Genomic DNA, 144,179 nt, shown 5'->3' with positions numbered 1-144,179 from the left:
CTATCTCTTTCTGACTGACAACTAACACCATCCTACAGAGCAGCCATCTTAATTGAGCTGACTTCATTGACTCTTACATTAGCGCTAATACAAAAGGTAAAAGCAGACCTGAATTCCATTGTCTACCATTTCATTTGCCAAGTACACAGTCTGATTAGTCCTGGAATTCCTCAAAATGTTACGAAACACCAATTAGCCAAAATTATTTAGTATGGTCAGTGTATCATGTCAGCTGCCACAGAAAGTAGAAAGTAGTGGGGGCTGTAGGGGACAAGAGGAAGGCGAAGGATGCAGGGAAGGCCAATTTATTCCTATGCTTGGTTTCCTCTTTTTTAACAGGTGTTAAACTCGAACCAGGATCTACCTCTATGAGGTCTTTACGCAGCACCCTGTAAAAAACCTTGAAAGGCTAAATATACTGAATCCACTAATACTCTCTTCTGCCCTACTTTGCTAGCCCTTTAAAATAAATCTCACAGTCACACTGACTGTTAGCATAAATCAGAGTTCCTTCTGATCCGGGAAATACCATTATTCTCTACATCGCTGAAACTGTGCTTATTTACGCCTGTGACATACATACATGTGCCAGGTGTCCCAGTTCTTTTCTGACTGCAGTTAGGCTGAACTCATCTAAGCATTTAAGCCCAATGCCTAGCTTTAGGTCAACGTAACACGCAAATTTACTTAAGAATCTCTCCTAGACTTAAGGCTATGATTTAGGCAAACACTTAAGGGTGCACATTTACTTCATTAAGCACATGTGGTAAGCACGAATTCATATGCTTAGCCAGGGCTAAGTGCAGAATGTCTCCAGTGAAGACAAGGCATTCACAGTGAGATATAAAAGGGGAGGTTTAAAATTCTATTTTTAATGAAAATTTTCAAATCAGTCCTTAAACATTACCATCTAGATCAGCAATTCTTCATGTTCAGATCATCAGAAATATCAAGACATCACTGTCTTGCTTTTTGTTCCTTGTTGTTCCTCACAAGTAGCAACTGCAGGAGGAACCAGGATAGAGGTTAACTTTTCTGTGGTTTTTTTTCCTCTTAAAAATCTGTTGATAAATGCATCACTGAAAGACACTGAATCAGAGCCCAGAAACTGTGAAATTTAAGGATATGTGAAGCATGCACAGAAAGAACATATGCTTCCCCAATGTCCTCAAATCTGCTTCAGTCCTAATCTTGGAAGGACCATCTCTAAGGGTGAGAGAGTAAATGAAACCTCAATCCCTCTGTCAAACACAGGAGCACAAGTGCCCGTAGCAGCAGGGGTTTTACTGCTACAAAAATTGGGAACTGAACCAAGAACACCAACACGTTTCATTAAGGCCACTGGGAAGCCATTAGTCTTTAGCTCACTGAATTACAACTAGGCATAGGCAAATTCATTTGAATAAAAGAAAGACAAAACCAAACATTTATGCAAAACCTTATCAGATATAAAGCAGATCTCTCTGAAGCTTTGAAAGTGGTCATATACTTTTGTTATCATTTTTCTACTTTGTATATACTTGAGCTTCCTGGCTTTGGATAAAGTTACCTGAAATGTCAAGACACCAACTGCTGCTGCAGTATTTTCAATCTGTTTTATAGATTCAAGAGGCTCAGATATTTAAAGTGCAGTTAAGTTTGTCCAATGCATAAAACCAGTAACTGACTTCAAAACAAAACCTGTAAAAAAAGTTGTCATTTCTGCGCTTACACTGCACCAGCATCAGGAGGACAGACACATAGAAAGCTGAATTAATACAGAATGAACAACAGAGTGGAAAGTTTAGGAGCTTCAACAGTAGCCAGTAAGCTTGACTTTAATGTAAGATGGAAATAAACACTTAACTTAGGGGCACTATGGCAATACCAGTGACAATAGATTTTTTTTTCATTTTTTTGTTTGAAATTAATGTTAACCAGTACACTGAAAATATAAGTGTTACATGATTTCCTTGACCTGTCAAGAAGACTGAGGAGGAAGAAACGTGGTTTCTTAGTTGTAGGATGGAAAGAAGAAAAAAACCCAACCAGTGCTCCAAAAAGTGAAAGGATCATTTGAATGAAACAGGTATCCACTTCAGGCGTTACTAGAGTACAGAGATCCTGACCAAGAGTGACTGTCTCAATCCAGGTGTCTTTATTAAGCAAAGATTGACATATATGTCCAACATGAAGGAGCTTTGTGACTGGTAACAAATGTCTGCCAAGGCTATGGTGACAACAAAGCAGTAGACGTATGTAGCTTTCAGTAAATGCAATTTGAACATAGGTCTTTAGAGATGAATGCCTAGCAAGCTGACTTGCTTGCCAGCTTCACCTCACTCACCTAACTTACAACAATTCCTTAGAGGAAAACACATTATGTAGCACGATGTCTATAATAAAAAGAAAGAAATGTACTAAAACTTCCATGCACTGTATGGTCCCTGTCTTATTCACAGACACCAACTAGTCTGTCAGGCACTATGGACTCAACTGCTTCTGTTGATTTTATTTAGGCAAAATCTTTTGAAATAGCCAACACAAATTGATTACTACAGAGTTATCAGGGTGTACAGTAATTACATGCAAAAGATGGCACCATTTTGGTGGCTAAGGCCTTTGGTCAAAAGTCATATAATACAAGACACATTAAACTTTGGGAATTCAAATGTCAAGGAAAATAATGTCTGGAGGAAATAATTTACACTAATTTTTTTTTTTGTTTTCAACTCACTTGCACATCCTTAGTTTATTCTATAGAGGAGACAGATAAACAGAATTGTCCTGACAAAAGTCCTAGTGAAGTGTGCAACTAGTACCCGGCCCAAGGAAGCTAAGCAACAGAAGACTGAGTCTATACCATCTATCCTGATCGTGTGTCATCCCAAGGAAGTCACGCCTGATGCACTTCTCTGTGCACTGCTGCCAAGTAGTAAAGCAGGCATGAATGCCAGCAGGGAAACACAGAGCTCTACTTTGGGGAAGTGGGCATCGACCCCACAGCTGAGAGACGCGCAACAGATCTTTTCACTGTGTTTCATGTTTGGTATATGCTTAAATGCCTGTTGAATGGGAGGCTGCCTGTTAAGGTGGCTCAAAATTATTTAAAACAATTGCTCCAAAATTAGTAATAGAAGACAAATAAACAAACAAAACCCCAACCCAGCAGCAATTATCGCAGTCTAAACCAATTAGCCATGTTGTTTCTTTGTGTAGCTGATGGTGGCTCCTCATCCAAAGAAGGATCCGTGTCACTCTTTTTCAAACGTTGCCTTACAACGTGTCTAGCCCCCAAGCTCATCAGAACCACTGTGACCTGATATCCTGCAGGTAAAGAGTTGACTTTCTGCTGATTTATTTAAAAAATCTTATATTTTATTACTCACATGTACTCTCTAGAGCACGGTCACATGACCAGTATAATGACAATCTGTCTCTCTGCTAACATTTCTCTACTTTGGTTATTTGTTTGATAAAGTGAGGAGCTTCCCTTTTGTTGCCCTTCATCAGAGCTTAATGTCTTTACTTTGGGATCAATATACTTTATGAATAATTTTATTTCCTTCTATTTTTATGGTCTTTTCTCCTCATTATCATACTGAGTTTATTAGCTGGTGCTGTCAGTATCTTTACCCTGTCATATGTTCCTGAGGTACAGTAAATATCACTTGTGTTGTAATTAATATGCACACCCTCTGCAGTAATTAAAGCACAGACCCCTTCAACCAGCTGAGCTTCCTACACTAATTCCACCTTATCTTCATAATGAACTTATTGTAATCTGAAACTACCACTGAATATTGTTCAGTAAGGATAGAAGAATGAAATCTAACGAGATGCAATAATATTTGTGAACATGTTAATATGAAAAAAATGAATTTAATTAGCCTTAAATCTAATTAAATTTCCTGTACAATCAAAATCCCCCCATTTATCCCACAAAAATACTGGTGGTGCAACACTAGTGCCCCTTCAGAGATACACGCAAAGATGGAGACCAGCTAACTCATCCTCTACCCATGAAATTCTCACAGTTAGCTATCTAGAGGGTTCCCTGCCTATGGATAATTATAGAAAGGACTTAGAATCTCTGTTCAGGGATGTGATTTGGAAGTAAGATGGGAAGGTGAAGATGGACTAACAATTCAAGCCCCCTGAAAAGAGAACCAGCAATGAAACAGTTTGGCAAGTGTTTCTGACAAGGGAGAGGAAAGCAATACTGAATATATAAGCATGATAGTATAATGTAGAATGATTAGAGGGAGACTGGATACAAGAAATTCAGCTCTTATTTTCTGAAAACATTTCCATATGGGAGACCAGCGCCTAAGGTGCAGACTCACACAATAGGAAGAAAACTGGCAGGCTACATAGACTGAAAATTGGCTGAAGGGCAAGAAACAAACAGTGGAAGTAAATGGGATTATTTCAAGGTGGAAAGAGGTTACCAGTAGGGTACAGCCCAGCTTTCTAATTATTCACAGTAATGACTTGGATGATAGTATGGAAAGGATCATTTCCAAGATTCTGGTAACTGGGAAGCACAGCGGTAATAAATACCAATGTAATCCAATAGCCATTTCATTAATAGTTAATTTGAGAACCAGAGAACTTGCAGAGGAAAGTGTTTGCGTGTATCATGAGGCAGGATTGAGACATACAACGGCACAAAAATTGAATGACCTTCCCTTGTAAATGGTCATTCTAGAAGAGGATTAAGCAACAGCCATTGAGCAGCTCCTTGTGCTTTATTGATTGATGTCAATCTGTCCAGTTCCAGAGCGTTAACTTCACTTTAAAATGTGCCCTTTTCTGTCATTCTTTCCCTGTAACCCCGTAAACATGCCTCATTTCCTACACCAAAAAATTACGTGGTCAGATATTGATTTGTGACTCTCTGGCTGACATCTGAATAGTGAGAAAATGAATTGACGTGAAAACATACCTGGATAAATAAGTAAAGGAAGCAAAGAAACTCACCTAAATTTCTGCTAAACCAGTCTGACACAATCTAGGGACTAGGAGAGCAGTAGGATTATTTTCTTCCATCGAACCACAGAGAACAGTCTTAAAATGACAAGATTGTTCCCAAGTTCCCCCAAAAAAGAGGAAGAGTCATATACCATAAGCCAGTGTGGAGAAACCCTTGGTCCCAAAAAAAATGACATCATCATAATTTCTGACTCATGAAAGAATTCATATATAGATGATTTCACTCACCTTCCAGACCCTGTAAGGTACACACAGTCAGTCAAAGGAGAAAAAAAGAAAAAAACCTCGGAAAACCTAGAGTGCTTCGTCTGTTCAAAAGTCACTAGGTAACCCTCACAACTCAAACGCACCAGGGCACTGCACAAAAACTACCTTGTTTGCCAACACTGAGATCATGAAAAAAAGCAATCTATGTCTAAGTACAAAAATTTCACATCAGTCTCCCTGCCCTGTAAACTGAGGGTTACAAACAGGCAGTTAAAGCCCCCCTCACTGCCTTCTTTCTGCACTTCACTTCTGAGAGAAGCAGCAAAGACTGACTCTGCATGTTTGCTGAAGTTGGTGGACTAAGAAGTAAGCAAATCTGAGCATTTTTAATTTTCTCTCAGACTGTACTTGGGAAGTGGTGACCTAGCTTTAACCTTTCACTAATATGAAATATTTCAGCTATTACCACTCAAAGCCTTCAGAATTTTAAACTTGGCAGTTCAAAAGAATGCCAAGATTTTAAGCTGCAGCGTATCACATCATGCCAGGGAAGGAGCAAGAGAAGAGAAGGGTATAGAAGGGGCAAGACAAAAGAATGTACAAAACTAGGAGTGATAAGAGAGCAGAAATAAAGATATAAGGGCAGAAAATACGATTGCTTTTTCTCCTATATCGCTTTCATGAACCCTGCAGTCCTCATCTTACTTCTGCTTTCTACATTTTTACATGCTTGCTTTCTTTCTCTGGCTGCTTCTTCATTTCTAGGCATGATCACAGTATTCTTCAGTTTAGAAGAGTAGACTCTTATCCTCAAACTGTATACCTGAGGACAGCTTCTAGGAGTCTGTGTCCCATAGACTTGAACGGAGGCAGATTTTTGCTTTTCAGTCTGCAACTGAAGTACTGGTACCTCCTGCTCCCACTGCTGCAGATGCAGGTTACAGATGGGCCACCACTCTGACCCAGTAAGGCATTTCTTAGGACTTTATTAGGAATTACTTAGCTCTGTCCCTGCAGTAGGCCACAGTAAGAGTGCTGTTACCACAGGTAAGGATTCCTAGCACCAAAGGATCCGAGTGTTAGTGAACAGCACGAGTGGGTTGCTCCTCGAAGAGGATGAGACAGGAGGTGAGGGTGACAGCAAAGCGGGCAGGGTAGTGTCCTCACCATGAAAGGGTGTAATCTCACAGTACCCAAAAACGGTCCCGTGACAGTAACCGGCATCAGCCAAGAGTTCACTGATTGCCAGACAAGCTTATGGCAAAAAGGGTGGGTGAATCCAGAAGTCAAGTCAGCAGATCAGGGGGCCGGATCGGGATCAGCGAGGTACGTGGCCAAGCACAGGCTCACCTGCAGCGTAGCACAGGCAAAGAGCCAGGCAAGCGCCTGAGTTTAAAAGCAGCTCCAGAGCAAAGCAGAGGAAGCCCCCAATGCCCCTTTTCACACAGCTCTTTTCACAGCAGTCTTGTCCAAGGTTACACAGCTGTGCCATAGCGGAGCCAGTGCTGAGCACAGGCAGCTAAATTTTGACAAGGTTCCTGACACTAGGAGGGAAAATGTTAGCTTAATCAAAAGGATTGCTACAAATCTCACTTTAATGTCATCCTTAAACAGTCCAATGCAATTTTTTGTCTTCCATTCAAGTATCTCCTATAATCCAGAGTCACGGACCAGTTCTGGCAGTAGCAAATGGCAAAATGTCCGGCCGTGCCATCCTTCTGCCCTCCAATTCCTTCATCCTCTTTCTCTCTTTGTAATTCAGAAAGTGCTCTTTTCTCCTGAGCTAGCTTTCAAATTGTGATCAGCTTTTTTGAGCAAATAATACTATGCTCACATATATATATTTGATCATGTAAGTACATAACTCTTACTAGCTTTCAATAAATTCTTTATCATAAACTTATGTTCTGCAAGCAACATTTGCAGACCATATCCCAAAGCATTAGAGCGGACAAAAAAGCAAATTATGAGAAAAGATCTCTCTCAAATTTCTTGTGATATTTTAAATAGCAATGAGAGGAGGGAACAGGGATGGCCTCTTTTGTCACATGCGGCTTTTAGAGGTATCTAGGCCAGTGTTACCTCCCTGGACTGGCGGAGAGGCTGGGCAGCTATCAGCTAATGAGCATCTCCGGCCACAGCAGACAACCCGCTGGGGAGAACCATCATCATGAGCCACTTGAGAGCCGCTCCGGACATCTCCCTTTCTCTGGAATCTGGGTTGTGCAATGTGGGCCCTGTCGCTTTCCGCCACACAGAGCTTTCAGTGTTCAGCTTGCTGAGTGGCATTGGTTGGCCACTCCCAGAATGAAGTCACCCCAGTTCAGTTGTAGGATTTAATAAACCCCTGCAGACCTGCTAGAGGACCTAGATTTTAAAGGCACTGTGTTTTCTTTGCTTTTCCCTCATGATTAACTGCAGACACAGTTACCCATTCTGGCACAGACTAGTCACACTGAGACCAGAACTGAACGTCTTGACCTTACAAAGGCTGAGTCCAGAACCTTAGCAGGACCAACTACTTACCTTCTGGGCCAGATTCTCCAGTGTTTTAACAGAGCAACTCTAAAAATTTAGTAAAGTTCTGCCAGTTGATCCTAATTTATCACTAATCAGTTATAGTCCTTTGAGTCAAAGCAACCAGATTCTACTCCTATTAGCAGAAAAAAAAATCCAAACCGAAAACAATTGGGATTTCATACTTGGCCCACTCAGCTGTCTGTTACCCTAGCTTTTCTGCAGCCAACCACGGGAAAATTGTCTGTAGCCTCTACCTCTCTGGGTCCAGGTCTCCCTCCCCCCCTTCCACTGCCAGGCTGCTTCTCCAACTGCTGCCTTACTCCTCCTTTAACCAAAGATCATCGCCATCTTGTCCTCATGTGCCTCATCTCCTTCTTGCCAACATTACAAACCACTTCTGTTCCTCTGCTCACAGCCTGGCACCTGACCTACCTCACCCATACCAGCCCCACTCTAGATGAAGTTTGCATCAGACAGAGCCCAAGTTATTAAATCTGGAGACCGACACCATTCAGAGCCATAACTACATGCATCTCTACACCCCCCATGGCGCTCCCAATTCCAGCTACACGGCCCCCTGCCAGCCCGACTGGCCATTCCCAGGCCCAGCAGACCAGCAGTGCTCAGCAGCGCGTGCTGTGCCCCATCTCGCATGTACTACATGCTTACTGTTCCCTGCATGGGAGGAAGGGACCTGGAACACCAGTTCATCTGAGGCTGGGCTAGAGGCAGGATGTATTTTACTAATGGCTAGAATGAATTCTTTGGAAGTCCAGAGGTGGATCAGGTAACAACATCAGGTCTTTGTGTGAAACTCTCTGGTTTAGCTAATGAGCAGTAGAAAAGTCCAGCAGATTTACTCAAAATCTGTCCTAGGGTTATTTCTAGGTCTGACAAGTTGGTCTTTTCTGACACAGAGATTTCTCTTTTTTTTTTTCCTTGCACCTCGTTTAGTCATCAGTTACAGTAGAAAAGGTGTGGAAAATTACTGTCAGTTTTCCTTCACATTTTACATCCATTTTGCGTAAGTGCGAATGACTGTATAAAGTAGACAGGAATAGATAAGCAAAATGCCAAAGTCCGTAATGCAGACTTTTGCAAACCAGAAGCCAGTCTCCTTAGCATCCTATGTGTGGTCTGGCTCTATTTGCAGGGGAAATCTCGCAGGGATCTCCATCGCACTAAGGAAAAGGAAACTGTTGTTACAGCTCCTTTGGCCAAACACTGCATTCTGTCACTGAGCAAGACCCTCTTGAAATCAGTGGGAGTTTTACTTCTTCAGAGCCCTGCAGAACTTGTTCCTCGGCAGACGTTTAAAAGAAAATCCCTTGAATTAAATACAGCTAAATAGCATAAGCCTTCTGAGCAAGAGAGGAGGCAGCCAGTCCCATTCACAAGAGGCAAATGCTGTTTCTGTTCAGTTTGCTCATCCTGTGGGTTTGGAGGCACTGACAAAGTGAACCCACTGAGGAATGGAAATAAACGGAGGTAGATTAAATCAAACTGAACTAAGAAAAAAAATTTACTGTCTGCTCCCCACCTCACATCTCAGATTACACAAAAGGAGAGCTATGCCAATATAGTCAGGAAAACACCATACCGTAAAAAAAAAGTAAGAGAATATGTTGAACTGCAGACAACTGGGTGATCCAAGATCAAACAAAAGGGAAGGAAGCACCCCTACTTGCTTCTGTCTCTGTGAGTTTATGCAACTGCTACCACATTAGCTATTTCATTAGCCGAGAGATTTTTTTTTTTCCACTTACCTAGTCAACAGAAAGTAGCTTTAGATAATTAAGGTAGTTATCACTTACATTTGTATTTTATAAAATTCCTAAAGGACCTGATTCCACAGTTACAGGTTACTAGGCTCTCGCTGTAGCTCAAGTCTGAGAGGGGTCACAGTCCAGAAGACAACCCGTTGTAAAGGCTTCCTGGTTACAATCTTTTCTCTTGCCACTAGTCTATGCTGTTGTATAAAGTTCAGAACAGGCCTGGGGAAGCTCAGTGCAAATGTTGGGATGATCACTTTTGTCTCAGAATCCTCTGAATTCAACTGCAGAACTGTATGCTCTATTGTTCTGTTCTGTAAAGTATATTTAGCTTGCTTAATTAACCTATATTTCAGACAAGTCATGCAGGCGTTCACCTAACTCTGTATATGCCTTTGTGATTAAACTTTAATGAAAGGGAGTCTAAAGTAAATTCCTCCATGTTACGGTTCTGAAACAGACAGAAAAAAAATCAAAACATAATATTTCTCCCAGACAAATTATTATTATTCTGAATTTTCTCTGCAAAAGGGAAAAGAATACAGATCAGAAGGGATGCAGGGTTGAGAGGAAAGGGTGTTTCTGATAATGCTTAATAAAGGCTACTTCAACTGAAGACAAGTACAGAGATGTAAACCGGTTCAATGGGAAATCTGGATGGGGCACAGAGCACAAGAGCTAGCACATAGTTTTCAGAAGAAAGTTTGTATTTCTTTGTAGTATGCGTGAAAAACACAAAATTCCTTATATTTGTATTTTCTCCTCAACAAATACACAGTAGTGTTATTCCTAAATAAGAAAAAAAAAATCAATGACAGGCAGACTAGCACTCGAAAGGAGCCTTACAATAGTGAACCAGTATGTGTCCATGAAGAAAGAAAAAGGGATTAGATAAGAAAACAGATTTCACTTTCAAGCCTCTAGTGGATTCTTAAAAACAACCGAAGGAAAAAAATTATTTTATCCACTGTTGGAAGAAAAATGTTTTGCCCAGTGTCCTTTAAACTTTCAATTAATGCAACTTGAGAGCCACAAAAATACACATTTGTTTGCTCCTCTGTTTTATGTTAAAAGACGTTTTTAAAAGATATTTATTACTAGAATGAGATGAAGGTTGGTCTGATGAAACACTGGCATTATGATGATCTTAGTACATATTAATGAACTTTTAAAATGCAAATCATTGACCCACTAGGTGGTCTCATGGTCTCATAAATAGCAATCTTTTGCATTCCAGCATCCAAATACCTAGTTAGGAGCTTTACAGAATGCACATTATAGGTGATACAGACCATAACAAGTACTTTGGCAAGGGAAAAAAAAGCCATTCCAGCCTATTGTGTCAATTAAAATGAAGGGATTTTTATGTTATGAACCATATGTTCAGAGAACATTACATGTAAAATTACATACAATCATTCTGTCTATGAAGAACACAATAATCCTGGTACATTAGCGTATGGCTTCTGGTGCGATTGGATACTGGTGTTTTTTCCTCTTAGCTTGTGTCAAATAATAATTTGGATTGCAGCCATTCCTTACTCAGTGCCATCATCCCACCAAAAGACAAGAGTAAGAAGATTAGGGCAATTAAATGGGCAAGCAAAGCACCAGTGAGATCTTTCAGAAGCAGTGGTGGCGACCATGTCACCACTCCCTTTTAGCCAGTGAAAACACAATCACAGTGGTGTTTCAGAGGACATGTGGTGTAATGACAGGAAAGGGACTCCAATATGCTGTTGGCACACACATCCCAAGACTCTTAGTTGTCCCCCCTCCTAAATTTTGCAATCTAAACAGACATACAACCAAAGTCTTCAGGGCCTAGAGTAATGGGAATCACAGCACATACTAGCTTTTACATGCCTCAAACCACAACAGAAAGCGTAGACAGAAACAAATCCAGAGCAAGAGTTTGTAAGAAGTGCAATGACATGCAAACTAAAATATGTAGCGTCCCAGCTGGTGGTGACACACATAGACCCTGGTGTTGCTGCCTCTGATCTCAAGGCCTGGTGGCCTTTGGCCATCCCACCTCATCACTGAGGACTGAAGCGGGTACCTGACGTTGCAGCTAAGCGGTGTTGCTCAGGCAATTCACCCTGGTGTAGCTGCTACTATGGGAGCAACCCAACAGTATTAAGGAAACATTTAAACGCAATTAATATTAAACCACAGAAAATGTTTACCAGTTTGTAAAATTATTAATTCTATTTTTTACTGATCTGTCTATGCACCAAATTAAGCCAATATATCAAAACTAATGTCTTCCCTCTCTAATTATTATTAATAAAGACTGCTTATTTCCCCTTAACAAGAATTCATTTTCTCCCTTCAAATTAATAACAGTCTGAAGTAACTCAGGCACTACAGGGCCTGATTCCAGGCTCATTTTCAGTGAAGTTAAGCTGGAGTAGCTCCAGAGCTTTCATGTAGTGAGATTTACAACTGTGTATACGGGAGCAGGATCTATCCCTCCACCTGTAGGCTCTCTCTTGAAAGTTTTTCTGGTCTAAACTCCACATCAAACTCTCCCACAGTGCTGAGCAAATGAAAACCATCAGCAGCACTATCTTAGCTTATGCTTCTGAAGCCAGTGGAGCTACGTACGCTGCTTTTCACCATGGGAGCATCTGGTTTGGCCATAATCACTAGAAAAATCATTCCATGCGCTTAAGCAGATGAAGAAATATGCAGAAAGGGCAGAAGAAGTGTTGCTGAAACAAAACAAGGCCACCTTGGGAACCCTGGCTACATTTCTGTGGTTCTCGGGATGTTCACCCAGGAGGCTTGTGCTAGACCACCCTTCCCTTGCCACAGGGCTGCCCAGGAAACGCCACAGCCCTGGCTGGGGACTTCACAGCACACCCTCTCACAGAGGAGCCACCTGTGAGAGCAAGCAAGGAGAAGTCACAGACTTTAAGGAAGAGGAAGCTGACATCTGCACCTCTGCATGAAAGTACAGGTTTTACAGCCAGACGAGTGGGGGAGACTGAAGGCTCCCTGCTTGTGCTCTTTTCCTCCTGCCACCAGCAGCTCGGGCACAGGATGCCGGGTGAATCAGGCCCTGCTGACTTGGGCCCAGGAGTCCTGCCTCCCACCAGTCTTTTCGCAACTTTTTGCCCCAGTTTCATGCAGTTGTTTGGCTTCTGTCCGTGCCTTTCAGTAGAAGAGAGCCGAAGATGGACTGCAAAGGAACGAGTGCTTGTCATTTTGTTTGGGTTTTTTTTCCTTCCCAAAGCCCTGGCTGTTGTTTTATAAATGCCCTTCTGACACATGTTTGTGCTTCAGGAGGTTAAGGAACTTTTGCCTCTCAGAAATGATGTCCTCAGTTTATCCACAACCTCTGTACAGTGAATGCAACTGCAATCAAATACCCTCATGTTACCCAGCATTTAGCACAGCCCTGACCTGACAGTGCCATCCTCTCTAGGGAGGAGAGGTAATTTAGACTCCCTGATAGCTTTCTTCTGTCCGACTCTATAGTACCGGATGTTGCTTAATTATATGTGGGCTGTGTTTTGCTTTGTGCCTTTTTCCAAATTAAAGCTGCCTTCATCATTTTAGCACAGCTTTTGTACTCCTGCTTTAGCTTCCTAAAGCTGCATCTGTACCGCATCTTCACCCAAGCATCATAAAAAATGCTAAATGACTTATGTAGGTCTTCCCACTTAAGGTCATTTCAATTATGGCAACATCAACAGATGTATATGTTCATTAATAAAAGTGTGATATGTGTTTGTGTCCCTCTGAAAGTTCAGTCAGAAAATTATAGATTATACTGAGACACTGCAGGAATTGCTACTCTGTAAGTCAAATGCTCTATTATTAAAAATGTCATCCCATATGAATTTCATAAATAGCAAAGCCAAGAACAGAGTAACCATTTTAAAAAGTCTAGAGGGGATTCCATAACAACATTTAAATGCATTACTACTCAAACAATTTGATTGGATTATAAAATATTTAAAACTGCAGCTGTACTTGTGGTGTTTAATGTTGACTGTTTTGATTTCTGGAACATCTTACCTAAGAAGTACAAGTTTACAAAGCTAGTTATATAATTAGTACATAAATATATAAGAAAAATCTATAACCCATGGAAATACAGAGTTTCTAAGGTACTGTATAGAGTTGGCTTATTCTACATACACAGATAAAACTAAACTGAAAAAGAATATTAGGCAATGTTCTAACAACTCTAAAAAAACAGAGTTTGTTTAAGACTTGCCCCTAGAATAAAGCAGGACCTTATTTTGCCAAAGGTATCCTAAGAACTAAAAATAAATACCACAAGAGATGCAGGACAGCATGTGCTCAAATTGATAGTATTGGCTAGATTCTCAGGTGATGTAAACCGGCATTGATCTATTGTAGTTAATGGTTACACTGACAAGTTTTGGCTTTATTTTCATCCTGTGTCCTCTAAAATTTTTTTTCCAGGATCTCTCTTACATATGTATTAGGTATGTTTGGGTTTATAATTAAACCTTCATTGACTTTTTAAGCAGAAAGGACAATTTGAAAACCTATTTTTCAGAAGAATAGCTATGTATTAATCCACAAATATATACTGATGCCCATATGTTATAGATATCCTTTCATATGCTAACTGTGCCTCTTCTGCCAAACTATCTGTCACCTCCCCTGCTTTGCCTGGATGAGTGTCAAGACATAATTCATCCAACAAACTCCTGTTACTGGTCACCGCATTTCCATGAAAAGCAACCTCATTTGAGAAGCACAGTGACTATCACAAGTACCTTTTGGGTACTGACATTTTGGCTGAGACTTCATGGATTGGAGTGGGGCTGAAAGCATAAAGCTTTGCAGCTTTAGCTATGGGACCTGTTCTGTAGGCAAGCGTTATAACATACACACATCCTTTATGCATGAGCAAAAAACAGTGTGTGTTACCTTATTTTTGCCACAACTGGCCCAGAAATGCTCTAAATTCAAAGTTGCCACTGAGACCTTGTCACCAGCGTCTGCTTGTCTCCTGCAGGCGGTCTGACCAGCTAATGAACTCAGGCAGAGTACAACTCCTGGCTGTCCTTGCAACAGGGACAATGGACAAGGTCTTCTCTGCTTGACATTGCTCCCGCAAAGGCAGACAGGATAGCTGGAGGTGCAAGCACACCCATAATGCATTTAAACGTGGGCTACAGGGGTTTGCAAAGCTGTAGGTGCATCTGAAGGATTACCCAGCAGGGTCATCCCAAAACACACTTCTACTGGCATACGGTTTAAATAGAAGCCTATTTTTGGCCATAAGAGCACAGCTATGATATTTCACTTCAACTTGAAAAGACACAAGGACATCCTTCCACACTTTCCATTCCTTTTTATGACTCCCATTCCTCGAGACATTTTGTTTTAGGCTATCTGCTCATGATCATATGCAAATTCAAAATGTCCTTCTGAAGCTTCTCTGATCCTGCCCATCATTCAGGCTTGGCATAAAAGCATCATCCACATGTCTCAGCAAGCCAAATAACCTTGCAGACTCTGTTTTCCTGAGGGAGAATCACCTGTATTTATTTCTATTAAACAGAAATTAACTTGGACCTCCATACACAACCTCATTTGGCATAGTTAATTCCAGATTCCAGTTATCATTAAAACAAAAAGCGCATCTTACACATTGAAATCAGTGGGAATTAGACTTCAGTAACGCACACAAGGCTATAACAAAGATAATCAAACAGCATAAGGATAATCCACTAATTGTTGAAATGAGGCGGAACATCTCCATGACTTGTCTCAACAGCTAGCCCTGGGCTGAGTCGCGTTTGGAGTTCAGGAAGTTTTTATCATTTTAAAGTATGTCAAGCCTGTGCACTTCAGGGCACCCCAGGAAGCAGAGGGAGGATTTTGCCTGCCCTCAGGTAGTCAAGGAAATGAAGATCACCCAGTTCCAGTTGAGCAAGTGAATGCTCCTGGTTCCAGTTGAAGGCACGCATATCCACCAGGCCTTCAAAACCAGGCCAGTGCCTAACTGGTACACATTCCGCTTCCTCAGACGGTCTTTGAAAAATCATCCACTCTTTAAAAGGAACACAAACCTGAAGTTTCTGTAATTTCCTGGGTTTCTATATGACAAAGAGGCCAAAGGCTGCTGAAGCAAATTAGGATCATGCTCTCAGTATATCTTTAGAATTATTTTGTTCTCTAGCCTGAAAGCAGAATTTGACATTCAGTAACCTTTGTAAGTCCAAAGAAATGCTATTGACTTTACTGCAACTACTATAAATTTACACTCTATAAGTGAGAGTGGAGCTGTGCCACAGTTTGGTCATTACTCTATGAATTCATATGATATAGAACAAGCCCAGCAATTATTTGTGGTGTTTTTATTTTAAATGTCTGGCTTCTTGGCGCATGGTAATTTTCATGAGTGGTCCCTGCCCTTGATCATTTCAAATGGTCTTTGAAGCATGTGGATCTTAAAAATCTCACTGGCTTCTAGGAACAGCGCCTTTCCTATGACTGATTCTGAAGTTAGAGCTGTGCCATTTAAGAGAGAAGTTCACAAAAAGGTGCACCGGAAATTTGTGCATGAACCCATGTACATAGTGGAGAGGTGAAAACATCACCAAATTAAAGAAAATGTCATGCCAACAGAGCTCTTAACTTTTGGCTGCCTTTACTCCTCTCGTTCTACCTATGTGTGGTCTCCCTGAAAAAATAACTAGGTATATGGAAAATATATGATCAAACATTTGTACTCAGGTGTAGCATGAAGGAGCCTTTCCCCCTTACTACAGCTTGTAAGAATGATCATGCTGGCAAGAAATTTGCCAGCTTGTGGTTATAGGGTGAGGAGCTCACACCTTGAACAAGGTCAGTGCCCTAATGCATTCATATACTACCTTGGATATAATGGACATACATCTCATATCAGTAAGTGTATTAAGTGTACATACACATTAAGTGTACTGTACTTTTGCAGATGATCCTATAGGTCCAAATAGTCCAAAGACTATTGGAGCGGCAAAGTGCCTCAGAAAGGGACCAGATGTGAACGGACACCCAGCTTCACTCTTCACCATTACAGCAGTGCTTAGGATTCCCATTTTATAGTGGAGAGGGCTCTATTTTACCTCGGTGGAGTTATTCTTGATTTACACCAGATTAGAGTTAGTCCTCACAACTGGAGAAATCTATTCTACCAGGATGGTGATGAAGGCATTGATCCTAAACAAATAAAATGACCTTATCTTCAATTACTTTGGGCTTCACTAATTAAAATAATTTTGCTAATGAAAGCTGCAAAAATATTCACACAATTCTCATGCAGTCAGTCTGACCTTCTGCTGATGTTTCTGATGATGGCAAATACTTTATTCACCAGAAAATGTACAGGCAGTAGAGCCTCTTCTACAACGTAAGAAACCAGAAAACCTGAAAATAATAGTTCATTAGGTACTTCGGTATCAGTGGCAGGCACCGGGTTCTGTGCATACATACATGGTGACTTAGAGGTGGTAACACAGCTTCATTATTTCTTACTGACCCAACCCATTGGTATGATTTACAAACCACACCTGCAGATCCCCTGCAGACAGAGATTATTTTCATTGAAATAGTGTTCCCAGGGACAAATTTACTGACTCAAACAGGCAGTCAAAACTTAGCCAGAATTTCTTTTGAAATCAGAGTATTGAAGACTGTAAGAACTAGGCCAAATATTTTTTGAGATACACATTAATGTTAGTATCTGTAAAGTATGGCTTAATGCCAGCAAAAGATGCTGGTCACATGCTTATTAGCTTGTACTTGTAAAATGTAGGAGTTTCCACACACTGTTAAGAGTTATGATTGTTAAGATTTTTTTATCAGCACTAGCACAGATTGTAATGATGTTCTAAACAAAAGGAAACATTTTGTTTGGGTAGACTTGGATATAGAGGTGCCCTGCTGGTGAGCAAGAGAAGCATACTGATCATTACTAAATTCTCATATTGTTCATTTCAACATCTATTTTCTACAGGTATTTCATTCCCAGTCCTAAAATAAATCTACAGGTATTTCATTCCCAGTCCTAAAATAAATACTGTCATACTAAAGAAATTGTGTTAATTAACCAGCTGCTTCTGATACACAGTTCCCATCTTCACTTTTCCAGTGTTTTGACACACTGACATAGCATTTTTAATTGTGGTACAGTCTGATGTCCACAGCTTATCCTTAGAGGTCTCCCAAGACAAATCCCACCCAATGCTGGTTGAGCCACACACATGGTAGTCCTTCCCAGAAGTGAAAATAAGGAAGCAGACAATGGAGGGGAACGGAGGTGAGGAAGTCTTCGCCAACACAGAAAAAGTGCTAATCCCCAAAACATTTTATATGTTGGAAGCAACATTTAAACTGCTGCAAAAATACAGACCGAGTTAAGGAAAAGATCATAGCAGGGATCAGAACTGACTCAAAAACATTCTGTCATGTCCCTACAGTTTTGGTTACATTTCACATTAATCTACATCTTCCAAACCTTTTGGTAGATTCAGCTGTATGTTATCAAGAATGAAAAGTGTGTGCTAAACACCCTCTTCCATTTTGAAAATTTCAACCTCTTATTTTGTGCAATTTCAGCTATCACAACATCATATTTTAAGAAACTTACTCCTAGAAAAGTTCAGATTCCCCTCAAACATGGCACCACTTCCCTCACAATCAGGAGTAAAGGCTCATAGCCTTAAAAAGCTCCAAGATTTATTAAAGAACGCATCTAGTTTCTCCTCTCCATTTCATCAAAGTAGAGAAAAACAATTTAAAAAATATTTATGTACCACTGGGCAGAATATGTGACTGGCGTACTTAGTATCTAGTAATCTGTTATCGATAACGGTTATTACCAGTTGCTCCAGGAAGATGAGCAGTCAAATGTCTACCATAATGAGCATGCGTAGTTTCTCCCTATCTCACATCAGGTAATGTCTGGCATATGCTTTGAAGCGGGATGGTTTATTTCCCCACAAAAATTTTTCCTCCTGTCTTTAAATATTTGCCATTAGAAATCTGGATAGTCTTGTTATATTTATATAAATGTCACTCCGTGGGCTCCACTGATATCTTCTGGCAATTAATTATTTATTCTAAGAGCTCACTGTATACTCATTTTTAATGTACAACCTTTCAATCTCATTGTAAGTTCCTTTTGCTCATATTATAAACACTGCATGGTTGAAAATCAGAAGGGAGGAATCCCAGAAACCCAAGTCCTAATAGATGCAATATTAACTAGACATCCCCAAACAAGCGTGTGGTTCCATACAGTGGTGTGTGTATTTTATCCTTATTTACTATTTGTATGGCTGCAGCATGCAGAGAACCACGCAATTATGAAGCAGGGCTATGTTATTCTAGATACTCTGCAAGGAGACTGTCATCTCCCTAAAGGCCTTACGTGTACTAAAAGACAACATAAAACACAGGCGGCCTGCAGAGCGCCCAGATCTACTGGCATTTACAGTTCCCAGCTTCCAATGGCCTCATACTCCCATTGCTGTGCAAATTTTTATTTTGAGTCTCGCATCTCTCACTGCAGATGCAGCACTGGTTGGATCCAGTGAGGCAACAGGGCAGCAGTAATTTGGCTAACTTCCCTGTAAACTGGTGTACGAGGACTGGTGTCCAAGGAAGCCTGAAGGCAGAGCAATGCAGGACAAACCACCACCAAGGCTCTTTTGGTCCTTCCCCCTGTCGCAGGAGCCCCCTGGAAGCACAAAGGCTGCTCCACCCGCCAGGCTGAGATTGCCATGGCAAAATAGCTCTATAGCTTTTTGCAGCACAGAGGAGGGCTGTATCGCCCATTCTCTGCAGGCAGGGCTCTTGACCGCTTACAGTTAGGTGTGGGTGCTGAGGAGAAGAAAGGGGCTTGTGGTTGTGATACTTTTTCACGTTTCATAGAACAAAGCACGTGAATCGCTACCTACCTCAGACCAGCTCTCTGCATAACTTTGCAGTTTTCTGGCTTTCTGGCATTTACAAAGGATTGTGCAAGGCTACATCCTCCCTAAGCAAAGCCTTAATCTGTTTTCAGTCAGTTACTTTTTTTCTGGCAGCAGATATAAGGCCACACAGTCAAATAATGAACTTGTCTTTCATTTGGATATAGTTTATTAATGACAAAAACGCTAATCCATTAATCAATTTAAAACAAGTTGGTAAATGAAAAAAATTCTCAGTCTCCTTTAGTAACAGGATCACATGCATCTTAAAAGGGGGCCATTATCTCCATGGGTTTCTCAGCTGAAGTTAAAAATCTAAAAATGATTTTCATTCATTTCTCATTAATATGCAAAATTATTCAAATTAGATAGTAATTAACCATCTACTCAGTAGAAAACCTTTTCATGATAATTTATGATAAACTCAGTAGCAGCTTTGATTGAGATTGATTTTTGGTGTTGAGAAGCTATCATGAATACAAAAAAGCACCTGAAAAAATATTTTTAAACACCTAACTTACTGCTCAGCTAATTATATGGTAACCATGTTCACAGATTATTTCAAAGGGAGGCCTATAGGCAAGATACTAATGCTGAATGAAACAGGCAAAACATCCTTTTGAGTTTGTCCTACATTTCATCTTAAAGCTCAGCTTTCTTCACATCTCCCAGCCTAATTCATTTAGAATGTTAAATGTTTAGCGCTGTTTAATTCAGCAAACGGATACATTGGAACTAGGGCTTTGCTTGATAGGGCTTACAGGATTGCTTTCAAGATAAAACTGTTTTGAAAAATCAAACTACATTCAAGACAAACTGTTGTTTTACAACGCAGCGTTCCTGGGAATATCACTGTGATTTGTAAACAGTCTCCAGATCTATTTTTGCAGATGGCGACAGGAGCTCAGCGGGTTACAGGGTTAATATCATGGGCACGTTGCACTATGGAGAATACGGTTTTGTTCTTAGGAGCAAAGATGAGCTTCAGGATTGGGGGACGACGTCGTAGCTCTAAACACTGGGGACTGCTGTTCAAAAATGTTACTCTCCTGAGGTGGGAAAACCAGAGGGAAAGAAGTACTGACCTTGTGCTGCTGAAGTAACATTAAGGGGAGAAAAAAGCCTATTCAATACCTATTGCTACTAGTGGGAATTGCCATGAGCACCCATGCCAAAGAGGCAGGACTATGGAGGAAAGAAAAAAACTGATATTCTTAAAGGTTTTTCCTCTGAACTTGATCACAGAACTAATGCGACCAACAAATGACGATCTCGTAATAAATAAGGTATATACTGTGCATTCTGGGGATTTTGTGTTATTTAAATAATTACCAACAGTTACAGGAGAAATAGGAACCTTGAAGCCAAACCTCTTGAACTATGTTGTTCAGGGGGGAAGAAGAGAAGAAGAGGTGGGAAAGGGATCAGGTTTCGGTTATGAGCTCTATGATTGTCCCTAAGGTTTAGCTGCAGCTCAGATCCAGAGCTGAAAGGCCTGTTCTCCAGAGTGAAATCAAAGCTAGGCATAAGCTGCACCTCACACAGGTAAATGTTTTTCAAGACCAGGTAAATATTTTTCCTAAGCCAGGACTCAGAATTGAGTAAACACATATAAGTCTAATAAACATGTAACTAGCAGCAAAAGGATAGAGTACGATAGCTTTGAACAAATCGCCATTCCTAGAAGTGCGATGGCATCAGCGTTCACATACCTTATGTCTTCGCTGAATTTTATTTACTGCCCCACTGCAACTTGCAAAATCCTTTTCCTCATCAGCATGCTATATAAATGTCCTGGTTAGTAAATAATCCCCAACTGTACTTCTTGGCCCTGTGTTATTTTTTTACATTGAAATGTATTTGACATCTATTGACCTAGTACCTACACAAGCCAAAGCCTATTGAATCTGACTGCATTGTTCCTCATTATTTACCCTGCCTCCAATTGCTTCCAGATGGTACCACATTACAATGACTCTATTCATTCCTCCCTAGAAGGCCCAGAGGGTGGCAATGGACAACCTTCCCCAAGAGCCCTCCTTTCTGCCAGCATAGAAGGGACCACATTCATCCTGACCGCATTCATCCACAGTCATGACATGAGAATTTTCTCAAAGGGTAACAAAAAACGCTTGTCAAGTTACTGATGATACCCAAGTTAGTATTTCTTCTTCTAGGGACGCGATGCGAATCATCTCAGCTGTAGTACAATACTTGCAGGATACTGAAACTGAAATTCCTGCTCAGGTGACAGGTCACAGATGGGCCTCAAAAAGAAAAGGCCATTTTGGAGAAGAAAACATCATCCATCAGCTGACACATTTAACTACTGGATCAAAGAAAGGGGAGTCACACAGGGAAAGATGCTAGAGAAGAATTTCAGTGGGACCGATGCATTTAACAGTGTTCTCTGAGACAACAGAGACTAAAAGGAACAAGAAGTTGGTTCTGAACTTTCACATCTGTTGCTTTTCAATGATCCATTTTTCCTACTTTTTGAGATGCAAATAAATTGAAGGTAGCCATGTCTTTGATGAAAGCAGAAACAATAACAATCCTCTAAATCCTTATAAACCTCCTCTTTTATTCCTTCCATTGGAATATCTCAGGGGAGTTGGTAAATATGAACTTCTCAAGTGGTGAAATACTATTCTACTTATTTTACAGACGGGAAAATTGCAGCAAAGGACGGGTTTGGTTATGTGTCCAATAGGTCACATAGGAAGCTTTTGTCAGAAGTCCAGTTACCTGACATTAACCTGGCGCCCTAAGCATTAGTCACTAGAATTTCTTTGTGGTTTAGGGAGGATAGATGCTGGTGAGAAGTTTGGCTGAGTGGAGTCTAGAATTAAACAAGCTATGATGAGCGTGTGCTGTTCGGGCGGCTGATAGGTTATGGTGAACCGCAAGAGCAAACAACATCGCACTTTAATGTAGAGCACTTTTTAATCTGACAGACAAAAGCTTAACAATATCCAATGGCTGGCAGTCGACTCCTGAAGAAGTCCAACTGGAAATCAAGTGGCATCTCTCTGACCACTTCGCACCACTTGAATGAGAACAAAGAAGCTGGAAAGCTACCTAAGCCAGCAAGTTAAAACCATCACAGCTCTTTTGTTGCAGAAAGAATCCAGCTCAGAAAGGTCTTCCCTCCTCAGGAGGCTGGAGCAACCCTTTTCAACAAAATGCTACACAGATTCTGATGCTAAATTTGCAACTTCAAAGGGGATTCAAAACGAGGTGGGATAACGTATGGCCCAGCTGTAAAATTGGACAGCGGGGAGACCACAGTAGCTACTCGGGGCAAAATTCCCCTGGTGTCAGCCTATTTACTCATCTTCAGTGGGGTGAAACTGTAGCTTTGCCCTTGCGGTTTTTTAGTTTAATTTCTTTTTGCAGCTTGTGGAAATGTGAAACAGTTAACAACCTTGTTTCAATAATATATAAATTCTGAGGGAGGAAAAATTGGGGACCTAAGGAACCTGGCTTTTTTTCCCTCCCTTATTATAAAGTCATTTTTCAAATCACCTTTCTGACACATTTGTCCATATTGATTAGCTGCTTTTAGAATGACATTGTCTGACCTGTCTAAATCCATCAATTGCTCTCCTGCTGATGCTTAATTCCCAGGCTACTTTAGCTTCTAATGGTATGGTATGAATATTATTCATACAGTCTTTTTGCTGAAAAGATCAATAATCACGTACATCTTAAGTTTGCATTCTGGGTGTTGTTCAAGTAGCCCTTTAACTGGCCACAGACTCTTCTATTTTCCTTTTATCACTCTAGACTGTAAATGTTTCATTAGTAGCATTTAGAGAGTACATACTTGATACTATATCCCCAGGAGTTTCAAGTGAGTTATTAGGAACTTGTTCAGCATTAGGATTAATGCATATTCCCAGTAGTTTTCATTGCATTTCCATTCTGTGTGCCACAAACTCTACTGTTAAATATGTTTTGTCCACTTAGAAACTGTTTGGTAGGGAAGGCATGCCTTAATTGTTCCCAAGACATTGGGTAATGCTCTACTGATGGGCCTAAGGTTGAACTAATAGGCAAGTAAGATGCAGTTTAGCTTCAGCAGGTTTTAAAGTACTAATGAGGCACAATATACTGAAGTTAAGAACTTGTCAAGACAGGCAGTTCATATAAAGAGTTGAAACAACCTGTACATTTTTTCTTTCTTAAAAACACAAGCAATGGATTACCCCAATGCTGAGAGGATATATTTGAGTTAAATATTTTCTAGATTAATGGACAGATAGTTGCCTTATAAAACCTGAAGAATTCAAACATCACGTGCATTTTACTAAAAGTACATTATTAAAAGAATTTTTAGGAAAGACTTTTCAAAAGTAGTTGCCCGAGTTGAGCAAAGGACAATGTATCTATCTGAACACTCGTAGGTCAATATGCTTGTAAAATACAGAGTTTACAGTTTGCAAAACAGGTGAGTTGGATATCCTGTATTTCAAGCTGCTGTTCACGCAACCGCTTGTCTGTATTTAGCAGCCATTGCAAGCTGCAAAATTTTGAAGCCTTTAAAGTACAAATACTGACTAGTCACCATTTTAACTTTACGACGTTTTCCTGGAAGCCCTCTTGGAGCAAAAATGCAAGATTCTAGGTAGTTTAGTAACTACAGGATTGATTGGAACTTCATTGGATTTTAACTACTGCATGCCAGACTGTTGTGTTCAGTGACATAAAATATTTCATTTTCATTTTATGACATAAAAGTCTAAGTGTCCTGCTGCTGAGATGTATCAATCAAATCAGAGGTTCAAATGGAATATTATCTTGATGCTGGTATGAGAGAGAAAATGATGCTTTAGTTCACACTCAATCGGTACCGAATGTCTTCGCAGTCAATAACAGACTTCTGCATATACTTTTGCAGAGCCATTACTTCAGGGTTCATAAAGTGGAACACAGCAGTTCTGACAATGCTGTAGGATTTGGGGTTTTTTTAGAACATAAAAATGTTGCTTACATTAAAAAGGAAAAATCAAACTCGTTCTTAGAAGGATCATTTTAAGACAGGCATTTCAAACAATTAAAGCCCAAGTGTTTTGTGGATAGTGATATATCACAGATGTTTGAAGAATGGTTATAATCTGCCCAAATCCATTTTTTATGAATACCACTGGAAAGCTGCAACAGTGGGTAGGGACACTGTAGGCTATGCAATAGGATTTTTATTTTTTTTCATGTGACCACCTCTCCGGCCATGGAGCACATGATTATTGTGGATAAGCGAAATGAAATCTCTGCACCGGAAAAGCTCAAACTGTTTCAATGCCGAGGGATGAACAAACCCATTGAATTAATTAATAAGCATCATGGCTTATATTACATTTAGACCTTAAGCGGGCGTTTCCTTACACAGCTGACTTAGCTCACCACACATGCTTTGCATATGGACATTTAGCTGCATGCTTTATGAACTTAATGCAAGTCTGTACCTACCAGACATTACATGCCCAGAGTACCACTTCTAGTGGCTCAGTGGAAGTGTGGAGCACAGGTACTTTTTTTTCATGGGAGCTATTTAGCACCATGTTAAATCTCCTCAGTCAGGCATGCTGTTCACAGAATCACAGAATTTCCAATGACTTGTCATGGGAATGAACACATACCAAAAAAGCCTTGATCAGTCACCCAACATAAATTTGACTTTTTGCACCTCTCAGTACTAGAATCCTTCAATTCCATGCTGTAGCCCAAGTAAATGCTCAATTTCATCAGGATGCAGGATCTCCTTGAGTCTATGACTCTCCAAATACGCGAGAAAAGGACTTGGCTTCAGCAGTGTGTGTTCCTGAATAAAAACGGTCTGCTTTACTCACGGTACTGGAGCACAATGGGGGACAGGTAGCCTCTTGCACCTGGAAGTCACAGAAAGCATTTCTGCACATGCTTTTGATGCTTCTACTGGCACGCTGCCACTCTTCCCCCCTGCATACAGCTAGGCCATGTAAGAGTGGCTGTTTTTGTGAACCAGACACCTGAGACTGTTCTGCAGAAAGGCATCAGGGGATAAAAGCTAATAACTGAAAAACTGCAAAATTCTGGTGGTATGAATTGCTTCTATTTTTCCTTAATGGGTTGCCCTCCTCTGAGGGACACCTGAAACAGAAACGTGAAGAGGCATAAATGAACTTCCAGGATTATATGCTGAATGTTACTCTTAAGATTTCACTTGGTCTCTTGCATATACCACCAATGTATCAAACATTTTCCTTCCACACACTTTGTTACTTTGCTTTTGCTGACCCTTCACAAGATGACCTCCTTCGCAGCTTCTCATACTCATAAGTCAGTTTGAAAGTGCTGCTGTACTGTCCTTAACCCTGACCCAAAGGACAAAAATTACTATGCTGCAAGGAATACTGCAGCATTTGTGGTATAAGTTAACACTTATTCCTTACTGATAACCCTGGGCTTTCTGCCCACCACATCATGGAGTTTTTCTGAGCTCACTGTGAAGTAGCAGGGAAGAAAGGGAGAAATCCAAATAAAGGAATTGTTCTGAAAGCTTGCTACAATATAATTTATGATGCTTCCTTAGAAAATCTCTAAGTAAGGCTTCATTTAGTATTATTGCAGAGATTTTCACAATAATATCCTTTTTCTTCTAAGCAAGGTAGATAATATTGACAATGTCACCAAGTAATTACACCAGCAAAGCAAATGTATGGCGTTGTGTTCCTACAATTCCTCTTCTGGCTGCCCAGCATGCAGCTCAGCATTCAAGGATACAGGCCACTGACAGTAGAAGAAATGGTTTTACTTATTAATTGAAAAGCTCCAGGTTACAGAAGTGTCACTCAGACTTGCTATGCTTCCCATGTAAATAATTGATCATTTTATAGCTCAGCACGGTTACTATGAGGGCATGTCATGCACAAAGGATCAGGCATTTGTTGATACTTAGTGCAGTATATAGGTAATCCAGTGGAAGTCAAACAAAATTAGTTCCCGTGGTTCCTTCCTTCACCCACCATTTGGTAAGACCATAGGCTAAATGTAGTTGTGGGAGCTGCTAGTTCAAACAAAAACCACCTACAAAGCATACTGCCTCACCCTTTACAGGATCATCTTGCTCTATCATTGCCAGTAGATTTCTTGGAAATCTCTGAATGTCAGTGAGTGTCCCTTCAAATGGTAAGCACCTTCTCACCATCCTGAAGGTTCATCAGGCACATTTATAAATCTTAGTCCTCCAGTTTCTATGCAATGTCACTTGGTCAATACAACCGATGAATTTCCAACACAGTCCATGCTTTTCATCTCCACTGAGGCATCTAGGAGTCAGAGAATCCTGGCAGAAGCACAACTAGAGGAGACACTGCAACAATCCCTCCCACTACAGATGGCTCTGCTGCCATGAATATGCCAGACACAAACTTAGCCTGATTAAGTTTAATGTAAGAATAATGTTCCTGGATCTCTCTTTTAAGATGTTCCATCTCAACCAGAAAGATGGCTGCCAAATGCATCAACAATCCTCCTTGCATACCTATGAAGTATGGATGCATGCACCCAAATGCAATGAAAAAGAATGACCACGTGCTGACCCGCGCATGCTAAAGAGAGCTTCAGAGACTGCAAGGATCATCAGAAAAATAGCTGTCTTGCCTGACAAGAGCAAATTGTGCTGTAGCAGCTCCTGATGTGGATTTCTCTCCTAACGTCTCTTTCATGACCTTTTGTATCATAATACATCCAGTGCAAGAGGTAAAACAAGTTCCCAGAGCTGATGAGAAGCTGACAAAAGCACTTAAGCCAAACTTACATCTTCTCCTAAATTGATGTGTGTGATTTAGTGACACTTAGAGTAACAATAAAAGCAAATTCTGGAAGTGAGTAAACAAAAGCCATTTCCTGCATATGCTCACGCTTTAGGAAAAGGCTTGGAAACTACAACTTTCACAAAGACCTCACCAGTACCTGAGCATGACAGCCTTTTTCCCTATGCATAAGGACTGACTCAGGATTATTTTTCAGCTGTGAATCTAAGTGCTCCCAATTTTCTAACATAAGTTACATGGTAAATTTACTCTGGTTAAAAAATAGTAAGAATTTTTTACCATTTATTCTGGCAAAAAAAAGTTACCATTGTCTGCCCAGGGGATCAACCAGTTTTTTCTCCTACCTGTGAGAATTGCCAACTTGATAGCATGGAAATCTGCATCCCCTACAAGACACACCTGTAGAGTAAATGAAACAGCAAGTTATGTCTCCTCACTGCTGTACTGCAGTGTTTCAAGCCTCCTTTGGAAGGACAACCGCAAAGACTTCGAATATAAATCCTTTCTAATGCCCATTCCATCCTTGGTCTATGTGCTATCACTGCTAAGCAGAGTGCCAATTAGTGTCAGTTGTAATGGTGGTTTCTGTACTACGAACATTCTTCAACTGGGAATTGGACTAAAAGACCATCGTCTCATTTCACACTGGAAACCAAAACAGTCATCATGCAGTAATAACTTTTGGTCACTGCTAACCCAGACCTCATCAAAGCAGTGACCTTGAAATGAAAAGGTCTGTGTCCCACTCCCCTTCCTTCCATTTCTCAAGCAGAATGGCAATGCCAAGAGTTGTTAGGATTGGAAGGAATCCAAATGTAATGAATGTGTCATTGAACCCTGAGCCCTAAACTGGAAGCCAATGAGATCTATTCTCTACCACTCTTCTAAGGGAACATTAAAAAAAACCCCACCACCATCACCCCAAACCCTCCCCACCGCCCCTAAAAAAAAAAAATCAAACCCCCAAGGATTCCATTTTCAGCAACAGGCTATGAGCTGTGCAATACCTGTGAAACTCAATCGCTGACCCCAGGATATCTCTCCCCACCAGCTGATAACCATCCAACGTTTTCCTATTGCAACCACCTTTGCTGTAGTCTGATTTATATGCAGAACACTGCATATTTTGGACTCAGTCCACTGTAACTGACCACTTAAATTATTGGGTCCTCATTTGAATTATTAGCTCAGATTAATTGAAGAGGTTTGTTCCCAAGCCAATGCTGCTCTGTTACCCCTGTACAACTTGAGCCAAGTAGTAAGGTTGTTGGGAATAACAGAGATTAAACCTTCCTTCACTGTCGTTTATTTCTACTTTAAAAAGTTAAAAATACTACATTAACTGGGTTATAATATACATGGTGATCTCTAGTTTCCACTCTTTTTATGTTGGTGGTTTTTTTTTTTTGTACAACAGTTGCTGTCTTTTCACTTTCAGAAATCAAGACCCAGAATTTAAAGTGAGATCTGTGTATAACTATATATACATATATGTATATATGTGCTATAAAAATTTGAGCACAAATATCTACATATGCTGTCAGCTTTAAACACATTAATCTAAGGCTATGAAAATATTCAATATGTGAGCATTCTACTTTTAGGTCCATGATATTTAAAATTACTAAGGCTGGCTTTTGCATCGCACATGAGGCTTTTTCCTGTTAAAAAAATAATAGCTGTAGACCTGTTTTCTCATGCCCAAGTAGTCATTTATAAGACATGTAAGGAAATGCAGTGTGGATTGTCATGAACGGAGCAATAATCATAAAATTAGAAACAAAAGAATCAGACAGAACAAAGCTTTTATTTTTTTTAAAAGATTCTAAATCACACACAAAACATTTGTTCTGCTCCAGCTCTTTGTGAACTAATTGGCTCTCCTGGAGGGACAGGTAATTGTACTTGACTACACAAGCTGTCCTGAAGCTCCCTTGGAAAGCTCCAGTAAGCTTCCAGTGTTAGCAGCCATCAAGGATTTCACAGGTCAGGCATTGGATCGATACAGCTAAAAGCAGCAGGGACTGTAATGTCGACAGCAGGTTTCAGAAAACGCTGCAAGTGCCAGTTTGTTCCCCTTCATGCAGAAGCTCAAGACAGCTTAATTAACCCTTGGAAAATACAATTTATCCAGAGGCTCTGCAGGTCTGTACTAGGCCTTATTGGTGAACTGATAGCAGAGATACCATAGCTGGCAGCTCTGAATTCCCATTTCCCCCTTTAATGCTGTTTCAGTTAGGATGCAAACAAAACATGATTTTAGGTGGATGTGTTCGCCTTGTCCTGAAGAGCATGCTACAGGAGGCCACGATGGCAGCTGTTTTGCTAGAACTCACTTGTGATTTCAGCAAGAGCCCAGCCGGTGCATTGATCACTCATGTCTTGGGTTGTGTGTGTGCTTCTGAGTGTGTGCATGTGTGTGCGTGAGAGAAAAAGAGAGAGGGGGAAGGAGTCATCTCCCACAGGTCTAAATGCTTCTTTGCCCTCTTGTAAAGATGTTCCCTTGTTAGTTGTCTATTTTTACTGTCTTTTAATACTGCATGGCCATGAAAAGTACAGACAAGGTAATTTTCCACATCCCAAAACACCTACATTTTAGAAGACAAAGAACTTGCCAGGGGTGACAGACCAGTAAGAAGTTAGCTTGTCTGATGTGATATTCAAATTTGTGTCTCCAATGTCAGGCCAACAGGCTGAAGGGTTTTTCCTTCCACAGCTCTTTTCAAGCTAAGGAAATCTTCTAAGACGACATGCACAGAACAACTAAGAAAAAAATAGCCAAGGCCTAGCAATTGTAACATACACATCTGCTTGTGAATTCAGTTATTTAAAATATTAACTACTTACACTTCCATTAGTTACTTTTTTAATTTGTATAATTTCAATTAAATCATGTAAATGTATCTTGTTCAGTTTATATTTACTTTCTTTAGTGAATGCAAACATTCACTCTTCCAGAACAGTGAACTCTCACTGGAGTAAGCAAGGTAGATAGACAGCACTTGCTTTCCGTGGGTTTGTTACTGTTTCTGATAGTAAAAGACTATGTGAACGAGTAGGATGAAGTAGATAAAACCAAATTAGAAAGATTTTTTTAATGTGTGTGTGTGCATATCATCATATACACTCACACATACACATGAAGACTTGTGGCATTAGCTATGAGAATTTGAATCCACATTTTCATCTTCAATAACCTTTAAAGGCATAGGAATTTATGCTGAACGATAAGCAACAAGGATCCTAAAAAAGGCAAGAGCAGGCCAGACTATATTCTTGTATTAACACACTCACAAAAACAGTGCACAAAAAGCACTTGATATAATTATTTAATACATCTATGTCACAGTGCCCCTATCTAAGCAACTAGATATTAATTTTTCAGGATAGCTTGTAGGAGACAGTCTGCCAGAGGTAGTGAAAGATGCTGCTTGAAGGTCTGCAAGCAAAGGGTAATGATAGATACTTGACACATTTCAGCCTGGTATATCGCTACCTACTGGGGAGCCAGAAGGTTCTGAGGTAGGCCCACGCTTGTCTGACATTTGTATTAATGACAGGCAAGAAAAAAAATAAAGCAGCACTTGAATGACAAATGCAGAAGTGAGAAAGGGCTGGACTGTGCCCAGCATAGGCGTGCAAATACAGCAGATACACTGTGGATGAAGAACTTGGACTTACTCCTGTAAAGGCTAGTTTCACACAAACAAAACCATCTTAAATACAAGTACACTGCAATCTCCATAAGGAGACGGTTTTGCAGATGAATTGGCAACAAAAAAAGACATAAGTAGGCGACAGAAAAGAAGTTTTATGGCTGCTTACACCAACTGTAAGTCTGTCTCCAGAATTTGAGAAAACATCCTACTGTTTTAAAGTCTTTACTTACAGTTTGGACTACAACCAGAACATGCTTGAAAAGACCACAGAATCCAGCTGGTTACCCAAGATTTGTGAGATCAAGAAGGATAAAAGCAGCATCGCTAAACATGTTGTCCCGGTTCTTAGGAAAGCTTGAAGCTGGCCCAAAGAACGCGCAAGATATTAGACAGTACACTAAGGGAAATATTTATGATTATTGCTAGAATATCAATTAAGTAAGTGAGCATTTTTCACTCCAGAGCACACATGCGTGTCCATGGAAAGACAATGAGGTACGCAGGTATGAAAAAAAGACCTGAATTCTCTTTCCACCTCTGCCACCGATCCCCTTGTTGTTTCTGTTTTTCCTGTCACTCTATCTTTTTATCTTTATCTGCATCTTTAGTTTTGTTTTTACTGGTTTTGGGTTGGGTTTTTTTTTAACGTTTACCACTGTAAGGACCTGACCTCTACTGGAACTCCTTGGTGCTACCATAACACACAGCAACATCTGACCAGCTGGTGTGCGTGTGAGAACAATCACAAAATTTGTAGTTAATGCCACAATATGATCTTGTGCTTAACAAATGAAGTATTGCAACATGTCATGTTCCAGAGCTGTTGAGAGGCATGCTAGTGTCCATGATGGTTAGACTGCTTGCTCTCATCTGCCACTGCTTGTAATCGACTTCAGAAGAACTGTGTTGCAAGCATTTTCTTCGGGAAATACAAATGGTTTCTGAGGACACACAGTGACGTGCATTTTAGCATTTTATGACAGTCCCAGAACATAGGAGGTAAAGATCCTTAAGGAGAGCTCTGCTCTGACATATTCTAAGCAGTGTTATTCATTAGAATCCATAAGAGCAAAATCTAAATTTGTCATAGCTCAAAAATTCCATTTTAATATTATCAACAAAGAGCTTTTACATTCCCACAATACAGTTTAAAAACTAAATCCTCCTGTTAATTATCAGGGAGTGCAGGCTCTCCAAGGTTGAGTACCTATTTCTGTTTAAAGGTCAACACTTTAAGTGCTCTAAAATCCACATACTTGCTCAAATTGCCTTGAAATTTGGTGTGCGCCTCATGGGGATCCAAGGTAGGGTTAGAGTCATAAGCTTAGGGTCACATTTTCCTGTGCTTTTCAAGAGATGGCCTGAAAAAACAGCTTTTCTTAAGTGATAAAATTCTGATAAACTGGTTTTTTTTAGTCTTGCATATCCTTAGTGGAGCAAACCACAGCTTTCCACAATGCTCCAATATTCAACATGTGGCACCCTGAATATGTGTCTAAAATCCTGATCCTAAGAGACTATAGAGCATATTAGGGTTCTGAAATCAAGAATGGCTTTCACCTACTGACCAACTTTAAAATGAGCAGGGTGGTACAAGGGGATGTATAATATTAATGGACTCTACTTTATACCTAGTGGTAGCTTGCATTTGATCCTCAAAAGGAATTCTGAAAACCAACTGAATAGATAGTAGTAATGCAAAAATCATTGACAGAGACATATTTTAGTATTTGGGGTAAATACAGTTAAAATATTTTTTTTAAAAAAAGTTACACATAAGAAGTCTTGCTTTGGAGGACAGGGGAACTAATGAACAGTGAGGAGACAAAGCATGAGTATTTTAAGGGCAGTGGGGAGCCAGACAGGAAGGCCACAAGACCCTGCGAAGACCTTGAGGAGACCAAGGAAGAAGGTGGTGAGCAACTCTCATGCTTTTTCTCCTCCCTTATGTGTGTTTCAGGAGTTTCAGAGGCTCCTGCATGTTTGGGTCAGGTCCTGGGGAAGCCCTGTTCCTCTGGGAAGAAAAGATGGGTGTCTAAAAGCGTGTCCCGTCCACATGCAAGGAATAGAATTTTAAATCTGAAAAACCAGGACATTCAAAATAAGATACCTGCCACCTTTCTGTAGGGGTGGGATGATGGAATGGGCCAGCCCGCACAGCTGACTTAGACAAAAGCACAGGGAACAAGCCTACAGGGGTGGGCTAAGAAGAAGTCATCAGGATACAAAAAAAAAAAAAAAGGAATGTTATGACTTTATTTCTAAAGGGCTATTGGGTTAATGAGACAGGAGAAAGGGTCTGGAAATGGTGACTAGGGAGGCTTTATGTTTTTAGGAAAACTACAGAAGACAGACTCACTCACTAGTTTTAGACTGAATACTTAAAATTCCTGTAGTCATTCTGTAATAAAAAAATGCACCCAAATGTTGGGCAATGTGTCGTATTTGTGATTTCTCTGTTAGTAAGCAGGAATTTCTGATTACATAAAGCATCTGCTTGTTGATGGTGTTGTGAGGAAAATATGGCATGAGTTGATGACCATACGCTTAGTTATTTCCCTGCAACAATTTGTTGAGGGGGCTGTCTCAGCTCAGGGCATGTGGTATCAGCCTGATCAGGAGAAAGTAAAGTTGAGCTTTAATGCTGTTTAAGCTCAAAAAGTCTTAAACTCATGCATGTCCCTACATATATAAAGATGCATGCTTCATTCATACTCCATGAAATCTGATTTGTTTGTTTTTACTGAGAGCTTTGATATTGACAGTTCGGGAGAGTCATATACAGTGCAATATTACTGGCCCCTCATTTTCCACTTCAACATGCCTATAATTTTTTTTGAGGGTAATGTTAACACAAAAAAACAGATGCAGAGTTTGTACAATCTTATACATGTGGAATAGGACATCTATGTATGTGCTACTGTTGTGTATTAATCAGTAAAGAGTTCTGAATAGTAATTATCTCAATAATAAATGTGGTTTAAAACATCCCCAAACTGTTATTGTAGTCAGGCTGAATTACCTTAGAAGTTCCAGCTGAAAAAGAGTACTTGAAAAGGAAATAGCCCAATAGGAAATTTCCAAGAAGAAATTTGGCTAGCACCAAAAAGGGGTTATTTGGTGTTGTGCTTGTACAAAATTTAGTCTAAGGAACTCTTGGAAGTGATATCATTTATTATGACTTTTTCTGTCATTGTTTTAGAGAACAGGCAGATTCTGAAAATCAGTATATAACCTTTTGGATTGGATCTAGTTACATTTTTAATATTTCATTAATATATTTCCCCTAATGTATCACATAAAAATCATGCAAAATACAAATTTATCAGGCCATAAATTAATTCCTTTTAAGTTTTGTCTTTAAGTCCAGTAACTTAACTCTTCTAACCTTTTATCCCTCTCATCTACGTAAGGCCAAATGATTTTGGAAAGCCAAAAGGCATCAGGTAAATTTTATAAAAAACATTCTACAAAGGAAAGATAAAACTGCATCAACAAGAGGTAGGAAGAGACTTTTGTGAGCCTGCAAATCAAGAAACTTTTTGTTAAATCTTCTGTAAGAATGCCGCAGCAGAGCTGCTTGCCCATCTGTTGCTGAAACACATACACCTCCTGGCACCACATCTAACAGTGTCAGATTCACAAAGGTGCTGGATTAGGGTTTCCTGGGGGTGCTCAGCCAGGACACAGAACGTTTTCAACCAATATCTAAGCCTTGAGAAGAGGAAATGCAGTTATAGCATATCAAAGTCACCTAAAAAACCCCCGAGCTATTGCCTCCCTTCAGAAGGTGCCCAGTGTACCCTGAAACATGTATTGTCCCCTTCTGATCACATTACAAGGAAGTTGGTCGCTGTTTTTTTCCGAGTCCTCATTGTAGTTTGCCTTACATATGCCTGCTACAGCATTCAGGCATTTGAGTCTGCAGGTGTGTACAATTCATTACACACAAGAAGAATGCTTACAGGAGCCAGGAAAACAGCACTGCAGAAGCCTGTCTTGCAGACATGAGCACAAGTCATGCCCCTGTAACAGCAGACAGTTAAATGTGCAGATGTCCAGAGCATATTGCTGAGAGCGTGCTGGAAGTCAGAACTACTGCTCCAAGTTGGTGCAAAGGGACAGAGAAGGGGAAGCAGGAAGCAAGTAAGGGACAGACAGAAGCGTGCCTGACACTCCTGGGTGAGTAGCATGCTGCCCATCATGAAGAAAGTCTTAGCTTCTCCTAATTATATACAGTTAATACAGAGCTGAATTTACTACGTGAACCAATAGCTGCATTTTCTCCAAGCCCCAACAGATCGCGATAGGTTTAGATTGAACAAGATGGCCCAATAAAAACTGGAACATTAGGCACCATCAGAAAAGATCACCAGAGCCATTAAAACTGACAACCCTTGCTCTACCCCAGAATGGGGAGACATATAGGACTGGTACAGAATTAGGACAAAATCAGGTCAGGAAAATCATCCTACTGCTCCTATTGCTGCCAGAAAGATAAAGAAGAGAATCTTGCTACTTTTGAAAGGAACAACTGCCTTTTGCAGCAGTTTAAGACACCTGGCCTAAACACTCCAGGAGAACTAATTTGCTTTTCAAATCTAGCCAAAATACACCAATATCCAGCCACAATCCTAACAAGTGTGATGGTTAGTGATTTTACAGATAGCAAAAACATTTTCCCATGAGAAATAATGTAATAGAAGAGGGATGGATTCAGGGACTTGAAATATACACACCATTTAAAAGCACAGGGTCAGTATGGTGAAACAGAAGATCTTTCCAACTATCCTAGCAACACTGCTCATAAAAGCAAGATCTGAATGGTGGGAATGCAGAAGAGGCATGCTACTGTGTAGCCACATGGGTGATACTGCACGCATTTCTACCAGTACTGATGTGATACATAAATATTACTTAAATATTAAAAACACCGAAGACTATTTCATCTCTTATTTTAACATCAGGAAGTTCTCATCAGGCATCACTTCAGTGCAACTGGGTGGCTCAGGGCAGTCTGTCAGAAGGGCAAAGGAAGGAAGAAAGAATAATGATAATGGGAGAATCGATGGTCAACCCCTGACACAGTGACTAGAGAAGTGCCAGATACCGACACATTACTGCAGAGACACAACAGCTCACAAAGCCAGAAGCCTTTGCTAACCATAGAAATCTGTTGCTCTAGGTAACTACCTACAGGTGAAGTTAGTCCCAGTTTTCTCTTTAGAGGTGCTGTGGCTCCATTCACTGAGATCTTTAAGGGCCACCCCTCTGAAAGCAATCCTGGGAAACAAGCATACGTAAGAGACTTTTTGCCTCGCTAGAAAGAACATAAGGACCATATGGTTAGAAAGGGACAGGCTTCAGTTTCTTTGTCAGCATGAGAACTGTGCACACTACAGTACAGAATAAAGCTTCTGAAAACTGTGGGAGAAAATGGTTAGCGTAAGCTATTAACTCCGTAATTTTCCACATGTGCTGGGGAAGTATCCTGTGAAATAGCAGGACTCTCTCTGCGGTTACAGGGACTATAAAGCAACCCTCAACAACTGTTTAGATAGGAACGTGTTTTAAATCCTGAAGGCCTGGAATCACTTTATTTAGTCAGCAGTGGGGCAAAAGATGATTTAGAAATAGCTTCCTGGTGTGTCTGGAAATACATCTGTATTTCATCATATAATGGAACAAACATGGTATAGTTCAAATGCAGGAATCAGTTATATAGATGATGTGTTCATTATAGGTACAAATTAGGAAGCTCCTTTGGGAAGATCAGCCTATTCTGAAGGTCACATTCAGGTCAGATTTATTCCAAAGCGGCTTCTTTTTACAGAACCTGGAACTAACACACTTCTCTTACATGCTCAGCTTGTGTTCAGCTGAGTTTTTATTTATGTTTTCCTTTCTAAATTCAGAGAAGGCCCAAACTTCGGCATACTCATTGCTGCCTTTACATTTAAAACCTTCATGCTGTAGTGTCACACCTGGCAAGAGCTGACACATGACACTGCTGTCACTCCGCTTCTGCGGCTGATGCGAGGCTCCTGAGCCTGAGCTGCATGCCCTGAGCCCCATCTCCCTTGCAGCTCTACTCCAGCAACAGGAGATGAGACTTTCCATTTCTGAGCAGAGGAGAAGCAGCATAGCTGTCCCTTATCCCTCTCACCCCAGCTGGATCTCACATTGCAATAAAGCAGCATTACAACTGTACAGAAGAACTAATGCTCAGCATGAGAAGAATCTGAACAGTTTTTCTATGAAGAAGTGAAAGAGGAAGGAGTGTGGAGTGGTCTAGAAAGGAAGAACTGAGGGGTAAAGTGGGTTTTTCCAAGAAGAGGGGAGCACAAGGGGAAGGGAAAAGCAAGAGAAAAAGCAAAGGGATTAATAGTAAGAACAGGGTGAAAATGATAGCAGAAAGACGGACAAGGAAAGGTTTTGCAGCTATACATTTATGTCTATACATACACATCTAGTTCAGTCTTTGATACTGATTTCCTGTGGGACCTTGGAAGAGGCATGACTTTTTCATGTGCATATGTAAAGTGAAGATAGAGACACTTCCACCCCAGAAGAAAGTGGCAGCAGTTTCAGCTACTTGGAAGGCAATCCTGCTGCTTATATAGGCTATAGCAGTACCAGAACAACTACTAATGTTTTTGTGTTAAAAATGGGTAGCGAAAGTAATCAATTCAAAAGCTTAAATAGTTTATTGTGGCAAGCCAGGCTGAGGAAAAATACACAAAATCCTATCTTTTCTCCTCTGAGCAGTTAGCCAAAAACTCAAGACTCGTAAGAGTTTATTCTAGTTAGAAGGCAGAACTGGCAATGGAGCTCTGTATCCCCTCCAAGCAATTCTGTTCATCTGTAAAGAGCATATGAAGCTCCATTTCACTGAAGACAGCAGGACTCACCAAGAAGCACTTTTTTTGCTCACATGCCAATACCCCTTCTCAGTCAGTGCCTAAGCCTGTAGCCCTCCTCTCTGGGACTCTTCTGTGACCCAAAGACCTGGCCTTGTTTTTCTTCTTTCTCCTATACTCAGAAATGCAGATGCACACATACAGTTAATTCCACTTGTTAATGTGGCAGATATATCAGCCCTGGAAGTGTATCCTAGTGCTATTTGTCCTCACTAATGTTTATTTTTGACAGACTAAGATATGTTGTCTCAGATTTGGATCAAAACTAAAAAAAGTTTCGCCCCTTCTGAAGCCTAGATAGTAGGACAATACCTAGACTCACCACCTGTAGCTCTTTGTTTAGCCTCTCAAAAAATGAGCAAATTACATACTATCAAAGTTGTATCACATCAAGGATCTTCTTTATTCTTTCAGGGTTGTCCTCTGATATTTGAAGTATCTCATAAAGGCATAGGTTTCTTGGGGTATTGTGAGTCAATAAAAATCTAAGCTCACTCTAAAAGATAGTAAAATTGGCCATTAAAAAAAAAGAGTTGGAAAACACAAAATCATAGAAACCCAGGAGATAAATAAAAAAACCCAACAAACATTTACTTAATCACTTCAAGTCAACACTAAAACTTTGCAGAGGTGGATATATAATTTTGAACACTTGAGACTGACAATTCTGCAGAACTAAAAGCTGAATGTACATAGAATTTACATGACAGATTAGAGACACCTACTTCCCAGCAAAAGCAAATCCATGTATGTAGGACCTGTGTCCATGACTAAAAGCTTCAATAACGTTTAACTCTACCTAGTTGAAATGGAAATTTCACCACTTATTTTAAGTCCAAATTATTGGTAATAAGTCTTACAACAGTTTTCCTTAGAGAAGTCTTTGGTATATGTCTTCCTTATAGAAGATCTTATTTAGACTAGAAAATATAATAAGATACTTGAATATAGCAAGAAGCTGCAGATATCTTCAGCCTACGCTTCTGTCAGGATTAACATGTCAAAGTTCAAATTTTTCAACCTGGTGTTGTGGGTGACTGCTGATCATGTGAAATATTAAAAAGTACTAAAGGGTAAATTGCTTTCAGAAATTAGATTTTCTTTACAGCAAAAAAATGCCAAACACAAACCAAGACCACCAAAACCCAAACAAAAAGCCCCACAAACATAACCTTTAAAATAAAAGTAAAGAGGATGTTCTAAGTACTTGCAGGAATTTGGAAATTCTGTAGATTTCTGAATAGGAAGATATTTGCATTTTTATTAGATCACAAATATCTTGTTAACTTTTGAGGTAAAAAAGTTAAATGGTTAAAAAACATCTGTTTTGTCACTAAGAGAAAGATTCTGTCAAGTACTTTCAGTGAAATCATCAAATCAATGGACCACTCTACAGATGCATGACATTCTGCATGGTCATAGTTTACGACCCTGTGTAGGGGTGGGTAGCAGAAAACTTGCCTGCAATCACCCGCTAAAGCCAGCTGAAAAATACAGACACATTTGGATGCAATCTTTAGCTGCCATTAGACACAATAGATCTACCATCACCACAGCAGTTTCCAAGAATGAAAATTCTGCAATCTTGCAGAGCTTCAAAGAGAAACTGAATCAGACTGAAAATAGACCTATCCCTGGGAAGGTAATCCTGTTGAAAAAATTGTGTCCAAGAGTCAGATGTGGTTCCTTCTGAATTCATCTGAAGAGCCAAACACCATAAGGAAGAGAGACATAGACCATATTTTGTGACGTTTATGTGTAATGACAAAGGTCTTGTTGACAAAATTGCTTTGAAGAATCTCCTGAAAGACTGAGATAAATGTTAAATCAGCAAAAAAGTAATTTTGGGGGCCATATTTATGGGAGATGACTGGAGAGTAGAGCAGAGACTGGTAAGTACAAAGCAGTCCGTTGAGTCTGGCAATGCAATCTATTAGGAAAACATGACAGAGCTTAAGGAGCAAATGTTCCCCATAATGTGCTACAACGCTAAAGACTGCCAAACATACTTGAAGCAACATGGCTTCCAAGAAGACTTCTGAAGTTCTATTTATTATGGTTTTTGCATAAAAGCTTACAAAATCCTTTTCAAACATTCACCTTTATATCTGAAGAGCTCTAAACGTTTGCAGAAAGAAGTTACATATAACACACAGACTGGCTTTTTATCACTCGGACTCAAACAGGTTTGCAAAGATTTTGGTCCAAATACCAGCATGATAGAACTGGTATTTTTCGGAAAGGTACCCTATTCACTCTATTGATGAGTCACCACATAACTAATTCAATCTTTTCTTCCTGTGCTGACCTCCAAAAAATACTACATTGAAGTCCAGCTGACCTATTTAAACATATCATCGTTGAATCCAATTTCCCTTTTCACACAACAAGAGAATGACATGATAAACAAACAGGAAAAAAGTGAGAAAGCAGATGTGAAAGGAGAACCACATATTCTGTTCTAAGCCTTGTTCCCACACAATGAGGAGTTTTCCACTCACTTCACTGAGCTGGGACTTCATGTCAAGTGGGGAGATAGAAAAGAAAATAGAACAGTACTTAGGCTTGTAATATAACTTGTGGTTACACAATGTAAAAACGTTAAAAGGAACTGAGGTAATTTATCTAGTAGATATAAGACTTTTCAGATCTTTGAAAACCTTCTGCAAGTAGAAGTAGTGCAGAAGACAGTTACCTTCCACTTATTAAATAAAATAGGTTTTCATACCACTAGACCAAACAGGACTTTTTGATGTTATACAAACCTTGACAAAATACAAATTATTCTAGATATTCTATTCTGTATGCTACAATTTACTCAGTGGATTTGTTCAGAATTATAGAGAAATGACAAATCATTAATAATGATATTCCTTAAATGACAATTTTAACAAAGGGTAAAAACTAGAAGGAAAAGCAAAATACTTGAAATAATTTTCACTTGAGTCCATAAAAAAAGTAAACTGATTCTAACTGTGCAAATTTATTTTTGTAGTGAGTTGGAATATTAGATATCTGTCACACAAGATACACTTCTATGAATACAATATAAAAATAGAATATACAAATAGATTTTTTGTAATCTGGAAATCACCTGGTATGTCACTACCTTCCTGGGCTACCAACAGCACTGCAGTCTATTTCAAAAACACTAAGCAAATGCTCTATAATACAGGCACACTAGTTTGCTGCTTTCCTTGGAAGTCAATGGCTTAATTAAAAGAGCAAGTCACCACAACAAACAAAACAAAACCCCACACAGATACAGATGTTTTCTGAAAAAGATCGAAATTCTTGTGAATGCCTTGGGCAGGCATTTGCAGAACAGATGCAAGTTTCATGAAGATCTAAATACTGATAAAGGTGAGTTTGTTTGGTTCCCTTTGGTACCTCAGCTTCTGCCAAATATCCATTAATTATGTCATCAGACTAATTGTCTGCTGTACCTCACGAAAACCTGAGATTTGTTTGGATTCCATCTAAATCCTAGGAGCAACTTCAGTACTGTGATGACACCAGTAAAAGCATGTACTTGTACTCTACTTATAACTGCTTCTCTCTTCAAAGCAGTAGAAGTTCTGTAACATTTTCCCTTCCCTTTCATGAGAGTCCATAGTCTCAAGCTTGGTGCAGACAGAAGACTTGCATTTAGAAGTCTGACACATTAACTACAAATCTTTTGCCTTCTTTGCAAAACTGCAAAATCCTCAAATGACATCGTATGTGAGCACTTGGGACAGTCCATCACATACTAGCTCATAGCACATTATAAGATATAAGGTTTTTTAAAACCTAAACTTGAAAATATGTTGCATGCCTTAACAGTAACTAGTAAAACAGAAGAATAACGCACTGAACTCTTTGACTTTTCAACACTTTGTCTACATTTCTGTTTCATCTGCTTGTGCTTGACTCATTCAAATGTCAGCATGAAAATCACACTTATAAACACAGCCCTCTAAGCATTTATGGGTTTTACTGCGCATTTTGAACAAGCTTTTTGATATTTTCATTTTACAACCAATTAATGAAAAATCACTCTGAGCTATAAAGAGGAAATCACGTCAGATTCTGACAGATGTTTTGCATGCATGCTGCATTTATTACAGTGTTTTCACTGTAAAGCTGGAAAGAGAAGCTGCAAATATTTTGTTTATCTGCTGCACCTTAAAAATACATCTGGGGGAACCTTCATGAAAACCAATGAAAAAAATCATTCCAGACATTGAAAACAAAGTTCTATGAAGTTACAGAAGTCTCCAACATTCCGGCCCAAAAGAATAAAAAGTTAGGTTGTTTTCTTATTCTTTTCTCTTTCTACAATCTCTTTAAACCTGGAATGTAAAATAACTATTACCCTTTTTCCACTTACTATACTTGGACGTCCTTTGCCTTCTGTTCTCTGGACTTCACTGCACAAATCCGAAGCTGAATGACTACCACTAGAACTATTCTGCAGAGGCTGAGCCTGGGTCTTTATCAGAGTGATTATTGTTTGCAATAGTCTCATAAAACTGTTTTGTCCCCAACTAGAGTTCAATAGGGAGATTTATTTTTAGGCTTTCTCTGTTTAGAAATTAGCTCCTTGTCTAACCCATAAGCCTCCTCCTTCTTCCCTTAAATATTTTTTTTAAAAAAGCTCTATCATGCCAGAAATTTTTCTTTTTCCATCAGGACAAAAAGTCTGTCCTTGCTGTAGTAACAGAAATTTTAAAATCAAGTTATGCTTGAACTTTACCAAACGGCCTTGTACAAAACATCCCAGACTAGCTGATGAAAAGAACATGAATCTTTTAACACTTAGACACTTGCTTAAGTTCTGCCTTTTCTAACTGAAAATTAGAATGACTTTTTCATCAGCCTGCCTCACAGGGTTGCATTACTGCAACACTCAGCGTCAGCAACGCAGTGTCACGTAGGGCAGCGTGGCTCTGAGGAGGATAGAGCTCAACTGAAGCAGCGAATTCCTCCGAGGGCTGCTGGGTAGTCCCTCGTGAAGCTCATCAGGAATCACTAGCAGAGCCAGTAGTAGGTTGCTCATGACAGCAACTGCTCGCTAACGGAGATGGGTGCAAACACGGGAGCAAGAGGTTTTTCCACAGGGCAAGGTACCTTTTCTGCCACGGACTGACACCAAGTTTTTGCTCTGTTACTAACACCGTCTAGAGGGGCCATTCTCAAAACAGATCAAAGGTGATCTGGGCAGTTACCACGCATACACTCTTATTTCATCAGGAAGCCTGCATAAGAACACCAATGAAATTAAAGCCTTGCATAAGACAAATACAAAAGCATCACAGTATTGAGGAGTCAAGAAAGAGTGGAGTGCCCAGAGAGTCTGTTTGGAATTATCTGACTTTTCCTTTTGTCAAAAAATAAGCCTGTAATAGTACAGAAGAACTGGGGCCAAGAAATATCTCCCAAGAACTAGAAATGAACCTCACTCCTGTGTGCATTGTGCTATTAAAAAGAGATTTAAAAGTCACAGTGAAACTCCACTGTAGAGCCAAGGAACAAAGCACATGAGAGCTAGATCACTGATAGCTTGAGGAAAACCGAGAACTTAGAAAGTATAGTGAAAATTAAGTAATTCCAACTCATCTGATTATAGGGAACAAATACCTTCTGCAGCGCAGTAAAACAGACTGAACTGATTTCTATTTGGATTACAAAATTATGTTGAAGTACTGAGCACAATTGCTGTGAAACCAGTAACAAGGCATATATCTGATGAACAATATGCTAGGGCTAAAACGTTCAGGTCAGTGGATGATGGCATCTATTTTCAACTTAGGAACAACTATACAGAGGTGGGGAACAGAGCTTCCTTTTAATGAAACAGGAGTTGCAACCAGGGTTACAGATATCCAGTGGGTACACCTTTGCTGACAGTGCATACACTGGAAAGGTCTAGAAATTTCAGAGATGCAAAGGCTGTTCAAATAATCACAAACCATAAAACCACACCCTGTAATTTCCACACCCAACCTAGTTAATGGGCCAAATCTGTGGCTTGTCATAACTTGGTAGGATGGAAGAGCTGATAGAGATTTACTCTGAAAGAAAGATTACTCCTACAGCATATAAGCAAGAAATTCATCTCACAAGACACCTGCAAAACTTTCCTCTTTTCCATACTTCATATTTTGCAGTGAGTATGTAAGGCAAACCAAAAAGGTTTCTAGACATTGTGAAGTAACCGCTGTTTTGGAAAGCTGAGGTATGCATTTGCTTCCTCTCTCCCAGTCCTGTGACTTGACCACTAACTTGATCTCATCACCATTGGCTTAGAGCCTTCGTCTTTGTGTCATCAGGCCTTTTTAAAATAATCTGGCTATTTTCCATGGAGAAAAAGGATCTATCTGTCACTATGCATTGTGTGTAGCCATACGTCTGGGAACATCCGCACTTGGTGACTGGCCAGCTTTCCCTCCTGGAAGAGGAAGAAGAGCCTGTGGCTGCTGCAATGGGCAGCCTTCCCCACGGTATGCTTTAAAATCTGTGGTGCCAGAGTTTGTGAAGAAGGCTTAGCAGCACTGCAGAGGCTTTGAGGCCTGGATCGGTGTTAGATTACAGCTGATAGCAAGGATTCCCTGGAGACCGTGACCTTTTAGTTGCGGGCTCCTTATACATACGTTCTTACTGTACTGTGCAGTACGTATAGCCCTTCTATAATGTTAGTACATGGTAGGCTCACCTTCTCTATGGGTAACATTTACCTTGGCTTCATTATTGCTTTTTTACATGCCTTGTGAACAAATTTACAAAGAGCTTCTTTATAGATTTTCTGCCACCTATTAGAATAGGGAATGTAGCTCCATTTTCTTTATGCATATTGTCTCTCTCATTTGGATTCAGGTGCCCTTCACTCCTTAAAAGAAGGGTCAGCTCTTTAACAGAGAAAAAGTGCAAGATTGTATTTCTGAATCTGAACGGGACGCTATCTATATGGTGATACTGCTGCTGGTTTACACATGGCTCTTGCAGAGTTTATAATGGTTTAATAAGAATGCAAATACAATTCAATATAACTTTATAAAGCTATGTTGCATACAGTTGTTGTATAGCTAAAGCTATTACTTTCTCCTTACAAGGTTTCATGCCCAACTCTTCCAGAAACTTAGCCACACGCCTGCCAAAACCTCTCACCAAAACTCCTATGTTGTCAGCTAGTTTGTAGCACCCTTTCCCCAAGCATTAACTCCATTAGGTGCTCAACTGAGCCACATCGACAAAAAGGATATATCAGCGAAGATTTACTGACCCTACTGTGCGTCTACACAGGCAGTGGTGTAACAGGGGAGAATGCAAGGTGTGGTGTTTTCCCTGCTCCAGCCCCATAGAGACAGGCAGAGAGCCACGTGTATGTGGGTCTTTCTTCCTAGGGAACAAGCAATAGGGTGAGAGCAAATGGCTTCAAGTTGTACCAGGGGAGGTTTAGATTGGATATTAGGAAAAAAAAAATCTTCACTGAAAGGGTTATGAAGCACTGGAACAGGCTGCCCAGGGAAGTGGTTGAGTCATCACCCCTGGAGGTATTGGTAGACTTTGCAGCGGTTAACAGTTAGACTCTGATCGTCAGGGTCTTCTCCAACCTAAACAATCCTATGAGTCTAGTCTATGTGAACAAGGGGATGAACTGAGATAGATTATTAGAGTTCAATGATTAATTTGTTGTTGACATTTAGTCAGACGGAGAATCAGAACAAAGAAGAAAGCCATAAGCAAAGGGAAGGACTTCTCTGGAGATTGTCTAGGGTTTGGTGTGTATGTAAACAAAGTTAATAAATGCCTTCAATGGTTATGCTAAACAGCTGTTTCATTATTTACATGAAAAGTAGTAGCATATGAAGACTAGGATTCTTGGAAGGAAATCTTTTTTTTCTTTTCCTAAAGACATGCCTCTGGATTCCTGTAAATGATATTTATAGCCTCACGGGATTTCATCAAATGCCTTCCCATGACAATCTACTTTCCATAAAGCCTCAAACTGATGAACCACTCAACTACAGAAGGTCAATATAGTGATATAATGACAGTGTCAGGGACAGATGGTTATCCAAGACAGTAAGGCAGTTTTATCTTATACCAGCAGAAGAACTGCAGTCATCTCAGCTGAATTCCTAGGTATTTTGGTTACAGTGCTTTATTTTGGAGTTGCTTTTATCCTCTTGGTCCAATTTTCCAAGTGGGGCTCCACACAGTTTGCAAACAATACACTCAGCACAACAAAGTCTGTGTACCATTGGTGGTGCTGGTGGCAATTTCTGTAAAGAACTCAGAGATGGTCTAAAGCACTACTGCTTCCCAAAGCTGCCCGCCCTGAATTCCAGTAGCAATCTCCTTCCTACCCGAGCTACTTCACGCACAAGCCGCTCCAGAACATGGGTTGCAAGGTGGAGAACACAAAACCTTGAACATATGCTCTCTATCTCATGTCCCCACCAAAGAGAGATTCTTGTAATCTACATATTAGTGATGATGCCATGCGAGACTCTTGTGATTTATCCACAATGCTGTAAAAATGACAGCGAGCTCTCCTTTGCTCCCTTTCCGCCAACTTTTTCTCTATTCTCATAAAATCATCTAAACTGTGGGAATGTTTCTGCCACTTGGACTCTAACTGAGCAGAATCCTCTCTTTTGAGTACTCAATTGCTTAAGTCCCCTTGGACCTCCATAGCCTCATGCATGCAACAACCCTGCTCAGTTTCAGCACTTCAGAACATATGGCAGACTTCAAAGAACTGTCCAGAGCTTCCAGAATTGTGGCCAGAGAGCACAAGAATGGCCACTGCACAACTCCTTACTGCAAAATGAAACTGACCCTGCAAACATGTGACAGTGTCTAAGGAAACATTCAGCTCAGCTTTCTACTACTCAGCAATTCCATGACAAGGTGGTTGCAGAGTTAATAACTACTTTGCCTTTCTGTGAGCAAAATTTCTAAGCTCAAAAAAAAAAAAAAGACTGTCATACGAACAGACCCTCAACACTTACTGCGTCTGGCATAAAATTCTGTAATCCATTCATTAGCTACCTCCAGGTCATTGTTTCTCCAACAAATTTATAACTTTTATTATCTTGAGCCCATCTTCCCCAACAATGCGCAGACATTATAGAAGTAGGTTAAGCTGTATTTTTAGAGGCTATAGGTATCTCAGTATAAAGACCTATGGATCACTACTGGAATGTAAATTATAGTCACATAATTTAAATCATAAAATGCTTCAAACTGATGTGTACAAGATGTACAGTAATGCATGCACTGCTAGGTTACTGTGTATGAGTACTTGCGCATATTTTTCTTAAAGGTGGCCAGTAACAGCCTGTTGGTTTTGGTTGGATGAAATGCTCAATGTCTTCCACTGTGATAGATTTGTTTGAGAACAGGAAAATTTAGCCCATGTGTTCTTACTGTTCACATAGCACACACAAATGAGCTTGAGTCATGAATCCAGACACTGTCTGTAAGGAGCTGTACAAACAAAGCAACAGAAAGATGGCTTCTACTACCACAAAACATTTTTACATTGTGATCACAAGCTACATTTTATAGAGTAGCCACCTCCACCTCTCTATTTCTACTACATTTGCTATGGGAAAGATCCAGTCCTAACAAAAGCCTGTGGATGCCACTGTAATATATGTCTGTTTTTAGTGCAGATGAAAGCAATCAGAAAAAAGATGTAAATTGTAATAAAACTGCCAGACATTCAACAACAAACTATTACAGCTTTCATATGACAGGGATGGTCTGGCCCTGAGCAATTTGATTTAACTTCGAAGATTGATATAACTTCAGAACTGGTCCTGCTTTGTGTATTGGTATTGGACCAGATGACCTCAAGAGGTACTTTCTGGCCTAAATTCTACCATTTTGTGAAACTATAGTTCTCAAAGGGAAATACAAATAGTCTTAATTAATTTACACCTTCAAACTCTAAGTTGTATGTATGGTACAATTAACTCCGTGAGCAACCTAAAATCCTTCATTAGATGTGATGCATCACAAGAATTTCTCTGTGATCCAAGGAATCAAATCCCCGATAAAGAAATTAATACAGTACATTACACCATCAGGCACAAAGCGAAATCAGGTATTTTGTACAAAAGCTTTCTATAACCAAAGTCCTTTTATCACCATGTGCAACTTGCAGACTCTCCTGTCTAAAGATGCTGATTTAAGACTAATGCTTGAGACCTGGACCTGTTCTTGCTTCACCTTTTCTTCTAAGGTGTGGATGCATCTCCACCAGTGTTTTAGTTGAGATCAGGGTTCTACTTTTGAAGCAAAGCTCCTGATTGTCTCCCTTTGTCATGCCTTGCTTTGTGTTACAGAACAGTTACAAAGTATGAGAACTGACTCCTTTTGGAGTGCATGAAGCCATATGAATTTTGGAGTGAATGTGAATATCTCCAGAAAGGTATTTCCTGGTGAGTTCTAGGATACTGATGCTGTTAAGCTGAGTTGCCTTTTTCAACTCTGCACATCATGCGTTACCAAAAGCTAACCCTGTGATATCCCTAAAGGGTGACTAAATATGATCCATATATTACTGATGATGGGAAGAGAAGCTGAATGTAATGGCCCACCCAGTTAACAACACAGCCTTGGCAGAGCAACCGACAGAAAGCCAGCAGCATCCTGACTTCCTGCTCCCCTCCCTTCTTAGCCATCGAGACAGCATTGAAATGTCAGTAAACGGGAACTATTGCAAGCCTCTGCTCAGCGGGCCAAAAGTCCTTTCAATGCCCCGGCATGGAAGGAACACTTTATGGCGTTCATACAACCTTTGATGCCCTATTTGCAACTTGGAGACATGACTGTTGTAATTTGTCTTAATGCCCATCCCTTTGCTTGCTCACGAATTCAGTTTCACTGCTGTGTCTATATAATACCTTAAATATTGGCAATATAGTCTCCATTCAGCAGTTAAAGCAAGTATGGAGTGTACTGTAGTAAAACAAACAGCTGTACCCTACACAGAATAGTTCAAACCTCCAAATGAAATACTGAAATGAATCTCTACAGTGCATCTCGCTTTATTGCACACAGAGATGAGTCCATGAAGACTATATACACAGAAGCATTATTTTTTGATGGAAGTATAGTACTTAGCTTTTAGAAAAGCAGTGCTGACTGGTTTTCCTGTGCTCCACTTGTAAGTACCATGTACCCAGCTGTCCCTTTTACACAGCTTTATGTATCATTCTATGTATTATTTATACTTGGAAAAGGCAGAGCCACACAGGAGTCAGAACTCGTTTTACATATCAGTTATGAAGTAAGCTATTGATGCTATTGTGTCAAAGGTATTTTTGTTTATTCAGCGGTCTTATGATCCACAGACAACAAAAATAAATTAAAAAAACCCCAAAGTTTCAATTAAGAGACAGTTGTGATATTGCCCCCAAAATATATTATAGTTTTATATTGATTTAATGGCCTGTTACTTTTAAAGTGACTGCTTTTAAAACAGTTGCACACAGTTGCCTTTATTATTACAAAGGCACTGTCAAGTGTATAAGTCTGGAATTAGTGTACTTACATTAAAGAAAATTAAGGCAGAATACCCATCTTTGTAACTTTATGTTCCTTTAATAGACACTCATTCTTCATCTTTTTCCTTTCATATGTAAGAAAGCTTGAAAGACTTAAACCAGGTTTAGTTTAATAAGAGAAAATAAGAAGCCTGCCACACAGAAAATGACTAAATTATGCTCAGTTTAGGGGTTCCACTTTTCTCTTTTGCCTCAGGCTTTTGGGACATTAAGGCCATGTTATAAATCCTGGTCAGTGCTTTTTTCTAAAGAGCAGAAATGAGAGTTTATTAGCATCACAGTGGTTGCCTCAATAATGACAAAACAGTTGCTCATTACTGCTCATTAGATTCATATTAGATTCATTTGCAATAGCAATACATCTTCTATTCATACTCGATTGCAAAACAACAGATATGATTTGACACCTGCTGTAGTAGAGAATTCATTAGAAAGTAATAATACAAATAGGAATTCAATGAATGGACTTAGTCTTCTGTCTCTGATGGGTCTAAAATTTGTCATTTAATGTAGAATTTATATAGGATAAATACCACAGCAGGCAATCAGCTTCCTCGAATCATATGTGATCCAATAAAATATCACACACAGAAGCAGATATGCAGAGAGCAGACAGACATGCAAAGAAATGAACAGTACCATATGCAGTATATTATGTACACAGTAGTATACATGAGCTCTTTCTGTTGATAGCCCTAACATATAAAAGTAGTTACTAATTTTTAAAAATCACAGAAAAATGTAAAAAGTTACATTTTCATCAAAATGTTAACTCAATACTTAAACATGTCTGATTTTACCTTGAAAACTTCTGGGACAAACTGAGCCCAGGATGTTACTGAAATACTATTTACATGCCCTTGTCTTAATTTACTCAAATAGTACGTGAGCATTATTGTATTGCTATACTTTGGAAGCACTAAACTACTAATGGTGCTTGAATGGCCTGAAATCTCTCCTTTTTCTAGAAAATCCCATAGGAAAAACCAAAATTATCTCAAAACTCAGCAGTTCTTGCCTTTTTTCCTGTGCAAGGATGAAAGTATACTCAAGCAATAGGTCTTCACATCAGGAGGTAGAGAAAGAAGGATAAGTTGATGTCAAAATCTAGCACTGCATATCCTAAAATAATTCACATTATATTACCCTTGGCCTCACTGTTACCTTTCATGGTATTTCTGCTGTTATTTTTCAGGGTACAAAACAAGTATTCCCTTTCTGTCCTCTGCTCAGCTCCTAATTCATCCATCAAATTAACTCCCTATCACGTACTGTTTAAGCAAAGGAGTTTCTGTGTGTTCCTACCCCTCAACAAATCTAACATTTGAAAAACTGTAGAATTTTGCTTACCCTACTTCTGGAGAGAAATTGCTTCACAACTTTTCAAATCGGCTTCTTACAAGCACCGCTTCCCAGCAGAAGAGATCCTCTTCCAACTCAATTCACAGCCGTCATCTAGGTCTGCTTTCCACAGCAGAACTGAATGCAATCGTTGCCCTCTGCATGCATCGTCTGAGATAACATTCATGATTTAGCACTTCAGGACTATACAGGACAGTAAAGATGACTTCTCAAAGACTACCAAATATGTATTCTGAATTTTGTAATAGAAGTACTTGATCTGATACAACCTTAGAATCAGGCCTGACTTTTCCTCAGACTTCTTAAGTCACATTGCCAGCTCACGGTCTTTCTGTGATTCTCCTCTTTTTCCTCCAAACCAACATTTGCAAAAAGCATAAATTTTGTGTTATGAAATTCTGTTCTGTTTCTCTTACAGCAATTCTCCAGTGCCTCACAACTTCATATTCATCAGCAAATTGTGAAAGGACATTTCTATTTTGGTTTTGTTGCTCATAAAATTAGTAATACTGAATTGAACAGGTCCTGAAGCAGATCCTTAGGAAACTAGTAAGTTCTTTGTCATTTGCTATTTCCCCTTTCAGTTTATTCCTCCTTGCCTATTTCTCCACTGTTTCACACTTTTTGCACTTAGTCACACATTCTCCAGCTTAATTAATAATTTCCCATATGATTTTGCATTAAATGCCTTGAAGTCCAAACGGATTGGCTCTATCACATTTCTCTTGTCTAGCAAATCAGTTATCTTAGCAAAGATAGATGCCAAGTTAGTTTGGCATGATGCAAAGCAACACTGCATTTTATTCCATTTTCCATTTATCATCATGGACTGTTACTATTCTTTCTTTCAAAATGAGTTCTAAATCTGCAGACTGCTCAAGTCAGGCTACCAGATTTTCAGTTGTTCAAATCACTTTCTTAATGGTAAGTATTTTTTGTATGGCAATATGCCATACTAGGCACATTTATTTTTCTTGCTGTCTGTAAACTATGGAGGTTGTCATCTTCCCTCTTGACTTATGTCACCTAACACAAAACACTCAAAACATGTATTAAACAGAAAGACTGCTCCTAAAACAGTGTTTATAAAAGGCATACAAGTATTCCTCCTCTAAGTGGGCACTGTTTTCTCAGGACCTCTAGAAACTATACAGTGTTATTTAAAGCTTACTTCAATACATGATCTCTTATCCCTGCTCTTTACAGAGCAGACTTTATAGGAAAGTCATCCACAATTACTCTACGAGGAATATTTAAAAACCACAGATCTGCCTTGGTTTAGCCAACCATGAGAACAGCAGTTCTAAGCCTGGATTTTCAAGAGTCACTGTAAATGCAAAAAAGAAGGAAAAAAGAAAAGTCACACAGCAGGGCAAAAACTCACTTGAATAAGCTAACTGCTTTTAAAAATCACCTGTTAGAAAAATTACTAGCATGATTATTGGAGAATCAGAGCCCCAGATCCTGAATCCAAAACTGTCAAATTATCCCATCAGTCTCCTTTCACAACTATGATTCTGCTTGTGGAATTGACTGCATGGTAATGGGTAGTGCAGCTAAGGACAGCTCCTTGCTTTCCTAGGCAAGCTGGAAAATCAAGACATCACTAAGTTATTAGATGTATTATACAATCTATTTGCCACTTCACCACTGTTTTCAATTTGAAAAAACACCACCAAACCCCAAAACCAAAGCACAACAACAAACTGAAAGCCGTCTGAACAGTCATTAAAATCAATGGCTTCCTGATTTCTCCTGGGAAAGAAAGGCATTGGCACCCTGCCTCTTTCTTTCTGGATGGGATCTGAGAAATAACAATGCAAATATATTAATATTGCATGGTCAGGGCTACTTTCTATTAATATGCCATTAATAGAATGACCTTTGCACTACAATTAAGGATCATGAAGATCAATATTTATTCTGGGGTCAGGAAAAAAAATCAATCTTGCAGTAAAATGAGTCATATTTAATATATCCTATCATCATAATTAAGTTTATACATAAAAGTAGCATTGATATGTGAATAATGAATGCTATGACAGATGATTTTCCCTTCTCAAACAACTTTATGTGGATAATCTCAGAAACAGAAAGACCTAAATGATTATATGCACCTTCTCCCCGAGTGCTTTGCCAAACCCCTCCTTGTTTCTCTAAACCTTTTCATATACACTGCTGTATAGGAAAAAAAGTCACTGCTTCCTGTAGACCAAGAACACTGGTGTACTACTGGTAATATTGCTGTAATTTCTTCAGTTCCATTCCTAGATATCGTTTGAAAAGGCCTAGGGTCTACATAATCACCATGGAAGATTAGCAACCTTCGTCCTGCTTTTCGGATCAGTGTATCTTTACTTTTATGCCTCAGACAAAATGTATGAGAATACCAGTGGAGGCAAACTACTTATTTTCTTTGCAAGGCTGTAATAACTTTAACTTCATGCAAATTTTGTGTGTTTCACATGTGTTTGGTTTTGGAGGGGAGAAGCCTGAATTAAAAAAAACCCACTTGAAACAATGACAGAAAGAAGAAGATGCCTTCAAGCTGCCTATATGGGAAACCAGTTCTAATGCATCACATGTCCCATGACAAGGTAGGGCTAATGTTCACCGCCAGGTAATAGCCATGGCAATAATACATATACAGTAACTCACAGTAACAAGCCACCCGGACCACTTCAGATGGATAAAATGAAACAGATATGAAATTATTCGTATAAGGTAGTATACCAGTAGCAAAGCCAGGATTAGGATTCCTGGAATTACTCCCATAAGGAAAATGATTCCTGATCCCCTTCTCTGCTCTAACCACTAGACATTCTGCTCTCCCTGCAAACACAATCCATTCCCACAACAACAATAAACTTACAATATCTCTTTGCACATTTCTGAAAGTAAATAAACATGGATAAGAAAACACTTCTTCTTCAGTGCTCATAAATAATTGCTTTCTAAAGGTATGAGCAATAAAACCTCTGACACACAAGAGATAAGGAACACATCCAAGGTCTGACTGTCTTTCCAGTTATAGCAATAGGAACTGGGAGTAACATCTCATCCCAACAACCATTAAAATGATGCGAGAGCAGGAACAGACTTGGGGAGCAGTATCCTGACCCTGACTGGACAGACAGATCCTGTAGCTCATTCGAAAACCAGACATCACTTCTTCCCTGTTTCAGGGCTTTTGGTGCTTTTGTTGCCAGAAGGTTTGACCTAGTTGTATTAATCCACTATTCTGCTTAGTTCAGGATGTAGAACTGGTTACATGTTTCCACAGCATTGGTAACAAGGTGACCGTTAAAGGGAGACTGGGTAGACAGAAGCTAAAGCGGCCCCTCTGGAAATGTGGGAATCCCTCTTTCATTCAGGGACATTAAAACAAATGTCACCCCTTGCCACTGCCACCTCCTGTACTTCCATAGAGCTTTTCTAATAATTTGTTTGCAGTATTATATTTAAGATGAAAGTTCTAGGATTTTTTTCCATTTTTTGTGTTTTCTTTAAAGAGAGGACCAATTTTTTGCCTGCCTTTTAAAAGTCTCGGCTGTTCTCTTCTACTCTGTTTAACACGTAAAAGCCTTTAATACTCTGAACTTACTGTGAGATGCAAAAAACAAGAACTGTCTACGTGGAAAACCTTAATCAGTCAGGAAGTTGGTAAATTATGTCTTCATGCCATCCATATTGAGTGTCCATTACTCCTGGACATAGCACATTAACTGACTCATTAGCTATTACAAACCATATGGACTTAGGTTTAGGTGGGTTGCTCTGATAATATCCTGAGGTGAGCTTCCTAATTATTGTAATTATGTGATCTCAATCATGGGGCCAGTCACACAAAATAGAGTCAAGAGTCCTTAAAATGGGTGTCAATGCACCTAGACAATGACTGAGTTGAGCAACATGCTCCCTGGATGGTGGAGATCCCTTGATACTGCAGAAAATAATTACTTTAGAAGTTCTAAGAAACTGGCAGCAAGTACAGCGACAACTGAATAAGCACGGCAAGCGCATGGGACTCTGCACAGATGCACGAACACAAATAGATTTCTCGGCAGAAATCGGGAAGCAGTCTGCAACTTGATGCCTTGTTGTCAATGATCTTAATACAGAGATGTTACATCTATAGTATAAATTTAGCCATGATATTTTAAGCAACAAGGAGATTGGGAGTGGAGGAAGGGGAATTAAATATGGAAGTGTTAAAATGTCAGTGTTAAATACCACAAAAGTGGCACAATGTAACAGTGAGAGAAGCTACAAGTTACTCACCTACTGGAGCAGTTTTAAGAAGCTTTGTGTACGTGATATTACAAGTTTTTATATAATTGACTAACATATTTTATACTTAAACTTTGGTCTGAGCAAGAAGAAAAAAAGGATTGAGATAAATGAGAAACATACCAAGTGTTTAACATACAGTGCTTTAAAACAAAAACAAACAGCCTCAGGACAGAGATAGAAATAGTTTGCTGTGTTATTAAACACTTAAAAAAAAACCACTCCCTGAGAATCTCACCACGCTTTTTAAACACAACCTATGATCACAAGGCATAGTTTTTTAATAATCCTTTAGAAATTATTTTGGAAAAAGAATTAGGAGTGCTACTTCTGAGCCACAGATCAAGATAAGACTTCCAAAGTTTGTATTCTACAAGTTAACTTCCAACTTTCAAAGTACCTCTTCAGCACCTACAACTCCTAAAAACGAAATACTAAATAGTACTAGACACCTGAATGCATAACTGGTTACCAGAAACAAACATTCAAAACTTGTTTGGGCATATAACTATGATTCACTATGTGAAGTGATCTACACTCATGTTTTCACTGTAAAACTAGATCAGAATATTTACCTTGCAGAAGCACCAGCCCAGGGTATTAGTGATGATGGCAAAGTAACCTAAGTACAGCACTGCTATCTTCTTTTTCAGTAATACAATAAGAACCATACCAATAGCAACTCTGCAGAGAAGCTAAGATATCCTTAGATATTGTATCTCAGTAAGCATATACTAAACAAAATAGACTCTTAAAACCTGAAGGATATCAGAAGCACTACCCAAACAGCCAGAGTATTTTTCCATTGCTTCTAATATACAATTCCGAGTAACGAGAAAATGCCCACCTGAGTTGCATGAGGGATAGATTCTTCATGAGAAAGGCCTGGGGCCCTCAGCTGTTTGCAGCAATGTGCCATTAAGAAGTAAAATAACAGTAATTTGGTAGCGTTTTCAGTTGTATGCTAGCAGGATTTGTATATTTTTACTCTTATTAGCATACACACCTTTCTCCGATTGCGATAATTGAATTTGGCTGTAATGGTGGCTATATCACCTTGAAGAGAAATTGCTTCCATCATAATTAGGGTTTCCTGACAAAAAAAAACAACAAACAAAAAACCCCACCCTTGTATCTATAATTATTTTGGCCATTCATATCCCTTACATCACATCCCCAAACTGCTAAATTGAAGCAACTGTGAAGAGTCAATGGAGATTTTAACCTGATTAAATGAAGCTCATGTTTCTTGGGAGGTTGCTAATTGGCTGATGATAAGCAGGGAAAAAAAAAAAAAAAAAGCCCTCTATCCAGTTCAGCCCAATAGGAGAGGAAGTTTCCTTAGTCCCACCCACAAAACACAGGGATGTGCTATTTATAGGGCTAAAGGGTGTTGTATCAAGTTGTAATCTGTTTAGAAGTTTCTTAGGTAATGTCTTTGTTTTTTATTGACTTTTAAAAATATATGTGTGTTATTTTTTTATTTTGCATTGTCTAGAGCAGTGTTGTATGAAAAATTTGTTGATGATATTTGTATACAATTTTTGTGGGTCTACCAGTTATGGTTGGTTGTTAATAAAAATCTGATTTTAAGTCACAAGCTCCTTCTTCAGGAGTACCCTAGTATGTAGAGGAAATTTTTTTTAATAAATCTTTTATTATGTGAGTTATATTATTAGTTTTTATTACTTTCCACTGCATCTGCTTTTGAGGGTTTTTTAATTTTTCTAATAACGATAAAAGCTTTACAGATCTTTAAGCTTAGGTTTAACCTTGCTTTTTTTCAGAGAAAAAAAAACCACTGACAAACCCATAGTGATGTTATGTGACTTCTAGAATATGTATTTTAAAGTTTTCTATACTACATGATAATGTTAAGCTGTGCAAGTTGTGAAAGAGCTGTATGATATGAAAGATGGCTAAGACTTCAGATACTCTTGTGTTTAGATAGAGTTGAAACTCTATGTTTTCAGTTTTTTTTCTTTTGGCAGTACAAGGAAACTTCCATTTCAAAATGGAAGACCTTAAGTCTTAGCCCCCTATGTAGATAGCTGTTACGTGAGTCAAAAAGATGTTATGTAGCCTAAGTTAAGCTTTCAAAAACAGTTACCAGATTGCATATGCTACTGTATTCATTAACAATGAAATAGATCTTTGTGTATCTACTTCTACTTTCAGTTTTGGTATTAGTTTACAATAACTCTTTATAAAACAGTATTTTCTGATGACTTCATTTCTCTGAACTGCATGAATTTGTTTTCTTGGAGTGATCTTCTCCTTGCTCATGAATAAGAAGCACTGAAGAATCTCAAAACAATTTATATTTTTTTACTGTGAAGTTTTGTATTGAACCCTAACTTTTCAGTGAATCAATGTATCCATGAACTTTCTCATGTTAGAGCGTTCTCAATAGTTTTGTGGGAACAAAAGGGAAGTCACCTTCACTTCTTGTGTAATTAAAAATGGAAATAGGACTATCTAATCAGTTCTGTTTGTTTAGGATCATGTGTTTCTCTTAATTCATACTTGATCTGGCTTTTTTCTGCACACAACTTCTATAAACTGAGTCTTTCAATTTAAGGGATTTCCTCTGGGTTCTACGAAAAAGTTTTAAATGATGTAACAACGTACGAGTCCACTAGCGAACTAATGCTATTGCTGATATCTGCTAAATGTCTAGAAGACTAATATAAACCTCATCTGTTTCACTTTCCTTTCCTGATGTTGTACTCTGGTGGGTAGGGAAAGGCAGCTCAGAAGCAGTAGTCCTCTAATATATGCTTTCGTTTTGGTTTATTCATGTGAACACCTTTTTGCATCATTTGAGCAAAACAGCTTTCTCCTTAATCAGAGGCTGGTTCTCTGATTCCCCGACAACTTCCTTCTGAAAAGATCCTTCACTTGAGGCAGAATCTTATCCCAAGTGACAGCATGAGAGCATTGCCCGAATCGTCTCTGAATAAAGGTGGTAGTTCTTTCAAGTGAGTGGAAATGATTTCTTTAATGCATCAGTGGTTTTTTTAAAAACCAAACAAAACAACACTAACCTTCTACAGAAACCTTATGAAATGCTTTATGGAAATCTTGAGTTTGTTTGCTTTATGGCTAAGCTTTCTACCGGCAAGTCTTTAGCTGGTCCTTTCAGTAATGTAAAACCACAAGGCCTGCAACACTGATAAGGCAGAAAGGGTTGTTATGTTAAAGTCTACTGATGGTACTACATACTTTGCCAGTCATCATCTGTTACTATTTTCAAGTTCACTTGCAAATTAGGTGGTTGCTGAAGGTGTTCTGGATTTTAAGTTCTCTTGAACCTTTTCTTTTGCTAAAAGGATTTGTAGTCATTGCTTGGAATATGTGGTCCCCCATGAGCTCTACCCTTGGTAGACCCTATTAATAAAGCAAAGCTTCCACAAGATGGTGGCTTGTGATCAGAGCTGTGCCTGTGACCTTGGGGAGGAGGGAGAAAACCCCAAAAAATCAACCAAACAAAAGCCCTCCAAACCAGACAAATCGTGTCTTTTACCAACTTACTAGCTGATGATGGTGATGGGGCTGATCCACCCTTGGGTCAGCTGCATCCATTTTCTGTATGTGCGTGGAGCAATTGTTGCAAGTTGAGTTGGGGTGAGTATCTATGCTCCTGCGTGTAGAAATGATCCTGGAATACAACAGGTAGGAGATGGTGAACCTCTGAGGGCAAGGTCCTGAGGTAAAAATGAAGCGGCCTGACTGCGCGGTGCCACTCCGCTACAGCTCTGGCAGTCCTGGCTGCGCAAGAAAACGGTCTTTTTTACCTCAGGTGGGGAACAGTCTGATCATCTACTTGTATATGCATTAAAGTCCTTTAAGGAGGAAAATAATAATAAAAAAAAAAGGTATTTCCTCACTTGCGAAGTGCGGGGCTGAAGCAAGGGTGGGGGGCAGCTGCGTCATCCAACTTGTCCTTTTTCCCTCAGGCGAGATGCCGTCGCCTCAGGGGGGAGCGCCGCGCGGGAGAGGAGGCGGGAAACCTTCCCGCCGCCGGCCGGGCCCCGCCCCGCCTCGCTGAGGGCCGCCGGGCGGCAGAGGCAGTCCCGCCCCGCCGGCGAGGGGGCCGGGCGGGCAGAGTCCGTGTCGGGCCGCGGCTGGCCCCGCCGTTCCCCGCCCCGAGGTTTCCCGCGGGAAGACGGCGGCCCGCCTCCGCTTCCTCCGGCTGCTGCGGGCGGGCCCGCGCCCGGCCTGCGGGAAGTTGCCGGGTGGGAAGTTTGTGGCTGGCGCCGGGGGGAGGCCGCGGGGGCCCTGCGGAGGTGGGTGAGGGGGTAGCGGGCGGTGGGGCTGAGCGCGGGCCGCTGACTTGCGATTCCCTTGGCATTTTTACCTTAACGGGAGCCGCCGCGGCCTGCCGCGCAACTGCAGGGCCCTGGGGCGGCCCAGAGCCGCCCGGAGGGGGATCGCCGGGGGAGGCCGCGGAGAGCTGGGCCCCCAATCGGTGCCCGTTGGGGAAAGGACGCGGAGGGGTGTTGTTTCTTCTGACAAAAGTCAGATTCTTTTTCTTTCATTTTCTCTCCCCTGTCAAGGTGCGATGCCGCCTAAGGATCGCAGCAGAGGCAAGCTGCCAGCTCCCCTCCCAAAAGACATGATCCTGAAAGACACCGAAGGAAAAGTGTGGAGGCTGGGCAGTCAGATCGCCCAGGGAGGATTTGGCTTGATCTATTTAGGTAAAATACTGGTGGTGATCAGAAGGGTGATATGTAAATTTCTAACTTCTTGACCTAAGACAGAGTTTAAGAAGTTACTGTTGTTTACATGCTGGTGGTCATCTGTGTTGAAGTGTGGTTTTCTGAGGTTTGCAGCTCCCTGTTGGCTGTCGTTGTAGTTCAGAAACGTTGGTGATGGTGCGGTTAGTTCTCCGTAGGCTGTCCAGCCCAGTTTGCCGGCTCCTAGAGCAGTTTTCTACAGATCTGGGATGGGGTAGACAAGGTGCTGCTGCTGTCAGAGACTGCCAAAGAGCACGGGCAGGCGATGCTCTTCAGAGAAATGGCAATGCTTTCGTTAGCTGCTGCCTTGGGCTTACGCCAGTCTCATGCTCTGGAGTGCTCTTCGGGTTTCTGGTGATTGGAAGCGTTATCTCTGGCCAAGACTAAATCAGTTTTCATCCCAAGAAACATAACAGTAACAATAGTTAGCTGGGTGTTGCCTCTGAATTAAAGTCTTTCACCAGAGGTGGAAATGCTGTTCTTTATTTGCTCCAGCCTAGATATGTTTCTGTATTTTCATCACAAGAAGCTGCTGCATGTCACTTAGTCTGTTTTTTATAAAGAGTGAATGGTTCTGAAAGGCAGTTTGTAAAGCATTCTGGGTCACTGGAGAGGATATAATGTTTGTTACTATTGCTAGTTTCTATGAAAGAGTAAATCCTGTTTTCAAGACAATGTTGTGAGTTTGGGTTGGTTTTGGGTTTTTTTTTTTTGCATAGCAAACATATACAGGCAAACTACTCCACAGTGACTGTTAGGGACTAAATTGAGCTTGTATTAAGACAGCAGTGAAGAATTATCTAGAAGCAGTTTAGGACATCGTCCATGGAGCCAAACATGATCTTTTAAAGTTAGAGGTATGTTAACTCTCTATTTGGAGTATTTATGTTTAAAACTTGATAAGCAAGTCACTCCTATATATAAATTGACTTCCTTTTATGCATAAATCAGCTATACCTTCTTTTTTTAAGCTTTCCCTTTTTGTGTGTTTCTGTCATGGGAAATAGTTTTGATTGTTTCCCACTCTTGTTCTTTTCCAGTTGATCTGTTAATAACGTTTCCTTCATATTGAGTGAATTGTCAGAAAATAATCTGTTAATACACTGTTATGAAGCGCGTGAGCTTTCCACTTAGTGCGAGTTCCGGATGGTTATAATGAGACAAGTTTTCATTAGGACAGGCATTGTGTGTCATGTGCCTTCTCCATTCTTTTGTCTTTAATTCCTTTCAAATATGCAGAGCTGTGCTAGGTTTGATGTGGCTTCATTGAGGTGAAGGAGTTGTCCATCAGTGTCAAATTGTAGCATCAGGCACCTACTGTAGATAGAGAGAAAGTGTGTGTTTTCTACAGAAGGGTTAGCATGTTTGCTCTTTTCGTATTTGCAGACATAAATGTAGCACTTGTGTGCCACTCATCTCTTGGTGACAGATTTACTGTGATCTTTGTTACATCTGTCTGGCTTTCTCATGGTGCTTGTCTGCTTTCAGCTGTTCAGGAACGTTTTATATTGCACTGAAGTGTTCTTCCTCTCCCTCTTTTTTTTCTTCCTTGTGTCCATTATGGTTAATCACAAAGAACTGAATGGCAACTGAAGACTCATATTTTATTGCATGGTGTATGTGGTCAGATGTTGCTTCTCTAAAGTGGTTGCCCAGTTATACTGTTCTTCCAGCTATTAATGTGTGGTTGTAAACTACAGGAGGCTGGACAGTTTTACTTGTGCACCTGCACTTGTTGCATCTGGACTTGAGGTTGGAGTGGAGAAACTTTCTAAGGGGTAGAAAAGGCCAAAGCTGACACTTTGTTCCACTGAATGCCTGTGTAAACAAAGCAAAAAGATTTCAGTAATAACCTAATGCCACCGCTTCTGCTTTTTCTCAAAGTAAACCCAGTCACTGAAGAACCTGGAGAAATCTGAGGCTGGGTGTATGTTTGCAAGTAGTTTGGTGTAACAGAAGTGAATGGGTAAATGGCAACAGTTGGTGGTTGTGGCCCTACATCTACTCTTTATTGAAGTTGAGGTTTTGTTTTACTTATGACTAGGTTTGAGATGGTCTGCTGCACTGAGTTTCCTCACCAAGTGCGTGGTTTGAGGCTATCTGAAGGAACTGTTTTGAATCCTTATGTTGCTGCTTGTAGTTGCAGTACATCAGATGGGTTCCCGCAGTGGTGTTTCTGGTTTGGTTTCCTCTGGAATTCATGTAGTTCACACATACCTAACTGCTCTCCAGACTGAACCAGCGGGGATAATAGGGGTTTCAACCAGCTGCAGTTACAGAGGAGTCAAAGGTTAGTTCACTTAAAGAATATTTACTTTTGTTTTTCCTTTTGATATGTCTGATAGCTTATTATGACCGTCTTTGAAACATCAGTTGGTTATGTTTCAGAGATGTTGTGCATAGAGCATGTATGAGGTGTTACCATAGAAAAATAGGCCTTGGCCTGAGCTAAGAAGTGAAGTTAAGGTATCTCTGGATATTGCCATTCAAGGATAAAGGAGAGGAAGACAGAAACTTGTAGAAGGCTCCCATGGAGAGGAGGGACTGAGGGAGCTGGAGATGCAGTGCAGAAAGCAAGGTAGTACTAGTTTTCCATGTGTAAGACAAAAAATGTTGTGTTCCTGAATCACTCGAGATACAGCTCTGTCATTTGCTGCTGCAGTCAAATCGCTCTGGACCTTGTGGGTGGTATAGCACATAGGATTCAGTCAGATTCATGCAGATTTTATTCTGCCTGATGGCACAGACTACTGAGCTGATTTCATGTATTGTGGTGTTTGTTGCAGTTTGGCTCCCAGTGAACTGAGGTAGAAAGCAGTCGGTGGATTAGTTGAGAATGAGAATACAATCTAGGACCCTTGGTATTACTATTCTGTGTTTTTTCATAAGTGACAGCAAGGCTGAAGAAATACAGCTGCCACTTTTATAATAGTCTTTGTGTGTGTTTAATCTCTTCTTTCATAAGGGGTAGTGAATGTTATATGTAGCACTGAACTGAAGGCTTACTTCCCCTTGTAGCTCATCCTACAACTAAAAGAGGAAACAGGCAAGATTTATCCCCAAGTATTGACCCTGACTGAAGCTTTCTTGTTTAGTCCACCTCTTTCTGATATGTCTTTATATTAGGTGAAGTATACCATTCAGTAGCTTTTCTAGGGCTTCATCCTGCAAAAGAGTTCAGCTGCCTTTGAGAGTCAAGGGGAGTGAAGTAGGTGATGAACCTTTGAGAGTAAGCTATGGATGCTTGGTGCTGAGGGGCACCTTCTTTCTCTGTGCTGTTCAGACTAGATTTTAGTGCATATACAGCAAGGTGTGAGAGGACCACTAAACTTTCAGTGAGAAGCTAACCCAGAAAGAGCTGTAGAGAGGTGGGCAAGACAGGAGAGTGGAGACAGATTCGACTGCCTGCCAGATAGGAACAGCACAGCCCTTTTATAAAAGTAAAGGTTAACTTTGCCAGCTATATCTTTTAATAAGTATTTTTACAGTAGCTGTGTAAAGATTTTGATGTGCGTTGTTATAGCTTAATTTCCCATTAAGGGTACTCCATACTCCATTAATCTATAACAATGTTCTTGGGAAATTTTACGGTATCTTTACAAAGTATATTTACTAGGGTTGCATTCTGTGGAAGGTTCTGTTCACTAAATCAAAGCTGCTGGAAGCCATTTACTGACCCTGAGCCCTAGGATGCAAATAGTCTCTTCAGGTGCAGGGTTTCTAAACTTCCAATTATGTATGTGAAAGTTATCACTATCTACAAGTTCTGTCCTGCCCCTGATTTTTTAATTATACCTTCTCTTTCCTGTCTGTGCCATCTTCTCTGATTCTTTGTTGATTTTTTCCTTCTCTTGGATTCCCTCTGCATTTTAATCTTGACCAGAGCAAATGTAGGAGCAGAAGGCTTAAAAATACTGATTCCTCCCAATGAAGAGGAGAGTTTCTGCTGCTGCCAGAAATAATAGAAACCATTTAGAGATGTTGCCTCATGCATTGCTTCTGTTGTAGCAAGAGCAATATGGATCATAAGATGGAATTAACTATACTGTTGTGTGTTAGAAATTTTATTTTGTTACTGGTGCTGATTTGCAGGCACCTCAGACAGAACTGTTACCCCTTAGATAAGGGGGGGGCAAAATGGAGAGCAACCAGTGAAGAATGTGAGGTACTGGTGGGCTCATGGCTAGTTTGTAGCCCTGTGGAGAACTGTGGCAGTACATGGGAAAATTACGCAAGGGTTGAGGAGGGTGCTATTGAGAGCCTTACATTCTCTCATTTATCTTCCTGATCACAGTCAGTAATTAACACCAGTCTTTATATAAATCATTTTCTAGTCCTACTGCAAGCTCTCTATTAATGCACAATTTGGACTGAAAATTTAAACGCAGAAAGGTCACACAAAGTTTTGTTAAGATTCCGCTGTCACAGTGAAATCTGCTGTACACAGCATTATCTGTTTGCAGGCTTCTTTCTCATGGAAACTGAGGGTTCTGCAAGGTATTTTTTACGTATAGTTTTACATACACATGTTAGTGTCTTTTACAATAGAACTTACTACGTGGTAAATGTGTTTTAATTGTATTATAGCTGTAATGGGACTTTAAGTGGTAGGTGAAAAACTAAGAGTTTTGAAACCATTTTCCATAGCTGGCTTTGGAGCAGGTGCTTATGTGTTGCTGTTTGACTGCTATTTTTGCATGTGTTGTTACGATACGTGAAGCTCAGGAAAGTATATTGGTAAAGCTATAATCAGTGATAATTCTGCCCCGCTTGGGGTTGTGTCACCAGTATAGCCAGGACACTGACCTTTTTTTCTTTGCCCCACGCCCCCATTTTCCAAGCAGCAGCAAAGAATACCTGCTTGAGCAGTAAACAGTGATTATTGTCTTTTTAATGGTGAATATTGTCTTTTAATCCCAGCAGCACAGGGAGCTCTGCTGCTGGTGGAAGTAGGGAAGAGCTGTGCTTGTGGCCTTTTCTGCTTTTAAGCTTGGACTGCAATACGCTCTGGTGTTGATATCGTGAGGCCTGGTATTCTGGTAATCAGGCTGAGGTGTGAAACTAAGTTTGTTTCTCTTTCAGAAAGAGTAATTTCTGTGGATCATTTGTGTAACTGCGATCAGGGGTGTACATGTGTCAAGGAAGAGAAGCATTGATGGAGCACATTCTGTCATTGTCATACTGTTCGTTCCTTGGTTTGTGTTAGGAAGCTGAGTTTAGCAATCGGTTCTAGAAAAACTAAGTGCTTCAACAGTTGCTTAAATTAGCTTCACTGAAAATATTTACTATAGTGCAGAAAATGAATTAAAAGTTCAGTGAAAATGAAAGATACATGTTCAGTATGATTTTTATAAACTCAGTGGAAAGAAGAATATTAATAGCAAAACCCTGTAATTAATAGCACTAAGACGTAGCTGTCTGGTTAGGGATAGATTTTTCTTAACCTTCAGATGTTAAGACGCATTTCAGGAAAGGTCTCATTGTACCTGCAGGTGTGAACCTTCCTATGAGAATAAATTCATTGGCAGACAAACAGCACTTCAGGAGAGTCTTTATCTAGTCGCTAATATTAAACTATATAAATGTAGACACAGCAAGTAGATTACCTTATCTTTCACCCTGTCTGTAGGCAGATCAAATCATATATTTAGCCTGATTTTGCTACTTGGTGGTTACTTAGAGCTGGCCACAGGGTACAGGATGTGCCTGCACTATCTGTTAAAGAGGAAATCTTCCTTACCTCAGCTAGTTCTTGCTGATGACTGCTTCCTCTTGAATCTTCCCTCTTTCTTTTTTAGGTCCTCTGTAGGCTAGAAGTCAGAACTTCGAACACATAACTAATTTTTACACAGTAGTCTAAAGCCTGTTATAAAGTCTGCAGAGGTCACTACTATTACACTTTAGTGTTCTGCCACAGAATGTGTTGGTGGGTTTTTATTCCCCTATGTATGGACCAGTGATTTGGAAGCCATTGTCATGCTCTTCATTAGTCCACCTTGTGAGAGTTCTGGTCAAGGACTGAGACCCTGGCGTGCCAAGTAAAACTAGAAAGTTGAGAGAGCAAGTTTGAATTTTTTTTTTTCTTCTTTTTTTTCCCCCCCAGTGGGGGATGTATTTCTGAGCAGTGTTATATGGTAAGAGGAGCTGCTTTGGGCAAAAGGTAGGGCACCTGTTACCTTATGGAGGGCACTCCCTTCAGCCGCCTTTGGCACCTGTACCCTGCTGAAGCTGGCATAGTAACTTCTGAGTGGGCACCATGTCAGACTAACAGATGGGCTGGAGCAGAATCTTGCCAGAAAGCAGTTTGTGCATCAAGTTTTAAATATTAGAGGCCTGGACTCCCATCTGAGAGTGCTGTAAGAGCAGACCATGTATAGCTTTTCTGCCTGGGGTTAAAGGATGTATCATACCTATTCCAGCTTAGAGTAAATAACTTTGAAAGTCAAACAGTGGCTTTCATTGCTGTGGAATGCAAAACCTTGGCTCTAGCGAATCAAGATTAAGGTTTCATAGAAAGGTGAGTAAGAAATGAAGTGAAATTTCTTAGCAGTACTGAATGTTTTTAACTTGGAAGCATTTGCAGTTATCTGCAAAACAGTTTAGCAGTTGAGCAAAATTTTCTACTAAAACCAGTTTAGTTAGCTCTTGTGGAAGATGGTTTCACAAGCGTGGTACAGAGAGCTATGTATATGTAATTTGTATAATAAAACTCTGCGTTCACAAAGCTATCTAGAAGAAGAATTGAGAAAAAAACTTATTCATAAACACCGCTCAGAAAAGAGCCTGTCCAGGAAATGATGATGCATCTTTAACAATATGAGCAGAGAAGCAGGTCTTGCTTAGGCTACGTTACAAATGGACTGTAAACACCCTTCAAGCACTGAATGTTTCAGTTCTTGGGAAATATTAGATATTGTGAAGGCAGGGCGGGAAAGCGGTGTGCTTTCTTGGCCTTTGAATATTTGCCTTAGTACCCTCCATATATAGGAAATTTTTGAAGATGTGTGTTAAATAGCAGATGCTACTTTTCATTTATTTGTGTACATTTTGTTTTTAATAACTGTATTCCTGCAACTTGGATCCTTTTTTGATGTTAGATGCTCTGAGCAATGCTCCCCACCCTGTTTGTTAGCCATTGAAGTTAACAGCTCTTGTTTTGACTTAAATGGGGTCACACTTTTTCCAGCTTTTTTGTTAAAGGTAGCCTGTAACTTCTAAGTGTGGTATTTTTGAGGTTGTTCTTTATTTCTGCAAAAAACTAAGTTGACAGTATCACTCGTCAGGATTAGTTAACCAATGAAACAAAAATAAAACACTAGCAACCCAAGAACTTCTGAAAATAATTTTATTCATGCTTCCCAAACAAATATATCCTCAAAATATGCAGCAGTGGCAAAGACACCAGCTGTGGACAGGAGCAGAAATGTTTTTTCGAACTGCCAAATCAATGCTGTTTTCTTTTCCACTGTGTAAACTTTGTCAACAAAACTGGTTCTGTGAGAGCCATTGAAAATATTTCACCATATTCCAAATGTGACTGCCACAAATTAACTGCTAAAGCTACAACAAGCACGTTTGAACTGGCAAATAGAATTGGCATGTTTCTTTGTCAGACTGCATGCAATTGTGCTGTGTGGTTGTAGGAAATCGCAGTTCATCCAGAAACACCCTTTTGTTACCGTGTCTTATTAACATTTAGAAAGCTACATTAATTAAGGTTGTGGCACTCGGCAACAAAACGGATGAAATTCATGATTAAAGTGGATGATAAGACCATAACTGCTGTGTCTGGGTGAAACTAGGGAATTCTGGACATGGGTTAATTTGAGGTGAGTTATTTGCTCTGTGCAGGCACAACAGTTGGAAATTATGGCAAAGAATGTGTATCTTAGTGCACTGCTTTATTTCAGAGTGCATTTTAAATTCGTGTGCTTTTCACTGGCGTGGTAGATGCAACTGTGGGACGAAGGGGAGGAAGGGAAAATAGGGCTGTGCCCTTTGCAAATGTTTTGTGAGACTTGTCTTGGCATGAGATAGAAACAGCCACGGCCCCCTGTGTAGCTTCATCTTGCACCAGTGTTCCCAGTTAACAATTATGCAGACAATGGTTTTGATTGTGTGCATACAACACCACTCCCCCTAAATGTAAGGAGGTTGTGTGCCTCTAGTTGATAAATGCAATGTTAACTGTAAACTGGGAACTCTCACACTTGTTATGCTATTTTAAGGTATCCTTTGCAAACATAATCTTGCCATATAGTGCTCCTGGTACTCTATGTGTGTACTTATATGCCATCAGAGACCTCCTGCCTATCAGCATTGCTCTCCTGCAGGGTCTCTGCTTACTGTCCTGCAGTCTCGCATTTAACTGATTGTAATATTATAAATAGCCATGTGCTACCACACAGAACGAGGATAGCACATGGCTAATTACGAGTATACAGTAATTAACTATGAGCTAAACTCGCAGGAGAGTATGTGGTGGTGGTCTATGAGGTATGTAATCAGACTGTTTGTTAAACCTTGGGAGCCTTTCCAGTCTGTTAAGTAACTATACATAGTAATGAGACAATTTTTTAAAAACCATTTATGTTTATTTATGGCCAAAAAATAGTCTGTCTTATTTCTGAGCTGCGGCTGCAGTATTGCTGCCTGATATCTGAATGGTTAATTAAAATGATGTAACAAAAGGTATGCGTGCAACTTCTGCTTATCTGTATGTATGAGACTGTCTAAGCATTATCTGTGTAAGAAGTTTAGAGTGTTACTCATTGTGAATGGCATGCCTTGTTTCATGTATGTGCAGTAAAAAGAATAATACCATTTCTCCTTTTGTAGTCTTGAATGTCGTGTTACTCATTTTGTGGAGCATCTGCTCATATACCTTGTTGAGCTTTGTCTGACTTTTCTCCCTTTTTGCGTTGTAACGATAGCCAGTTAGTTTTGGTTTTATTTTTCTTCAGGATGTTCTTTCAGAGTGAGTCCAAAAAGCCTCCACACAGGCATAGTGTAAGAAGCATGGGGGTTAGGCCCTTTTGCTGGGCTACCTCCTGTTAATTGCTCTTCTTCGTTACCCTGACAGCTGTTACTCTCTGTTCCAGTTTACCATGAATGAGGCCTCTCTTTATAACATGTCAAGATGTCTACGGGGAAGTTAGAGCAGACTCTTTCTAATACGTTTACATTTGATACTTCTCTATACCTATCAAACCTTTGTTAAGTAACTTGGTATTAAAAATAATTTTCTTATACACTGGTTATTTTCTGATCTGTGTCGGTAAGGGAGCACATTTAGTTCTGTTTGGGCAATGTGATGTTGTTGAATACAATGAAAACGCATGGGATGTTCCTTTAAACTTAGTCTTCAGCCATTTACACATACCCTACATGTGGCAGAGGAAGATAGACCTAAGCACCTGTGCCTTAATTCCTGCTTCAGTACAATAATATGGTAAGAATAAGGTTTACCAGAATTTCCTTCCTGGTTGTATGGTAGCTTTCGATTGTATTCTTAATGTGACTGCTACTCGTCTGAGTCTGTGGATAGTTTGCACCTCCCAGAGCTACTGTTTCAGGATATATTTATTTTATCGTAATGTGTTGTTTAGCACAGAAGCGTTCATGTGGGGAAGAGTCAAGCAGAAGGCAGTGGGGACCCTGCGGGTGTTTGGGGTATGTATGCTACCAGATTCAACCCAGATGCTGAATAGAATTGAAGGAACATGGTAGCTGAAGAACTCTGTTCATTGTAAAAATATTTTTATGCCCTAACCATCAAAAAATGTAAGCTTGGATGGTTTGATTAGATCCAAGTTTACTTGATTTTTATTATGTGGATAAAAGTAGTCTATTTTTGTGTGTGCTGATAGTTGAAGTGTTTCACACCTGGACTGTTGTTGGTATTTGATCATTATAAGAAGTTTGAAAGGGACACTTATTTCCTAGGAACTGTATTCTTTTTAGTTTTTTTCAGTGATGATTCTAAAAGATGATTTAGTCTCATTAAATTTTAATCCCAGTGTAGCTCCATGTAGCTTCAGTAGTATCAGAGAGAACTGATAGTTCTCTCAGGGTCAGAAGAAAATAGGATTGCATTGTCTGTGCAGAGAGGTTCTGTCTCCTGGGCTGTAATTGGCACATGTGGTCAATTATTGTTTTGAAATCTCTACTTGCACTGAGAGACACAATCCCTCATCTCCCCTTTAGGCAGGTGGTGGCTGTGCTATCCCTAACTTAGGCCAGTGTCTAAATAATGTCAGAATAGAAATCAAGGTTCTAGGGCCAAATTAATTTGTAATAGAGAAAACCAGACAAGCCTGTCTAGAGGCATAATGTAGGTCATAACTTTTAAGTGGTGTCTTTGTCACGACAGTGGATTGACAGCAACCAAATACAGAGGTTATCCAATTGACTGGAATGACTTAAACATAGTCTGTTATAATGGAATACCTCATTGTGGTGCAAACGTGCAGTGGGGACATCCTGCGTACTCCTTAATTAGCATTGAGGGAGAGACTTCTGAAAATGTGGGTTAAAATTGCTTCTGTACTTGTTTATTAAAACTTCCCTGGGTGTGTTGTTTTCGTTTCATTTTCCTTTGAACTTGGGAAAACTCTGACCTTTAAAAGCAGGAATTGAGGCAGAATGTTGGTTATCTTTGTCGTGTATTTTTTGGTCACCTTACGCAGTGTTAGCTTGGTCTTTGTTTGCAATTGTATTTTGTTGCATACAGCTTGATCCCCATCTCTCTTCTCATTTTGCAGCTTCCCCTCAAACTGATGTTCCTGTAGAAGATGATGCAGTACATGTAATTAAAGTGGTAATGTGTAGATCTCTTCTCTAAATTGTTAACTTGTATGCAGTTCTTTCTCTTAATTATCTATCCTTATTTTCAGCATTGGGTCTATATTGCATGCTTGTGGCTTTTGTTTTTTTCCGTTTTTATAATATCTTGATATACTTTCCCTGCTTGGGGATGTATTTGGCATTTCCATGACACACGGTATTTTCTTGGCTTGATTCTTTCCTTTCCATGATTACTGCCCTCAACAGTTTAGTAAGGAAAATCAGACTATGAATTTAAACACATCTGTCCTACAGTATTTATAAAAATAGTGTCTTAAATAATTTCTGAAAGAATCTGTCTTGTTTATGCAAATGTGTTGCCAGTTTTTCTTTTTAGCTACTTATTAAAATTACATTTCAGATGGCATGGTATATGGGAGGTGGGGAGAAAAAGGGAGTTTCATCCTCTTTGAGTTTCTTATACACTTTTCTTTAGAAACTGTTTGCTGCTTAATGCATTTTATGATACTAACTTTGTTTATTTCTCAATAGGAATATCTTGAAAATGGCCCCTTATTTTCTGAACTGAAATTTTACCAGAGGGCTGCAAAACAAGAGCATAGTAAGTAATATATTGGTTCTGTACAGGTAGATTTAAGGACAAGTTTGGGTTGAACTACTTCTAGAAAGAAGTAGTGCTGTAGTGCTCGATAGCCAACTCATTTCATATACACTGAATTAATCCTAGTTGGTGCTACAAAAAATTTCAGGTACTGTAGGTTTCTTTACTTGGATGTCAGCCTCATCCCTTCTGATCAGAAGGGAGAACAGAAGTGTGCCACATTTATTATGTGCACACTGCAGAGTGCACAGCAATGAACAGACTCCAGAGAGAGGCCAGCCTTAGAACAGAGGTACTACATGGACTAATTGGTGACCATATTTCTGCTAGTAACTATTTCCATGTGCACAGCTAAGAGTGTGTATAATCATCACAGGATTTAGTAGTAATCAAGGCACTTGATTCTGCAGACACTTAAGCATGGATGTGATTTATTCATGGGAACTGTCCTAAAGACTTTACATGACTTAGATTGCTGGTAGACATAAGCACTTTTGATAGCATTCTGTATTGAATAAAGTGAAGCTTCTGAAGGAATTAATTCTTCAGCTATTGATAACTGCTTATCTGCCTTCTAAGGGAACGAAGTACCACATGCTAGAACAAAACCTGATTCTTTTTTTGCAGATTGTGGAGAACCTCAGAGTAAAGTTATGGTCTGAATTGTTTGCTACACAAACTGCCGAATAAGCCTTAATTGTTTCATTGTTTCATTCAAAGTCTTGGCTTGATAGCTAAAACAGAAACAACAACAACAAAAAAACCCACACCAAACCTGAAATTCTCTAGTTACCTTTAACTCAATGTTATCTTTTTATTATTATTGCAGTAAGAAAATGGATGAGTCTCAAAAAAATAAGATGTTTAGGGATTCCAGTATTTTGGGGATCAGGCTTGACTGAGTACAAAGGAAAAAGGTAATAAGATGAATTGTAATTAAGTCTCAAATTGACTGAAGATCCATTTTCAACAAAATGGAGATAAATCCTTTCAATCTGACACAAGCTTGCAGTCTTGTCTTAAAGGATTCCTCCCTTTTATGTATTTCCTGGTAGCTATAGATTCATGGTCATGGAGAGACTGGGGGAAGACCTTCAAAGAATCTTTGAAGATTCTGGAAGCAGATTTAAGAAGGAGACTGTTCTGCAACTTGGGGCACGAATGGTATGTACGGAGAGAGGGGAAATTGCTATGTCTCAAACTTGTTGAGTTCAACTATAAAATTATCTTTGTAATGTAGTTCCTTTAGCTCTTGAGTTTAGAATTAAATGTGTAAATGCTATGTATTTTCTTATTTTTCATCTTTTTTTAAAATAAAATGTGTGTTAAGTGGAAAATCAAGACTCCCTGGAGACTGGAAGTTGGTGGGCTCAAACCGAAATGTTTTCTAATAGGTTAAAACATAGACCATGCACTTCAAAATGTGTGTCTAGACTGAGATGTGTAAGCCTATTCTCATATGCTTTAACATGTATTGATTTTTTTCCAGTGTCTGAGGGTATTGTATTAGACATCCATATTTGTCAAAGTTCACAATTGCATGCCTGAACGCAAAATTTTCAGTGTGATTGCTGAACACACTGATTGTACAGGCCAGAATTAGGCTAGTCTGCAAATACCAGTTTTGTTTTCAAATGTGTGTAGACTGGCACATACTTAACGGAAGATTGTATAGGTGCTCCTTTGTGATATCTTTTGTGTTGTGAAAGACTGCTGTTACTGGACAGAAGCGCACAACAAATGGAGTAGAGGCAATGGTCATAAATAGCAGGAAGAGGAATTCTTGACTGTAAAGGAAAAGTTTTCACAGACAGAGTGTCTTAGGATTGGAGTGTGCTTTCCAGAGGCTGTGCAACATCCATCCTTGGGGATTTTTAAAACTTGACTATTCAATCTCTGGTACTACCTGATCTAACTTACATTAGTGCTGCTTGAAGCGGGAGGTTTAGACTGCAAACCTCCAAAGTTTCCTTTTAACCTTAATAATAATAATTAAAAAAAAGTGAAGGGCTCTCATAGTCATATAATTGACAGACTTGTAACATTCATTGTACTCTGCAAAAGCCAGGATTAGGTCATCCTTTGAGTTGCCAAGCACAAATGTTCTATTTAATAACAGTTGGAGCTATCATACCTCAATAAGGAGCTAAAGAAGGATGATGGTGCAGGGATATGGTGACATGCAGTGCAGGTCATATAATAACAGGCATTATAAACCTTCAGGGCTGATTGAATATCTTCTTTTTAAGAGCTTGGTATTCTCAACATTTCCTCCAGTGTTTGTAAAGTACTAGTTTCGTTCTTGCTTTATGACCTTAGAAGCTGGCACTCGTAGGTAGTTATGCAAGGATACCTCATGGCAAAGCATGGCTTGTTTTTGATTTGCCATCAGCTATGTGCCTGGGGGCAACAGACCCTGCGGACAGAGTGGGTAGTCCTTGTGCTCTAACTCAAACCAAATTTGTCAGCTCAGTCTGTGTAGCCCTTGATTTCACTGTATAAGTGAGAAATATTTGGTGGTAAAGCTAGGGGCAGATTGGAGACGATGGTGATGTTTTCTTTTCTAAATCCTTTTCTAGTTGGATACTTTGGAATATATACATGAAAATGAGTATGTTCATGGTGACATTAAAGCAGCAAATCTACTCTTGGGCTATGCCAATCCGCATGAGGTAAGCACGTTTACTTATCTACACTGTTACTCTAAGGTGTTTCTAACTGTTTAATAGTTTTAAGTTATGTATATTCTGCATTAACAATTCACCTATTAAAAGAAGTTTATGCATGAACATTAACATCCTCTCACGACAAATCTGAAAGTGGCTCTGTAGAGCTTAAGGTCTGAGAAGCAAACACGACAGACCTCTGCTTTTGTGCTCTGCTGACTGGGGTACTGGTATGAATGGGTAAACTAATCAAGAGGCGAAGTTAGAGGACCTAATTGCTGTTCTAGGTTATGCTGGTTTAAGTATATCAGTAGAGTTTGAGGATATGGCCTATTGTATTTTGATTCTTGGGAAGTTCTAGCTTTCTAATGTTGTCACGAATTGTGTTTCCATGCTGCTAATTCTTACGTCCTGCTCATTGTAGTGGATATAACAGGTAAGTAGGATTAAGGTTGCTGCTCTCTGACACGCCAAAGCCTAAAGCTAGCCTTGAAAGTGTTTTGGTGAAACGTTCTGAAACAAATCTTTTGATCCTGTCATACTCCACATGCTCTTACAAGGTCTTTTTTTCTTTGGCTAATAAAATTGAAGTATGCTTTTTTTTCTTAGAAAAAATATCATTTGGGAAAAAAGGACATCTCTTAACTTCAAGTAAATATAATTAGCTGTAAGCAATACTTCTCCCTTTTTTTTTAAATTTTTGTTTTTTGGCTGTAGTGGTGAAGAAACAGGTCTTGCAAAACAGCTCACTGCCATCAGAGGTTGAACCATTGAACTATATCTGCTTTTTTACAAATTTCAAGTTAAATAGTTGAGTCAAATTTAACTTTTGAGCTTTCTAAAACACATAGTTTGAAAACTATTGTAGCTGTTTAAAACAACCATGTTTTAGACAGTAGCAGCAGCCAGTACATAATCTCAGTTTATGGTGTTTACCAGCCTGCTGAATCCAAAGGAGGAGGCTATTTAGAGACAAAACGATCTGCTACCCAAACCCATTAACATAACTCAAATTACTTCTTTTGTCTTGGCTATTGTGTATTTTTATGACAGCAAGATATGCGGCTGTTTTTCACATTGAAATCATTTTGGAAGTGTCCATTTACAGTAATCATAAAATTTTAAGACATGTAGCTGGCTTTGATCAGCTGCTTTTGAATTAGCCAGATTGTGGGGTGATTTTCTGATTTGTTTCTCATGTTGTCTGTATCATGCTATACTAGTGTTTTGTTTTCAAGAGTAGTAAATTCATTGACAGATTGAAAATAAGGTACTTGTGAGTTACTGGACAGAGGTTTTAGGTGGCAATATAACTTAAGTTTATTAAATAGATAAATAGATATTCCAGTTTAAGTGACTCCTAGCTCAGCTCGTACAAAGCGTATGTTACTGCTGAGAGGTTTTATGTAGAATTTTGTTTCAGTAAAATTTCTTTTTCACTGAAGTTATTCTATAAAAAATTCTAGAAAGTTCACATTCTAATTCAGAAGAGTTAACAGGAGAGAATTTCTAATGTTTGCTTGCATTTGTAAGATATGAATTAAACTTTCATCTCGATATGCTTAAGAAAACTTAGAGCTGTTCAGATATTATTCAGGTAAACTTCCAAGTCATGGGCCCCAAAAATTCTGCAAGTGGACAAGGGTCTTCTGATTTCACTGAAGCCATGATAACTATGCCATGCCAGTCTACAGCCATGTAGACAGTGATGGTTATTTCTCAATGTATTTTAAGGTATTGTGTATAATATTAGCTTCCATAGCAGGGCAGATGGCTTAATGGGTCTGTTTCTGGTCAAATAAAAAATTATTTTCCAGATGCAGCTTGCACAATACCTTGAAATATGTATGCTCTGTGACTTGTGGGGCATGAAAAGGAGAAATAATCTCACCAACACAACAGCTAAAACTTTCAAATTAGTAGATCTTCATATGTCACTAACTGAATATCCTTCCCCTGGAATTACTGAGTCTGATGTCTGTCTGTCCTCGTACTTCAATAAATGTTCTTTACCTGGGTTTGGAGCAGTACTAGACAATATTCTCACACAGATTCAGGTATTCAGAACTGTACATGTGTACTTGCACAGAGGAGTTTGCATTTGTCATGTCCTGGCTATTTGCATGTGCCATTAATCTGCGTGTAATTTTGCCATGAAAGTTGCTTCTTCGTATTCCAAACGTGTCCAGTTCCTACGTAACATTTCATGATGTTGCGACAGCCTTTTCTACAAATCAAGCTGTCTTTATAACATGCTGGTGAGCTGAATGTATTATGTATTTACCAGGACAGTATTTTGGGAAGCTCTGTGGAGCATTGTCGCTGACTAAATATGACAACAATATGGAATATTTTGTCCTGTATCCTCTAAACTGTTGTCAGAGATGCTGTATTTTAATTCGGCAATCTTATACTAACCTTGAACACTTCAGATAAAACCTGAGACACTGTTATTGCTACCAAGTGCCTGTGAAATGTTTAATCCCACTTTCTCTCTTTGCTAAAATGGTGGATAGCTAGATTGCCCTCGTCTTGTTTTTTTTAAAACAATGGGACTGGGAGGTAAGGTGATCAACCTGATCTCATAAATAGGGAGCGAGAGCATCTAGCCAATGTCAAACTCAGGAACACAAGCTGAGACACCTGTAGCTCCAGTGGGAGTTGGCATGATAAAGTTGTCTGACCTAATAATTTCTGTGGTGAGTTTTTGTTAAGAATTTTATGCTAGTGGGTTCTTGTTCTTTAGGGTCTAGGATCTTAAGAGAAAATAAATTGGAAGTGTTCTTTAACTCTGCAAATTTGTTTTTAAAAGAAACCCATAACTAATCTCTTGGAAAAAAAAAAGTATTCAAAATGTATTTCCAAATTCTGTTTTGGTGAAGAGACACAAATCTCTGTTCATGAAAGCATGTGTACCTTTATACTCAACTTTGCATTCTTTTATCATTTAGTGGCTGTTCATGTGTACTCTTACGAACAAATTTGTCACCGACTGCCTGCAGTTCCAAAAAAGATCTTTTTTCTATGTTAGACTTTCTGCTGCTACTCTCTCTCTCTTCTGTAAATTAACTTGGTAAATTTACACCACAGCCAATAAATATCACAGTCCTCTTTTTAAAAGAACATGTGAAATCCATACTGGTATCCCCTACCTTCTGTGGCAAGGCAGAGAAACAAATAAAGTAAAGGTCCTGTCACTCTGTAACCTCCAAATGATGTTTAGAAATGGTTAGAAGATCAGAATCAACTGACCTCAAAGAGCAGCCTGCTGCAGATCTGTTCAATAGAAGGGAGCGAGGCCATTCAGTGAGTTACAGGTCAGAAGATCAATTCTGTAGTCAATATGTTTCTGAACATGGACCCTGCACAATGACTGACAGAACAGGAGTGATGTACTGAGGGAAGTACACAGCCCATGAATCTCGGAGAGGCCTGAAAGAAAACTTGAAGTGATCAGACCTATAAATTACAGAACAAGTGAAGCACTGTCTCAGTATTGCAGCGAGTTAAAGATAATTTGGTGCATAGTAGTAACTGTATGATAAAGCAGAATAAGCATTACTGATATAAGCCCTGAAAAAGAAATTGAAATCCATTAAACTCATTTAAATTGTGATGCTGTTAAAAGGGACAAGTGGTCACCAGACAAGAGCTTAAAATCCAACTTTTTAATAAATGAAATAAGATTTGGAAGAATCCCTCTTCCAAATGATTACCTTGTAGTATTTTCCTTTCTTCCCCCATGGAATAATTGGGAAGTGTTGCAGACTCCAGTCTGTACCAGAAGTTGTCTATTTGGATTTTTAAGTTGTAAATTTTAATTGCATTTGTACCTCAGTTCTGATCTTGATTGTAGGCATTTCTTAGACAAGACAGGTACAGACTAAAACTCTCAGACTTGATTATCATAGATAGCCCTAACCATAAAGGAAAAACGAATACAAAAATGTTTCAAAATAATAACTTCTAAGACCAGCTTTCAATGGACCAGCATAGCAGATACAGAACTCACACACTGATCATACGGGAAAAACAGGCATGAAAACAATTCCAACTTTAAGGCATTTTTCATTGTGAGATGAACCATTGTGATTCCTGCTCTTTAGTCGAGTATGCCAGACTGGCTAAAGAGCAGATGAATTGAGAAAAACTAAAATCTTCTCTGTTCTCCTTCACATGTTTTTAGGAAGGATACAGTATGCAGAGGTACCGGACAGAAACAGCTGAGTTTTAACTCATGGATGCTGGCTGCACCCCTGATCTGAGATGTAGCTTCACAATCAGATGACCTTAATTTTCTTTCATCAGTCCTGCTGCTATATTTGGATAGAACTGTTTACACTGGTTTAATTTTTTTTGTAGCAATGGCCCAAATATCTTGGAGTTCAGTTGATTCCAGCATGGGGACTTGCCACTGACAAGTCACAGATGTTGTTCCCTCTCTCCTTTGTTTAACCTGCTCTCCTCCTTCCTTTGCTTCTGTTTTGTGAAAGATGCTGTTTCTGACCCGAACACTATACTTCAGACTTCTTGTCCCAAGACGGACTTCAGTCTACATTTAGTCGTCTTGTAGCGTAGTGTCCAACGGAAGTTGACAGCACTTCGGCCATTAGCAACTAGAAGTTGACAGCACTATGGCCATTAGCAACCAATCTGCCTCTTATTAGTAGGTATCTACTTAATTATTTACAACGCATTACATAAGCCTAGTAATGGAACCACTGGACAGAAAATATACAAAGAAAATCACTGTGTTGTTATCCTTTCAGTGATAAATCTCATGCTATGTCTACTTCAAGATAAAGAGAACACCATGAGAATCCAAAGCGCTAGGCTTGTGACTTCCCAGATTAGTGTAGTTATATATCATAATGCATACAGGTTGTAAGAATTTTATATGTTTAGCAGATACTTAGCACTTCAGATATAAAGCACTGAGGGAGTCTTGCACAGAAAGGACAAGAGGACTGCTGAATCTACGGCTGGTTGCTTGTGCACGTAAATTATTTGTGCCTGTGTGGCTGATCGCTTGAATAAGATGGGCACATTCATGTTTGCATGAAATTAAGTGTGAAGACTTCAGAAATCTGTCTCTTAATCTATAACAAAATCTATTAATAATGGGCTGTGCTAAGCACTGCTGAATCTAGTGCAGACTGGGATGTGTAAAAATAAATAAATAAAAAAAAAAAAAAAAAAAAAAAACCCAAACTGAAAAACAAACAAACCCCCCACCCCCAACAAACCAAAACAAAAAAACAAACCACGAATAAAAGAACCAAGAGTTACAGTAAGTGTATGGAAAGGAGTGTACAACGTAACACAGCTAAACCCATCTCTATTAGGCTTATGTCACTGCTGTACCTTCAGCATCCATGTTGCCACCTCTTGTTTCGGGTGCCTTGTTTCTCTTACTGTGCATATGTTTTGTTTGCTTTTTATTCTTATTTGTTTTGTTGCTTCTAAAAAAAGCATGCAGATGAAAAATATTTATGGTATTGAAACACATACGAACACTTAATTTTTCTCAATATTCTTTAATACTTATCTTGTTTTCCCCCTCCCTATACCCTGAAAACACTTGCAAAAACCTACAAATTTGTTAACTACCCCTACCAGCCATGTTCTGAGCAAATTTGGAAGGGCACGCTGTGCTACATTATCAAAAAGTGACAACTAGCTATAAAGAATTATATATCTTTTTAATGATGAAAGGGTTATAATGAGAATTGATGAAATGAAATTAATGGTAATTTAAAATAATGTAGTTGTACTGATAATGGTTGTGGCAAGGTTGTAACAGTGCATTGCTGGTTTTGTACAAGCTGAAGGGGATTGATTTTTGTTGGTGGCCAAGAGGCTTTGCCTTGAGAGGCTACCAGCGGTTGCACGTTTGTGGAAAAAAATCTGATGTGAACGTTGTGGAAGTGATAAATGGCTCAGCTAGAAGCTGAACAATGACACTCACAACCAACTTCTGGAGCAAACTGTGGTGCAATCACAGATGTTGTTGCAACTGCATGTGAGTGACTTGAAGTGATTGCTTCTTGGGTTCCAGGTCTTGCCACCATCAATCAAGGCAGGATAACCTGAAGCTACTTTTCATTTTTAGAGGGGTTTTTCAGTATAAGTTTAAAAGTGCTTGGCTGATACTACTACAGGAGGTATTTTGAGCAAATCTGTTGCTTAAAAATGGATTAAGAGTATATCGTTACTGTGATGTGTCTGTGGGATAACTGGCAACTTTTTCGTGTGGTTCAGGTTTGACTAGCAAATGTTTGTGGCTACTTTCTAGATGCCCTGTTGTGAGTTTTAAAGACCAAGGCTGGGCTGCCATATGGGAGTGTCTATCACATAAGCTCGTGTTCCCGGCTCAGACAGAACCGGAGAGCTGGCAGAGATGCTCTTCTTGTATTGTTTTTTCTAACGGTTCAAATCTCATTTTACTATAAGGCATAGCCTGAATTTTTAAAGGTTGAAATCTGCTCTGTATTTCATGTTATTGTACCTGGTCAGCCGTACATGTCAGAAATCTAGTTGAGCAAAAATCAAAATGTACCACTTAGCCTGGGAAGAATACACCTTCTAGCCTGCTCTCCTTCCCAGCCCACAAAGGATGCAGAAGACTCGCAAAACTTGATATTAGGGTAGTTTAAATTAGTTCTCTCACACTGACTGTGGGCTCAATTAGGACAGGTACCAGAGCGTCAGGAATACGCTGGAGAACAGATGCAAGAGAAAATCAAATCGGTCAACCCAACCAAGTTTATGCCTTGTCCCAGATTTTCTAAACGTGCCTACGGTCTTTAATCTTGTATCACAGTTTGTATAGTCTGTCAGGTGAAAAACATCACCGGTAGTCTTAAAAGCCATCACCCTGCAGGAAGTGAATGCTGCATCCCAGCTTACATGCTCCAAATAAGCACAGATCCTGCAGCAGAAACAGTAAAACCAAGAGACCGACCATCCCAGGATTTGAAGCTGCCTGGAGCACAAACAGGAATCAGTAGTTCAACAGACTGTGCTACAAAATAATGCGTTAAGTTTTCTTGAGGGTTTTTTGTTTGTTTGTTTTTCCTCTACCAGGAGTGACATAATTAAATTACAAGTAAGTGCCAGAAGAGTTTATTTTAGACTTTTACAGGATAAACTATTTTTTTAGCTAAAGAGGAAACAAAACTAAGTTTCAGATAAGAAACTTTTTCTTTATAATACGATTTAGTAGACATGATCTCTGTAGGCCTTCAGATGATTTATCTTTTGCCCCAGAGATCAGTTCTGTTGGCAATATAATAGCAGTCTGTAGCATTTTTTTAAGTGAAAGTACCATACTTGGATATTTATAAAAAAGCACTTACCTAATGTGAGAACTGGTCAATGTAAAGGGCAAAGGCCAGTGGGAGTGTGAAAATGACAGTGAGAAAATAACCTGTGGGATATTGTGAGGTGGACAGTCTGTGATGAAATTCCAGCTGCTTTCAACAAGTTACTGCTTGTCAGTTGAGCTGCAGTAATTGACCATGTGCATGTATTATTTCTACCCCGTTGGAGGGTAGAACATGTTAATCTGAACTTCATAAGGTGGACTTGTGCCCTTAATCTGAGTTATGGTGAGTGGCAGAATTGACATGGATGCAGTACTGCGTGCACGGTGCCCGTAGAGAAATAGAGGCGTAGGAGCCAGATGGCATGTTCGGGTTTGTCTTGACAGGCAGCAGCAGAACAGAAAGTAAAAATCAGCTCTCCTGAGCTATTCCGTGTTCAGTTTCAAATACCATAAAAGTGAGCAAGACTAAGTTTAAAGTCAGTTTAAAGTCTGTTAATACTTTCACAGTTAAGTCCCAAGAATATGCAAGGGCATCTCCCAGAGATGTCATTCAGAACTGTGGGGCTTCTTCCCTCTGATCATTTAGGTAGCTCTAGTGAAGCATCTTGGAAAAAAAAAAATTGACCTGTGCCAGGATGGAAAGATAACTGTGGCAGAATACATGAGCTTGCTGCAGTATACGCAGTGGGGGCCCAAATTTCTTTCCTTTATGCCGATTTAGCTTCATGTATTTGCTTCAGAGTAACTGAGAGCGAAGTCTGGCTCCGTGCCTTTTAAAAATTTATTATAAATAAAATTTATTATAAATTACCAAGATGGCTTTCTGAGTGGGGGGGCTAGTTTTGCTTTGTTTTATCACGTACTTGGTGTTTAAATGGTTGTTGCCAGTACGAAGTTACGGACAGTGACATTCCAAAAGATGAGGCTATGGTTAGGCTAATGGCCAGCAGTCCCCTGGTCACAGTCCCTGTTAGTGCTGCAGCCCCTCATCCAGTCCAGCTGGGGGAAACTACTGCCTCTCTTTTCCTCTGGCTTTTAAGCTGCACTGCTGTTATGAAATTGTACAGTCTCAGCTGGTCGAAAATTTGAACAGGGGTGTGTATGTGCCTGTTTAAGTAAGGAGGGGAAGGGGTCCCATAAGCAATGTGAGGATCCATAAAAGGCATATTGCAGTTTATGATGTCTAGATGCCCACCTGGAGAGGAGAGAGCTTAGGAACAAAATAAAAAGACTGAAATTCTGCTCGACTCTGAAATAAGAACATAGTAGTGGAAGGATTTAAATGGGGAGGGCAGCTGTTATAGCCCCCAGTTGTACATATTTTATCCTGAGGCACCATTTGGTTTAATAAAATTTAGATCTAAGGCTGTCCTTAACCTATCAGTTTCTTAAGACTTAATTATAAAGGTTATACTTTCAAAGGACAAAAGCATTATTCATTTGTCTGTTCATGTCTTCCAGGTTTATCTTGCAGATTATGGACTTTCCTACAGATATTGTCCCAATGGGAACCACAAACAGTATCAGGAAAATCCTAGGAAGGGCCATAATGGGACAATAGAGTTTACCAGCATAGATGCCCACAAGGGAGTAGGTAGGTTTCTTTTTTTTATTTCAGAGGAGTGATTACAGAATGAGTAATCAGGCTGTGTGAGCTGATGTATACAATAGGAGTAGTCTTGGGGATTGCTCAGGGTTGATCAGACCCCTGTGTGGTGACCTCTTCTTGTACCTGGGAACGCTTCTCCGGGGCTGGTGGGGGAAGGGGGGCGGCACGATGAGAACGGAGAGGCTGCAGCACATATGGTACTGGGAAGGCGGACCAAGATGCCCTGAGAAGAGCTTGCCATTAAACTTAATTGGTTCATGTTGGGAGTACTGGTTTGTGTTTGCTATACTCTGCAGAGGCGATGTTTGCTAATGTTGCATTGTCAAGGAAAAATGTTTCGAGTCTGCACTCTCCTTTAGGGAGAGCTGTGTCTGAGTGTCACCATCTGTGTTATGAGAGGATATTTCAAGATGACATTCCTTCTGCAAGGAGAAAAACCTTTTTTGAAGCCATAAAGTGTTAACTTTTTGAAATCTTTTTCCAGTAGCCTTTCATATATCTTACTTATTTAAACTCACTTTGATGGTATTGGAAACACATTTGCAGGTAAATTACATACATAGTCCTTTTATTGGATATTGATTGTACTGCCTTGCATTCCAAGGCAGACTTAATTCAACAATTCCCTAATTAGTTAAAGTCATAACCTATGTCTTGTATTCATTTACCATTAATTAAACCTTAGCTGTTTATTACACTGCAGTCCAAATCCAATAGCAGACCCATAGAGCCATGGAAAAGGGAATGGGAGGTCAATATTGAAAATATATGGTGCAGAGTCCCACTGATGGCTGCATTGTTCACAATCAATATGGTCAATGCGACACAACTTTCTTAGTTGCTATGTCAGCAAGACAAAAAGTCAATTCTAATGTTATGCTAGTGAAAAAAATGGTGATTATTGAAAAACTTTGACGCTTCCAACGAAACAGTGTTTTTGTTAACTTTTCTTTCCCCTATTCCCCCCCACCCCAAGATTTTCTAAAACAAAAGGAATGGTTTTCTGCTGCCAGCTTTGCTAGGATCACAGTGTCACAAGCAATAACTGTAGAAATTTGTGCTTGTTAATAGCTGCTGAACTGTTACCTTAAACTAATACTTTCTAACGAGTTTTAGTTGGCACAAACAACTGTATATTATTGCTTTTTCTATTAAAAGGACCATTGACCATGTAATGTAGAGGGTCTTGATAATTTGCCGGCGCTGTTAAAACCTGCAGTTGTTTAACTCTGGTCATTAGGAAAAATGAAATAAGACTGTCAAGTATTTGCTGCTAAGACAATTGCACAATTTCGCTTGCTAAAAAATATTTTGTGGCGAAGAGGGCATCTGTTTCAGACTCTTCTAGCCCTCCTGAGCATACCATGCATTTTTTGGAGATCTGGCTTGTTTTTCCTGGTAGTGTGAGCAGTGTAGCTGTGTACTCATATTTGACGTGGATGCTATTTGAAGAATAGGTGGAAGCTGGAGTATTTGGCATTTGCGAGTTGGATAGTTATAGCAGCTAGTTTGTCTAGTGCACGGGTGTCTGATGGGTATGTGATTGCAGAACAGATAATTCCTTTTATTTGAAAGAGTATGGAAATTTTACAGACTTGGGTGGCAAAAGGTGTCCCCATGCAAGTGTGAGTTAAGTTGTCTTTTGCAATCTGTGGGTTAGATTCCCCGCCTCGAGGAGCTAAAGCCATGATGGAATTGGTGAAAAGCAGAGGACTCCAGGAAGCAAAATATTCAGAAAGGTATCTTGGGGGAGCTTACCCCCCCTCTTAGAGTTGAAAATTTTTTGCTTGTTAATAGCTGCAAACAGAAAATGCGCAGATTTTTCTGCTGCTCCTGCCGGAAAAGCCTGCAGAACATGATGTGGTATCTGGTATGTCGCAGAGAATCCAAACTTTCCATGTTGAATGCCTCAGCTCTGACCTTGCAACAGCCTGAATCCATTAAGGTCAGGTTACCAGACTTTCCCATTTGCAGCAGGTCTCTCAACATCCCAGGGAAAATACGCATCTGCAGCCACTTCTGTCTGAGGTTGCCCAGGTCCAGATGGCAGAACACAGCGACTCGTTTCCCTCATCTTGTTGTGAGGTTCAGAGTTGCAGAGATGCTTCAGGATTCTAAAAGACTTCCAACAGCTGGGGCAAAGGGTTGCTTTCAACAGTCTCCTCTACGCCTAACTTGTGATGGAGTCTCATGTACCAAGTGAGGTGGGGTGTTCTTCTGGAAAGTGTTTAAAGATTACTTCACTGTTGGCAAATTAAAGCTGCATGGACAGCCTTCGTTCTGGTGTTCCCCAGTTTTTCAGAGTGGAGTATTTTTTTGTGTCAATGCTCTTGGAATATAGTTCTAATTTTTAAATTATATTTTATATAATTGAGAATCCTTTCCAGAGGGTATTTCCTGAATGTTCATAGCAACATAAATATCTCGAACCTCAAAACTGCTGAATAGTACCTGTTGTTGTATTGAGTGAGACAAATGAGAACATTTAGACTTGCTCATAAAGTAGCTACCTGAATATATACAGTGATTTGAGGTACATACTGCAACTTAAAACAAAATTACAAATTTGTTGATTTTGCACATGCCTCTTGGCAATGCTTGAAGCCGATAACCTCCTTGCATAAAGCCAATCAAATGCAACCACTTCCCACTAATTCAAATCAACGTTGATGTTCCCTGACTTGCATTGAGAGTTTAACCCAGCTGCATGCCTGTTTATTCCCTAAGCTCTCTGTGGAGTTCATCAGGTGTAGAGGTTCTGCAGTCCACCGAGATCCAGAAAGTTTCCTACTAGCAGCCACTGTGTGGGAACACTTTTGGGTGGTAGAATTAGTCCATATTTTTCTGACAGCCTGTGGTAAGGGCTGAGTCGGATGAGCTGCTCCTGTGGCAGCTGATGGCAAAAGGTTGCCTTCAAACAAGTTACTTTAATGAGTGCCCAATGTATGCTGGTGGTGCTGGTGGCTTTCACTTTGTGCTAGAACTGAAGAGGAATTCCCCTGGAGCTGGGAAGGGCTGGGAGCAGCTGCCCTGCCTCGTGTCTGACCTCTTCATGCTGGCTTTGTCTTTAGTTTTCCACGGCTCATCTCTGCTCCGCAGTGTGTGTGTGTGGGCCCCGCAGGCTGGTTCTCCTGTGCCACAGTGCTGCTTGGGGGCTTCCAGGCTTGTCGGGAGTTTGCAAGTGTTCATCGCAGCCTTGGTTACATCCCCTGTCTAGGTCCAGAGGTCACTTTGAACCAACTCAGGGCCTAAATGGGGCTCTGCCACAGGATCTAACCCACCCCATCAGCATTCCTGTGTTTGGTGGCTGGATCTCACTGCAACCAGCATGTGGGTGTTTTAAATTTCCGACATTTTTATTTTGATGTAAATTTCATATGGCACAACTGCATGGTTAGTTTTAGCGTAGTGTTTGAGTGTATTCATTTTTAAAGACCATACTGTATAAACAGTATTACATTTTTGTTTGTTGATTGATAATTAAACAGAATTATATCTGCACCCAGTGTACATTTAAAAAACTGTTACATAGTTAGTGTTAAAAAGTAATATTTGGATCAATGCCTCCTATGGATTTTTGTAGATTTTTCTACTCACTGAGGCATGCAGTCAATACCTAATTTCTCTGGAGATATACTGCGCTTAACATATTGAGTTTTTTTTAAATACTCCAGTCCTGTGCATTGAGTGCGTAAGACCAGTTTTAATTTGCTATCATTGACGAACATAAGAGTATGAACTGTCTATGTTGAATTCCCTCCAGCATATATTTGTGTTTGCCATAGATTTCAAGATGATTCTCCTCTTCCTTTTAACAATGTTTCACAGAAACTATTAGCAGTTTTGCTATCTCTTGCATTAAGTAGAGGGCCTCCCAAAATCCTTTCAGAACCTACAGCTACATCTGGAATAGTAAAAGCTGCTGAAGACAGTAGTGGTGACTTTTCACAAGCTTAAGGATAGGTAGAATGTCTGATGGCATTTGCCTCAGGCTCCAATGGTTGTTGCTTTTTTGTAGCTGGTGAATACATTTTGTCCGAGCTGGTTTCATTGAGCAAAAGTGTGTTTGTTTATTTTCATCTTCTGTGTTGAGGAAAGCAGTTGGCCACGTTTGATGCCAAGTTTTAGCCAGTTCTTTGTGCCTTTTCCATTGTGTTATTGGAACATGTGCTCCTTGAGCTCCGTCCCAGTGCTTGTGTGCTGTGTTTGTACAGGACAGAGCAGGCATCAGGCTGACTGTGGGGAAGGCTCTGCAATTCTTGTTCTTATTTTCCCCACTGGTCTGGCAGAACTGTTGCTGTTTGATATTAAAAACATAGCTCAATGCTTGTCCATTTTTCCTTTTATTTTACATGCAGGGGTTGACTGGAATATATGCAAGGTTCATTTTGTGAGGAAGGATGTGCAAGAATATAAACACCTATGCCTGGAAACTCATTCTTTCTGAGCCCACATGGCTTGCAGAGAACAGAGCACTAAATGGCTCTGGATCAAGAGGTTTATTTGGCGTCTATCCATGTGTAGTTAGGATTCAGAGGGAGCCTGCTGGATTTTTTTGTTGGTCAAATGAATTATTGATTTGCTGCAGTTTGGTATGTATTTCCCAAAGACTCTGTGCAGGACAAACTGTAAATCCTAAAAATAAAAGGAGAATATAACTGGTCTGGCAAAAAGCAGGTGGAACTTTGCAGTGTGAAATAAATGAAATGCTGTTTTAGTTTGAGTGTTGGATTAGAAATGTGTGTCCAGCAGAAGAGGGAGCAGGAGGTTGTTGTAAGCAAAAGAAGAGTCGGGCTTTAGCAAGGAGAAGATTGAATAGGTTCCTATAAACACCTCTGTAAGCTTATTCTGTCCTGCCAAGAATTTCCAGAAGCAGCAGAAATAAGATGATGAGCAGCACAACTTTCTAGCACAACTGATGAGTGTAGCTGGGAATTGGCTGTTGAATTTTGGCTCTTGTTCTCTACACCAGGAATTTGTAAAGTTAGTGAATCTCCCAGCTGCTTGTCAGCCCCTTACCTTTGTGATTTTTTTTTTTTTTCTGCCACACAGATGTGAAAGAAGAGTAAAACTTCCTGTCCCCACTCTCCTGCCACATGTTCTCCTTCCCGCAAGCTTGGAACCTTTTGCTTCTGTCCAGGTACCTGCACCTCTTGCCACCACCATCTTAGCTCCCACCCAGATCTCGTGGTGAAGTTCTGTTGCATCTCCCAACCTTTCCACTGTATAAACCTCTCCCCACCAGATCAGGACCCCAGCTCTCTGCCTTTCAGCGCATCCAATTCCCCCAGTCCTAATGATTATTCACTCTCTGTCCACGTTTAGAGGAAAATCCTGCTGTTGGCTGCACTCTTCTATTAAGGATGCAGCAAAGCAAGTGTGAAAACGAGGAGGCTCTGCGGTTAGATCCTGCTGGTCAGTGGATGTGTGTAACTCCTTGTGTGGTACTTGCTGTGCACGGCTGCACATTGGGCTGTTGTGGTTGTCCGGGACAGCTCTGCTATTTTAAAGATATGTGAGGGTCACAGGTTGGGAACTTCTGGCTTGTGAGACCTCCTGTCTCACTGTGTGCTCAGCAACTTGGCCCTGGCAGGACAGCGACAGTAGTGTTGCTGCTTTTGTGGGTCCTGAAGTGAGTTATCCGGCTGCTGTGCTGGGACTGCATCCTGTGACCGACAGGACAGTGCTGATGTGTGGGCTGGTCACCAGTTTTGATGCCACCTTTGAGAGGATGTGAGCCCTCAGGACTGTGAGGCTGATATTGTTAGGGTGGCACCTCTGAGCGCCCAAGGCAAGGTCAGTGCTGGGCAGTTGTGGTTGTATCCTCCCAGTGAGCAGCTGTGGGAACTCCTGCCTGCTCTGCTGTAGGTTTTGTGCCGATCAGCTGTAGGACCAGTTGAGCGTATAGCTGTTTGATTCGGTCACGAGTGGTGTCCCCCAGGGGTCAGTTTTGGGGCCACTCCTGTTTAACATCTTTATTGATGATCTAGACGAGGGGATTGAGTGCCCCCTCAGTAAGTTTGCAGGTGACACCAAGTTGGGTGGGAGTGTTGATCTGCTCGAGGGTAGGGAGGCTCTGCAGAGAGACCTGGACAGGCTGGAGCGATGGGCTGAGGCCAGCTGGAGGAGTTTCAATAAGGCCAAATGCAGGGTTCTGTACTTTGGCCACAACAACCCCCAGCAGCGCTACAGGCTTGGGGAGGAGTGGCTGGAGAGCTGCCAGTTAGAGAGGGACCTGGGGGTGTTGATTGACAGCCAGTTGAACATGAGCCAGCAGTGTGCCCAGGTGGCCAAGAAGGCCAATGGTATCCTGGCTTGTGTCAGCACTAGCGTGGCCAGCAGGGACAGGGAAGGGATCTTACCCCTGTACTCGGCACTGGTGAGGCTGCAGCTCGATGACTGGGTTCAGTTTTGGGCCCCTCACTCCAAAAAGGCCATTGAATGACTCGAGCGTGTCCAGAGAAGGGCAACGGAGCTGGTGCAGGGTCTGGAGCACAGGTCTGATGGGGAGCGGCTGAGGGAACTGGGGGGGTTTAGTCTGGAGAAGAGGAGGCTGAGGGGAGACCTCATCGCCCTCTACAACTCTCTGAAAGGAGGGTGCAGAGAGGGGGGATGAGTCTCTTGAACCAAGAAATAAGCAATAGAACAAAAGGGAATGGCCTCAAGTTGCGCCAGGGCAGGTTTAGACTAGATATTAGGAAGCATTTCTTTGCAGAAGGGGTTGTTGGGCGTTGGAATGGGCTGCCCAGGGCAGGGGGGGAGTCCCCATCCCTGGAGGGGTTGAAGAGTCGGGTTGACCCAGCGCTGAGGGATCTGGTGGAGTTGAGAACTGTCAATGTGAGGTTCATGGTTGGGCTGGAGGATCTTCAAGGTCTTTTCTAACCGCGATGATTCTGTGTGTGATCCAAGATTAAGGGAGAGACACAGGAAAAGTTATTCACTGCCATGTCCCAGACTGATTTCTCTGGAAGAGTTGTAGTCCGGTTGTGGTGACACTGTGTTTGCATTGGATTTTTTTTTTTTTTTTGCAGCATTCTGTGGTGGTGGTTTTCGGTGGGTGCTTCAGCAACATGCCAAGCCAACGGTGCAGAACTGTGCACGAGGGTTGGAGAGTTTGTTCCCGGCCCCCGCTGGCAGTTGCCTTGCCTGAGACTTGGTAACTCTGTACAGAATGGCCTCTAAGCATTAAAATTTATCAAACTTTTAAAATTTAATTATATTTATCTAAACTTTTCCCTGTAGCTACCCACTCTATTCAGTTAGTCACTATCCTGTTGCAGTGCACTCCTCAGACTGACCAGTACCTTGGGAAAGCAATACTTTGTTCTTAGCTTTTTTCTTTTCCTTTCTTCTGCCCCTAATATAGGCACAGGTTTTTGACAATTCCTGTATTTGTCTGTCATCTCAACCTTGAGTTAAACAGTTATATCACTATTAGTTCATTTATTAAAACATTGTGATGATAAATTTTTTAACATAATTCTGTTCCTCCATGGTCATGTTAATACTCCTTTCCTTTATGGGCTTTTGGATTAATGGCTATGGTATGAGTTAGATTTGTTTGTGAATTAACATGAATTTCTATGCTGTAATACCAGTGAGAATTGGAAGTTCCACTGCATGTAGATGCAATATGAGCAACTAAAATGATCCTTTTTATGAAAAGCTTCCAATCTAAAGAAACACTAATGGTGAAATTATAATGTAACAGTGCTAATTAAAAATAATAGAAGAACATTTCATCTGTTACTCGTTAGCCTCCTAGATCTTTACAAAAGGCTTGAGAAAGTTAGCTTAATGGGGCCATAGAGGAAAACTCCCATTTTCACGTGGGTTTCAGATGATATCTTGGGAGCAGTGTAGTTTTGAGAGCATATTGTGGTCAGTGTGATACCATTTATGATCTATTTTGAACTAGTAATCTGAATATAAAATAGGACTCGGATAGCTGCCGAATCCTGTGTACAGAGAAACATTATATATTTTCTTCTCAGGGTGAATTGCTTCAGTTGTGTTATCCTGAGTTATTGTTGAATCCTGTGCCTGCATGTTGAGTACATGTTTGCAGCTTATATAAAACTTCTTATGGCCTAACTCTTGAGTTCATTGACATGGCTGTTAATTCATTAACTTCTGTGGACTTGTTCCTGATTTATCTTGGCAGGAGTGAGGACAGAATCAGGCCTTAAATCTTAAAATTAAAAAATTAAACTATAATGAAAGTATTGTGAAATAAAATATTGCCAACATGTTACCATTAAATAGTATTTCATATGAGATTAAAATAATAATAAAAAAATCTTGGTTAATAGAAAAGCAGAAATCAAATATCTATTAAAAAAGAAAGAAAAAACCCCAAGTTTTTAGTGTCCATAGAAGTAAGATTTTGATTTACATAAGTACTGTTTTGAATGTATACTCTTGTAAAAGTGACAAGTTATCAAGCAGGATTGTTTTATTTTTGCATGACTATCACATTTAAAATGAAGCCAGATTGACTTCTCTGATGTTTATCAATAATTCTTGTAATCTCCAATTGTATTAGTTATTTTTTCAAGTAAACATATAGTTGAAATTTATGTATTAGTGCTTTCTTTGGGTTTAAAAATTATTCCATTGTTCACAGATAATAGTAATTCATTGAAGATCAGTTGAATACTTTTTTTATAAGGATCTAAGTGAATTTAAAAGTTGAGGAAGTTAGCATCTCTAATATTGAGCTGACAAGGTAGCAGAGAAAAAGAATAGGCTAGTACAGTCAAATAATCAAACGTTGACATTTTCATGTGGTTCTATGAAAAACACATGTAAATGTCTTTATGGAGTAACACTTGCAGTGACCTGGGAGATAAAGCGATATGGGAATTTACCATCTCTCTGTAAAACATTTCCCCTTTTATTTTTTAGAGATGTATGGCTTAGTTATAGGTACTCCCCCCTCCCAGCTGACTGCTGTGTCTTTAGGAAGGTATGAGTCAAGCCTTACTTGCACACATCTCCCTCTTTGTGTTGGCTTTGCCCTGGTGTGAGTCTGGAAATGGCTGGAAGATCTGCATGTGTGTGAGAAGGTAATTAGTCATGGCCAAACTGTTAACTGAAGTAAACTTGATTCTCCGGGGACTGTTTTGTCAGAAAGGGAGTTATCTTAGGTTAGCTTCTGAAATCTAATTGACTTAGCATTATTTACAGACTCATATCAATTAGCCTTTCAGTGGAAAAAAGCGGTCCATTGTAATTTTGACAATTTTTCTCAAAAGGCCACTTTCTGGAGCCCATCTTACACGAGCAGGTGCCAGAAAAGCATTGTGTGAAAATTAGAGAATCTGCAATCAAAAATACTGGTTTATATGATTATAATTTGGAATTGCCATAATGGAAAAAGGAGTTGTGAACACATGCGTATGAATGGAATTGTTCCACAGTTAACAGGAGATTTACGGCTGAAGAAATCACTACAGAACAGCAAGTGGTAGAGATTGTGTTTTTATTTTAATATGAGAGCCAAGTCTTGCATTAGGACGTTGCTGAATCTAGTGCAGAAAATAAACGACACCCAAGGGATAGTGCAGCATTCTGTTAGATTGAAGGGCCTTTAATAATCCCATAGTCTAATAGCAGTTAAGATAGAGAATGTATAACAACTAATCTTCTGCTTTTACTATAATGTGTGTACGGTAACAAGAAACAGTTATGATGTGTTGGCACCATAGCTTTTAGCAGATGACTTTGTAAATTAAAAGATAAGTTTGCTGAGTGACTTTCTGGAATTTATTTAATGAAGGCCCATAAAATATGATATCTGTTTACAGCTGGATTAACAGCACTATGCTCAGCTACTAGTCTTTAGGCTAGACAAAAAGTACTGAACAAATCTGAAATCTTCTTTCCTTCCTGAAAAGTGCAAATTCATTTTGGAAAAGCATAAATTTAACTTCCACATCTGCCTTTCTTTAATCACCTTTAACAGTTTCTGGTTTTGCAGATTCCATGTGGTCTTGACTTGCAAACTATAGGCTGCAAGTTAAATGTGTACAAAGAAATATTGCAGCAATCCTGCGTGTTCATTTTTTTCAAGTTTGGGTTCCTCTGAATAGCAGCAAGCAACAGCAATTCTATTAGTATTGCACTTTTTCACCCCTCTTTTTCTTGGAAAAGTCAATCTATAGATTAACTTCAGTTACCTGATTTTCTGCATAGATGATGTTTGAGGATGGGGTTAATTTTTGATTGAGTTATATCTACTGCATTTTTTTTCTGTAGTTAGTGTATCTGTTTTGTGGTGTGCAGAGTGAGTGTAAATTGTTCCTGAAGTAACTTCCTTTTTGGAAGCAGTAGTGGTAAGTTTACAGAGGACTTGCCAAACAGCAAGTGTATTTTAGCCTGTGCTACGACTCTCTAAACAAACAGTCCATGGGAGTTGTAAGCAGACAACCTTGGTGTGTAAATGTACACTAGATGGCAGTTTTGTCCTATCTTCCAAGTTCAAATAGCTCTGGAGGAGAACAGGAAAGGCCATCAGTGTTTAGTCTGCACTCGCAGGGTCCCTGCATGACCAATGTGGACCCCATGGACTTCCTGGAACATGTGTTAGCAATTTAGCAGCAGACATTTATTTCTTTGTTTTACTGCTTGGCTCTTTGAGAAAGTGTTGGTACTCAGTTATGGGCTGTCTGGATCATGTCAGAGGCCGTGGGGATCAAGTCCATGTGACAGGCCAGACTGAGGAAGGATGAAGTTGGAGGAGGTGAGGAAACTGACCCTTACTTCAGCAGTAACAAGTCACTGCCTGTCTGTGGACTGCGGCCAAATGCCGCGGCGTTTTAGGTCTAATACAGCTGAATAAACAAAACACGCTGCCCATTTGGCTTTTTCATATTTCATCAACACTAGTTCAATCAAAGTCTTTTCTATTTCCTAAGAAGAGGTTCTTATTTTTCTTTTTTTTTTTTTTTTTTTCCCCCTTCTTCTGCCCTCTCTCCCCCACATTTTAGCCCCATCCAGACGAGGTGACCTTGAAATCCTTGGCTACTGCATGCTGCAATGGTTATGTGGGAAGCTGCCCTGGGAACAGAACCTGAAGGACCCTGTGGCTGTCCAGACTGCAAAAACAAAGTAAATATAAAATGGCACACGCAAGTACACATGTGCACACACACACCCCACCCTAGAACCCTGAAACGTCCTCATCACTTAACAGAACAGGTCTGAAAAAGACAACTTTACATCGTGTAGAATAGCACCTTACGAGAAAGCCGAAAAAATTTTCCTTAATTGAGCGATCTTAGAAGCAGTTAAAAATGTGAACTCTACGTGCAGATACACCCACTTCCACGTGTTTATGTATGTACTGCTGTAGAGATATGATAAATTCAAATGCGCAGTATGCAGTCATTTTGTCTGCTGTGTGGGCTTTTTAGTACTCTTTTTTTAAAGAAAACATTTGTGAATTAGTGCAGGCCTTATTGCACATGCAGAAGGTGGTTGTGTGTTTCCATTCAACTTCGTGGGTGCTTTATAGAGACTATAGTACAAACATCTCTTGGAAGTTTTTCCACATGTGCATTCAATTTATTTCACTTTCTATATGATACTATTTTTCAGATGGGTTTATGTAGGTTTTTAATGTTATATAAGCCTACTGCCGTTACAAACAATTAAATACCAAGATACTAAAGAACTTGATTAAAATCTTTCTTTTTTCCCAGCATGACTCATTTAGAGCTTACTAAAGCAACAGTGTGTTAGTGTTTCTTTCTCTGCTTTCACAGTTGGGACTTGAGAGAGTTAATTGCATGTGGTACAGTGTAGCCTGTAGAAGGCTATACAGAAGAGTAGTTACCCATAAACGTAACATCACAATTGGAGGAGGCAGCAAACTTTTAAGTAGGGCAAGTCACAACAGAGGTACACAATAGGGATAGCTGATCCACAGAAATCAATCTGCAAATTCAGTGTGGCATCGGCTCTCAACAGAGAAAAAGGTTAGCCTGCAGCCTGTGGATAATACAGATTGCATCTGTAAATGTTGACATCGTACGTTATGTTTAATATTTCTCCTTTAGAAGTTCTGATCATTACGCAACCCCCTGCAAGGTAACACTTACACAATTCAATGTTAAATCAATTTAATCAATCAAGCTGCTTCACTAATGCCTCACTAATTCTCCCCTTGCGGTTAACCCTTAGATTGCTAGCTTGTTCAGGATGCCAAGCAAACAGATGCTTCGAGGAAACGCACAGAAAATGATACTGATGCCATTGATCAGAAATAGCCTGTTAGTCTAATGAATTACGTTCTTGGTATTAAATAACTTGCCCAGGTCATCGCCTTTTATTTATCTTAATTTTCAGTGCCAATACTGTTTTCAAAGGCCAGAAATAGACATCTGGATAGATGTGTGTATGTACCCAGTTGCTCATAAGTTAATACAGCAGCACAGTTGAATCACTTCTGAGCGTGCCAGTCCTTTGCTGCAGAGGCTGTGTGATGGTGAAGAAGGGGCTGGGCCTGGAAGGTGGGGTGTAGTTGAAAGCAGGACCTCCAGTGCTGTCGTTCACCAGTTGCCTCATTCTCTCATCCCTTCACTACGAGTTCAGTCTTTTCTCCCAGTAATGCTGGGGCAGTGAGGCAGCTGTGCCAAAGCTTTGGGCATTAGTAAGGGGGTATTTAAGGGCTGCTGGTATATTTGAGTTTAGAAATGTTCACACCGTGCTATAATTGGAGGAGATTCCATTTGAGTTGGAATTTGTGCCAGATTACAGGAAGATTTTAATGTTTAAATGTTTTTATTTCCCCAAAACTGAAACCCCTACTTCAGATACTAAACAACAAATTACTGAGTTGAAGGTTATTAGCTGATGTACTGCAACTGTATGCGTTTGGGAAAACATCCTGTTACTTACTGATGGAGCTTTATGACTCCTTCAAACAAACAGAAAGGATCCTGTAAGAGTATTAACAGCTAGACTGAACTAACAGATTTCAATTACTTAGGAGATCTAACTAACAGATTTCACTTAGGAGATCATCTGGGGTCATGCCTGCACGAAGATGAGAGCTGGCATTACTTTGCCTGTTTTTAGGGTGCGATTGATTCTGAGCTCCAGCGTCCTTCGCTATTTCTGTTTCTGGGTAGATGGAAAGTACATCTGTGGCCCCGCTCTTCAGTTTATGAAGTGCATGGGACTTCAGGTCATTTAACCTCCCTCTCCCCTTTTGTCCCTGCCATGCCTGCTTGTAATTTTGACAGCCATCACCCAGCTGCCTGTGAGCTACATGGCAGAAAGAATCTGATGCTAAATGACCCCTAGGCTGCCCAGAACTGCTTCTTAAATTCCAAAATACAAATATTAATCATTAAGCTGACATCAGAACAAGCCATCTCAGCTCAAAGGATTTTTATTTTTCTTTCTAGAAAGCTTAAAACATCTACAAAGAAAAAGTTAAAGTACAGGCTTTAGCTGTAAGCCTGGTCTTGGTGAAATCAGCAGTCTCCAAAGAGTTAAAAATGTAGCTGGGAAGAGGAGATTTTGTTTTAAAAGCAGTACTGTGAATCATTAGCTATCCCGGAGGTCCACTCCCTTTGGAATTGAGACTTGCTGTCTTCCTAAATCCCAAATGAAGAATCACCTGCTTCAAAACCACATTAAATTCTTGCACTCTCATGTTGTTCCAGACTTATGGATGAGCTCCCACGTTCAGTGATGGAATGGGATTCTTCTGGAAGCAGCTGTGGTAAGTGTACTCGTACTGCGTACCAGATAGCTCTTTAGCCTGTTAGAAAAAACACTGAAACGTCTTGCTCTGTTTGGAAGAGGCAGAAGGTAAGTAACACAAGTTTAACAAAGTCTTCAGTTTAAAATCTTAAATGTAATTGCTAAGTTTTGCACCTTAGGGCAGATGCCTTCACCAGGCCTGAGCCCATGCAGTGTTACCAGGCTCTGGTTTTAGGGTGAAATATAGCACGCAAGCAGGAGTCCTCCTTGAGTCAAGCCCCTGAAATGGAGCCTGCGTGAACCACTCTGGCACAAACGTGGCCAGCAGAAGGGTTCAGCCTCCAGTGTCTGTCGTTAGCTGCTAACACAGGAGTTACGTAATACTCATTGGTAGGTTATATGTCACGCTCATTAATTCCGGGTGCAGTTTAATTGAACTAATAGTTCTGGTTTCAGTGGAGCTGGATCAGGCCCTTCATGTACAAGCTTACTGTATTTTAAGCATTTTTAGCTTAAAGGCTTGTTTACTGCGAGGGGAGAAGGTAAATTTCTGGATGCTGTCAAATGCTGGTCGCTCTGCAATAAATGATTCTTGATGCTTACTGATACAGGATACTCGGGATACTTAATGCTTTTATTGCAGGAACTCTTTTTCTGCTGCTTTCCTGCATTATCCCATAAACAAGTACTAAGTAGCTGAAATAGACATTGAGGGCTAAATTTTCAGCCCCAGTGTGTGGTAGTATAAAAATCTTGATCAGTCTCATCTGTGATGTATGGCATAGAGTGACATAAGGGATCTTTAGCCATATGTAACGCGAGGTGTTAGGAAGCAGTGACTATCTTAGCAACAGAAGTAGCTGTTAGTATGGAAATAGTAAGCAACTGTCTGCAAAAGGTTTATTGCTTAGTATTCAGAGTTAGAAAAAGCAAATGAATGGACAGTTTGTCTTGTCATATGTTTCCTCCTTCACTGAAATACAAAAGTAACCCAGGGAAAACACCAAACTTCCTTCAAAGGTCTGTATCTATTTTTGATTTATTCACTTATTTTCATAGCATTTCTGTACTGGAATTATTGGAACGCCTTGTGTATTACAGAAAGTGTATTCATGGTGTGTATACATATTTAACAAACCTTTACTTCTGGGATTTTTCTGGATGCTAATATCTCCAGTTTTAGGGTATACTTGGGTCATCAGCTGAAAGAAAAGGTTGATCCCCCCCATATGTGTTTCCTAATAGCATAATTTCTGATCATTCAGTGGTTTCCCTGTTTCTGAAGTCACTCTATAATGATAGCAAAAGAATGCTGCTGTTAGACCCTTTTAGGAAGTAATCTCAAAATCAATATTTGTCCAATTAGAAGCAAAAAAAAAAGTTGCTTTTCTCCAAAGCATTCAAAATATAATATCTATGCAGATTAAAATAGTGTTGTTGAGGGTAGTTAATAATTAGAGGGGTATTATGATCTATCAAGTATAAAATACTTGTGTTTTACACAGAACTATCAATATTTGTCGATAAAGTATTTTGATTAATTTTTATAGGCAGGTAGCTTTCGGTACTATACGAATTAGTGCATGAGCATAACAAGACATAGCAGTTAAGGGATCGCTTGTTTATCCAAGTCTATCTTTTCCTTTTCTCATCTGAAAAAGACAAGATATTGTCAGTTCTGTGTTTTGAGTGTGTCTTCAGCTGAAATTGTGTCATCTTGTTTGGCAATGCAGGATTGGCATCCCTTTTGGAATGAAAATCTTACTGAAGTTCTAGGTCTACACCAAGTGAAATTTACATTAAAATATGCTCCGCAGGTGAAATAGCCAAGTTTTTGGCATGTGTCTATGGCTTAGCTTATGATGAGAAGCCAAAGTACCAAGTGCTCAAGAAAATCCTGCTGGATGGGCTGGAGTCAAGTGGAGCTCGCTACGATGGCCCTCTGGAATTTTCCGCTGCAGCACGCACGCGGGATCACTGTGCTGCTAAAGTGTCCAAAGTAAGTAAGACAGTTCTGGGATTATTTCTGACATCGCCTGCTTGATTGTTGCCTTTTCTTTTGGAGAAGAGGAAATAGTTTAAGACCTCAAAATGAGACTGACACAGCAGTTCTTTTGCCTTAAATACACCATGTTTGTTAATTCCCGTTTCCCCTGGCTTTGCTAAAAACTGGGATGTCAACCCTTAAGGAGGAAGAACTGTCATGAGTCCTTTTGACCTACAGCCTCTCACTTCAAAGCAGTAGGTCTGCAGAGAATGATTTACTTTCAGGATAATGGGCAAGTCAAGGACTTTGTTCACTAACATCTTGAAGACCAGCCTGAATGCCAGGTTTTTCCTTCGTTCCAGATTAAAAGCGAAGTTACCTTTATTAGTGAAAGCGTTTAATTCATTTTCTTGCTTTCAAACTGTTCTTTGTCGTTTGCCTTTATACTCCTGCAGCCACTAATGTGGAGGAGGTATTATTCTGGGATTTAACTGTGTTATTGGTATGCGGCGCTATGCGATGCGCTAACGCAGCGTTTTAAAACTGACAGCTCTCGTGTTATATTTTCCTGTTGTACTTCTAAGTCTGAAACGATACAGTTAATAAAACCATGTTTTAATAAGTGGAGATTGAGGTAATTAGCAGTCTTGCTGGACGTGCTGTGAAATGTCAGTCCCATCATACCTCTGCCTCGAAACTCCCCGTATGCAAAAGCCCTGTTTCTGTCTCTGATGCGTGTGCAATAAGGCAGGGTCAGGGGACCATTCATTTTTAATATTTCTGGTGAACTTTGGACCATCACAAGTGTACGTGAGCCAAGAATGCAGGATGCAAACTAATGTGACTGATAGGCTGCTAGATGAATGGTGATTCAAGTATCAGTGCACAGATGGTTCTGATTTGCTGAGTTTTGTAGCTGCTGCAACTGAAGACATAAAATATCCTTCTAGTCATAAATTAGCTCTTTGGAAGCAAAACCTTGGCACCAGAGCTTTACAACCTTCAATTAGTAGGGAAAGAAGTATTTGAATGACTGTGGTATTGACATCTGTAGGCCTGCATAGTAATCATTCCTAATAGAAGAGAATATCTGTTTGAGGGGGTTTTGCATGGCTAATTAACCACCAGTGAGAATATGTAATTTTTTCATGATCTCCTGATTGTCACCTTTCTCTCATGATACAATTACATTTTATTGTAGCAAGTGCCTCACAAACCAATTGTCAGCACTATTTACGTATTACGGAAGGCAGAACAAAAGTTCATGTTTAATAAAAAGGCACTGGGTTTTGATCTTGGTAATTACAGATACTTATTTTAGCAATTTTACTGACTTTTCTGGTTATATCACTTTTTTTTTCTTTTAACAAAAACAAAAGCTGTTCCAGTGACAGTATTTCTTGTGCTGTGATGGTGACCACTTTGTCCTCACTACTCTGAGCAGCTTTTTTTAAAGTTTGTACAGTTTTCTGAGCTGAATTGAAATATCAGGTAGCTGTTAACTGATCTCCAGCTGATCCTGTTGGATCTCTAGTTCACAAGAGTCTTAGATTTCTTAGAGTCAGATACTGAATAGTAAATCTATTTTCTTCTTATTGCCTGCCTAAGACTTGACAGTATGCTGGCATAAAAGATGATCCTGACCTTCCAGGCCGTAAAAGCTGCTGTAGCACTTGCTGTTTGCAAGTGCACAACCCCACTGAAAAATCCATGAGTGAGGAGTGTCAGTTATCAGCACTCCTGTGCTGCAGGACTAAGCAGAATTGGTTTTGATGGCCAAGAACAAGATCAGAGAGAGAGAGAGAGTATGTCTGCATATTACTGAATCTTGGCGCCTGCCATCACTTTTTCAGAGAAATGTCTAATGTTGAAGGTCTTGCTTCTTGGAGTAAGTAAGAATGCTAGCACTGCTCCAGTGATCACCTATTTTTTTGAGGATGTTTCTTCAGCCAGTTCTGCTGATTACATGAGCAAGTTTCCTGTAATGTTCACTGCAAGACAGCTGCAGAAAGGAAATTTCTAGGGTTATTCAGAGGACTTAAGGAGCTTTTAAATACAAGTACAGAGAGCAGAGAACTGAACTTTCTCTAAATTTATTGTTCTTCTCAGAAAATCCGCTTTTTCAATCTGTGGTTATTGGCTGTGGAGGATATTCCAGGCCTGGTGCGCTTTGGTGCTACAGTCCTGACAAAGTGTGGGATGACAGGCAGGCGCTTCCCACTGCATCTCTTCACGGCACTGCCGGTAGTTATCCTAGGTCTGACTCTTTTCATCTCCGCATTCCCTTTCCACCTCTCCTTTTATTCACCAAACACTTCTCCCATTAAAGAGGCAACCGAAGAATAGTGGGAGCCACTACAAACAGTCCACTGGCTCCTCGCTTCTTGCTTACGAGCAGAGTGTGACTCCAGGTGACCTGTCTGATTCCACCTGTACCGGTTTGGTACACAGGAAAGGGCTGATTTGGGGTTAATTCCTTTCTGAGGACCAGTAAACACCTGTAAGTACCAAGAAGGGGATCCTGTAACACTAACTCCTTGAAGATGACGTGCTGAGGAATTGCTACAGATGCAGCTCCCAGCATCGTGCATGTTGAGGTGAAATAAAAGCATAGCAGTGGTTCCATCCTGGTTTTGTTTCAACTGCGCGCCCAACATAGGTGATAAAATATTAATTGCGTTCATTTCAGGTTTTTTTTTTAGCACCGGACAAATAGTTCCAGCTTTTTCACCTGTGGTAAAAGTACTAGCATTAGGGCCAAATGAAGTACAGTAAGGCCAGCTGACTACTTGGTAGATTTTCTAGAGCTCACATTAAAAAATAACGACATCGATACCAACCTGTAATTTTTCTTAGTGTGGCATATGGTAATTTTTAGACAAATATTTTCACGAGCGCTGTAAGTCGTGTTTCAAGCGTGACATAGTCGTTCTGCAAAGATACCAGAGCTGGCTGTTGACACGCCGAGCAGTTCTTGTGTGGGGCCGTGACCAGAGGAAACGGGCTGGGCCCCTGCATTCAGGTGACTCTTGGCGTGGCACCACACCTCACCTGTGCTGCTCCGTTTCTCGGGGCTACCTACGGTGTTATGTCTCTTCTGAAACTAGCTCGAGTTGTTCAGAACAGATACATCTTTATGTTCCTAAGCATTAATAATTTTCACAGAGCAGAACTAGGGATTATGTTCTTAAAAGGTGTTTTGGATTAAGCAGTACGTGAAGTGCCTACTGGCACTTTCAACGGTCTTTAGTTTGTGCTGTTTGTATCTCCTGTATGTATTTAATTTGCAGTATAAAAAAGCAGCCCATTATTTCTTTTTTAGCTGCTATATTCAGATACAGCTGCTGCATAGAGGACCATATGCAAACATTACAGTTACAGAGTTATTAGTGTGCCAGAAGTACCAAAGGCATGTGGCATACAGCCTGTGTTTTGGCTACATTTGTCTTCCAAGTTACAAAAGCCAAAAACAGACATCATTTGATACTTAGTGCTTAGAGCAGCACTGGAAGAAACTTGCATTAACTCCTGCAACTATTCACCGTGTGTTCCCCATTTACATTTTAGAAGACTGTAAAAGAATATAAGCCTTAACTCTTAAATTAGATTACCCGAGTCAGAGGACTTGGCGATTATCTTTCTTCAGAGAGTTTTGCATTTGACTCAGTCCAGTGCTAGGAGATGCGTTCAGCTCTACTTGTTAATGAAACAAACAGTGACTTATTGGCATCATTCCCAATAATGGTTATTAGTGAATGTTCTGAAATGTGTAACTGAAGTTTATTTTATAGCATACTTCCCAAATAGAGCATAGCTCTAACTTTCTGTGCTTTGAAGAAGACATTTATTGATAATTAAAATGCTAAAACCAATTCTGTTGAGAAAGATAAAAGCTTACTCTCGTTCTGTGTTCTCGGTACTGAAGAGGGAGCATTTTTCTTTCTAAAATACTGACTTTTTTTCACAATACTAAATTGTTCACTGTACATCAACAGGTTCGCTTACCAAAGCCTGTGCCAAAACCAGTTCAGCAGACACAAAAAAAGATGGAAAGTGAAGAATACGTCTGTCAAAACAAGGCCTGTACTGGGGTAACAGGCAAACAACTCCAAGATGAAGAAAAGCCCAGTCAGTTAACCAGGAAGCTTCACCAAATGGAGCCTCAGCAGGTGAGGGTTTGGGCGCTGCAGTACCACGTGGTATCTCCTGGGAGTTTGTCTGCTCCGTTAGCTCAGTGTCCAGCTTCTGGGGTGGGCAAGGGAGAAAAGGGCTTGAAAAACGCCACGAGCTCTGCCTCAGACTCCCAAAGTGGGCAGGTGCTATCCTAAACTTAAAACTCACAAGAGTTTCTTGTGTAGCCCAGGACTGCAAACAGGGCACAGTCATTGCCCGCTGCCTGTCTCAACCCGGACAGGTCCAAGTATCAGAAGGGTACCTGGGAGAGTTTTGAACCTTACTGACTTCTTTTCAGGGTGCAGAATTACTGCCTGTCCACCGGCGGCTTCGCTCACCAAGGTCTTCACTGAAACCAGGGCACCAGAAGCAAAACATGCTCCGGGAGGAAGGAGAGAACTGCCTAAGTGGGCCCCACGCGCAGGTAACACGCCGGCAATTCCAGGCTGAAGAGAAGCCAGGTAGAATTTATGCTACAACTCAGGAGCCCGACCACCCACAAAAGGTGAGATTGTTGGTCTTACCTCAGAACAGTCGTGGCCCCCTGTGAAAGAAAAATCAGCTTTTCTAAAAATAAGAGTAAACCCCCCCCGCCCCCAAGAAAGCCTAAATCAACTCGATGCAAACTAGGTGTTTGCCACAAACACTAAAAGTTTGGGTGTAGTCGCATGGTTATACTATTCCCAAACTACCACTCCCAATTTTTTATTTATAGTTTGAAAGTAAAGCAGCGCACTTCAATACTGCACCAGTGTGCAGATAGAACTGTTGGGAAACCAACAATCTCTGGTTCTGAACCTTGTTGTTTCCTTGGGAAAAGCTTTCAGTAGTTTCCTTTCCTACATAGTGGAAAACTTCGTAGCACTCTTTAATGAAGTTCTTAAATTCTGACACTTTAAGCTGAGGATTTTAGTAATTAACTAACTCACCTCAAATATTATTGGTAATTTACTGTGTAAAAGGGTTGAATGAATGTATGCAGTCTTATTCTTCAACTGTACATGAAAAAAATGGATAAAACCATCAAGGTTTTAGTAAAAATAATGCAGAATGAAGTACATCTTAGTAATCACACTGCTCCTTTTCTATGGAGTTTTAAGTATATTTTAACAAACAGATTCTACCCTGTTTTTCTTTTATAGAGAAAAATAACTTGTTAAATGAGGACAAGTTCTAATAAGCACAAAAATGCAACTTTAAAGATAGCTTTATTATTAATCCAGAATTCTTTGCTTCAAGCAGTCTGCTGATCACTGCCGGGAGACTCTGGTACAAGCTGGGAGAGTGAAGCAGAAAAAGCACAGCTGTACCTGAGAGCATCAGGCAGTAAAGTGGTGAGCAGAACAATTTTTGGAGATGTTTTGGCTGATAGCAAGGTAGACATATTCCGAAAAGTCTCTGGAGTTCTGACACAACAGTGACTCAAAGTAACAAATACAACGTAACATGAAGGATATTCCAGGGCTATTTCCTAGTCCTCCAATGTGAAATTTAAAAGATAGTAGCTGAAAAAGATAGCAAATTTCTCCCACAAATCTCATCCCTCTACTTACTTTGTGTAAAAGCCACTTTAGTCCTAAGAAAGCAGATCTGGAAAGAGACACATTTAGGTTCCCAACATGACAGAGGGAGAAAAAGAGCTGGTGTAACTTCCCTTGTTTACCTGAACAGCACATAGTACAGGTGGTAGATTATGACAGCAGAAAGTAACATGGGGATTTGTGTTTCCCTCCTGTTTGTAGGAGGAAGGGAAAGTACATTTTTACAGAAAAGGGACCAATTGCTGGTCCCATATTTAGATGAGATTTGTGGTCTGATTTAGTCTGCATCTATGTAGAATAGGTCTGTGGTACTCACTATTATTAATAATAAGGGAGAGTTAAAATGGATGACAGACAACATTTAAGATACTTAAATGAGAAACTGGAAAAGGGAAAAAAGGCAGGATTGTGTTAATTTCATTTTGCAAACTTCCTCTCAATTCCTTTCGCGTAATTTAGGAGATGGGTAAAGGAAAGGTATACAGGAAATTTTAGAGGTTATGAAAATTCAGGAGCATTCTTAAGGCACAAAGCAGGGAAGAACCCAATGGTTCAGGCAGGAAGTAGAGAGGTGAGAGGCTGTCAGGCAGCCCCCAGAGAGCAAGTCCAAACACATTTTTCTAAGGGACAGTGGAAAATGTGGTCAAGTCTTGGGATATGTGGGAAACAGAATCATCATGTTTAGGGATTCCTGTCAGAGATGGAGATCAAAATGGTAAGCTAAGGATGACACTGCTTCTGGAGATGTAAAACACCCCCAAACACCACCCTATCCCCCCAGAACAAACCCCACACTACCAGCATATTCATGCTGTCTGTGAGAAATCAGGAGAATTTTAGCTTTGCTATGAAAGGCAAAAACTTACACACATTAAAATGGCAAATCAAACTTCAGAGTAACGGCCAGGGTTGCCAGGACAAAACTTTATTGGCAGGAACACTTTAAAGACTTGATATATTAACATTTTTGGAAACAAGTTACAGATATAGAAGAATTTCAGCTGACTTCAGTAATAAATATAGAGTATGTCTCTTTAGAAGGTCTGTAATCACATCTAATGTTATACACTTAATATACAGTACACTCACACTGCAAATTCTGGTGTTAAGACTTTGTAAGAATTGCATTGCATTCTCTAGGATAACTGAAATACCTAGATGGCATCTTTGTTTCTTCCTGTTCATCTCACTTACTCAATATTGTTTATTGTTTTTTTCCTGCAGAGAGACACTGCAAGGGAATTACCACCATTCGACCCCCACGCAATATTCCCAGAATCCAAAAAGAAACACGATCAACTTTTAACTGCAGATCATCCAGGTTCACTGCAAGAAACTGGTTCTGACAGCACTAGTCCCTCTGTCTCTGTTCTAGTTAAGCTCGCATTTACTGACGAAACGTACCACTACACTATAGCTATACTCGTACTTCTGCTACTAATATTACTTTCCTTGTATTTTCTTTGATGTCACTGTTTCAATGTCTTCAGTCTAAGTGCAGCGGTGTTGCCAGCCCGCAGGTTTTTCTCAGAGTTTCTTCCCTGAAGATTTCAGTGTTAGTGGCTTGGAAAAGATTTTTTAAAATAATACTGTCAGTATCTTTTAAAGGCAAGTTCTCTTAAAACGCTTCAAATCTGCACTCAATAGTTCTGGATACACCAAACTGTTTGTACAAGGCTGTTTTGTGTTATGGATGGTGGGATTCTTTTTTCTTTTGGAAACTGGACCCTTTGCAATATTAAAAAAGTGTCCTGAAATCCAGTGGGGTGTGATATTTAATTACTGTGACACTAGTATGTCGATAACTGGTGAGTAGCTGTCTTTATACTGTTTCAGAAAACCTTTAGTTAAATACTAACGCATTAAATGCATGGGAGTTTAGTTTTCTTCTCTTTCTTCTAATGTGTAAAGAGGAGATAGTAGCCACGTATTCAGTTTTACAACAGACGTTGTTAGTTTCTGCTTTTATCTAAGCTACCACACAGTTTAGTTCAATCCCTCATTTCCATTGCATTTCCTTACCTTATTACAATAGGGACATTCACCAAAGATGACGTTAAAACTCTGTCTGCTAGAAGGAAGACCTTGTAGCCACTGCAACACAAGTCAGAGCATTAAAATTCACATTTGTTTCATAACAAATTCAAGAAGGATCTATTTTCAGGAGTGTTCCTCCGATCAGCATCTGCCATGGTGCGTGTTCAAGGCAGAGTCTAAGCACAACATGAGGCAGGCTCTGTTCTGCAGGGAGGGGATAAGACAACAAGAGGAAGCCCAGTGACTTGTAGCACCCCTGAAAGGATATTGCTTCATCTGAAATGCAAGGGGGTGATGCTTATTTTCTAGAATCTGCGAGTTAGCGAGCAAAGTTTGTCCCATTAGTTACTTCACCTCGTACAGGCAAGCCTGGTGAAAGGGTTGGCCGCAGCGGGGGTCATCACACACTTGATCGGGAGCAGCGCCGGCGAGGCGATAGGCGTAGCAGATTCCACAGTCCTTAGCAAAATCCTTAAAACACAACAGCGTTTAGCTTCCAGTACAACTGAATGGAACAAATAGGGCTGGTACCACATCTTCATCTATTTGTCTTTGCTTTGCGTTTCTTTGTTGCTTAGAATGAGTAAATGTCTTTGCCTTCAATACATGTTTACACCATATCACGTGAAGAAGGAGAGAGGCTGCCAGATGTACAGGACTTGACTAGGTCCTACTTGATCCTCTCACTGCATTACATCTAGTTTGACAAGTGTTTTCTTACTCTTGGGCCCTATTGTTTCTTTCTTATTAAACACAATGATTTGTCATTACATTTGGACATTAGACACAAGACCCCAGTCAGATACTAATTTAAAAATTTCACAAGTGAAAGCAAAGCTAGTAATCCAGCGTTACAGCATTGTCAAAAATTAATTCCAAGTTTGTTTGAAATGCACCAGTATTTGGATGGCCTCTTGTCCCCTCTAAGCAGCTCTACCTAATTAGAACTTAAGTCATCAACTATGGATGTTGATGTTTGGATTTTCCACATCTCATTAGCTACTCTGGAACTTCCTCTTTCCCTTGTAATAACGAAGCCTGTTATTAATCGCCTTACTGCTACGCAGGCCACAGGGAAGTGTGCACCTCTAATCAGAGGTTAACAAGCTCTGACAATTGTTGCTTGAAGTTCAGAAGTCCTTATGACAATATATTAATCCAATTACCTCTCTTCTAAATTTCTTATTTTTGCTGGCAGTTATAAAGTGACCACTTCAATTCTACTTATTCGGAAATAACAACTGATGACTAACAAAAAGCAACTTACACTTTTTTCTAACACAGCACGAGATGGAAAATCAATTTCCAAGAGGTCTTTCAAGTTTTGTAGTAAACTGATTTCTGGATCCCTGCAGGTGGGAGACAGGGGGGGAAAAAGTCAACACTAGGAAGGGCAAATACCATTTTGGTTTAACAATATATGTTGGAAAGATGCTTACCATAAGTGCAAATTGGTGTTCAGCTTAATTCTCAAAGGGTTAACCACTGCAAACAACATACAGAAATAATTACATCATCTTTAGGATCCCTTTTGCTCCCCCACCCTGCGTAACCTCTCCTATTTCAGCACTGAAGGGGAAGGCAGGGGTTGGGTTTTATAATTAATTAAGGTACCGAAGGCAATGACTGCTCTTAGTTTTTAGTTCGGGGAATTCACTACACTAATATTAAAAATATCATACTGTTGAAGAAATGATTGTGGTTACCTTAAAAAGTTAGTAAAAAGTTGTGGGGCACAGAGTAAAAGGCTTATATATTTCCAAACACTCTTAGGACATATAGTAAATTTTTTTAAAAATTAAATTAATTTTATTAAAAAAGAAAATGGTATTAAAATATAAACATGATGGGGTGATCATCTGTAGGACACAGGGTTCCCTTCAAACTGCTAGGAAAACACTGGATAAGTGTCACTCAGAACAAAACAGGTTCAGGCTGTGAAAACCCCCAGCACTTCCGTGTAAAAGTCCCTCACACACGTATTCAGCTTAATTCATGGCTCTGCTTAAGTGAGGTTTACCCCGCGAGTCTGACAGCTCGCACTAGGATCTGCTCACCAGAGATCAGCTTCCAGAGGAGAAACAAACTGTCCGTGTCTGCTGCCTTACCATGATCTGCTCCGAGAAAGTAGCACTCGGGGAGCATGTTTGGATGCCGAGGATCTACCTCTACGTTCACCGAGACGTTGCTCCCTAAAATGAGAAAGCAAATAAGTCATAGAGGAAGCTTTTCTTTGCAGTCAAGTATTCGAAAACAGAAACATTAACCTTTTTTTTAAAAGCAGTTTTAAATTCGTTAGTTCAGGCTGGTTTTCATTATGATAAATAATAAAGTTGTTAGGCATCCAAATTAATTGTACAAAATATCAGTATATATTAAATATTTAAATGGCAATGGACTGTAATTAAAAATAGCAACTGATTAAAAAAAACCCACCAGTCTTGCATTTCTTTTAGACTAGTCTTAATCTTAACACTTTTAGACCTATTTCCAAATAATCAAACTCAAGGGAGATGACATAATCCATCTGAAGTCTTCGTGAAATTTTAAAGGTAGGAGAGGGGTAATTAATTCCTCATTATCTTTTGCGGTCCAAAAGAGAAGCAGACAGTATTAAGCAGTAAAAGTCAAGCCCCTGCACAGCATACTCCTGAACTGAGCAAACAATGGCATATTTTGTAAATGGCAAATATTTTTCTCCTACAAGATACCCCCGATCCTCGTATGATCCACTACTCATTCAAGGGGTAGGCAGCTCAAAAATGTTCCAGATCCAGGTTAAAAACCTCACAGCAAATTCTCTTCTAAACAAAACCAGGTGAAACCCAGCATTTTTTGTAATTAAGAGGTGTGGTAGGCTTGCCCTCCTTGAAGAAATTGCAATGAATGAAATCAAAGTTTCACCAGCACTGCGGATTGTCTGTGACCGACGACAGAGGGCTCAAAGCCTTGCCCTGCCCTCCACTGATCTAACGTGAGGCACTTTTTGAGGCTTTTCTTTCCTTTTCATTGGTCTGTGTCAAAGTACAGCAGAACCAAGATAAAGCCACCCTGACTGCACACACAGACACACACAAAAAGGAAAAGTGGGTCCGACCCATGTCATTTTAGCCAGTTGCTGAACTTTTTCTGTCCCTCCTGGCACCCCCAGTGGAGGAGCAGCCTCAGCACCCCACTAGCTCCTTTCCTTCTTCGCTCTGCAGGCCATTGGTCCTTCCACAGGTTTCGGGGACAACTTAGGTCTGTTTTGGTCCACTGTATGTTCCCACATTTCTACAATATGCTAGTGATATTTTGGATTTAAGCTAAAAATCAAAACATTCCCTCGCCCCTGTTTTTCTAACCTCCGTGGTGGCAAGTTGCTCCTCTGCAATTACAAGACTCCTCATCCTATATATATAAGTATATATATATATAAAAACCTTAAAAAGCCAGACATCAACATATGAATTAAGGTACTTTTTCAGGTGGTTAACACTATAAGCCTGTAATTTCCTCTCTTCTCTTATTTCTCTGTCCTTTCCACCTGCCTCATTTAACCCCCTTTTGACAGCACTCTACTAGTCCTTTCACTCTTCCAGGACAGGATCAATCTGAAGTAATAGCCTGTTAAAAAATCTGGAATTTGTGAATGAGATAAGGGCTTCATCTGAGCTGATTTTTTTTTACATACAGTGATTTTTTTTAAGAGTTATCATGCAAGTCCTCAGGTTTTGACAGTTACATGTTCATAATTTACAAATGCACGATACTTTCCTGCAGAAACTTTCATTCTATGTAACACCAGAAAGTTGTAATTAATTTCCTAAAGAGGTTCATCACTCTGTGGAAGGTTATGGTTTTTTTAATACACAAAGTGAGTTGTGTGTTGCTGGTTTTAAGTACTACACCTTTCATTTTCCTAACTGTAACAAGCACCATCTGATTAAATGAGCAAACAGCACCCTGAGGTTTACTTCTCAGTTCCAGTGTATTCCTTCAGATCTTTTCATACCTATTGCAATTCTTCTTGTTGTAGCACTCCGTGTGGGATTTTCTGGCTCAAGCACCCATGTCTTCCCATCTATTTCATCCATGACATCCCAAAATTCTTTCAGCGATTCTAATGCCGCCAGGAACTGATTATAAATGTCGATTAAGGAATCCTAAGAAAAGAAGAAGTTTAAACAAATTTCATATACTTTCCACCGACAGCCATACGGACTATTCAAAAAAAAAAACCCCAAAAGCTGTAGGTAGTAGGAAGTGTTAAAATCTAGTATGTATCCAGTTGTATCATGGTAGCGTAAAATGTTGAACCTCACTGGGTTTTTTTTTAAATGAAAATAGCCCAAGTAAAGAAGAGCTGTACTCTGAGGATGAAGGAGTTCTCTAATCCCAGTAGTTGTAACATGTTGTGATACACGTACATCGTTCCTGGATTTGGTAGTGGTTTATACTGCTTTTCAGAAAACATTTCTGAAAACTGGTAACAACTACCAATTTGCATTGTAGCTTGTAACAAACTACTGTAAAATTTAAGTAAAAATCATAATTAGCTGCTATTAAACCTCTAACATTCTGACATTTCGTCTCTACTTCAGCTGAGCAACATGGCAATGGTACCAAATACAAATACACAGAAATACCCACGTAACTAAAGTAGCTTATTTATTTTTTAAAGACTCTAAGAAATATAGCCTAACAATGTCATAATTATCTCAAAATTAAGCAGTACAAAAACAGGTACTTAACATTAGATTTCAAGCCATGTAAGTACGGTAAGAGAAGGAGAAGCCATCTAATAATCAGAGGATTACACTCAAGGGATTTCAATATTTGAGAGTGGATTAGATGGAATCAGACAAATCTTTCATTATACAGGACAATATACAGAACAGCAATGTGAAAGAAGTCTTTTTAAAATCATCACTGAGCACAAAAGAAGTAACTGTTTCTACAGGGAAATACTTCTTCAAGTCAAGAAAACACTCAGCAGTCAACACCCTTCCAAGTGCAGAAGCCCAGAGGGTACAAAACATGAATTTAGGGAACCGGAGGAGGAGGAGAGCGATGAGTAATGCCCCACAACCCTTTGGAGTAATGCCCCATAATGGGTTTCGAGCCCAACGTCAAGACAAACCCAGTGGAGGAACTGGGAAGCGTGATGAACAGAGCAGCAGGAGAGCAAGGGGCTGTCGGACAGTGGCTGCGTGGGGAGAGATGAAGCTGCCACAGGAAAAGAGTGAAGGTGTCAAGAAACTAGTCAAAGGCAGCTCTGAGGGGAGATCAAGGGTGGGGGAAAGTGCTTTGGAGACAAACTCTTCACGGTTAACTTGTTTTCTCAAATTGTTTGGTAGTGGGAAACTCAAGAGTAGAAAAAGAAGACTGACTTGGGAGCGCCAAAGGGTCTTCTGAAATCGTTTACACGGGACACGACCGAACAATGAAACGCATGAGCGAAAAGCAGGAAGGACAGGAGAGAACTGATGAGATTTCTTCAATTTGGATCAAGAGAGGGTAAAGGACGTTCTAAAAAAAATTAAAAGATAACAAAAAGATTTCAGATATCTTTTGGGCTGGGAGCAAGTTCTTTGGGTCAAAAAGAAAAAGCAAATCAAACGCTCAGTTCTTAGAGAGCTGTTTTTCTATCAATAACACAAAACATACATTTAATGATTTCCTTTAACCTTTAGTAATTATCTTCTCCCTTTCTCACCTGGACAAAAAGAAGCAAATTATGTGAACATTCTCAAATGAAGAAATATGATTTTTATATGTAATAAGTTTTTATATTTTACACATACATATTTTAGAAGGAAACGGTGTAGCTTAGAAATAAAATGCTACATTTTTCCTGCTGTTATTAGATTATATTAAAGTAGGAAAGCACTTAAGCAGAAAAGTGTGAATACTGCCAATCTCAAAATGTAACGCTTATTATCTTTAAAAGCATTTTGTTACTTTTATAATACCTGAAGTGATATAATAGTGTCAGTCACTTAACCACATCTTAGAGTATAATATCTTCATCTTAAGTACTATTATTTCCAGTATTTTAATAATTTTCACACAGTCCTGAAATGTGATCTTTTGTGCTCTGATGACACTTAAATTAATAGCATAATTTTCTGGTACTTGCAACAGTTGCTTTCCATTTTGATTTTTTACATTTTTCTATATCACATACAGATAAATCCTCTAATAATCATTTTTATCTTTATCTTCCGGGAATTCAAAGGGTTTCACTAGAAAAAAGAAACATCAAGGGATTATAACCCACAGATAAGTTTTAAAATCCAATTAATTTTAATACTAATTGTAATTTTTCAATGATGTTCCTTAAAAAGGTAGTTAAATCTTTTTTTTTAATGCACTGTTCATTTGATCTTATTTGCATGCTTCATTGATGTTGCCAGCTGTCTCCTGCTATATACATAAATGCATCTATAGCTATTTAAATACATCACATGCTTGTCATGCAAACCATGAAAATGGTAACATTCCTTTTTATTTCATTAACCAATTAATTTTTGGTCATTGCCCAACACTTTTAGAAAAGACTGCTATCATGCTTTTTTTTGGTCTACGCTACACCAAGATAGTCGTTAATAATGTCAAACAGCACAAACTCTTTGTTTCTTGGTCACCTTTGTATAAAAGCATTAGAATTTGTATGAAATGTGTCGAGTATTCTCTGGCAAATAAGACACTCATAATTCAGGATATCGGCACTGGCTGCCCTGACTCTAAAAAGCACTAGCAAAACCAAACTGGTTACTCCAGCCTCTATAGCTGTTAGGTTTCCATGCTTGTCAGGCGAAACATCCGTTATAAAAACAAAGAACATTGAGGCAGTTTAATCTTTCACAACTAAAATGAAGGTGTTTTTAATGCAAGAAGTGAAGACATTTTTAGTGTATAGTACCAGCCTTGCATTTTATTTCTAACTACTGAAGCTACTGACATCAGCTGTGCAGAAGGCTCTAGGGAGGGTAGGGTCCAAGCTGAAACACTGTGATCCTGACCAGACCTTCTCAAGCAAACCAACCAACCATAGCTGGGACAAAGAAGTTTCCAAGGTGAGGAATGGAGAGTCCACCATTAGACAAAGTCCAAAATATTTTACTGGTTTAGACTAGCAAAACAGCGTAAGAGGAAAGGTGATTATTAACTCCTATTACCTACACTGTGGTAGCTGTACAAGATACCTGGAGCTGGGGCTGGTACCCCTAGCTCTAGGGGTACAGGATGCTGGGCTGCATCAACAGCAGAGATAAAGAAGTCATCATCCCACACCACTCGGCGCCCATCAGGCCACACCTGGAATGCTGTGTTTAGTTTTGGTCCCCGCTATCCCAAAAAGCTGTGGCCAGGCTGGAGAGGGTCCAGAGAAGGGCCCCGAAGATGATCAAGGGACGGGCAGCCTGCCCCAGGAGGAAAGGCTGAGAGAACTGGCTTTGCTCAGCCCTGAGAGGAGAAGGCTGAGGGGAGACCTTAGCCCCATGTTCCAGTGTTTGAGGGGTGGCTACAAAGCAGATGGAGACTCCCTTTTTACAAGGAGTCCCATGGAAAAGACGAGGGGTAACAGGTACAAGTTATTCCTGGGGAGGCTCCAATTGGACAAGAGGAAAATTTTTCACAATGAGAACAATCAGCCACTGGAATAATCTCCCCCGGGAAGTGGTGGATTGCCCAACACTGGACACTTTTAAGATTCAGCTGGACAGGGGGCTGGGCCAGCTTGTCTAGACCGGGCTTTGGCCAAGACAGGTTGGACCAGATGATCCTTGAGGTTCTTTCCAACCTGGGATTCTGTGATTTGAAGGACCCATCAAAAGTGAATTCATACAAAATCAGCAGCTGGAGCTGCCTTCCCCTCCTGAGAAAGCCGTGCAGACCCAGGACACCTCATTACTTTCAAGGGGGAGCTTGGCCAGTTTTTGACAGCGAGATACTGCATGATTTAATATTCCTGTTCCCTTCAGCTCTCTCTAATGACCACCACAGCAACCAAGCAGCCCCAAAACATTACCAAGTTCATCATCAAAACACATTTTCAGATTAGGTGGCATCATTCTGAGTTTTCAGATCAAAAAATAAGAGACTGAGAAAAAGTTAGTTTGGAATACTCAGCTTGAGATCCCTTCATCTGGCTTCAAGAGGACTGTTTTTATTAGAGCATCACCTCCCGTGACCACTGTCGTAGCTTTAAACACTCAACACTTGTCCAGATTTTTCAAATTTCAAGTTGTGAGAGTAGAAAACAAAGAATACAATTAGTGTGACTTGTGAAAAGGTGCTGTAAGTGACTCTCAGCACAGACAGTTTTCTCTCTCAACAAAGCATATATTCAGCCTCAAAGTCCTAGTTATGCACGGCTCTGAAAGGCAAAAATCTGATACACTGATATAAGCTATAGCAACACAGTCCTCTGACACCAACCTGATGTTAATTTGAAGGGCTGTGATTCTGCAATCTTAACTTCTGAAAACAGGCGTTTGCCGAGACTGGGTTAAATTGGTTATTTTACAGGAAAACAGACATGTAAACATATCAACTTTGATGATTCCCCTACAGTTTCAGAAACCTTTGACCCAAACATTACCTTTGTGCTATCAGGTATATGTATCCTCCATTCGTTTCAACAAGTGCTGGGAGACAAAGCACTTACTTGGGTCAGCGTTTCTGTATCGGTTTCTGAGGGGAATGTACCTTCCCTACTACCAGGAAACAGCCTCATGTAGTTTTGCAACGTTTTTTGTTTCCATTTCTATCCTCTGCACTCTCATCTCCATCTCACCAGTGGTAGCTCCTCATGCCAATTCTCTCCTTCATTTTTTACTTCATTCCAATTCAAACACTTTCCCAAGTTTACCCCTATTGCTCATACACCATTTTCTTCAATTGAAGGAATGGAAAAAAAAAAGTCACTCTACTCTTGGTTCTTATTTCTAGAGTCATAGCTGGGAAGAACAGAGAGAAAGTCTTAAGTCTGCACCTGCCATAAAACCCATGAAGCCCTTTGATAACTTTTAAGAAGTGCTATATGCCTATATGGCTATTCTGCCAAATTTCCAACACCTGCTCCAAATCCTGGATGAACTAAATATTAACCAAATGGGAGCAAGAATGTTCTAATTGATGTAACTACATCACAATTTATTAAAATCAATTTTTTTAAAAGAAGAGAAAAATGTGATCTTTATTCAGAGATTTCTTGCTAAAATTATTCCTAACACAAAATTTGCTTATCCAAAATTAAAACAACTGCAAAGTCTCCTAATGGAAAAGGTAGTCTAAACTATAGGTGCTGTTACTTGTTTGCCCTTTATGAATTCATAGATCACAGAATCATCTTGGTCGGAAAGGACCTTGAAGATCACCTAGTCCAACCATTAACCTCACACTGACCGTTCCCAACTCCACCAGATCCCTCAGCACTGGGTCAACCCGACTCTTCAACCCCTTCAGGGATGGGGACTCCCCCCCTGCCCTGGGCAGCCCATTCCAACGCCCAACAACCCCTTCTGCAACGAAATACTTCCTAAAACACAGTTTACTAAAGTGAACAGTTGTTGGCTGGAAAAGGGATCACCTGTATCACCTAAATAATCTAGGATTCCTCAGATTTGTTTGGAAACTGTTCATTTCTCACAAACAGTAGTTTAACAATTTTCCCCCTCCTTAGCACAAATCAAACCGAGACACAACACTCTGAAATCTTTATAAAGCGTCTTGTCAACCACCTCCACTCTTTTTTTATTTATAGGTGCATATAAAGCTGGTGTCTCTGAAGCTCCTTTGCTAAGAAAAAGCACAATTATGATGCATTTTATTGTGTTTTCATCAAAATAACTGAAGAATTATCTCATTCATACCACTATGCCTTCTGATTCTTGCATTACTGTTTCATTGTTGGCTGGCTGCATGACCTCATTAGTCATTAATTTCCACGCTCATGACCTTCATGTAGCCAACCAGGTGGGCAGTGGTCAGTATAGAAAAAATACCCTGACACGAGGGCAGCACAATATAGATGCACTGAAACTGCAGAACCATGTTTACTGTGTATGCTAAAATGTGGAGACGGCACATTTATCTGGTTCTTTAGAAAAAGAATATAACTGAAATAAGTAGACGTTCTTGCACTTGTCATTGAGAAGCACTCTGCATTTATTTGGCACTTATAACAGTAGCAGCAGCAGCAGCATTGCCCTTGGTGCTGATTTCTTACTACTCTAAAATGTCTCCTCTGAGCCAGAATACACTGGCTGTTGCTGATCATGCTGTGAGACACCTGCACTGGCTACTAGGCTTGTCATGACGCACAAAACCCTACCATCTTCAGCTTGACATTGTGCAAGTTATAATTATTCATCCAAATGAATATGTCAGAGCAGCAGCAGCAGACCTCTCATCAGAGCAAAAGAAAAATACATCAAAACATTATCAACCCAGCAGGAAGACAGGGACCATAAGGAAAATTACCCATTTTTAATATGGATGCCATAAAGCCATGTCTATTATTACACGGAGGGAGGAAAAAAAAAAAAAAAAGAAAGAAAAAAACCAACCACCCAACAACCCCTCAAGTTTAAAGTCCATGAGCACTGAAAAGAACCTGAAATAGGCAACAGCACACACAGGGAAGTGGAAAAAAAAAATCAATTACCTAAAATCTATATTTTCTTTTACAGGAGTTTATATTCTAATGGTGCAACTGCATAATTTTAGTTAAGCCTTATCAGTTTTTACATTAAAGATGACCAACAAATATTAAAATTTAAGACCTATCAGTGTCAAAACTTCATGTTATTTTAGCAGAAAATAGGTATAGAGTGTTCTTTTTCCCTTTTAGGAACCAAAATTTTCAACCACTTGAGGACCTGCTAAATTCTGCTACCAGTGGCTTTCAGCATTATCCAAGCTTAACCCTTATTTTACCACAGCGTGAAGACAGCTCACTGCAATGATTTCCATGAATTTTGCAAATAAACATTAATTTACACATTTACTACACACATTTTTTCCCCCACAAGTGTTAGGTTCATGTCGCCCACACAGATAAGGTCAATTTTCAAAACAACTGTACAACTAAAGCATTTCTATCAGAACAATGCCCAGTTCAGCATTATAGCAGGCTATCTGCAGCTAGAATTAGTATCTCACGATTTCAGAACAGGGTCTTCAGTTACATACAAACATGTATTGATCACATTTTCAAATCGTCCGTTGGTAATTCTAACTAAGAATTCTAACTAAGATTTTAAGATCTCAAGCATTAAAATGTCATATTTTTAATAGTAGATTTTCACTTGGTTGTAGTGTCAATATTAATATATTTGCTCCCCTCTTTAACTTGTCAAAGAAGGCTGCTTCATATCATGTTTTTCAAGAACATTTTATTAAAACATAAGTCCAGCTAGTGGCTTTAAAATTACTAACAGTAAACACAGAGAAGTAACGACTGTCAAGGATATTTGAAATGTTGTTAATTTGAGGCAACATAAATGGCAAGGCTGTAAAATTAATAAAATACTATTAAAAGTATGTATAAAGTTTGAGGTCAGAAGCAGTACTTGAAATCCCGCCTGCAGTATATGGAATCCAGTATAATTTAAGAGAAAAACAATATCTGTTTAAATTGTTCCCAACCATATCAGAGAATCAAAACCTAAAATTACATGTGAAACTAAATTTATTTTTCATTTGCAATGGTCCATGCTTGCAGTTATTTCCTCAAGCTCTCATACCAGAGGATCTGAAGTGACACACAAGAACCTGAGCTTTGCAGTCAAAATTATATGCCCGTCTTAAAATCATTCTGATGCAACCTTTCAGCCATGTTCCCTATGCAAATTTAGCACCATAAAGACAGGCTTTACTGATGGGTAGAAATCCTCGTGAGAGTTAGAATTATGAAATGCAATCAGTTATGTAAAATCTATTTTCCAGAATTAAATGAAATTAAACATCAACTATTTTCTAGAGATAATTCAAATTAACTTACATCTAAGTGGTCACATTTAAATCCATTTAATCAAGTACACACGCTCTATTAAGGAAAAAAGATACATGAAATAATGCAAGACAGACTAAAAGAAGACAATGGCTCTTGGTTCTTCATATTAACAATATCAGTTTAACTATATTCTATAAAGTACTTTCCTGTTGTTCTTTTGATTGTAACTGAAAAAGTTTTAGTATGCTATGAAAACTATATAGGATAACAAACTGAGGGAACACCTTTTTTTTTTTTTTTTTTATTGTCTGTCAACTTTAGAGGGTGCTTCTTTTCTATAAAGCAATCGTTTCTCATGCATATATTTTGCCAATATCAATCCTAAAGATAATTTCAGCCATATTAACAGCTTAAGAAAAAACCTGCCAGTATGAGTGCAAAGCATACAAATGTAAGGTCTACCTACATGGCAAGGAAAATATTTAAAACACTATCATAAGGAATATGGAGTTCAGTATTATTACATTTACATAAACATGTATAAAAGTAAAATGCACACAGGGGAAAAAGCTGGAGTTAAAAAATAAAGTCCAACCCATCATTACCACCTACATATTACATATGTATCTCAGTTATTAAGAAAAGATGCATAGTGTAGCAGTTTACCTGTGGCATCCAAGAAACAGCAAACTGAACAGGAAAATCCACAAGGCAATCCGGTGGTTCTGTTGGATACTGAGGGAGGGAAAGAAAACACAGTTTTTCTTTTCTTTTCTTTTTTTTTTTTTAGTGATTTAAAGTCAGACAGATACTCAGCTGCCAAATTTGATAATGAAATATGAGCACTTCAAGCATCTTGAGGACTTGGCTCTTAGAGGAAACAGTATGTAAAGCATTTTCAGAAATAGTTATGAATGTTAATTATCATTTAAAGAAGAAATCTACATGTAAATCTACATGTATTTTTATATATCAGTTTTTAGGAAAGGCAGGAGAATCACAGTTTTCTGGGTTCAGTGTTCACAAAGACACATTAAAAAAAGAATTTAAGACAAAAAACATCAAATATTTTTTTAAAAGTTCTCCTCAATTACCTGTAGAGGATAGGAAATTTAAAAAAACAACAACACCCAAACAACCCTTTCATGAGTCAAGAACTAATTTTCATTTAAATTAGAATATTTGGTCTGACTGGCAACATTTTTTGTTTTGAAACTGAAAGTAATCAGAGTAAGTATGTAACTATTTAGAAAGAGATGAACATACACTCAAAACAACTCACTGCACCCCACTCCAAATTAAAAGGTATCAACGACGAAAAGAAAAAAGAACAAAAAGAAGTATAGCAGTATTAAGAAAACTGAAGCTATAAAAGGTTTGATACATCCAAAAATAACTGCTGACTATTCATTACATGAGTAAATCTATTGCTGTTCAGCAACCAATATGAAATCTGTGGAAACAAAACCCTGGTATTTTCTGAAAAATAAAGTAGCAAAGAAACATCTAATTACAAATAAACTGTGTCCTTTCTAAGAGCACCTATTCAAAATTTTATTCACCTGAGAAGTTGCGTCCTTTAGTCCTATGTAACCTTTCAAATTCTACCAACGATGTACACAGCAATTTTATAGAAATTGTATTAGTATTGCATCAACTGCCAACACAAGAAAATGTTACAGAGAATATTATTTGGGGAGACATATGAAAAAAAGTCCCAGCTTCCTCACAGAATTAAAGAGAGTTAAGACAAAGAGGCAAAGTTTCACTGTGCTGCTTACCATAACCATTCTCCATCCAAAGTAAACCTCCAGACATTGACACTGTCCTTATTTATCAGACATCTGGCAATCAATTTATGAGAATTTTTAAAATGTGTCTTTATTTTATGCAAAATGTAATCCTACAGTAATTAGTTTCAAATTGTTCTCTATGGCAAAGAGCAAGCAAGAGACATAACTTCCCTAGAGCACCCATTCTTCATTGCTTTGATTTTAACAACAGTCTGGTGGATTTATGGATTTCCATAAAACTTGTTTAAAAGAAATTTGTTTAAAATTGCTTTGTATTTTGCTTTCATTTGTGGTTTCCGTTAGGTATCTGCTTTCTGAAGACAACTCCTACAATTTGAGTATCTCGTGTTTTACCATTTTATCAAACTGGTGGCAGACAAAACACCACTGGCAGAGCAAGAGAAGCGAAACAACTAATTTGGACAGGAGGCGGTTACAACTTAGAAATGTATATCCACAAAAGCTGTTACAGTTTCTTTTACGGTAGTGTTACTGTTCTTGTAGGCATTGTAATGTTAGTGGGTTTGTATCATAGCTATTATTTTTCATGAAATACTTCAATGCTAGCATAGAAATACACTTGTTTTTAACATATAGTGGTATGCCTAGAACAAACTCAGAAGAATTTTTCCGTAGGACTGATTTTAGGACCACCTTATTTAAATCCCAGCAGCTCTAGCCAATTATGTGCTCACTTTCTTGGTAAGTAAATTCATTTTATGTAGTCTTTTGTAGGGTCTCTTCAAACAAATGCTTGCAAACAGATTCTAACTTTATATTACTTAAAAAAAAAAAAACCTACAGCACTTTTCGCCCTCCGTTTTTAGTCAAATTTTCTTCAAGAGCACACTATTATACTGTGCACCAGATGATTGTCAAGAACCATGCAACAATGATTCTGTACATATGTACAAAAGGTTTTTAGACCTTGCAGAGCGAAATCCTATATAAAATGAGGTGAGCAATTCCCCAGGAGAAAGTATTTTAAAATACTATACCAGAGCATATCGATGACATCATATTACAGCTACATTCAAATGTATATGTCAGAAATCATCTATTATTCTTCAGAACAACTTAGGCAATTATTAAACAAAATATTTATATTGTATTTTTGAGCATGCAGCTGACTTTACCTAGAAAAAGTATTTTGATAACCCTTGCCAATCACTCAGATAATTACCAAAGCATCTTGTTTACTACATGGCATGTAAATTTTTGCAGTGGCCTATCTGAATTCTTGGGATCTGAAATGGCAAACACCCAACCCACTTCTCATGTAATACAAGATGAAATCTGATAAATAAAACCCAATGTATTCAGTTTTATACTTGCAAAGAGGCATGCTCTGTTTTCAGAGAACTTTTCTAGTCATTTAAATTCTGAATGGATAAAGCTTTCTGGACCAGGCATTTTCAACCAAATAAATGGGAAAACTATTTCACAAAATGTATCCTGACCATTAAAAAAATACATCCTCTTATGAGGTTTAAGCCTAATCATTTCGCAAAAATCAAAACTGTGTAGCACATGACTCGGTTAACGTACCTACGATATGACCATCCTCAATTCTTCCAGGTTTAAACTGATCACCCCGAGTTTCCTAGACACTTTACAAGCACAGTTTATAGAGAGCAAATGTTTTGAAAGGACAGCTCCTGTCACAAAGCACATTAAGACAAGGATAACAGGCAGAAACATTTGACAACACATTAAGGAAAAGTCCTCAAAACACATCCAAACCATTAAGAATGACAGCAAAGGAATAATTAGGGGATTATCTCAATACACATGATAGCCTTATGAAAAGGAATTTCCTAAACCACTTATTGAAGAGTTTCTACCTGAAAACACTGTCAGCAGGCTTATAAACTCATTTCACTGTACGGCATCCACACGGACAAGGCTGAACAAACCCATCTGCCCCAATACAGACAACAGCCAGCAATATGCGCTGGGGAGGAGAGCTTTAGCTCACATACTAACAGTCATCAGAGAAACAGCCTAACACAAATAGGCATACTTCTATTAAAGCAGGTTATCAAAAGAAATCCCTTCAAAAAACACTTCAGCAAAGTCTTTCCAAATGTATTAGATACATATAGGAAGGAAAATCAAACCCCCATGTCACCAAAACCACGTTTCACATATAAATTTTCTCCTGTGGCAAGTTTAAATGCCAGACGTGGTTTAAAAAGGACAAGCAATTGATCCTTCATCATAACAATCACTTGAAGAAAAAAAAAAAATAAAAATTGATGACTACTTGTTACAACAGACAAGTTGGATAATCTAGTCTCTTTATTACACTATATCATTGGTTGTTAGACAGTGCTTTCTCCTGCTATTCGGAGTCTCAACTTAAGATATTTTATTACTATGAAGAAAATGCACGAGATTTTACAAGAACAGAAACCAGTATGCTCGATTCCCCTTACAGTACAGTGATAAGGCTAAACAGAATCAGCCAACGCCTAAGTGTAATAGTGTTTGACTACGGCAGCTGCTTGGTCAAAATAGGTATTGTCCTTTACTTTTTTTTTTCTGCACTTTTACACTTCCACATAGTTAAAAGACTTTACTTCAGTTGCCATAAAATCAAGAGGAAACTTAGGGGCAACAGGCTGCACTTAATGTCCAGCGTCATACTAAGTATGGGACAGCAGTCCCTTATAAACAATGACAACACAGTCTGGTTTTTCTCCTTGCACGTTCAGTAGACCATAAATGTACTTCCCCATATATTTTTTTCCATCAGTGTATTTAATAATGGACTGGCTGGCAAATTAATTATGCATTCATTACTCTGTGGGTGTAGGAGAGTTTTACTTTTCTTTTAAAATCCACTTTAGCAACCTCAATTCCCAAACAGTACTTTTTCCACAGGCTCCTTTTACCCCTCTAAGGGAAAGTTAGCTTGTCTTACATAAAACTAAAAAACTCCTAGTATCTGAAGGAATATAGGCTGTCTGTGAAGGTGAAATTTAATTTCACAATACCGCGCCCACTCCTCATCCCTTCTAGATTATTAGTCCAGATAATGGACCAAGGATAGTTCCAAACAAGATTGCTTAGACACTTTTGGATCCACTTTTCCCCCTACACTGATTTCCTGAAGACAACAGCTATTACCATACAATTGTCACCATACAGCCTGGATATTCATAGGTTTCGGTAAGAGCTTTATGCCTTGAAATGAGAAATTCTATGAAGAAACACTGCAATTTGAATTCAGTTCTAAGTACCAGGAAGAATTAAAAGTCTTCTGCTTCCACACACAAGTCTTCCAGATGACTTTGTCAGTAATCCAGTAAAACAACGGTGGTATCATCAAGTGTTTCTCATGTGATGCACAGCTTCACCTGAAAAGATTCTTGCAGGTAACCGTAAGGCAATATTAATTTTGAATATAGTTAAAGTCTGAAAACTCTATATTAAAAAATTTCTCTAAAAAATCCCCACCATTATCTTGTAGAACAGATACACTAACAAACCAACCAACTCTCTAAAATCCTTATGAATTAAGAAAAATCCATTTAGTTCCAGAAAGCCTTAAAATATTTTCTCCCACTTAAATTCACCTTTGCATTAAACTTCAGAGTGACGAGATGCTGTCGACCACAAGAGTCTTCAGCTTTTAGCCTGATTGTGGTAAGACCGGTATCCACATACGCGACTCTGAAAGAGAAATGAAAACTCTAACAGCATTGTAAGAAGTAGTTTGCAATGTCTGCAATACTCTTATTAGTCTGTTACAAATATTAATCAGAGGAAGTCCTATATGCCAACCATTTCTGCTGTTCTAGATTTACTGCTGTTAATACACCAGTCTACTGCTTAATGCAGTCATATATCTTTGGGTTATTTACAACGTGTGTCAAGGCTCATGCTGTGGTCAGTGAGCACTGTGTTTCAGTTTTCCATCACTGGAACCTTTGACACACACAGCATGTTCCTGTCAGCCTCTACTTATGTACACATTAAACTTCCTGTCAAATCTTTGATCCATTTCTGCAGTTTCTTACTGTATGAGACTTTTATGCTCTTGATTTGCTTTTCTCTTCAATGAAGTTCTCTTTTATTATCAATACTATTATTGTGGAAAATTCAGTGGATATTGGTTCATATTCTGAAATTGATTTTCTGCAGAAAATAGTACCCAAACAGGTAAAAAATGAGTTATTTATGATGATTTGCCTTCGTTTCATGGCAGTTTTACACGGTACACCTGCACCCAAGCAAGTAGCAAGTACCTACTAAATGTAAATAAGTTTTAAAACTTCTGACATAATCACTGACTCTTTGCTTAAGATATCACTGATTTGTGCTTCCCACAACAATGAAGATGAATACAATTGTAAAATACCTTGTTCTCTAGAAATATGTTCTGCTGAGTAGCTTCAGCAGCTGTCAAAAAGGTTCAAACTTCTCCATATATTTACCAGTGAATTGGGCATGTGAATATTTCGGCGTTTTTACTATGTCATTCTTGTGTAAAGATAAAAAAGCGGTCCAAGATTATTGTACAACTTATCACCTAGATGGATGGAAAGGCCTATCAGAGTTCAAAGAAAGCATCTGCTTGCTGGCCTAAGCAACATTTTTTTAAAAAACCATTACATACTGGCCCAGTCACTCGAGCCAGCACGCTCAGAAAAACGGTTATCTTTCAAGGGAAACTGGCAACAGAGCTGTAGAAGCCTGTACAAGTAGACACACACCAAAGGGAGTGCACATTCCTATAGGAAGTGAAAAGAAGAAAAGAAAATGATCTACATAAATGACATAGCCTCAATATGAGGGAACTGAAAAATACAGCTGGAAAAAGCAACAGTGATACTACGTAGGGAAAGAGATATATTATTTAATGTTTAATACTGATTAATGCAATATTAAGTAGTCCTACAGATTCTTGGGAATATTTTGACACTCCTTTTCTCCACAACAGTTGAAAGAAATACAAGTCTTGGTAATTCCACTGTAGTAAATTAAACTCAATTTATTTAGAAAGAATTGGAGCATTCTTCCTCTAACTGGAAAAAAATCATTACTCCTGCTTTCTTCCAAATTCACCTCAAAATTATATCACAAATTTTTATAAGGATAAGAAAGTTTCTATATCCCACCCCTCCATCTACTGTTGCTTGGGGCGGGGAAATCCTAAACCAGCAGCTAAGGCACAGAATGATTACCACAATAAAATATATCACATTGTCCCAAACAAAGCCTGCATCAATGCACTGTGAGGTTAGATAGCAAAGGAGAACAGAAAAATTAAAGGGATGCTATCGAGGTCTTTAGGATTTAAAATTATCCGTTCTGACAGTCATCTTGCTTGGACAACTTCACTGCTGAGGTGCCAGAAAAGTATGGCTTATGTTAGTTTAAAATCAAACATTTTTGCAGTTCCTTACTCTATACTGGGTGGGAGGGAACAAGTTTACAAAATTATTTTTATCTCTTAGATAGCAATGGACATATCTTAAAATTTATTTCTGAAATCCTTAAGGGTTCAGTACTTTTACAACTAGTTTAACAACGTGACAGCCTCTAAAATAAATGTACGCGTATGTGCCAATTTATATATTTAAAACATAAATTTAAATATAAAAAAATATATGCACACCATTATATAAAAAATATAGTGACAGTATGATTATATTCAATCATTTTTGTAAAGAACCTTAACATTCAGTTTTACTGACAGTGTAAATTAGACTTTTTTTTTTAAAGTAAGCATTTTGAAAAGGTGCTAAAAGCACCGATAATGGCTACCTGTTTAATTATGTATAGAGGGATACATCATAAAATGATTTTCCAGTTCAGCCCACTATTCAATTTTTAACATATTTTTAGTTTTAGAATTCATATTTAAAGTATCATTTAAAACCAGTTTAACATGTGATTTTCACCAAGCTTGGAGATAACAGAGAAAAACTGTAAAAAAATGTAGGTCATAACCTCTATGAAGCACCACCACAATCCAGACCAATCTGGAAATTCGTACGCCTTTTATTTAATTTCGACTTCAATAACTAGCCACTCATAGAAGACAACTATCCAAGCTAAGCAACACAACACCTTTTAAGTATTATTCATTACAGACAACGTACTTAGAGGTTTTCTAGTAAAACGTTCTCTTCCCTTTCAAACTTTTTCACAAACAGGAACAGCAAGGAATAAAAAACTCCTCAGACAGGGTTGAAGAACACCTAGAATGAAAATTCATAGCCAGCCTTCCTTCTTCTCAACAGCATGTAAGAACAATAAATTGCCTCCGGGGAATGAAGGAGGATTCAATTTTCCATTTAGGATAGGAAAAAAGAACTCTGTAGCTTTGTGGCTACCTGTTCTGTAACATCACCCTACCCATCTTTGGATAAGAAGAGATGAAAGGGTCAGTGCTGTAGGACTGGAGGAAGTTGGACAATGCTGTAAAAGTTGTACGAAGTTTGTATGATTGTATAATCAAATAAGGAATTGTTTACATCGGTAGTATTTCAGTTATATAAACCTTTATTCCTCTGTAGGCTCCGTTTCATCACACAGAAAAAAAAAGGAATGACCATCAAGATGGAAAGCCTCAGTTAAACCCCTGAAGTACTGTAATTCAGCGTAACAAACGATTGAGAGCACACGACAAGGCAGGATTCCCTTGGAAATGGAGAAGGCAAGAGGAGAAGATACTTTCTATGAAAAACTTGGCAGGTATCAAGCAGAAATGCATTGAGACTTGAGACAAGGGGGATCATGACTCACACCATGGACCTAAAAAGATACTGGCAATCTTTATGAGTCCACATGAGGGTGATAAGAGTCCTACAAATGTTTTACAGTCGATAATTTACCTTCCCAAGACACTGTCATTGAATCAACCAGCAAGATTATAAGATAGAAGAGCCTTTCCTAGAACTTAATACTACTACACCTGTACTCTCTCCCACCTCAGCTGATTAGGTTTGTGCTGGTATTTTGTCATGTTCTTAAAATGAAGGAAGTATCCTCCTTTGATCTCCTCAGCTGTTAGGACAGCACTCAGTGTTAGAAATTTGGTACAATCTTATAACCTGTTGAACTGTGACTTTCGTGGACAAGTATTCAAATATGAAAGCATATTCACCCTCCCCCACACCTAAATTAGGTCCAAAAAATCAAGTTTTCTGTATCACAGAGCAAGTGATTATATCTAATCACAGCAGCCTACCCATTTGCAATCTTCATTACTCTTTGTACTTCCAGTGGTTTAGGAGGAAAGCAGTGTAAGATCATTGCAGATTATGTCTTCAATTTGTTTCTGAGAAGCCTCACATATTCCTTAGATGAAAGCCATTAGAACACACTAAATTTGTGCCATACCCGAGAGCTCCGTAACTCACTTCAGAGGTAAAGGAACCATAGCTTATTGCTTTCTCTTTCAAACAAACGATCCTGTACTTTTTCAGTTTGATTTGGATGCAGTCAGCTTCCAGCATGACCCAAAACTCACTAGGAAAAACTAAATCTAGGGTCCACAAGACCGTTCTTTTCTAAGAAAAATCCTGATAAAGCAAGCTAGAGGCTTCTCAAGGTGTGAGCAGTGATTGATCCTTACTGCCAGTACTAAATGCAGGCTTAGTTTTGTGCTGAAAGACCATACCAGGATGTTTTTGACTAACACACAGACATGCATCACCTGCAACTCAAAATCAGTCCAGGTTAAGAGGCCTTCTTAGTAGTTTGTTATACTGTTCAAAGCACACTAAAATTAGAGGTGTCACTTACTAACGTACTTCAAATCGCCTCTCTAGGTTATTCTCCTTCCAACTCGAGGTAAACGATATGATCCTCTATGTATAGCCTAGCCCTTTGATTAATGATTGACTTCACCAACCAAAAAAACCCAATCAACTAGAGAGTTTGCAACGTAAGTCAATCAAGCAGTGTATGTTTACTGCATTACACAACCACACCGGACAAAAGCACAGCATAAGCTGTGTGTCTACATGAAGACTATCTCTGCCTAGAAACCAGGTCAAATTCTGCCCTAGAAGCACGCTCTCTGATAAAACACTGATATGCTTTTTAATTATAAACCACTGGATGTTTTCTATGTGCAGTAAGTCAGAAAAAATATCAGTTTTGAGATAAACTACTAAATGATATTTTCAAAGTGTATTTTTAGTATATTTAGCTATATACTATATTTAGATATCAAATTATAAATATAGTACTTTTTATATATATCTTTAAAGCATATTTATTTTATATCAGTGTCTGTTTTGCTGGCATCAGATTTTTGAAGGTGATGGGGTTATTTTCATTTTGGGAGAGCAGGCACAATTCAAAATTTATTTCCCACGTGTTTAGGAAATTTTAACTAATATTCTCAGACCTGAGTCTAAGAAATTTTAATAGAGCGTTTCATTAGCTGGCACAACTACATACTTAATAATGGAAATCACTGAAAAGACTTCAGCTGATTTAACTGGGATGTTTTAAGTCTTTAAATAAAAGTGGGCCTTCAAAATAAATTCCTACTTAATCACGTTATTTACTTATCCACAAATCAGGTGAGAAAACTCAAAACTATTGTTAAACTCAAGGCTTCTTTAACAAAATAAACACATGTTAAAGTTAACTTACCATCCAAGACTAAGGTAAAAGTAGCTTTGTCTTGTTGAAAGACGCAAATGTAGACTTTTTTCAAAACTTTCATTTTACTGAAACTAAAAAGTAGCGTCTCATTCAAAACTCTTCAACATCCTACATCTTTTTCTTCCTAACCCCTTGAAAGAAGGCACTGTGAGATTAATTGCATATTATTAAAGACAGCCTTCAAATATATTTTCTTCATGCCTCCCTACACAGAAACAACTACCTTCTTCAACCCCATAGAGGTTCTCCTGGAGGTTCTAGGGGAAAGAATAGAAATCATTCATTTCAGGCTCTCTGCCAGAGGAGTAAAAGACTCAGAGAACTTGTCAGTGGTGGCACATGTGATGGCAGTTAAAGCCTTTCAAGTCTGCAAAACAGGAAGCTTTGCAGATTGAAAAATTTCCACATGGACCTTGAGTACTTCATCACAACTGTGTGTTCCTTCAGGTTTCTATAGGAGGTGTGAGGAGAACAACCTTGTTTTCCTCTGTAGTAGGGTGAAATGAAAGTTGTTCTAGGAGCTCATCTGAGAGTATATGGGACTGTAAATAATATAATCTGCATTCAAGACCCTAATGAGAAGGTACCCAGAGGCAGCTATGTGTACATTAGATTCCTCAGCAAAGCCCTTGCTAACATGACATTCTTTCCCATGGTATTAAACCAACCATTTTAGCTGAGGTAAAAAAAAAATTCATTTCTAGTTCTCCTTCCCCCAGAAGACAACCTGAACTTGTTCCACAGATACTCAATTTACAGGATATACATGAAACCACGTTCTTGTGTGCGCTGAGCCTCCATCCTCAGGTGACACATTTTATACACTCCTTGTGCAGTAACCAACATTTTTCCCACTTGGAAATGCTGCCCTGCTCCCCCAAACATGGTCTGCTTCCACAGTTTTGGAGACTAAGGAATGCTTTTCAACAGCCCTCGTCCCTAAATCCCTCTGGGTAGCACAAAATATATATATGCTCCTCCCTGGGGGTGTCACAAAGAGCTGGCTGTTTTGAAGTTCTGGATTTAGAGCTTTCCAAGTTCTTCCCTCCACTTTTTTTTTTTTTGTTGTTGTTCTTGTAGATTTAACTTTTGGATTTAACTTACTCCTTTGTCTAAGGAGATCCTTCTTTAAAAATAATTATTCTAGCTCTAAAAAATCTATGAACTGCTTTTATGAAAGCATGAAGGTACACGATGATCAACCATAGCATACGGGAATAGTCAAAAAAAGCTGTACAAAGTAGAAAAAAGAAGGAAGAAAAAGGAAAACTATAAAATTTGTATTAAATACGTTTACTATGCCAATAGTTATAAACATAGGTCAAAGAATAATTGATATCTTAGTAGTAGCACCTCACCTTTCATCTCAGTTACTTGAAACTGAAAATATACCTTCAGTTGATACAGGTTTGTTGGGATTTCTTAAATTAAAAACAAAGCAGCAAAGTTTCTAAAGCAAAGCCAGTTTGTGATCAGGATAAATTAACAGAATAAGCGCATTTTATATGTTCAACTCACAAATGCAAAAGAAGAACAGATATTCTAAAGATAATGTCTGTTAAGAAATAAACATACTTATTCCAACCCAATAGTTCTAGATCTCTGACAAGACAGGAGTAGTATTCTGGCGGCCATGGTATATGCAGGTCTTGTGTATTCTTTAAAGCAATTTCCTGTTTAAAAGAACATTAAAAACATCATTAAGAGAGATTTCAATATTTTTGCATCTATTTAGTCATGTGATTTTTGCAATTCATTCAAAAATATTAAGCTTATGTAAAATTAACTGTACACTGCATTTGTTTTGTTATAGCCTCCAGCTAAAGCAGACAAAGAAGCTGTTTGGTAAATTACTTCAGATACTGGTAATGAAAACATCTGCAATTTAAAAAAACCCACAGATGTTGACAACAGTCTTCAGATGCAAATATCAAATGTGCCTCTTTTTCAGCTAATAAATTTGAAGTCAAGCATCTTGACTGAAAGAACATTTCAAAAGAAGGTTCTATTAAGCCCACAGCTGTCTCCTGGGCTCCACAGCCACAAAAGACGACACATATATGAAATCGCCCATATTATTTTTAAGTAGCTATCTACAACTTTATATAGCAATCAAAAAAAAAAAACCCCAAAAAACAAAAAATCAATTTCTGTTTTAACATCATAGGATCCCAGAGAGTAAGTTTTGGTACAGACACTCATCAAGTATGTCATAATGCCTCAAAAAAGAAATTTCTATCAAAAAGGTAACGCTGCATTACAGAGAAAACCAAAACCAAACCATACGTTCCACATTTGTGTTGTGTTAGTTGTTCTTTAAAAGTGAAGTTAAAGTTATGCTTACAAATACAGAAATTAATGTAATTAATAATAAAATTATTAATAAATCTAAATAAAAGAAATAATAAATAGAAAAATAAAAATCAGTATAACCATTTCTGCCCAGTTCCCCTGCAGCATCTTCTGTTTTCTCCTATCTGCACTGAGGATCACTATTTTATTATTTTGCATGAATCACACCTTCACTGCATTCTCATTTTCTGATCGCTTGTGCATCCAGGCAGAGAGATGGAATAACTGTTGTGAAATATTCCCAAACAGCCACACATAGACATTATTATTCAGTCCTATCCCAAGCATCTTTGCCTGGTTTAATGTTTGGCAGGGATTGAACCAGGACTACGAAAGGAATTCTCAGTGCAGAGTAGTAATGTAACACCAGGAGGGTATTTCTGTTGTTGTTTTGAAGAGTACGTACTGTGTTTTATTTCTAAGTTGAGCAGGTTGTACACAAGCATTCTGTGCCAAGAATGCTCATAGAATAATGTTTTACTAAGACAAGAAATTCTCAGTTTCATGTTGTAAACTACAGACTTTGCTGCTCTTAAATCCCAGATTAGAAAATCTTTTTTAAAAAGAATAAACAGCAGTCTCTGAACTATAAAAAAAGCTATCTGCTTTCTGCATTTATCGGTCAAGTTGTCACACAGGTGAAAGCACCTTCAGCAATCCACTGACTGTATAATCCTTTGTATGATTATAAGCCTTCTTTACTACCTGGACAATACCAGGAATTCCAAGAAAATCATTGTGAAGAGGATGGCTCTATACTGAGATCCCTTGCCAGGATTTTAATTTTTCTGTAACACTCCAATTTCCAAAGAGTACAGTCCTGAAGGATATTTATACAAATATTACATGAACGACATACATACAAAATCACCTCTTAAAAAAACCCCAACCAAACATAAATCCATTTATCAAACAGTAAACTGTAAAAAAAACCTGAAAGTGAAAACCAAAGCTATAAGAACATCCAATCTCCCACACATATATTCTGTCACTTACCAAAATAGTTTTCAGCTCCACCATAAAACTGACAAGATCTGGACAGCTGTGCAACCTCTGGAGGGAACACAGTATCAGTTCATTTTCTTCAGCTCCTAACTTTTAGTAGTAAACAATTTCACTCTAACTATCCAGGTTTCTAGTACTGTCAAATCAATTAACATAAAAAACCCCAACTGTGTACCACATGTTTAAATATTTCAATTACCGAACAAATCTCCCAGAGTACAGGAAACTTTACTGAAAATTACCCATCACCTTTGTCACATTACACATTTACATAGTTTATGAAGACTTTACACTTTGTGTATTTATGAAGACTTTCGTCTTCACCAATGAGAACAAAAGCTTTAGAATCACTCAAACATGTTTCTTAGTCGGTTACATTTTCCTTAGGAACTTTTCAGACCCATCTGCTTTTATATGGTGTACATGATTAAGGATCCTTGCCTATCTTCAGATGCACTAGATATTTACAATTACATTTCCTCAGCTCTGTACCTTTGGTTACTCCCAACTCACAGTCCTTGTTCTACAAAGGGGTGCACAGCCCATGAGATACAGGGTCTCAACTAGCACATGTGGCAAAGGTGCCTTCTTAGAAACAAAATATTCTTTGTGACTGCAGGGCTGTTGTATCCCTGCTACAAAGTTTCTTCTGGACAGAGAGGTTTAACTCACATTCCTTGACTGTCTACAACACAGAATGAGCTAGATCTATCAATCATTAATATGAAGTCTCTTCTTTGCATTATGAATAGTTCATAAAAAATAAGTACTTAAAAAAGGAAAAACAAAATCTGTTTCTAATTGAGAGATTAAAGAAAAATTCCAGTAAAATGTCAGCAGCCATGTATTAAAAATCATTTTATCTTATAAAAAAACTTGAATAAAAATAAATATTTACTAAATTCTCTAGATTGACCCACAAATCCTCAAGCATTTCAAAACAAATCTTGGTTATACAATGAAAGGAGCGTTCTTTAACACTTTTACAATAGGTGTGTGAGTATAAGATTTTCAGAATTGTTATATTTAACAGAAATGGTTTTAGAACTTGTATACCTGCTTCAAAATATGCCGATATCCATGCAGTATCTTCTTTAAGTGCCAGCTACACTCTATCCTAGACAAACAGTATTTTGTATAAATTTTAAATTCACAGTACGTGTTTTTTAGAAGACATCAGAAAGTCTGCTACACAACAACATAAAACGTTTTTTTAAAAAACAAAGTAAAAAAATATTTCAAAATTTCTTTTGATTTCCATATTCAAAGTTATTTAACACTTTCAAATGTCACAATCTCAAAGTCCATTAAAAATGAATCATTTACCTACCAAAGCCTGTTCTTTGCCAAAAACAACAACGTAATTCTTGCAAGCTAATATGACTTCATAAAATATACCAATATTTAAAAATGATATCCTGAAAATGTCAAAGTTACCTGTAATGTGTATCTGACCTAGAATGTAAGCAAGCTACCGAACCAGGCAGCTGTTCAGAGCTCAGAGCAGGCTGGCCCAGGCAGAAGTACAAAATACAATGTTCAGGAGTAATCCATGTATGTGTGCATACACACAACACACACCCCACACCCCCAATATTACTGTGATCAACACTCACAGCAATAACAACAGAGCTTTTAAAGAAAAGGGTAACACAAGTGAATACATATTAACAGGAAAGAAAAAATGAAGTTAAAAAAAAGCTATGCTAACCATCAAGTACATAATTGCTTAAATTTACAACTTTGCACTGATTTTTCTGTTTCCCAAATGGTGACATATAAATAATCTGATTTAAATGAACATCTTTTTCCAAGTACATTGATTTATATATAAAAACAACCAATTAATTACAACAGGTTTCAAAGTTAATTAACAACAAAATATTTTGATACAGGCAACGTTTATTGTCAGCGTTTATTAACACTGATGCTGTATAATTCTGTTGCAAGGTTAAATTGAAATTAATAAGAATTAATTACCACAGTGATATTGGAAAAAAGAATAATTCATATGCATATCCATCATTGCTTTTATCAAAATAAACTTTTGTTACATACACTTACAAATTGCTTTCATGAAACTATCTTACCTTGCATTTTTCAGTTGCAAATCCATTGGTAACAGTATCCTGATATGGAAGTCTCTACCCTTGAAAACAAACATTTAGTTAAAGGAAGGTCAGCAAAGAAAAATATTAGACACTTGTGGGAATTATTCCCTATAAGATCAGCTAAGAAAGAAAGTTTGTCTTATCTGACTTTCAGCAATATTAGTCAGAATTTCTTTCTTTAGGAAAAAAAGCAGCATGAGTGACAGGTAGAAATAATGCTGACTTTAATTCTGAAGTTGAAATACTCATGACCTCTAACTCACAGTATTCAGTAAAAACTCTTCAGTGCATCACATTTCATAGAGCAAAAATAACACCTTTCAGAAGAAAAATAAACTTTATCCAAATCCGGACAAAACCAAGAAATATAATTTAATCCAAGTCATGGTGAAGAAGTACATGGAAGTCTGTCTTCAACTCAAGTAAAAGTCAGATTAGACTCTTATCATAAAAGTACTACACTACAAAGGAACTTGGGCACTGATCCACAACACATTCGGGCAAGGTTTTACAAACTGTAAACAAAACCAGTCCCAAGTACGTGAATGTAATTTTTTCTTCCCTGTTAGTGCAATCCATATGGGTCAGTTCTTAAATGCCACCTACTTGTATTTTCAGTAATTATCCCTACTTGTGATCCTCCTTCTACTTGCTCATGGGATGATCAAAATAAAACTGAAATAAATAAGGTTTGCAAGTAGGTTTAACTCCTCCCTGAAGCAAAGAGGGCAATTATCTCAAAACTTTTATTCCAGACTCAATTCCAGCTCAGCATACCTTGAATTATGTCCACAAATTCTGAGATTTCTTCAGCAGGAAGTTAAGAACAAAACCAGATTTCCTCCTGTGATTAGATGACTGATAGAGTGGATGCTTTATCACAACTTCAGAAAGGCTTTTAATACTGTTTCCCATAACATCCTTATAGACAAACTGAAGCAGGAGGAACTAGATAAGCTGAAGAGTGAGGTGGAGTGAAAACCCACAGAGCTGCTGGGCTCAAAGGGTTGTGATCAGCAGGACAAAGCCCAGCAGGAGTGCACACGAGGGGTCAGTCTGGGGCCGACACTATTTGACCTTCATTAGCGACTGGGATGATGATGGGACAGGATGCACCCTCACTCAGCAAGTTGGCAGAGGATACTAAACTGGGAGGAGTGGTTGACAGACTGTGTGATTGTGCTACCATCCAGAGGGACCTCAACAGGCTGAGGAAAGGGGCTGACAGAAACCTCATGAACTTAAGAATGGAAAGTGCAAAGTCTTGCACCTGGAGAGGATTCACCCCATGTACCAGCACACACTGGTGGCTGACCAGCTAGAGAGCAGCCCTGCAGAAAAGGACTCGGTGGTCCTCATGGACATGAAGTTGGACCCGAGCCAGCAGTGCACCCTTACAGCAAAGGCCACCAACAGCCTCATGTGCTGGATTAGGAAAAGTATTTTTCAATAGGTCGAGGGGGTTGATCCTTCCCCTCTGGTCAGCACTGGTGAGGCACACCTGGAATGCTGGGTCCCCGGTACAAAAAAAGGCATGGACATATTAGAGTTACTCCAGTGAAGAGCTACAAAGGTGATTAAGAGCTTAAAGCACCTCTCAATTGAGGAGAGGCTGAAGGAGCTAGGGCGGGCTAGCCTGGAGAAAAGCAGGCTCGGGGGGATCTTGCCAGTGTGTACAAATGCCTGATGGAGGACGACTAAAGAAAGTGCAGCCAGACTCTGAGTGACACACACTGATGGGATGAGAGGCAACGGGTACAAGTTGAAACACAGGAAATTTCACCTAAATGCAATGAAAAAAACTCAGTAACAGCGAGGGTGGTCAAACACCAGAACAGGCTGCCTGAGAGGTTACGCGGTCTCCGTGCTTAATATTCAAAACCCAGTTAGACATAGTCTTGAGCAACCTTGAGCTGACCCTGCTAGAGGACTTCCAAAGGTTCCTTTCAACCTCAGTGTTTCTGTGATGCTCACAAGCAAAAACAAGATACCTGTTTCAGAGCTGAATATAGCCCATTGGCACATGAGTTGCTCCCAAACTCTTCCAAGGCTGATGCTTACTGCATGCTTAAATTAAGCGAGGTACCTCAGGCTTTGTTCCATTATGACCTTAACCCTAATCAAAAAGAATCACATCTGAGAACAGATGTTCACACTCGCATCTTAACCTTCCCATTAACTCCAGGATACATTCTAACACACAGAGCATTTCAAAAGGTACAGCTGTTCAGAGCAATATAAATATAAACACACGCCTGCTAATGTCCTGTGAAAGTTCTACACGAGAGTCACCAAAAACCTTCCTGAATTTTGACTGCAAAACTGCTTTTGAAAACGCAAGTGTGACACAGCCCATGTCTTTTAACTTGTTTTTATAGGAAGAAAATCCCACGCTATTTCTAAATGAAATACACCTGTTAAAAGCTATTTCTGTGGTCTGTGTGCACGCATAGGTGTAACATTTTAAAGAGCCATGGCCGCAGCGTCACTGCATAGTGCCTCTGATGGCAAAGTTGGCTTAAAAGCATCCACTCTCAACCTGAGGTGCTGCTCTTCTCCCTGTACAGCACTTTACCAGATCCTGAGAGAGCTGATGCAGCTACTTAAGCTGAAACCTCACAAACACATAAAGTGAAAGGAAAACACTCACAATCAGCCGTTTGCTTCAGCCTTTACCCTAGGCTAGGAGCGCAGGCACGGAACATCTGCCCCCAAAACAACATTTGCCAGCAGGACGAATCCAGCCCACAAGCCGTCAGCGGCCGCCTGCCCGCAGCACCCTCACGGCCCACAGCAGGAACCGGCCCCGCTACGCCCCCCGGCACTTCCCGCGTCACCAACCCGGCGGCTCCGCGCTCTCCGCTCCCACAGCCCCGCTCCCGGGGCTGCCCGCCAGCGCGGGCCTTGGGCGGGAAGGAGCGGAGCGGGGGGAGGCTCGCCGAACCCCGTACCTGCGCGGTGACGAAACCCTCGTAGGCCGTCCCCTCCCGGTTCTGCGGCAGGAGGAGCGGGCACTGGCGACGCAAAGCCCCCCAGCCCGCCATGTCGCCTGGCTCCTTCCTTCCTTCTTCCTTCTTTCCCGCCCGGCTCGGCAAGGCCCGGCCCGGCCGTTCGAATCCGACGCGCCGCCGAGCGAAGCCCCGCCCCGCCCCCGCCGGCAGACGGCGCACGCGCCTGAGGGGAGGGGCGCGCTGGGCGGCTGCTTTAGGCGGGACGGGCGCTGAGGGTTCCGGCGGCGAGAAGAAGGTTCTAGATCTCTGAGGAGCCCGCTTTCCCCGACGCCCAGCCGAGCCCAGCAGAGCTTGGGGTTCCTCACGCTTTAGCGGCTGCGGCGGAATGGGCGCTGAGGGCTCCGGCGGCGGGAAGAAGGTTCTAGATCTCTGAGGAGCCTGCCTTCCCGCCACCGAGCCGCGCCCAGCAGAGCCGGGGTTTCCTCACGGTTTAGCGTGCCGGGCGGCTGCTTTAGGCGGGGCGGGCGCTGAGGGCTCCGGCGGCGGGAAGAAGGTTCTAGATCTCTGAGGAGCCCACCTTCCCGGCGCCCAGCCGAGCCCCGCAGAGCCGGGGTTCCCTCACGGTTTAGCACGTCCTGAGGGTACAAGCACCCTGGACTACAGAGAACCATCGAGCAAGGCTTTTAACTCCCAGCCGGCTATGCCAAATGGACTGCAGTGCCACCCAAGGCAAGGCGAGGGGATACTTTTGGTTCATGTAGTGCTTTTCTAGAAATCATAAAATGTTTTCTGCTGCAATGCATTTAGGGTGATAAAAGCTCTTCTGCCCTCTCATGCAGGGGTTGGGATAAAAACCTTCCTCTCTTTTCTGGGTGGGCCGCCACTAGGACCTGATGGTCACTGTGTTTGAACAAGTCTGAGGAAAGAAACTTAAAGTTTGGGGTTTATTATGTATGATTCAGGAGGCCTTAAGACTTTGAATATCACTAAGGCTGAGCATCACACAAAACACAGCGAGAGGCAGTTTCTGCCTAAACAGACATGTTTCAGAAAGAAGAAACATTGTTTTACAAAGTGATAAGTGACTTACCAAAGTCACCTAAGGGTGTGTTGCAGAACTAGTGACTGAATCTTGAGAATAAGGCCTCCAATGTTGGCTATGGTATAGATGAATAAAGTGGCTAAACCCAGTCAACTTTTCCAGTTATTCCATCTCTTGTGATAGAGAAAGTTATTCCTCCCAACATGTTTTAAGTTATTCATATCTTTAAACCAGTGCTTCTCACTGTGAAAATGAATACAGAAGGATCAGCAAAATGTAGAAAAAGCAGTATTAGCAGGAGCTCAGCTGTTCCAGACCAGGAAATGGGGAAGTGGCTTTAAGGGTTTTCTTAAAAGTTGTTATGGCAGAGAACCACTGTCTCTGCTGGCAGCAGCTCAGTATCTGCGGAACATGAGCAGAACTGAGAGAGAAGCAAAGAAAATAACAAAAATGTTTATATCTGCAGCTAGATGTTCCCTTAGCTTGGGAGGCCTGTAGATGGGGATTGCATAGAAATACAGGAGTCAAAAGGGGTCAAAGCCTTCGCAGTTTTATATTGTTGTAGTGGCTATTAGAAATATAGCTACTATGTGAGGGGAGTGAATGCGAAACCTTGTTCGCTCATCTGAGCTACCTGTTAAAGTCTCTTGAGTTCTTTTTGTGTGCTTCCGAAGTTCCTCTGTCCTGTATCCAAATGCTGCCAAGCATCAGGCGTACAGGGCACTAAGAACAGTCAATAGAGAGGTAAAAGAGTCCCAAGATTTGCCATTTAAATTCATCATAGTAAGATTTTCAGGAATACGTGCTAATAAAAATAGATCCTCCGTGCTGGTTAACATGGTTTTTTATACCTTGAAAGTGTCACTGATGATTTCCAGACTTCCAGCAAATTACCTGAGAAAGACATGTTCTAGCAGTTTAGTTCTTTGCAAGAATGTTGCTCTATTCACCCTTTTTCGCTCCAGAGAACTTTGGACAATGCAAGACTCAGTTACCAATTCAAGAAACATTTTCCAAATCTATGCACAAACAGGTTTTAAATACCGCTATGTTTAACCTGTATGCCCATAGTTTGCTCCCCTGAAGCTGTTCATGTGCATTTCAATACCCAGCATGGCTCGCCTTGAGCAGTTAATCCACCGCTTCATAGTCAATTGCATCCTTCGTATTATCTATTAATCTAATTTTGAGCAAAACATTTCTCCTCTTGAGCTGTTTTCTCTCCATATGCATTACACTGGAAATTACCTTATTTAATTGTGAAGTATCTCTGTGCTTTACCAGGTACAGAGATTATTTCTTAATTGCATCAAATGCAAAACTGAAGACAGGTTTTTTTCTTCTTTTGGCCATGTTTATCGTAGTCTCTGACATTAAAAGAAATGTCAAGTCACTTTAGCCAAGTGCAGTTACAGAGTAATGTATCTAAATAAAAATAATGTAGTATCAGAACCATAAAATATTTCAGTACTGGGGTCCAGAGAACATTAATCATTATCTTACACTGTATATACTGCACACTTTTAAACTTCATATTAAAATGCAATTACTTGAAACATCATGTTACTTTGATCTGGCACACAGACTTCAGCTTTTTTAAAACAGGAAAATAACAAAAACAAGAAAAAAGTTTGACAGGTCTACTTCTTACGGCAAAGGAGTCCTGGTCTGATCTTTCAGCCACAGGCCACCTTTACTAATTTAATTACAACCATTGTTTGCCGGAAGTATCATAATGGAGTTTGTTATTATTTATTTGTCCATTCAAATATCACATTCAGCCAGTTAGGTGATCAAAAAAATCATGACTTGAGTGACAAAACAAACAGTATGCAGACCAAACCTTGAAAGCAACAATTTCTAGGCTAGATTTTGTGGGTAAAATTATCCCACGAGCAGTCAGACAGCAAGTACATTCACAGAAGACAGAATTCACATGAAACCACTCAGTAACCTAAAGAAACAATTCATTGAAATAATGTAGTTTTCTTAAGAGCTTGATTTTTTATTTATTTAAGGATATTATGAAAGGCAAGAAAATAACAGTGCATCGTTCTCCGTTACTATCTCCAACATAAAACAATCAATTTAAAAACATGCAAAATTGCTAATACTGTTATTGCTGTCCTTCTTTGTAACTCAGTGTCATTTTATTCATCTTGCCCCTAAGAAATGACCTTTTCTGTGCATATCCCCACCTTTCTCCACAAATCCCCTGAGTGACAGAATCTCATCCTAATCCCATTTCCATTTAGATATTCTAGAAGAGCATTGTAGACCTTAGAGGGAATAAGTAATCATAATGGAAAGATAATAATATGTTTATGAAATCTGGATTTTATAATAGCAAATTGAAAAATTACAATAGTATGTCAAGCCACTGAAGGTCAGTGTTACTAAGAGTGCAAAGCCATCGATCAAGTGGTTTTAAACTTTAATAGTTTAAATTATTTTTTAATACAGAACATCTCTGTTCCAGAGAGCACCTCTCTTCTGAGGTGATTCCCCATCTACTTAGCGGTCATAAAATCTGCTGTTAAAAGCAGTAGTTGTTTGTAAGGAAAAGCCCCACTAGAAAAATATTTAGTATATTTTAGCTGTCCTTTAAGCAGACCTAAAAACACAGAAGAATTTTACAGGCCATAGACCACAGTTTAAGAATTTCAGCCCTAATGAATTCTCAAAGCTAAAAGCATATGCAAGGACTCCTAATTAACCATAGCAAAAGAATGTTTTGTCTAGTATGCAGTTGTACCTTTTTTTGCTAAAGTTAAATTTGCCTGCCTTTGCCTAAAAGCTACACCAGAGGTGTACATACTGAAAACCAGTGAAACTTATCTGAGGTCCTAGACAGAAAGATCATGCTTAAACCTTACTCTGAGCTAATTAAGGCGTTTTCCTCTCTTGAGCTCCAGTTTTCCACTGTTTGAAAGCACAGCTCAGACAAACAGCCATTGGGACTAGATCGAGTTTTCTCTGACTAAACCACCAGGTCATGGTTGTAATCCAAAAGAGGTTTTATTGTGCTACTGCTCCCACCGAAGGGCTCGGTCTTGTGAAGGACAGTCGTGCTCTTCCCCTCACCCTGTTCCTGGCCCCCCAGCCCCTTCTTCTCACTTCTGCCAGCTCTGGTTCCCAATCAATCCCCTTGTACACTGGGCCAGTTTGTTCACTGACCAAAAACTAATTGCTTTTTTGATGAATTAGTTTTAGGCTGGCCTGGTTTGCTGAAGCTGTGACACAAGTCCTAGAGCTGACATGAAGAAAGCATCGGGAGGGCACATCCACAAGCCAAGGCACCCCTTTTGGAAACAGTGAGCTGTTAGATCAGACGCTGGAAGAGCATGCAGGTAAGAAGCACTATGCTTCCCCTTCTACCACAATCCTCCCAGGCCACAGCCTGTTACTGGCACAGTTTTCATGTGTACTCCTTCCTTTGTTTTACCCAAGAAACGTTTGCTGCAAAATACTTCTAGTGATTTGCATAGAGTTGTCTTACACTGTGCTTTTATTTCTGGCTATTTTTAAACCATTTTGCATCATTATCAGCTCATAAAGTCAGATGGTGACTCTGGACATCTCTATTATAATACCTCAGTACAAAGCAGTGCAGCTGTTAACAAGTGTCTGAAGCAGCAAATGTGTCTGTTCTGATGATTTTGAATCTTCTGTGTTAAAGATCTTTAATATTAGAAAACATATGCTGGTACCAAACCAAGAACACTGATTGATCTATTAACAGTACAAAATGATTCAGTAAGCATTCGATATTTTAAAATGTCTTGGGTCTAGAGGCCTCTCAGGGCTCATGTTAATCTATGTACATATAGGCAAAATCTTGGCGCTCTTTTTGGCAGATGACCCAGTGAAATGACTGATGTATGAACATTAATGCATTCACATAAATTAACTTGTGCACAAAAAACCCACAGAGGCTTTAAGCCCAATTACTTCTTCCTGAATTGTACAAATACTCCCTTTGCAGTCCGTGGCAACTCAAGACAACGAGGCCAATCCATATGTTATATTGATTCTAAAGGCACAAGAGTATGCAGTTAATCCCTTTCAAACCTTGCAGAGCACAAACTCTTGGAGATCTTCCAAGCAGCCAGATGAAAGTTGCCTTTCAGAACCAGGGAATGTATGTTGTTAGAGATTCCAGAAGATGCTGGGCCAAAATCTGGCCTTGCTTTTACCAGTGTAAAATGAGACTTATTTTGGTGGAGATGTGTATATGTATGCCAGTGTAAAACTGATCATTATCTTGCAAGATAGAGCATAATGCTAACATCCTCTTTCCTGTTAATTCCTAAGAAAATCAAAGCGAAGATAACAAAGATAAAAATATTGTCTTGTTCCAGCTAGAAGTTTTACAACCCCCAAAACGTTTGTCAGACACTTCATGATAGCTTGGAGGGTCTTTTGTGATGCTAATAGGTTGTACCTGGAGATAATTCAGATACCAGAGTGATGATTGACAGTATAAATCTTCCCGGATAGGTTGAAAACTGTTAAAAAGTTCCAAATGCACCCATGGGCTGTGTTTGCCTGTGAATGGGATCTCCTGTACACACATGACTTGTAGCATCCATGACAGTTGTTATAGATGTGAAACTTGAGAAGTATCCTTCTGCAAAGTTAAAGGCTTAGCACCTTTAGGTGTGTTCACACTGAATTTTTGTCTGTCAGCCAGCCACTGAATCCGAGTATTTTGAACCTATGGCATTTCACCTGGGTGTTGGCACTCCCTTTTTGCGGGATTTTCTAAATACTGCAGGAATACAAAACCATCTCTCAAGCGTGGCTCAGCATCCGTAGTCTGACTCCCAGGATCCAGTTCAGAATCCTCAGATTTCACAGCGTAGCTGGGTCATGCAAGTAACACTGAGGTTGAAATGAACTAAGTTACTAAATAAATGTTGTATTTGTATGGTGTTAAAGTATATTGTTATGACTGGATAAATTCCAACATTAGTGCCCATTGTAAGTCAATACTTCTAGCCAAATAAAATAAAATGCCTGTATTATCCCAAATGAGGGAAGGGATTAAGACAGAGCCATACCACCGAGCATAATTTTCTCTACATTTTCGATACTTCCTCACCATCATTTAGAAAACTTAAATAAAGAAAAAAACAAATTTGGAAGAAAAACTAGATATGTTCTTTTATAAATTTTGTGGTGGCATAAACATGTAAATCAAAAAGTATCTAAGTTTGTATGCGTTTTTAAATGACAAAATTACTCCATATTCCCCGACTGTTAGGAAGTGCAAAGTATACTCACAGCAAACACTTAATTTTGAGAGTACTAAGGTCAGAAAGGTGAGTCATTGCTGCCCAGTACATTAAGAATGTCTTTAATTACTTTTAACTTCTGAACCATTTAAAAGAGTTGCCTCAAAGCTCACAGAAAACTCAGCCATTATTCATGGATAGCAGTCAATAAATTGGGGCAAATCCATTCTTTGTCTTAGAAACAAAGATGAATACTTGCTGTTCTGTCTAAATTTAAAGTTGTATGTGATACGTGTCTTAAAAATTCATTATATCTGCATATGCACCTTGTGAAGAGAACGAGTGTTTTTCTAGATTAATTTTTAAGCCAGTAGATGCAACTCTAGTGATTTTATGCTAAGCAAAAAGTTTACGTTATAGCGCTTTATTACATTTAACTTTATAATAGTTCTAAGTAAATGTGTAAGAGGAGCACAGACTATAAAAGTAGGGAATACTGTGCAGAAATTAGAAAGAAAAAAGAAAAATACATAATGTATGATGTAAAAAGAAACAGATAACGAAAATTAAAAGGATTTTACTAGAGAAAAACAATTTCATTTTATTGTAAAGCTCTAAATGAATAAAATAAAGTCTTTGAATGTGAAGATGATTAAAAAGACAAAATCATTAGCTAAAGATATTTACAAGTTTAGACTTTCATTTTGATTGTAATTTTAATTAGCTGGACACTGGGGGGGATGAAAATGAAAGCCTACATCATCTACTTACTCTTTAAATTGCATTCCACCTTAATTTTCTGCTCTTCAGTTCTTAATTTTCTCTATTTTTGTTCTAAGTAATCCGGTTATCAGAATAAAGTGATTTCTT

At 39.4% G+C, this 144,179-nt stretch overlaps 2 protein-coding genes across 4 annotated transcripts; one reads left to right on the top strand and one right to left on the bottom strand.

Annotated features, from left to right (window-relative positions):
- Positions 1-59,166: 59,166 nt before the first annotated feature.
- Positions 59,167-105,964, top strand: VRK2 (VRK serine/threonine kinase 2). 3 transcript variants are annotated; one of them, XM_074864498.1, is made up of 15 exons: positions 59,167-59,327; positions 59,598-59,738; positions 70,541-70,596; positions 71,115-71,184; positions 72,014-72,101; positions 72,240-72,348; positions 73,764-73,856; positions 82,639-82,771; positions 93,778-93,898; positions 96,463-96,521; positions 98,320-98,501; positions 102,485-102,658; positions 102,961-103,167; positions 103,905-103,996; positions 105,428-105,563. In XM_074864498.1, exons 2-14 carry the CDS (start codon positions 59,603-59,605, stop codon positions 103,974-103,976), a joined length of 1,500 nt encoding a protein of 499 aa, XP_074720599.1. In that variant the 5' UTR covers positions 59,167-59,327; positions 59,598-59,602; the 3' UTR covers positions 103,977-103,996; positions 105,428-105,563. The 3 variants fall into 3 exon arrangements, with proteins under 3 accessions (XP_074720599.1, XP_074720598.1, XP_074720597.1); XM_074864497.1 differs by lacking the exon at positions 103,905-103,996 and having other exon boundaries at positions 102,961-103,086; positions 105,428-105,964; XM_074864496.1 differs by lacking the exon at positions 103,905-103,996 and having other exon boundaries at positions 59,168-59,327; positions 105,428-105,964.
- Positions 105,505-137,177, bottom strand: FANCL (FA complementation group L). The gene is made up of 14 exons (XM_074864499.1): positions 137,031-137,177; positions 134,059-134,117; positions 133,025-133,085; positions 131,960-132,016; positions 130,187-130,284; positions 123,559-123,655; positions 118,851-118,919; positions 110,235-110,385; positions 108,349-108,432; positions 107,680-107,725; positions 107,508-107,589; positions 106,595-106,711; positions 106,226-106,297; positions 105,505-105,766 (listed from the first exon to the last, which is right to left on the bottom strand). The coding sequence occupies exons 1-14, from the start codon at positions 137,121-137,123 to the stop codon at positions 105,731-105,733; spliced, it is 1,122 nt and encodes a 373-aa protein (XP_074720600.1). The 5' UTR covers positions 137,124-137,177; the 3' UTR covers positions 105,505-105,730.
- Positions 137,178-144,179: the final 7,002 nt, after the last annotated feature.

Source organism: Strix uralensis, chromosome 3 (genome assembly GCF_047716275.1).
Source record: "Strix uralensis isolate ZFMK-TIS-50842 chromosome 3, bStrUra1, whole genome shotgun sequence".
Taxonomy (NCBI): domain Eukaryota; kingdom Metazoa; phylum Chordata; class Aves; order Strigiformes; family Strigidae; genus Strix; species Strix uralensis.
Note: the sequence above shows the minus strand (reverse complement) of the source record. Positions and strands in the feature narration are given on the sequence as shown.

What these genes read in the sequence shown, in the direction of transcription:
- VRK2 (XM_074864496.1), top strand. Translation starts at nt 59,603, where the DNA reads ATGCCGCCTAAGGATCGCAGCAGAGGCAAGCTGCCAGCTCCCCTCCCA. An exon ending in ACTGAGTACAAAGGAAAAAG is followed by an intron (nt 72,102 to 72,239) that starts GTAATAAGATGA and finishes ATTTCCTGGTAG; the next exon opens with CTATAGATTCATGGTCATGG. An exon ending in GCTATGCCAATCCGCATGAG is followed by an intron (nt 73,857 to 82,638) that starts GTAAGCACGTTT and finishes CATGTCTTCCAG; the next exon opens with GTTTATCTTGCAGATTATGG.
- FANCL (XM_074864499.1), bottom strand. Translation starts at nt 137,123, where the DNA reads ATGGCGGGCTGGGGGGCTTTGCGTCGCCAGTGCCCGCTCCTCCTGCCG. An exon ending in TGGAGCTGAAAACTATTTTG is followed by an intron (nt 130,285 to 131,959) that starts GTAAGTGACAGA and finishes TCTTTTAAACAG; the next exon opens with GAAATTGCTTTAAAGAATAC. An exon ending in CTTTCTCGGAGCAGATCATG is followed by an intron (nt 107,726 to 108,348) that starts GTAAGGCAGCAG and finishes TGTTGTTTGCAG; the next exon opens with TGGTTAACCCTTTGAGAATT.